Consider the following 114,143-nt stretch of genomic DNA (forward strand, 5'->3'; position numbering starts at 1 on the left):
TTATTCAGAGATTTAGAGTTTTTAAAGGTGAACAGTCTTAATCTTGATCAGGTCAGGAACAACCTGACCTGAACTTTTTGCTTAATCTCTTTCCATTTTAATGTTCACCAACTTAAGCATGCATACTCTACTTTTTTACTTGACTTCTAAACGGCAACATGTTCTACTGTGGGTATCAGATTATTGTTTGTAAATAATTTAAAATAAATTATTTCCCTTCATGTCATGAATTACATCTTGTTGCTCTGTCACTCAGAAATCCAAACAAAGTAACTTGAAGTTTGTGGTTGAAAGCTGACAAAATGAAATTTCCTTATTCCGTTTGTTTTTGGCCACTTTCGGATTGGTCAGTTGATGTTTTTAACATTTTTAGCTCAGCCCACTTTCTTGGGCGTCCAAGCTGGGCGCCCCCCTCCTCTGCTTCTCTCACCCCTGTGTGTGGACGGCCGGAACTGGAGGCTCGGGTTTATCTGGGAGCAAAGAGAAAGCCATTCAGGAGTTGGTCGCTGTCAGGTGAAGGAAGGCTCTGCTGCTGGGGGGGGAAGGAGAGTCCAGAGGATTTGACCTCTTTTCCATTAAACTCTGGCTTGTGAGGACGAGTGCGGACGATGACGGTGTTCTCAGCTCTTTGGGTGCTCTTCCTGTGCCAGCTGCTGTGGTCCTCCTCAGCCCAGGTAAGGCTCCTCAAGCAGCTGCTGCACACACCTGCTGCATATCTTAGTGTGATGATGGTTTCCTCATGTTGTGAGGATGATTACTCAAAGGCCTTATATTTACATTTCTGCTTTCTTGTAACGATTATGTATTTTCATGCACTTTCTGCATTCAATTAAATTCAAATCTCAATGAAAGTACAGTTACTATTCTGTTCGGTGTTCCGTGTATGAGCATTTTTGCAGTTTTAAACCATGTACCTGTTCATTTAATGAGTAAATGTGAACTGGTTGCTCGGTAGCTGCTGCAGTCAGAGGTAAATGTTTCCCCTGAACCTGTGGAATGTGCAGACTGGAGATCAGTGCACACAATGCAGCCTCTGTTCTTTCAGCAGCTCAGTTCTGCAAAGTCTTCAAAGAGGTCCATTTATTCAATAATCTGAGCAAAAGAAACACTGATATTTTATTGTAAAATACTATTAACGCAGGAGGTTTAAAGCATGATCTATTTGTATTCTCTGAATAATTTTCTCTGTGTTTTGTTGCTTTGCATTGGGATTTATTTGATTCTATATTCCTGGATTTGAATAAAACCTGTCTTGTTGAGAGCTTTGAAATGATAACATTTGCCTATAATATCTAGACTTTGTTATATTTTTTGTGGTTCTTAGAGTATTTCAGGCACAAGCGTCCAGCTATATTTTGTTTTATCTTGCAGAGGACTGGCCCCAGAGGAACCCAAGGACCGCCAGGACAACCAGGAAGGGACGGCACTGATGTGAGTTGACCAGATACTAGATGTGCTCTTAGAGTTTGTCTGGAACCTGGACTGTAAACCAGTACTGATAAGACTAACTGGCTCTCATTAAACTCTTATTAAATTATTGGAAAAACAGGAACAAACTTCTGCCTCAGAAAGACTCTGCAGTTCTTACATTATTTGTGATTCGGTGACACAAGCGAAGGTATATTTGCTGTTCTCTCTTTGCCTCAAACTAGCTAACCACTCTCACACTTGTAATTGTTTTGATAAACCTCAATGACCAATGTTTAGTTATTCATTTTGTATGCTGTATAATGACTGCAGGAGTTTGGATTTAGTGTGAAGCCCCCTCTTTGTTATCAGTGGCCTCCATCTACCTACAAATTAAAACATTTTCTCAGGGTGCATTTTTAATTTTAGATTCAAGTTGCTTATGAAAGAAAAAGGAGTAAATGGAGTAAAATGTCTAAAAAATGAAACATTTCATCAGTCTGACTACTCCGCCTGCGTTTATTAAACGATTACCTGTTGGATTTAGGTAGGCAGGGCTTAAAGGTGTGTCTGCATTTATATGTGATTTTGCTTCCATTGTGTTTTTAACTATGAATTTTCAGTTTTGTTTAACACAGAAAAACCGTTTGCTTTTTAAATGTCACCTATATCAGAACATTTCATCCCATTTTAGCTCTGAATATTTTTATGTCTCCGGTAAACTTTGGGCACACAGAGGACCCATTCATACATTCCCCAGCCCTGTGAGAGCATCTAGGGTTTCAGCTCGCACCTCCTCCCTGCACCGTCTTCAAACCGCACTGAGGGTCTGAACATGTGACCAGCCCGCATCGATCCTGCTTGGAGCTGTTTGTGCTCCGCTGGTAGAGAAGTTAAACACTAAACAGTGCAGCAGTTGATGCTCGTAGCTTGGGTTATGGATGATTAAGAGGCAGCCAACCGCTGGAAAGCTGTACACCTGAGAGGAAGTCAACACTGAAAATGCTGTAAAAGAAATCTAACTTTTTTACCTTTTTTTTTCTTGTTGTCAGGGGAAACCAGGACCTCCTGGGTTGCCAGGGAAAGCTGTAAGTAATCCAGTCATTACGACAAACTGGAAGGACACAAAAGGTTTTATTTAGAGATGTAACATTTTCATGTTCCTTTGCAATAAGTTAAAATCATTTTTAAAAACTATTTAAAGGCTTTTATTCAGATTTTCCTGAAATCTGAGCATTTTTACAGTTTTACACCATGAATCCTATTAATGCAGTCCTAATGTAAATATAAAAACGTTATTGATTTAAAGGGTGTGTAGAGATAAGTCTTAATACAAAGAAAAGTTGCCATTTCTCCAAGAGATTATGTTAAGAAGGGCCAATTATATTATTATTTATTATTACTGGGAACAAATTTATCATGTGATTTATTGCACTAACAATAAACTCGAAGGTGAGGAGACAGAGTAAGTCAAAAAACTACTTAATATATTTTGCTAAAGTAAAAAGTTATCAAAACATGCAAGAGTAAAAAATATATTTGGTAAAAAGGTTGCAGAAGTACTGAGTGTTTGCTAATAGCATCTGATGCTACAATGATCAGGTATAATACAAACTAAAATAAAGAATAAATTATTACAAATGAACAAATTCAGGTCAGAGAAACGCACATTTCCTAATCTCACTTATCCACAACATAAAGCATCTGAAACCAATAATTACGATATCGGTACGTCAGAATAATGCAAAGTACTACCAGTGACAATATACACCATTTACCTGACCTCCAAGTAGCAGAGGCTTATTAATAGGAAATCAAATTAGAACAGTAAAGTTTGTGTAGAAACAAGAAACCCCACTTTGACATGAAATGGTGCATTTTTGGTTAAAGCATCTTTGTCATTGAGTGAAGTTACTAGAGGTAAAGGACCAGTTTGAAACAGTACCTGAGTCGCAGTACTTAAAAATATTATTAGACAAGGAGAAATTAAAAGTACAGTGTAGTACAATTACTCTGACAGACTGAAAGCATTTGTAAAACTCAAAAAAACTGACTGACGTTGTTGCTGTTTGAAACTGTTTCTACCACAAATGGTTCAAGCATTTGCAAATATCATCCATTGTCTAGATCTGCTTGTTGTTGTAAGGTCAGAAGGGGCTGGTGCCAGTTTCCAGCAGTCATTAGGACAGGCGGGTTCAGCCTGGACAGTTCAAAGTTCATCGCAGGGCAGAACATGCAAACTCCATGCAGAAAGATCAAGAACCTTCCTGCTACAGAGCAACAGTGCTGAGTAACTGCAATCCATCAATAACATATGAAAACATGATTGGACGCAACAGCTGCCAACTGCTTAATGACGCAGTTGTACTCGGGTTGCCTCTCTAAAAGAGATTCTTTTAATTGTTATTGTATTAAATACTTCAAAATATAATAAATTTGATCTTTATATTGTTCATCTCTAAATTCTGCCTATGTTGCAGCAGTAAACTAAAACACAGTGACAAAAAGCACTTTTTTAAAGTTCTCAGGATTATTCAGCTGCACACAAAAACACTTTATTTGTTTGCATTTTGAAAATGTACGCATTAATCTGCCTGGAAAAGGCTTTATTAAATTTCTCTTGGATCGTTTGCAGGGCCCAAAAGGGAAAGCAGGAATACCAGGAGGACCAGGAAAATCAGGTCTGCCAGGACTTCCAGGAATTGATGTAAGGGTCCAAAATCCTCAGGTCTTACAGAAATATCAACCTTACACAAGAAAGCTGTAGGTTGTTGAGGTTATCTAAAAGAAGGAACAAGTAATGATGCTGCTATACATCTCTAGGGCTTGACCGGTCCTGATGGTCCTGCTGGCAGAGACGGACCCCCGGGGGAAGCAGTGAGTGCATCTTCTGAACCTCTCACATGTTTTAAGGTTCCATTAGAAGATTTTACCCTTTCCAGCATAAACCAGCTGAAGTCAGCAACCACCAGGATCCATCAGGACCCTGCAGGTTGTTCTGGTTCTGTTAAACCCAGAGGCTTTAACAGGCACAAGGCCTCTGCTCTCTGTCACCATAAATTTGTCTAATTGGCTCAACTTCTTGGTTAGGAATATTTTTAATGAGGGATCAGGATGAGGTAAAATTTTCTGCTTCTCCCTAATCCGGCCTGGAATCTGACCCATTTCTCGCAAAAAAAAAAAAAGTAGAAGATATGAACTGCTTTTCTAAAGGAAACAACAAATAAACTCTGAATGGTCATTAAGACAACATCCTGTAATTTAACAAGACTTGTAGTTTTCACAATTCATCAGATTTATGAAATATCAGAGAATCAGTGACTACTGCCCCCTCCCAGCTAATTAGCAGACTTAATGAGGAAGCCAGCTTTAACTCATGTCGCTAATTACACAGATAGCCACATTGTGATGGCTGGCTCTGAGTGATTACGGGTAACGCAAAGTTTAGATGCCATACAGATTTATGAGGATTAGATACAAAATAAATGTTGTTGAACATTTGTTTTAAGTTTTCATCCAAAATGAAGAACAGAAAGGCCTTCAAAATATGGCAAGTTATTGGAAGTTAAGTTAGGTTATATGTTAATAAGTCTAACCAAGCAGTTTTTAAATTTCTAAACCTAATTGTAGAGGAAATGTTCAAATCAACAGCAACTAGGAAGTGTGATGAGCAGCTGCTCCAGCAACTGATGAGTTCATTGACTATTTCTACTTTCAACCAGAAATCCCCCTTATTTATAACACACTACAATGACAATCAGTTTTTTATAAACCTTTTCACAAATTTAAGTGGGCTGTGTTGACCTCAAGCTAAGCTAGGATACAGCTAACAAACTTGTATTTCAATAATTCCATCATTTTTTACCTAAAATTATTATTTTGTGACAACACTTATGTAGTCTATGTACATTTATGTAAAGTGCTGTGAAAAAGTATTTGCCTCCTTACATATTTCTTCTTCTTGTTTGCTTTTTTTGGTCACACTTTATCGTCTCATATTATCAAATACATGATATATGTGGTGAAAATAAAGTATCTGAACCGACATGTCAAAATGATTCCTTTCCCGTGGTTAAACTAAAAACCGATTGTTTTAATCACATTTCCAGGAGTTCAGTTTCACGAGCCACACAAAGTCAAAATTTTTGCCACCTAAACAGAAACAGTATGAAGTAGGCTAGACATCTCAAAGAGCAACATATCATGTCTCAGTCTACACAAATTCAAGACCAGAAACAAAATCATTGACATGTATGAGTCTGGAAAGGATTACAAAGTCATTTCTGAGGCTTTAGGTTTTAAAGTGAACCACTATGAGAACCATTATCCAAAATGGAGAACAATGGGACAGATGTGACACGTCCTCGGAGTGAACAGTTGACCAAAATGTCTCCAAGAGAGCTTCAACAGCTCATCCAGAGGGTCACAAAGACCCCAGATCAACGTCTAAAGCGCTGCAGGCCTCATTTGCTACAGTTAAAGTCAATGTTCATGATTCAACTATTAGAAAACACAAAGCATTTCAGGAAAAGAACATCAGACCTACAGTCAAACGTGACAGTTGTAGCGCGTTGGACTGGTTTGCAGCTTCAGGATCTGGAGGACATTGAGATCTGCTTCCTACCAGACATCAGGAAACCCTGCAGGAGAAAATCCAGCCATCAGTTTGGGACCTTAAGTTCAAATTCTCTCAGATTATTCAGCAGGACGATTTCCCAGATCACACCAGCATGTCTACTGCTGAATGGCTAACAATGCATCATGTATTAAGAGGATGTATTGTACAGAAGGAGTAAAAAAATATTATATTTATAAAGCTACTCTAAAAGAGAAAAAAAAATCCAAGGATCTACATTCAAAGATATAAACACACAAAAGCAGGGAATTCAACAATTAAAACCCTAAAATTCATTGGAGAAACATGCAAAAAAAGAAGCACAAATCCTGATAACAGGATGTTTTTGGAAGAGAAAAAGTGGACTCAACCAAACATAACTGGATCCAGGTCCTGAAAAAGCTTCATTCCTTTAGTTATCAGTGTTATGCAGAAAATCACTAACAATTTTAGATTTTCAGAACCAACAGAGGAAAAGATTAGCTGCACCATACAATTCACTGCTTCATATGAGAACTAATGGTGCCAATTTTTGCAGTTTTCACTGTAAACCAAATGGATTTGTCAGTGATTTTCTCTTGTTGGCTACAGGGTGAAGCTGGACCTCCGGGGCCACCTGGACCTCCTGTAAGCAATCACACACACTTCACACCTACAGCAGATGTTTCTCTTTGAGTACTCTTACATGAAGCTGCTTCAGGGAAACACTGGATATGTTCATGCTGTGAAAATCATCTCTAAACACACCACCAGATGAAGAGGACACACATGATGCTGTTTCCCCTTCAGTATCTGAAGCTGACATCTAATTTATAACAAAAAAAACCCCCACTGAAATTCAAAACACTCTAGCTGCAGGGTAAAAGCTATATAACGGATGTTGTTTTTGTCAGTAAAATCCAGGTTCTTGGTGTGACTTAATTTGTCTTCTTGTGTCTTCCGTAGGGCAGGGGGAGACCAGGAGCCCCAGTGAGTGAACATTTTCTTTCAAACAATGTCATTACGTTTTCTGATTGCACCCTGGGAGCTTGTGTTTGTTGCACTCTGATGGCTTCAACACAAACACTTTTGTTTGTAGGGATTACCTGGGACCAATGGGTTGCCGGGCGGAGTCGGACCTCAGGGAGCAGCAGTGAGTCCGTCTCATATATATAGTTAAGGATATTTCAGAAGGTCATAATTACGCTTAATTCTCTGTGGAAGGATTTCTATTAAAGAAGAGGCTATTTTCAGTGTAAAGGTGCAGAAAAGTGATGATTATGGTGCTTTACAAATGTATAAATCTGACCTGTTTCACACCATCAGTACGTTATAATTGGATTTTATGTAATAGACCAACATAAATCAATGCACAAATGTGAAAAGGATGGAAGAGGGTAAATCGCTTACAGATTTTTTTGTAAATAGAAATCTGAGGTGTGATATGCATTCAACCCCCATTAATCTGATGCCTCTAAGCAGGAATCAGATAAGCAGAGTCCATGTCTGTATAAAGATATCTGTTCTGTGAAAGTCTTAGAGGTTTGTTAGGGAACATTAATCAATAGTCAGCTTCATTAAGGCAAAGAAACACATCAAGTTGTGGAGAAGTTTAAAATAGGGTTAGGTCATCCCAAGCTTTAAACATATCAATCAATCATCTTAAAAAAATCAAACTATGGCACAACTACAAGCCAACTAAAACATGTCTGTTCAAGAGCAAGAAGAGCATCAATCAGAACTTCTTGGTAACTCTGGAGGAGCTGCAGAGATTCACAGCTTAGGTTGAAGAATCACTGACAGGACAACTTTTAGGCTTTAACTTCACAACAACAGACAGAACGAAAACAAACAGGCTGCCTCTGACAGAAAATCTTGCTAAAGGCTAAAGACCTGAATGTTGGTAGAGATGCATAATATAACAGTGGTAACGGTTGATATTAGTCATCACTTAACATATTGATATCTGTTTGATAAATAAAACTGTGACGATATTAATAACCCATATTTATTTTTATCTCGTTGCCATTTGCTTCTTAATGGGGGGGAGGAGACTGGTCATGTGACATTGATAGTGATGGAGCTCAGGATTTTGGAGAAAAAGTACTGAAAGGCTAATCAAATTCATTAGCTGTATATAATGTTGGTAAATATCGGACATCGGCCCAAATTTTAATTTCGGTTAATGGTTAAAAATTGGTCGTAGGATTACCTCCAAGAAGGAGAGTGATCCTGAATATTCATCTGCAGCTGCAATGGAATGGTTTGAATACTTTTGCAAGGCACTGTAATCATCTTTATTGTGTCAAACTACCGAATGTTACTGTAAGATTTATTTTAGAGGTGGACCTTAAGCTTTGCACCAAAGTGAGATTAAATCAGGTTGAATTAAAGATAAAGAGTCAGGACTTTTATGTTTTAATCAGAGCTGCTGAAAACGTGCCTTTATAATCTGTTAGGGTCCAGAGGGTCTTCCAGGACTTCCAGGACCTTCTGGCCCTGATGGACCCCCGGTAAGTGCAGTTATCATCACATTCTATCTGCTGCTGCTTCCAGCTGGTGGCTAAATGGGAACCAAACAATACAGTGATGCAGGAAATGAAATAGATGTGATCTGTGCATTTTTCCCTCCATCAGGGGCTTCCTGGCTCTCTTCAAGATCTTAATGGTGACCTTCTGGTAAGATGTCTGCAATGCACACCTCAAATTCTGTAATCTGAAAATGTGTTTTTCAAACTGAGAATGCATCATGTCTCTGTCATCTTCAGTGTCCTGCTATCTGTCCTCCTGGTCCCCCCGGCCCACCCGGGATGCCAGGATTTAAGGTAAAAATGTCATTTAATCATTTATTTCAAATAGACAATAAAAAGTAAAACCAAGAACAAGACAAATAGTAATGCCAATTAACATGCAATTTGACACATGTTTTCAAAAAGGAGCAGGTAGAAGATAAAAGATGCTATTATTTTCTGCCCTACTCATCCATAAACGTACCACACCAGTTAAACTCTTAAAGGATTTCCACATTAAATGACGCATAAACCTCACATTCCCATCATTGACTGTACAATTAATGCCCATTATTAACATCAACAACAGCAATTTTGGCCTTTGAGACACCCATCCTATACAACATATGCTCCAATCAGTTCATTTTTGCAGTTTTCTAAGCTTGTTTATATTTGTATTTTTATGTTTGAGCCCATAATTTAGTCCATTCCATAGAGTTACCTCACATACTGATATATGAAAATTCGTTTTGAACATTTTAAAACTTCCATTTGTGTTTCTACTGCTTCTAAAAGCAGCCAAGGTGCTTAAAAAAACCTACCAACCCCGTTTTTGCCTATATGTTTATGTTTTTTTGGTGTCTGGAAAATGACCCATTTCAAAAACAGCCAGAATGTAACGTCACAAATCAGCAGGTACTCACCTAGCAACCCCATCTGAGGCCAATGCGTTACCTAGCAGCCTTAGTGAAGCCCAGTGCATTACCTAACAACCCAAGCAGAGCTTCAAAATATTTGGTCAGCTGGTTTTACTGCTGTATAATGGCTACTGGAAAAGCAAGTGTTTTGTTGCTGACTTAGCATGCAGAAACCACTTGCTGCTTTCTTGTTTTTTGTGGAGGAGGCTCTACTGCTTTTCAAAGATGCACAGTTGTATCTGCATCTGTTTGCAGCCATTTTCATGTGCGAGTGTAAATGCTGATTTGGGGGCGTGGCCAGCAGCAGATTCTTTGGATTTAAAGTGACAAGAGGCCGTAAAACAGCTCATTTTGAAAGGAGCTACAACTAGGCGGATGTGAGCAAAATAGAATCTTATTGTGCACGAATAAATTTGTGCAAAAATGTAAAGAACATGCTTTGTTTCGATCTATCCAACCTGTATAAGGAAGCATAATAAGGACCTTTAAATTATAACCGCCCTCTTTGTGTCAACACATTTTTTTTTATATTGTGTGGAAGTTGAAGGTTTTTTTCTTTGAACATACATTGTATAGTTTTGAATTTTACAAGGTCACATAATTTCAGTATATTTAAAAAATAATGAAATTGCATGTTCCCAATTTCCCACTTTATGTATTACTCTGATTGCTTTTGTTTTGTGTTGTTTACAGCAGCTGTAAGTTTGCTTTGTATGAATTGCTCCAACAATTTATTTCTAGCTGTTTGGTTTTAAACACTGCCGCTCCAAGTCAACTAACCTGCTTCTTCCTATTCATGCTTCACCACACAGGGACACACTGGACACAAAGGAGACAAAGGAGAGCCCGGAAAAAATGGAGAGAAGGTGAACTGAACATGTGAGACAAGTAAATCAGCTGTTATTTATGAGACTTACCTGACGGTGGTTTTAAGTGTTCGCTGTCGTCTCCAGGGGGATTCTGGTCCACCGGGACAGCCGGGTGTTCCAGGAACTGTTGGTCTGCAGGTGAAAATTTGTCTCATTACTGGATATTATACCAAATTTGATCAACTATTTAATCCTCAATGCCTGTTTTCATGGTTCATTCATGGTGTGTTTCAGGGCCCTCGTGGTCTGAGGGGTCTACAGGGCTCAATGGGATCTGCAGGGGACAGAGTAAGCATCTTTACAGCAGGATCCCTCCTTCCTGCCTCATTTTCACTTTCAGCCCCTCTATAAGAATCAGACAGGTCTGGAGGCTTTGTTTGACTTCAGCTTCCTCTGTTTGTCTCCAGGGCTTCCCGGGTTTCAGAGGCAAACCTGGCATAGCTGGAATCATCGGCAAGACAGTGAGTCACTCCTGGTTTGTTTCATTTTTTATCACAGTGACTGTGTTTCTTGGTAGTTCACAGTGAGAATGGATGGCTGGTCAAAGCATAGCTGGGTGTGTTTCATCTGATGTCTGCAGGGCGACGTTGGGGAGAAAGGACCGCAGGGGTTCAAGGGACCTAAAGGAGAGATTGTAAGTCAAGATACAAGAACTTTAATTTTCCATCTATATGACGCACAATCATTGTGTTGATGCTGTAAAGCACTTAAACTATTAGTTAGATCATGTTCTTTTTTGTCCTCGGAGTACTTCTGCAATCTTTGTGCTGTTTCAACCATTCACATATGAAAACATTCAGCTCTTTTTTACCATGTAATTTCTACCATAACAGGTTTTAATTCCTAATATTAAATATGACAAAGTTTGAAACACTTTTAAACACATTTATTGAGCTTTAAACCTACAAAATGTTATTAAAGCACCATTTTAAAAGTAGAAATGTTCTTATAATACATCTGAATATGTACTGATCAGACTGTGTCTAATGTGCTATTATTCTTCGATGTATGCATTTTCTGCTAATATATTTTTAATTATTTGCTCTCTTCAACAACATTTTCTGCTTCAGCTCAGTTTTTTCAGCAGATCAACATTTAAATAAGAGACATATTCCTTCTAGTTAATAAAGTCCATGTTATGTATTTTTTTATCAGGGCAAAATTGGTCCCAAAGGAGCAGTGGGTGGAGCAGGACCCAAAGGGGAGCCTGTAAGTTCACATTAGGAGAAACTGAATGTGTGATGCACATTTAGATATCTGAGGGTCATATCTGATGATTTTTACAGGGTATACCTGGACGAGATGGGAAAGATGGAACGCCGGGGTTAGATGGAGAGAAGGTGAGCTGGACCTCCTCATCCGGGAATATTCTTCTGCATAAGCCGAGACCTGAGAGGTCAGAAGGTTTTTCTTTCTGCTCACAGGGTGATCCTGGACGCCATGGAGTAGTTGGAGAGAAAGGACCAAATGGACTTCCTGTAAATACATAATCAATTCATTATTCTCTGATTTATCACTTTATTCTCCATTCAGCGCCAGAGTTTGGTCGATTAAAATGTGCTGATATACTTTACAGCAGGACTCAATTTTTTGCTCACTTGAAATAATATTTACTAAAATGTGGCAAGGAGAAGTTGTAAGTTGCATTCAATGATGTCTTTAAGAATCATCCTAAAGGCATTGTTATATGCAACTTGTAATTTCTAGTTAAACTACTAGAATGTATAATTTTTGTGGCATTTCTGAGAACCAGAGTTCTTGATGGATTAGAAACTGCTTTAAGTTTTAATATCCTCTCTTTTCTTCTCAAGGGTTTGCCTGGAAAAGTTGGAGCTAAGGGGTCAAAAGGACAAATCGTGAGTATTTTGACAAGAAAACTGTCAGAACCTCAAGTTCAGAGGTTTGAAGAAGAGATGTTTATCCTCACTACTTTTTATCCCAGGGTGATCCAGGGAAGAATGGGGAGCAAGGACCCTCTGGCGAGCCAGGTATTCCTGTATGTATCTGATGGGATTGTTTGGGAGGGTCATCAACGCTCCACAGAGTCACATGACCTCTAGATGCGCACTGTCAGGCATCTTCTAACTTGTCCACAACCTGTTCTCTTCAGGGTGAAATTGGCGTTCCAGGAAACAGGGGGATAGAAGGTCCCAGAGGAGTGGCTGTAAGTTAAATACTCACTATAAACTGCTGACCAGCCAGATAGTAACACGATGAATTAATTCATCAAGACAACCATGAGACTAAACTGTTAAATATTTTCCAACATGTTAAAATAAACTGATCTCTACTCCAGTTTGCATGTCTGAGTGCTTGATAAGTGCAGATAATGGAAATAATATGAAGCACCAATGTTCAAATATCAGATCAACAATAAACAGTTGGCTTCTGCAGGTATTTACATGCTGCAAAAGCAATTTAAAAAAATTACAAATGTACCCGAGTAGAGTTAGTTAGAAATGGAGGAATACATGCAGGGACCAGAAAAGAAAATCACAACTTAGTAAGGCTTACACAGAAAAGCTTTTGTCTCAAGTTAGTCTTCAGGAAACAAAAAAAAAAAAAAACATACAACATGCTGTGCCTGCATAACAAATCTTTCACAGCGATGGCATCAGTTTGCTTAATTCCTGTTCTCTGAATTGAAATAGCCTCATAAATAGTCTAGCAGGATCACATGATTATGTCTCTTCCTAACAGGGAGGTATCGGACCAGTAGGCAATTCTGGGCCTCTGGGAGTAAAAGGCTTCCAGGTCAGCAACGTGGAATCACAAATTATCATGTTTTTTTAAAGTTATTAATATGTTATGGTGAAGTTACTGATTCTCTGTGTGTGTGTGAAATCTGCTGCAGGGAGTCAAAGGAGCCTTGGGCGACCCAGGCCTTCCAGGGCCAACAGGACTCCGTGGGGAGTTTGGTGACAGAGTGAGTTCCTGGAGTAAAATGGGTCCAACTAAGCCTTGAATATGGATAGTTTAAGAATCATCCTAAAGGAGGTTCTTTTAACAGATTGTTTGAAATTATTTAAATGAACACAAACACTACATAGAAGTCTGTGATCATATGAGGTAGTAACCAGGTCGTTCATCCTGATCAGTTAAAAGTCAGGCTGCAGTCAGGAGAACGTAGAGACACAAGGAGGCCTCCTGTTCAGAACCTGAAGACAGAACAAAGCCGCCCTTTATGTCCGTCCAGGTTCCCCTCAACCAGCCCACCTCGCTCCCCTCCCACTCTCGCAGCAACAAATTCTCTACATGTCTCTTATATATTGACTCCGTCTCTATTTCCCACCTCTTTAGGGTCCAGTTGGAGCTTCTGGAGCAAAGGGAGACATAGTAGGTCACCCAAAACCGTCTCTGATTGTCATGTTACAATGTTTCTCTTGAGTGTTTTCTCTCCAGCTCTCAACAAACAATAGAACATGATATTGTTCTTCCATGTTAATGAACATATGATGCTTTAAACAGCATTTAACCAACAAATTCTCCTTCTTTAGGGTGTGGCAGGAAGTGATGGTTTACCGGGAGAGAATGGAGAACCTGTGAGTATTTTGTCTTAATCTAACTAGTAAAATTAACTTTTTTTTAGTACCAGTCAGCTGCATGTTACAGCAAAACTCTGCTAAAACTAAAATAAAACTCTTAACTTATCAATACATTTTTATCTGAAGCATAAATCATAGCTTTCCATTGAACGTTGAGCAAATACACAATTAAAGATAACATTAAAATAATTATTTTTCAAGTTTTTACATTTACTTTTTAGAAAAATACATATTAAATAAAATTAGTAAACTAATAAAACAAACTGCACACTACTCAAACTTAGAAAAAAATGGGAGGCATTTTCTACAAGATTTAAACTGATTAAAACCTTGAAGCTTCTCTAGTATCCATTTGATTTTCAGATACTAGAGAATAAAAAATAAAATTTCTAATTTTATGACCTAGCAATAACGTTGAAGGAAAAAAAGGAAGAGTTTGGGAGAAGAAGAAGCTAATAAGTGAAATTCACAGACTTCCAGTGAGGTTTTCTGCATTCACTTCAGCCTCAGGACAAAGGAGAGTCAGTTGGTTTCAACTTCTGTGCTTTAGTATTACTTACTTTCAGGATAAACTGAACCTGGACTGATATGTGGCTCTCTCCTCGACCGTCCTTTGGTTGGCCCACGGTAATCACTTTCAAAAAGACAAAAACACTGATGTTCAATGGGACAAAGTCCTCTCTGCATGCCATTTAGAAATCAACCTCACAGAGTCTGAAGAAAGAGAAGAGAGGAAAATGATTCAAGTTGTGTCAAGTCCAGTGTGAAGCTTTCACATTCTGTGACGATTTGGGGAACCATGTCTTCTGCTGGTCTTGGTCCATTCTGTTTTATCAAGTCCAAGGTCAGCAGTCTGCTTGGACATTTCAGAGCACTTACTGCTTCCCTCTACTGACAAGATAAAGTTAAAAGTCTCTATCTTTTATTTATGGAGATGCTGATTTCATTTTCCAGCAGGCCTAGCACCAGCCCACACTGCCAAAAGTACCAATGATCATGGTATTTTTGTGATTGCTTTGGAGTATTGTCAACCTGGACTTCCTTAAATCATCTGCAGTGAGACAGGCTGATCACATACTCAATGCAGTAATTCAAGCAAAAGGAGCCCCTTTTGTTCTTATTATCAAAAAAAGTCTGGAAAAGCCTTTCAGTGGGATGGCATTTCTGAATTGAAACCCTTATTTTAATTGTCTTTTTATGTAATATTTTAGATATCTGAGAAACTGAATACTAGGTTTTCATTACCTGTAACCCAATGATCACCAAAACTAACAGAAATCTCTGAAAATATATAAATAAGTGAAATAAATGAACTTTTTGACAATATACTGAAATGCATCTGCCTTGTTCATCTGACACTGATCTGAAACTAAATGCTTGAACAACTAAGGTGTTTATCTATTTTCAGGGTCCGTTTGGGCCAGTTGGACAGAAAGGAGAGGTAAGATAATCAGTTTCCCCTGTCCTACATTTACAGAATCTCACCCTTCAAAGCGTCTCTCCAAATACAGTGTGTCTGCCAAACATACATCAGATGCTGTGTGGGTGTAATTAGCAGTGCAAGTTTGCTCCAAACTCCCTCTGCGTCTGTTCCTTCTCCAAACATTAAAAATGGCGCCTCACTCTGAGCCGTTTTTGCCCGCACGTCAAAGTCATGGCACATGACGGCACATTCCCAGTTTAATGGGATTATTTAGAGATAGGCACTGCAGGTTTAGCTTTATTGGCCTGTTTGCTGCTATCGCCATGAGGGAAAGACGAGTCACACAAAGCTGCAGCACAATTTGTGTAATTAGCGACACAGCGCTGATGAGCTTCACTCCCTTAGTCTCACTTACTGTTTGCTGTGCTCTTTGGAGTAATTATCAGGCAAGAAGAGTCCATATGAACCCACCCCCGCATTGTCTCAACAGGCCCACTTTGTTTTCCTGGTGGTGTTTAGTCAGCTATTAAATCTCAAGGAGGTTTTTAGGAGTTTGGATAAAAGATTACTTGTTTCAGCAAAACATACTGAGCAATTAAATTGATAAATCCTGCTAACCGCACGCAGTCAGGAAAGAGAGGTGAACTGGGGCCTAAAGGTGTGACAGGTCCACAAGGTGAGATCGGGGCCAGAGGGCCTCCAGGAAAACCAGGACTGATGGGCTTCCAAGGGGAACAGGGTCTGCCAGGAATCGCAGGAAAGACCGGTGTACCTGTGAGTAGGATTGTTTTAACAAACGGCTCTAATTTTATCGTCTGACTTTAAGTTACGTTTCATAAATGGCTTCTTGTGTTTCAGGGTAAATTAGCGAGTGAGCAGCACATCAGAGAGCTGTGTGGTTCCATGATCGATGGTGAGAAATCTTAAACATGTTCTCCAGTCATGATCCACACATTTACCAGAACTTACCTTATGGTGTCCTCCGTCATCCAGACCAGATTGCACAGCTAGCGGCCAACCTGCGGAGGCCCTTGGCCCCAGGAACAGTGGGCCGGCCCGGCCCCGCGGGTCCTCCAGGAAAGCAAGGGGTTGCTGGTTCGGTCGGGCATCCAGGGACCCGTGGACCGCCAGGATACAGAGGTCTGCCAGGAGAACTTGGCGATCCAGGTCCCAGAGGTACGAGAAATTATACAGTTTCTAACAAAGTGCACAAAATGAGTCCTCATATTGACTCCTCTCAACATGCCTCATCAATGTCGCCAAATAAATCAATCATTGTCTTGTCTGACCGTAAATCTTTTCTCCAGAAGCATTTTGGGTCATCCATTATTGGCATCCAATAATGTTAAACTGTCTTTACCTTTTATGATGGGCTGGAATGTTTACGATTCCTGGACTGTTCTTGAACGTCATAACAAAGTGACAGCATGTCGGCAGCATCATGCTGCAGATCGTTTCGCTGCCAGTGGTGCTGCTACATTGGACAAATTGAGTGAAATATTTAAGACAGAAAACTACCTCCAAATATTTCAATTCCCCTTGTAACTGTCCAGCGAAAACATTATTATGCCTCAAAAGTGCTTTGAAATGGATGAAACAGGCTGATTTTAAGATTTTAAAAAGGCCCTGACATCAACACTATAAAAAGCAGTCATATTATTTGGAAATTCAAAGTTGAAGTTGTTTGTTGTATCACTAATTCAAAAAGAACATTTCAAAAGCTGTTTTTACTTAACAATTTTTACCAGATTTTTACTTAACCTGGTAAAAACCACTTGTTTTATGCTTTCCTTCGTCTGGACTGAACAATTGTCGCTGGAGGCATGGACTCTGACGTTTTAAATTTTACCCAATTCATAACGTTTGCCTGTGACTTGTATAATGTACGAGTTCAACACTATGAAGCTTAGCGGAAGGTAGCTATGCTGTAAATAATCACCCTCGAGAGAAGTGCCGAGTCAAGCAAGATGGCTGTTAATGTTTAGAAAGCATGGTCAATGTGGACTGAACTACTTCGTTTACTTTCACTGTTGCCATTGCTAAAACTACAGGCAGAATACAAATCTAAAGCAGAGCAAAAAATCAATATAATTGTTCACAATTTCTCCCTCTGTTCGCTGGGTTAAAATTCTACCAGAGAAATCCAAGTGAATGGGAGAAAGCCCAGACGGAACATTGAAGAGAGATTAGAATTGGGAGGAATTACTTAGGAAGGCAATATACTTATAGGTACAAAACTGGTATTACATGCAGCATAAGCGAATACAACTAGTTTTTGGGTTTTTTTCAGAGGTCACAAAGCTGGAAATAAATGTTTTGTTTTTTATAACAGGTGATGTTGGTGAAGCAGGTGATAAGGGACCTGTTGGTAAAGCCATTGATGGGCCTCCTGGAGACCAAGGACACCAAGGTATAAGGCGGATATTTTAAATCACTATATGGATAACTGCCTCTAACACTTACCTGACCTCGGAAACCTTTTCTCACCCTCATTAGGTCTTCCTGGAGTACGTGGGATTGTCAAAGATGGCCGTGATGGGTCTCCTGGAGATCCGGGTGAGCCTGGAGAGTCTGGCAGGGCAGGTAGGACTGGGCATCAGGGTCCTCCAGGGATCTGTGATACAACAGCCTGCCAGGGAACGTCACCAGCTGGGAAATCCTCAAACCCCAAAAACAATTAAACATGACTTCCTGCAGCCTTACCGCTCCGCTTTTAGGAGGGAAGGTTAACACGAGGAGGAGAGGAATGACAAGAGAGCGTTCACAACAAGTCCTCTTTATTTAAATACATGCATCACAAGGGAGGAATAACATCTACAAGTGTGAATGGAGGAACATCCCAAGAGTGACAGGAACACCAAAGCAACCGAGAGACCCAAAAGATTACAGGTAACATCTTGAAATAAAGCAGATCAGGCAAGGAAAAGAAAACAAGAGAACAACTGTAGTGACTCAAAAGTGTCACATAACAACTGGCATAAGTTTGTAAATGTTTCGATGCTCCATTTGTTTCGATTATCATCAACGTGACAACTGTGACCGTCTCTGATGTGAACGCCCATTTGACACGGCTTATTATGTGAATCACAGGTGTTACTTCAATATACAAACTGACAGTGTAAAATATGGACAAAGGTGCTGGAGCTGTATATGTACTATAAAAGTAATAAAATAACAATTTCCCAGGTGCCCCGAAATTATGTAGAATAATGCAAAAAAACAAAAACTGTTTGGTTTTTTTTTTACAGCTTTTTTTTTGTTTACAGCTTGTTTTTTTATATAACTTGTAAAAGTTATATATTCACCTTTAGTGAAGGTGATTCACTAAAGGTAAGAGAATAAGATAAAACTTGTGGATGCATGAATCAGACCTGTATAATTCATAAAGAAATTAGAAAAAGTGTATTTTTATTTTTTGGTTTTTCAATCAGCAATAACCACATCCACTGTGTACCGCCGGTGCTGTAACTATTAAATATACATTACTTTAAATACTATTTATTATTGTGGGTGACTGTTGTATATACAGTAAGATGCTACAGCGACATGTTGTAAGAACAAATAAAGCCACTTTTCAGTAAAACAATACTCTTCTCTACATATCAAATGAGCCCAACACTTCATTATAACTCCATTAATTCACTATTGTCCCAAGGTTATATATAAAAATGCATAAATATTAATACAAAAGACAATATACAGAGTATTGTAAGTTTAAGAACATCAGCTGTAAAAGTAACACAACAGAACATTTAAATAAAATACAAAAATGACACATGAATAAAACAAAATGGGTCGAGAGCAGTCTTATTCCCATATTCAATTTTTCAAAAGAAAACAGTGCCATCTAGTGTGAAATACAGTTTTTAAAGTTTAGCAGCTGAATGGAACTGGTTTTGGCAATTCTGATACTAAAGTGACACTTAGTGGTCTTACAATGCAACTGCAGAAAACCTGCTATCTTTGAGTGTCTCTCAATCAGACAAAGGGAACTTTCCACTCTCTAAGGTAGAGTTAAATCATAAACTTTTCAAACACATAAAATAAACCTTTCAGTTAAGCCCTACAGACTCCCTCGGTTTACTGACTCAATTTAAAGTGCCGTCTTACATGTGGATTAAACGTGAAGCAGATCATTGCTCAGCTGCAAGAGAAGTGCTCAGTGTCTTGTCTTTCTTTGGGTTGGATGGTTTACCTGGAGAGGGGCTGGACTTTAAAAACCTCTCTCTCTCATTATTGAAGACCTTCTGAAACTCCTGCCAAAGAAGAAATTTTAATTTCAGATATTTTCAGCCTACCTACAGTCATCAGAGAAAGGTCTCAGAAGTGGAAGATAACTTTTGGAGTTTTTTGTTTTTATACTAAACTGAACAATTAACAACATCTTATAAGTTGGGAATGCACACAATTTACAGATATAATTATTAATTGACAGCCGATCTTAATTATTCTGTGACTTGGTCACAATTTGTCAGCTTCTGCTTTCCTTTACTTCAATATGTAATCTTTTTGTAATTCAATGTAATTTTAGTCCTGAAACATGGTTCTCCATAATGCTCAAAAATATAATGATCATCACCAAAAAGTACAGCCTGATGGAAGATTCTGTTTTCAGCTGTTTTCTTGACCATTTACTGGAAGTGGAAGCACCTTCACAGAGGGAGCTTATTAGGAAGCCTCATTGTGAGCACAGCCTGGGACTCAATAAAGCATTCACCTATACTTCTTTGTTTTCCTACCTGTATAAACATGAAGAAAGAGACTTAACTGGTTCTGAAAAGTTAAAATTAATTTTAAAAAGACATAAACACGAATCAACTAGACATCTATTCTATTCCAGAGCTGTTATATTTCAGAAATGCAACCTGAATGGAGACCCGATAAATACAAAGTGTTCAGGTTCAACAGACAAGAGCAAGAAAGATTGAAACCCGACCACCACTGCGTAGGACACACAAGGTGAAACTGGGCCAAGAAATATTAGAAGAAAATCGGATCAGATGGACGGACCTGTGGCTGGATCAGTAACAGGTAACAGAGCTGCACTTCAACTCAGAAGCCAGAAAGGTGGAGGTGAGAAGACTCATCTTCTCCTGCTGGAAGATGATGAGTCTATCTTCATCTTCTAGTTGAAGATGGACTCAAAATCAACTCCTAAAACTACTGACAGTTTTTAGAAGTCACTTTTCTTCAAGCAAAAAAAATAAAACTTCATAATTGTGCACACAGGGTACATAACTGCAAAGAAAAAGCTATTTACAGTAAAAAAAATAAAAATAAAAAAAAAAAACAGGTCTACATACAGGCATATCTTGAAAACAGAAATAAATTCAAGACAAAAGAAAGTGCCTGAAAATGGCTTTATAAGTTGATATTCTACACAGGCTTACCTCCTTGAAGCTGTCTCCATACATTTTTTTGATGTATCTTAGATAAGCTGTGGTCCACTGCAGCGTCGTGACTTTGTCTGTGTTCGAGTCACAGAATGGCACCATGGTGTTCAGCTCATCACAGCAGGAGCGGATCCTCTTCCTGTCCGTCACCAGACACATACAGTAAATCAAGTAGCATTGTATTGTTGTCTATCGAGTCATTTCCTAAGATTCACATACTACTTATGTTTATCTTTTAATAATTTATTCAAGTCCTATGATTTCTTTGTTTCAGCGATTTTGTTTCAACAGCTTTCAAGAGTTTCAGGAACCCCTGATCATTCATGTAACTTCATTGAAAAAAATTATTCTTTAGAAAAGTGAACTGAGGATGCTAACATTAGTGTTGGGGACGTCTGTGCTGCTGCAACACGTTTTGCTAACTCCGTTTTGCACAACTTGCACACAGTAACTGTCTTTTCCAGTGTCTCATCAGAGTTTTTTGAATGGTAAATGGACTGAACTTATATAGCGCTTTTCCAACCATTTTGACCACTCAAAGCGCTTTAATCTAGAGTCACATTCACCCATTTGCACTCACAAACGCTCACACATTTATACACTGATATGCAGATCGGTAGGCAATTTGGAGCTAAGGAATCGAACCTACAACCTTCCTATCACAAGACAACTACTGTACCCACAGAGCCACAGTTGAAGCAAAAATTATCCCCTGGTGTACCAAGAGAAACTATTCCAGCACGAACCTTTGTATGTCCAAAAAAATGTAATTGTGTTAAAAATTTTAACATGTCAAAATCAATCCAATTAATTAATTTAAATTAATACATAATCCACATGAGTTGTGGATTTTGTGAGCAATATCGGAGAAAGCAATGTTGAGTGTGCAGCCAACATTAAATCTAAAGAAAATACTTTATAAGATGAAATACGAGGTGGAAATTCAACTAACACAGTTTAATATGGCTCACCTGCGCTCCCTCTCTTTGCTGTTGTGTTTTTCCTTGCGTTGGGTCAGTGACAATGAAGATCGGGCTCTTTTGCAGCCGCCCCTCCTGGACTTCTTGGATGGTTTTGGAGCAGTTTTAGCAGCTTTGGGAGGTTCAGGGCACAAGCTGCTGCAATGCCCTCTGTAAACAGCATGTGGCACCACATCCTCTGTGTAAAACAGCAATGGGACACAGACTTAAAAAATGCTGTGTAGTTTAATAGACAAAGAAATTAACAGAGTTTCTACTTAGAGTAATGACTCGTACTTTCAGTGAACATCAACTCCTGCTCTTCTCTGGGGTTGCTGCTGTCAGCGTAGACGGTTTTTATCACAGAGGTCTCAGGGTGAAAGCTAAATGAAAAACTGGGGGGCATTATTAAACCCTGATGTATGTTGGGCTCAGCCATGTGTGCAATAACCTGCAATTGCAGCAGAAAACATTAAGGATTAAACTGTCTGATTAAACGTGCTGCCTAAATCTATGAAATTGATTGGTGATGTTAATTTCTATCCCACCTGCCCAAAGACATTGGTTATCGGTTCGAAAACACCTCCGACATGAGAGCTAGAGAGCTTAAAAGAATTTGCTCGGTCAGCTTTCACCCACTTTTGTGTTTGAGGATGTGTGGATGCCTCTTGAGCCTCTGCTGAGTGTTCAAATACTGTCAAAAGACTGAAGAGAACAGAAAAGCAAAGGTTGCTGCACACAGTGCAAAAATAATAACACAACAGCGTTACACGTCCTAAAAAATTATTACATTATATAACTGAAACTAACTTGCTGAGAACAGCAGAGTGGCTATCCGGCTGCGTTGTGGTGTCGGCACACATGCTGTTGAATCTTTTCTCCAGACACACTCTTGCAGCTGATATGGATCGGTTCTTGGAAAACTCCTCTTTGACGGTCACCTTGATTGGGCTTTCTTCACCTCTGATTCTGGCCAGCACAAAACTTGGAACCTCACCATAAAACACAGGAGTCTTTTCCCCTGGCATTACCAGATTGTGGTCATCATTTGAGGTTGAAGTTGACAAGTCAATGGCTTGACTAGACGTGTTGGGGGAAATCCCTGTAGAACAAGTGGCATTTTGAACTGCTACTATAGCTGAAGATGGACTGGTATCAGAGTCATCTGAAAGCTCAGGCTCCACTTGCGACTGGTTGAGGTGCTGAAGGTGAGAGTAATCAAAATCTGACATCTCTGTTAGATCAAACTCTGAGCTAGTTGTCAGCCCCTGACTCTGGGTCCCGCATGCACCTTGGCTCCAAATCAAACCGATGACATCAGAGGTGTGTTCACTTGATGATGTATGAAGAGTTTTATAAACTGGGTGAAGGGATGACATGTTTCACTCTGAAGATAGAAATGAAATAAATAAAAATATGACTTATTTTAGAGGCCAAAACCCACTTCAGGTTAATCACTGTTAAACATTTTGAATTAAATAAAGATTACGCCAGTGTATTTTCTTAAGCACTTAAGTATAAAGTGGAAGTAAAATTATGCCATTTTCAAAACCTGCAAGTCTGGCATGCATCTGTAAAAGCTCAACTTTACTCTGGCCCCCCTAAATAAAATGTCACTAAATTAGTAAATAGACTGCATCAGTTTATAATATAATTTTAGTATAAGTACGGATGTTCTGTGAATGCTTCAGAGGCCCAGGTGAGAGGAATCTTAAGCGGCCAAGAGGTCCATAGTAACTCTGGAGGGGCTGCAGAGAGTCACGGCTCAGGTGGGGAAATCATGCACAGACATATTAGTCATGCCACACTAGCCCCATGATGACACAAGGTGATGTCTGGCTCATGCAATTGGGATAATTGGATAGATGAGATTAAACATTTTTGGTCCTAATCTTGAGTTATTATGCATCGAACAGGCAAAAGAATAAATAAAATTGAACTCAAGACATGCTAAGCTAGTGAGGACCTAAATTCTGTTAGAAATTGACTCAAAAACATACAAATAGACACCAGTCTTTTCAGATGTTATATTTAAAAGAACTTTAGAAACTATTTTGTCTTCACTTAAGTATCGTGTGCTATTTTGTTAAAATAGCTGGTAAAACATTTATGATTGTGGTGGTTGCATAAGAAAATGTGAACAAAAGTATAAATTCTTCAACATCTTCAACTTTTATAATGGTTAAGCTAAAAGTTTCGTACTAAGGAGCCCTACATTACGCTGCTGGTTGATCCAATTAAACAAAACTTCCTCTCATTAAGAAAGACAAAAAATGCGAAATTTATTAATTTATTGGTTATACTGAGACAAAATATGCGTACATTAACACATACGTACTATGGCACGGCATATATTAAGTTACATTTTTATTTACAAAAGCATAAAAATACGTATAAAGATTGCTTATGATGAGACAATGAAAAACGGCTACCTTAAGAGTAAAAAACTATTTGATAAATTCTTAAACAAATGTACCTAAACATACCGATATCAACGAATAATTCTTACTCACGAGGCGGTTGATGGAGGTATTTCTTTCCAAATGGATGAATTTTGTTTCTTCAGCATTTAAGCGTTGTTTACCATAATTAGCAGATAGCTGGTGAACGCTACATTAGCATTTTAGCTAAGCGACTACAACACTAACGTTCGGCTACATACCCCGTCGCCATCTTTGAATGCACTACACAATACCCATACCAATACCCATACCTAAAATAATTAATTATAAAAGTTTGCTTTATATATATGCATATATAAAAAAGTAAAATAGTTCCTTGCAGCTAGATCCCTTTTGCTTACTTCAGAGATAACTTCTGAATTGATGGTCGGAAAAGTGATGTACGACGTCAATTATGTTCCGAAATGTATCAGAATTTTAAAGAAAACCTAATTATCTAAAATATAACATATACTCAGTTTTAGAAAGAGTATTAGATGTTAAGTTTTTGTTTATTTTGGCATTCACTTTTATAAATCAACATAAACGCAAATGTACAAAAACCAGCTTTATCAAGTAAAGTTTACTGAAAGCATGACAGCACTAATTAACCCTAGAAGAGTGACAGAAAATATTCAGAATCACTGTGTGCGAGGAAAAGACAAGCACCAGTTCCCCTCATAACTCATCAAGGATACGTGTGTTTATATATGAAATATTCATTCTTAATGTAATGACATGTCAGGTGAAATATTGGAAAATGTGGGTTATGAGAGCAGTTATTTCAATAATATCAAACTGCTGCAAATAAAAAACATAACTATGCAAAAATGTGCAGCTGTAGAATGTTGGATGGAGTAACCTGTTATTACTAAAATGTCAGATTCCCTCAAAACCCCCCAAAAGAAATTGTGAAGGTCAAATCTGACCTTCTTGTCTTCAATCTGACATTGTTGATAATTTTTTTATGCTTACCATTGAATGAAGCCTTTCAACAAAAACACATCTCTCCTAATTGTAAAATTAAAACACCCTCCTAAAAAAAGACAAAGAAAACCCTCCTTCCACCTTATCATAAATATAAAACACACTTTTGGGGTAGATGACATAACATGAGAAGTTTTTACTCTTTTTGGAAATAAAAAAAGTTAATTTTCCAAACTAATAGCTTATTTTGTCAAATGATTTCAACATAAATGGATATCTGTACTGATGGACCTAATCAAAACAAAAATCCAGTGAAGAAGCACTGACAAGTTAAATTTTTTACAAGTTTTAAAATGTCACTTTATTGACTTGTAGCATTCTAAAAGAACACTGAAACAAGTTACATTTTTATGAGCATAAAAATGTAACAAACAAGAAAACGTAATACAGTGATGTTATGACTCTTAAAAACAAACAAAAAAACTACTTTTGTACAAAGCTTTTTAAACTATTTCCTTCCAGAAATGCCCCTAGATGGTATAATATACAACAATTTACAAGGTGTAGGTCATAATCAAATAACTACTATGACTGGAAACAAAGTCGAACATAATTAACACAAAAACTCAGCATTTCTGTATCAGTTAACCATTACAGATTTTACCAATGGGCTTGCCTGTGGATCAAGTTGTAATATAAATGAAAACTGCCTTTACAAAACCATACATTTCAGGAAGCAATATTAAAGTGTCTTATAGCCTTGGAATCCTAAAGAAAACATATATAATTTGAGAGTTTGAGGGATTTGCAAGTCTCAATATTAGATCACTACATTTTTAAGATCCAAGACTGTCCATACTTTGTTTATTTTTTATTAAAACTTTGCCGTGTTAAACCTCTGTTTTAGTAATTTAACGACATTCCATCTTCATACCCTACATTTTGTTAACGAGCAGGAGCTCCTCGTCCTGGCCCTCTTGCACGCCCTCTGAACCAATTATCCATTGCTCTGCCTCTACTTGTTCCCCTGTTCCTATTGAATGGGGAGCCAAACTGTGGTGTTTTCATAGAGGAGGCATCATGACTATTCATCACAGGATCTGAAACTGGTAATGGACCATCAGAAGGAGTGGGAAGTAAGGCACCTCTGTGTCTTTGAGGTTGCACAGCTTGTTGATTTTGTGGGCTGTCAAAGTCATGGAATGAATGTTCTTCTCTCTTTGGACCGGGACCTAAAGTCCTGTTAAATGGTGCTGGAGGTCCTTCATGAGGGCCATGGTTGCCTTGATGAGGACCTCTTCTACCCCTGCTAGTTGTTTGACCTGGATGTCTTTGTTCCCTTTCCCTCCTATCTACATCTCTTTTATCACATTCTGGAAACTCTGAGTTTGAATCCCATCTACCAGGTCTAAAATCTGAATTATTGGGTGACACTCCCCTACATTCTGCGCTGCTAGGCCTTTGTCTCATTATTGGACCCCTTCTTACTCTCCTAAAGTTATGCTCAAATCCTTCAGGGTCTGCTCCTGCATCCATGTCTGTACTATGCCTTTCCGAGCAGGATTCCCCAAAATCTGAAACTCTCCTATCTGACTTGGGACCTTCATCATTGAAATTTCTGTAGGATGTTTCTGGGTATCTTAAATCTGGACCTCCTGGAGCCTCCATCTCAAATGGTCTCCTGTTTGGATGTTTGGCTCCCCTTTGAGGCCAGGGTGTCCCACGATCATGGCCTCTCATATCCCCCTCAAAGTCATGATGTCTCCTATCATCATCCATGTTTGCATGTCTTTGCTGAACCGAACCTCGTCCTCTACTTCGGACTCCACCCCAGCTTTGTCTTCTATTGCATGGACCCCCTCTCCTTCTGAAAAATGTCCCAGAATCTTCTCTATCAGGCTCAGTCCATTCATGTTCTTCTCTTTCTCTATTAGGGCCAGGACAATCCATGTCTGGGTTGTCATGAACAGGCTCTGGATGCCTAAAACCAGGCCCATCCCAGTCATCTCCAGAAACAGAAAACTGCACATTTTCTCCATCCTGTGTCCATTCACTATGATTATCATGGAAATTAAGGCCTTCACCTTGTTCATCAGGATGATCTCGGAAAGTCTCTAAATTTCTGTCGCTACTGTTATCCCAAATATCTCCAGAAGATTCACCTCCCTCCAGCTCTTCAAATCTTGGCCCTCTTCTGTCTAACCACTTCCCCTCAAAGGCACCACCCCTCCGACTCGGTGCAAAGCCACGGGCGTTTGGTCCCGGTCTTCTGATGCTTCTTCTCATTACCCTTGAGGGTCTAAAATTTCGACCTCTCCTATCAAATTCTAAGACCTCAAAATCAGGAAATTCTTGAACAAGTTCAGCATCCCCCCAGTCATTTTGTCTGTCATATCCAAGATCCTCTGTATTTGCCCTTTCCTCCCTGGCACCTCGACCTCTACAATCATTTGATTCTCTCCAGTCAGGTCTTCGGCCATCCATGCTTGGACGTGATCTTACAGGCATGGGTTCTCTAAAGCTTGGGCCCCCTGGGTTTTGTTTGTCAGGGACTGGGCCCTCATAATCTGGTCTCCTACAAAATCTTGGTCCTATCCTTGGAGTCCCAGGACCTCCCACATTTCTGTTATGTTCCACTTCTTCAGGGTGCACCACGCTTCTATTAGGCTGCAGAACCTCCATATTTGAAATTGTTCTTCCTTGCTCTGGACACCTGAATTGTGAGTCTCTTGGAGGGCTTCTGTTTGCTTGTTTCACATTTGGAGCCACTCTTTCTGGCCACGGGTCTCTAATGTTTGGGCCTTCGGGACATTCAACTGGAGGACCTATCTTCCCAGTTCTTGGAACCCCTGGTCCTGTTCTATTTAATTCTGAACCCACCATATCTGAATTAGGACCTCTGAGATTTGGACTTCTCCCCCTGTGTTCTGAGCCTTCCAAATTTAGACATGCAACGTCTGTTACATTTCCCCTGAAGTGTGGTCCTCCCTGTACAGGCTTAGGACCTTCTAAACCCGGGAGAATTCTTCCTTGTCCTTGTTCTGTGCTATCAGGCCCAGCACGCCCCAAATATGTTCCTTTTCTTTCAGATCCTGGTCCCCAGTTTTCAGGGTCTTGTGATCCTCTCCTGTCAGAATTTTGGTTATCCATAGCAGGACTCCTCATTTCATTTACAGGCCTACTGAAATCTGGACCTCTAGTCATTCTCCTGTCGATTTTTGGGCCACCCAGGATGGCATTTGTATTATCAAACCCTTGCTCAATAAAATTTGGATGTTCAGATATTTTGTCTGGCCCAGGTCTTTGTGCAGTTAAGTATCTGCCTTTGGGACCTGGCCCTCGGAAAACTGGACCTCTACCTCCTCTACCTGGGGGACCAGTATTTTCAATAGGAATACTTCCTTTATTGTAACTTCTAAATTCTCGATTTTCGGACCTGTGTTGCTCCATTGACAAGCCTCTTGTTTCAGGCCCTCCTCTGAAATTTGGACCTCCTCTTCCTCTCCATTCATTCCCAGGACCCTCCATATTTGGACCCCTTTGATCAATCCCTGGACCAGGGGCATCTGGTCCTCTTCTTTCAGGCCAGTTTCTTTGTTCAAGTCTTTGTCCCACGAGATCTGGACGCCCTGGTCCTCTACTGTCATGCAAAGGGTTCTCATTCGTAGGACCTATCCATTCGGGTTCCTGTATCTTAAAATCTGGACCCACTGGTTCTCTCCTGCCATGTATTGAGGCTTCAATGTCAGGGCCTTTATTTTCTGACCATTTCCCCATCATATCTGAACACACAGGTTGACTAGTGTCATTCCTTGTGAAGTGCAACTCAGGATTTCTTATTTCAGTTCTAGGTCCTACAAAATCTGTCCCTCTTGGTCCCCTAAAATCATGCATGAAAGTTTGTCGGTCTGGACTTTGTTCTTTATTTCTTTGTCCATACTGAAAGTTTTGAGTGCCTATTTTGCAAGGTCCCTGACTCTCCAAATTTTTCACACTTTCACCAAACTGATGGGTACTCCAATCATTTTGTGTAAATGTACCCGTTCTGACCAGATGTGTTAACTCCCTATTTAATCCCTTTTGAGCTTCTCCACTGTCTGACTGTGGGGGATTTGAACATAAAGGTCTTTCAGGTGGACAAAGGCCCTTATTTTGATTTATCTGAAATGACCCTGGACCTCTCCAGTCTGGATTTGAAACATCTGGCTTGTCTCCACATTCTAGACCATCACTGCAGTCTGGATCTCCTTTAATGGGTTGAGATTCCCTTTTCCCGAGTCCTCTTTCACCAAAGGAAAGACTTTCAGCATGTTTTGAATGTGTCTGATCTCCTCTGAATCCAAAAAAAGTTGGGTTGTGACCTGTTTTATTAACCATTCTAATATGAGAAGCCAAAGTCCCAGGATGTGAAATCCTTCCTTCAAACTGTGGACTCCCAAATGATGTGTCTATTTTCATAATGTCTGACTTGCTGTCTGACGTCTTTGGCTGCGATCTTAACTCATCTGTTTTCAAAAAAGGCAAAGGTTCTCTGTAATAGCCGACATTTTGGTCATTAATATTTGGGTTACGTTGTTGAACAGCTGAGATACAATCTTTTGACCCAGGCAGAGGTCTATCTGGCAACTGGCTTCTAACAAATTGATTTTGGGTCTCAATTTGTGTTCTTAATACTGGAATTTCAGAATTTGATGCACTTTGCACAACATTTTGCATCACACCAGAGCATGGACGAGTTACGCCTTGGTTAATGACTTGGAAAGAAGAGCTTTCTGTCCCTTGCATTTTATCTGTTATTTCTGCAACTCTTGGGATAATCTGTGAATCAGTTACATTGGGGTTATGATTTTTTATCAAATTTAACATTGAGCCCTGAAGGCATGTTGCTTGTTGCATTACACGTCTCTCTGAACCATCTGCAGGAGTGTTCTGAGTGCTTGGAGCAGGTCCCAAAGCATTTCTCATTATATGCTGCATGTCAAGCCCTTTTCTATCAGGCCCTGTAAACCCAATTTTCTTGTCCACTAGATCTGTTTGGGTCCTACTCTGTTCAGAATCTTTTATATTTGCTGTTGGATTTCCAGTACTTTGAAAACTTGGACCAGGTAGAACACTGTGTAAAACAGCATCCCTTTCTGGTCCTGAGTCCTGGATGTGTGGTCGTTTTTGAAGACTGGAGGTTGTTTGACGACTAATTGCCACAGAGTCATTTTCATCCTTAAGAAATGGTGCTGAAGCACTGTTTTGTTCCTCAGAATCTGCAGTTCTAGCACAGTCACCTTCCGTGCTGAAAGGTTTTGAAAACTGTGGTTCTGGATCTGGACTTTCAGGAGAATCTCGAAGAGGTGGATCAATTTCTCTCAGAGGAATTTTGCTTTCAATTTTGTCTTGAAACCATGTTTCCTGCAGAGACGGTTTGTTTTCTTGACTAGGAGAACTGTTAATTTGATTATCGCATTGACTGATTGACGGTTCTAAAATCTCAGTCTTCACATTTTGAATAAGTGCAACCGAGTGTTTAACAGGGTTCTCAACAAGATTACACTCAAGCTTAAGTTCACATGGCTCATTTTTAATTCCAACAACTGATGGTGTTGATTCTATTGATGTCTTTACGGTCTCAGAAAGATTGCATGGACCACTTCTGTGCTTTGTTTTATCAATGACTTGTAAAGGAGCTCCCCTGTGGCGTTTTGGTGAAAGAGAGGCATACTGTTTTCTTCTTGGTGAAGATGAGGACCTTCTCAGCCCATGAGAATGTCTGCCAGCAGCATGGTCTTTTCGATGGTGTCCTGGATAATCAGATGGATCTCTGGTTCTGTGCCTTGACCTCTCTCTTTCACTTCGGTGTCTATCCTTGTCTCTATGTCTCCTAGAATGTGACCGAGAACGCCTCCGTGACTTTCTTGAAGGGCTTCTGCGGTCCCTTTCTCGACGACTCCGTCTTTTAGGTGACAACCTTCGCCTTCTGCTGTGGTGTGAATTTGGAGAATCGCCTTTATTCCCAACACTATCCCCAGTCCTTGGTGAACCATCATTAGTCTTTGTACTCCCTCCCTTAAATACATCATCTTGGATTTCATCAAAAAGTGACTCATCTTCAGGGTCATAAGCTACATCAGAGTCTTCAATCTCTCCAGCAGATGAATATTTCTCACATTCCTTTGCATTTTCTTTCATTCCCATTTGTTCTGTCAGTGTATTTGTAGTATCTTTTAAATTATCACTGACATTTGTATGTTCTAGCTTAACAGTTTCTGACTTTACAGCAGAATTATCCTCCATCACTGTATTGTTGTTGACATTGTCAGATTTATCTGCAGGCTTTGAGCCTGTTGGTACTACAGCACTCTGCACAGCTGACAGCTGACCAAGTGGCAAAGATTTTGTGGGAGGAGACATCAATGTATCAGAAACAGAAAAGTGAGCCATAAACATACCCACAGCTTCTCTCTGTTTACGCAGCACCTCTTCCTGCTCTTTTAGCTGTCGCTTTTGCTCTTCAATTTGCTTATTAAGTTCCTCAAGCATCCGCTGCTGTTCACTCAGTGTTGCAGCTGAGACAACTACAGCGCCTGTATGAAAAGACGACACTACAGAAGTTGGGTTAGATTTAAGTGTAGTTGGAGTGGAATCAGAAACTGGTGTTGGTAATGTTGGTGTCTCTGCATTTTGGGTTGGAATGGGGAGCTTTGTTACGAGAGCATCACTCTGAAATACTTCAAAGATAGTTTCATCTTCTGGATCATAGGCCACATCGTCTTCCACCAAGCCTGATAATGTAGAGTCATCAGTCTTGTTACTGTCTGTGATTTGTGGAGTAAAAATTTTGTATCCCTTTGCAGGATCATATTCCTCTTCAGGGTCATAGGGTCTGTCAAAGTCATCTTCCTTTTCTTCTTCTTGTTCTACCCGTTTGACTTTTGATTTCTGTCCATACTGCTGGACTATTGGATCAACCATAGGTCCAGACACTTTAGGGAACACTGGTTTCTTCTTGGAACTTTCTGTTGCTTTGGGGGAACTCCCGTCAGAGGAGGTTGTTGGGTCTGACTCCTTTCCCCCAAACAATGTCTTCAAAATAGTCTGTAATGGGTTATTATTGCTGGATGATGGTGTAACATTCTTGACTGAGTTGCTAACAGATGTGGACTCAGTGGCAGCAACGGATGAGACTGAAGGAGTTGCTTTAATGGAACTTAAAAGGGAAGGTATGGTAATTGAGCCAGAAGAGGAAGAATCCGATGGCGAACCAGGAGGGGAGGAAGTAGCAGGAGTCTCTGGATCATATGGTTTGAACATGTCCAACTTGTCAGAACCATAGAGAACTGGTGGTTTTGGAATCCACATAGGGTCTTTGGACATGTTAACTTTGGGTTTTTTCTCTTCAATTTCCTGAGGCATGCTTCCTGGACGCTTTAACTTCTGGACAATTGCTAGACCCAAAAGAAGATTGGGTCTGTTCTTTTCAAGGCCTGAAAAAACAAACAAAATCAATTAAACAAAGTATTCCGAATTATTTTACTTAAATACAACTTAAAAGCTCTGAAATATTCCTGACTGACAATTAGAAACAAAAACATTGACCTTTCTAACAAGTTTCTGTATGTATATCAACACTTTAGCTGAATTTAGGCAACATAAAAAACAGGTACTTTTCTATGCAAATGTAAACTCAGAAGATGTACCAAGAATTGTAAAATTTTCCCTTTATTAGTCCTAATGAGTGATTAGCAGGTCAGAAAAATCAGATTTTTTTGTACTTCTTTAAAACTAAAAACTCTCACTATTTTTTGTGTTTAAAAGAATCAAATTCATCAGTAAAAATTAAAGAAGGTTAGGGAAAGTCATATTTCTTTCATCTTCTGTTGGATTCTAAACGCCTATCTCTATCAACAAAACTGTTGCACTTTTTTCTTATTTCTACATCATGTAGAAAGAAAAATCAAATGTTATCAAAATAGAATCAGCAGCAAAAATCTGAAATGGTCAGAGACAGACTGATCAGAGCATTTTTGGTCAAAATAAAATTCAAATAAAAGGACTTTTAAAGATAGGGTGAAGTTAAACGTCACTTAACATGATGTTAGCATGATAAAACATAAAAGTTAAATATTTTCTTACCTGGACCTTCAAAAGGTTGTAGTATGGATGGGATCGACTCATTTGCGCCAAGAGGGACAAGATATACATCTTTGATGGAACGGCTTATGTTGGCAACGACACCAAAACGGCCTCTGCTGCTGAAGTAGGAAAACAGAGACACGTAGGCTACCTCTTCCTCCTCTGTTGCAGGGTGAAACCGGATCACACACAACTCCTAAACAAAACAGAAGAATGAGTAAAAATAACGGATACACCCTCAAAACTATCTTGCAAGGTAAAGGCATAAATATAAAAAACATCTTGCTTGCCTTTGTAAGCGAGGTCTTCAGTTTTACAACATAATCCCACACAGTCTCAGGTAAGATTCTCCCCCCGATTTGTATGGTATCAGGCAAATCCTGCACAACACAAAAAAGTAGTTTTATAATGATTTCCTCTATGAGAGAGGCAGATGTGCTCAGCTAGCATTAAGCATCATTGTGCATTACTATACCGCTTTAATATTTTCAGCCGGTCCTGAAACCAGATATCCCTTCGTCACAAACTTTGCCACCGTGAGCATGTTTACAAAGCCTTTCCACAGTATGCCCTGCTTAGCTAGGAACGGTGTAGTATCACCATCTGCTGGGGTCTTAGCGACTGTGGCTCTGAAACACAAGCAATGGCAGAATACAATTTACATCCCCATATTTCTTCCCAAAAAGACTAAAACAAGATTTAGAATTTAAACTCTTTAAGTACCTGGAGGATGCACCACTAAGTCTTGGGTCAGAAGAGGAGGATGGCTTCATTAAGATTGATTTGGGTAATGTTTTTGGTGGTGGTACCGAGGGTGGTGGTGCTGAGCTTGGTGCCAGGGTACCTTTTATAGCAGCGTATGGAGCTGCTTGTTTGGAAACAATGTTACTAAGGCCAGAGTTGCCACCTGAGGAAGCAGCAAACCTGTTTGCTGCAGTTCGGGGGTCACGTCTTGTAATGGTTACAGTGGAGACAGTGGGAATCACAACTGGTGTATATGATCTCTTTAGTGCAGGCACTGTGGATCCCTCTGGAGTTGGAGAAGCAGGAGACTCCATGATGGGGGAAGCAGGAGACTCTAATGCTGGGGAGGCAGGAGAATCTATCGTCGAGGAAGCAGGAAATTCAACAATTGTCAATTTTGGAGAATCAATGTCAATTTGGGATGATGGCTCCATCAGTGAAGATGTAGGAGACTCCATTTCAGGTGTGTCAGGTGGTGCCAACAGAGGAGACTCATCTCCCCTAGGCTTCTTCCAAGATATCTTATCAGTCTTGTCTCTTGATGTAGAGACCTTTGACTTTTTCTTAGCAGGTTCTTCACCTTCAATAGCTTGCATCTGGCCTTTGAGAATGAATACAAAATCATTTTAACCAATACATTTTAAGATAACTTTACATGCTCATCAATGATACATTATAAGTATTATTTAGATTACATAGATAATATTTTCAAGTATTCAAAAAGTTATTTTAAATGCACATAAACAAGTTTCAATAGTTTGTATACCAATCTCATTATCAAATATCATTTCTGACTTTCTTCTCCCTCTCTGTGTAAAATACTAAGCAGTGCAAAAATACAAAGCAGTTTCTATTGCTACAACACAGCACTAAAGTCAAAGAGCAAAGCAAACCTGAAGCTCATCAAATTTACTGTATAATAGTAGTTGAATCCGTTAATAAAGTTGTTTTTTGTATTTACCTGTGCATATTTTGCATTTCAAGTCAAAGAGGTGAGCCTTGTGTTCTGATGTTGTATCCTTAAGCATGCAGGAAAGTATATCTGGCATCTTTTTGTTCTTGCTTGGTTGCATAACTCTAGATTTGGAAACTTGAGGAGGAAGAACTTTCTTCTGTTCCTAAGAATCAAATGTAAAATAAAAATACAAAATAAGTATAATAAACATTAAAAAGTTCCACCAGTAGTGACAATAGTACAGACCGTGCTCTCAGGCTTTCTTTCAGGTCTAGGAGGATTCAAGCTGGGCAGATCGATCTTCACTGCTTCAGGCTTCGGGATATTTGTCCCCTTAGCAACTTCAACTTTAACCTTTACAATCAAAAACAGTCAAATCACTCAATCTTTTTTATTTGTTTTATATAATTCATTAAAATCTCTTTTTGTTTTCAGATATTCTTTACCTGAGTTGTCTCCTTAGTAGTTGGCTCAGGGGCTTTAGTAGCCTGCATGTCCTTTTGGGTCATTCTGACCAGTCTGAAAGGGCTTATTTCTCCATTTACAACCCGATACAACAAGCCCTAGAAAACAGTTAAAAAAAAGACAACATTTGATTTCACAATGGGAAAAAAGATCCCATTTGCAATATGAAAAATCAGATTTGAACATCGAGAGGTTAGAAAAATAGTAATACAAAAAAAAAGTTCACTAAGATGTCAACCAACCTTATTTTTTGGATCTTTTAGGTTGAACATTATAGTTCTATACTTGTTCATGTATTTGCTGTCTGTATTGTGGAATATGTCAAACATTTCCTTCTCAATGCCAGCAACAAGTTTTACAACTTCGCTCTCAGGCATCTCCAGATCTTCACAGTCACTTACCCTAAAGAAAGAAAAAATATATGTCCAGTCATTTTACACGCCAACATGGAAATGTTATTCTTGAGATCCAGACAAAAAGGATGAATTTTCTTGGTCCCCAATACAAGTCGTGTCAAAAACACATTATGCATCATTTCTTGATGTATAACGAAATATTAGAGCCAAGCTAAGAGATTTTTTTTTTTCAAGAATAAAGTCAGAATAGTTGCAGAAAAAGATGCAATATCTACAGAAGAAAGTCATAAAATTATGAGGGGAAAATATTTTTTTAATGAGGAAAAAAGCTTGGATAGTCATGAAGATCTGACGTGATCAGAAACCAAAACCGTGGGGTTCTTTCTTCAAAACAATCGTTTGCACACTTGTTATAAAGTTCTGCTACTGATAATAATTTGATGCTGATGTGTAAAATTAAGTATTTTCTTATTTGTAAAACCGATACCAAAGTATAACTTCACACGATGCTCAACATTAATTATTATATTATAACTTTATTCTGTGATTTTTTTTCTTCTTATCTTGGCCATGGTACTGAAGAGGTTCAAAAGGACATAATGAAAATGGCTAAATTGGGTAAACATGATATAATTAAAAGTTTCTTAAACATGTTGGTAAAAAAAAAAAAAAACGCTAAAAGACAGAAGCACTGTGTAAAAAACTGACAAATAATATTTTAGAGGTTGTGCATCCACCAATAGTGTGAATAACTACAGGTGTATCAAGAAATCAAACCATTATTTATAAATGGTTTTGAAAAAGTTAATCCCTTTAAGTTGATGACACAGAGTAACACATTTAAAATGTTTTCGTACTAGTCTCAATTATTGCTAATGAAAACCCCAGTCCAATACCTACAACCAATAAATAAATAAAAAACTTTATCCCGTTATATTATTGGAAAATTGGGTGGAAGGAAAAAGTGTAGTAATAAAAAGACTGCACAGCTTTGAGAGAATGTGGAAGCAACGCCAATTAAGAAGCAATGGGGCACATTCACAAGGCTTGGATCGGTGAGTTTCATCACTGAAATAAATGTACTTTTGCATGATTTTCTAATTTCGACTTTTAAAGCATTACTGAGGAATTTTGGCTCCATCTTCTTTACAACAGCGAACCTTGTTTTATTAAAGTTGTATTCACCCAATTTCATCATAAAAACAATTAAAATGAAATTAGTTAATTATATGCTTTAAAGGCTTTAATGTGAGTCTCTAAAGTGGTTCTCACCTCTTAAACAAGATGGCGGTAAGGGAGCGCTGGATGCTCTGTCGGACCTGGTTATTGGGCTGAGAGGGTCTGGAGGACGGAGCGCTGGGTGCTGGAGGCACCAGCAGATTTCGAGTTTCGCTCAGCAGAGCGGGGACTGCAGACGCTTTCTGGGCCGGCTGGCTGCATGAAGACTGAGGTACAGGCTGTTTCTTTGGTATAACATACGTCGTCTTTTTGACGATCAGGGCGCCCATCTCTAGATGTTGAACAGCTGAAATGGGCGGAGCTTGTGTGGCAGCAGGTTGATCAGATTTCTCAGATGTTGGTGGTGGTGAGACACCTTCTGCAGCTTTTTGCTGATCAGACACATCAGTACTTTCAGGTTCCTTTTCCTGAAACGGATTCTGTAATAGGGGTTCCTCAGCTACAGGCTGGGGGAGTAGAGGAGCGTCTGCTGTGGGCCCCTCTTGACATTGTTTCAATGATATGGCCTCAGTGTTGGGTTCGGGCTTGTCACTGGTCTCATCAGCTGCTAAAAATGAGGACAAAAGAAAAAAAATGTGGCGTTTTATAAATATGAGGAAAAACGTGCACAAATTGGTCACTGATTACTACTTATTTATCTTTCCAGTTTTCTCTAGTATATTTATTCTGTATACATGAATATTTGATTAAGATGCACATGAAGTGAACATAATTTTGTTTTCTAATTCCAGCGTTTCAAACTTATGAATGAACCAGAATATGAATTATGGTCAGGAGAAGGGATCTGGTCTCCAAGATGTTGGTAAAAAAAACTGTTCTTATCTAAAAGACAATCTTTTTCACTTGCATTTGTGCATACAACTTTCTTTTTTTTTATTTCTGGACTGGTGTGTACAAGAAAATCATTTCTAGTTTCAGTGCAGTAACTCTTAGAGGTAATTTCTGCAGTTATGTAACCAAGAAAAAAAATATCATACTGAACTTATATAACTAAATATGTTATATCATTGAATGAACTTATCAGTCTGTATGATTTATGTTAAGATCTTCAGCTAGCTAGCATTTCACTTTCTATGAAAGTAAAAGCTGTGAAATAAAATATGAGCAAAGAATTTAAAATTCTTTAAAATAAAAATACAATAATGTGAAGACACAAAGACTAGATCCAGAATAGTTTCTAATCATGTGAACTTTACAGATAAAACATTTTGTTAGAGTGGGAGGAAAGAATAAATTCATATTCGCTGCTGAATAAATAATAAGAAAAACCTTATGAATTAGCAGCAAAAAACAATGGATATATTGCTTGAGATTTTTACCTTATTGTGAAATTTTTTCCCTTGAATAAATTCTACACATTTTTCAGTTCATCTTTTTGTCATTTTGCTTATATTTCAAGGCTGTCTTTGAAAAAGTGTGCTTTTCCATTCATGCTAAACAGTGTAACAATGTTTTAACTTCAGTTTTTTTATTTTCAATGTTTTCTAATTACTTTTCACTTTCAACACTTGCAATAAAATTTACAACTAAATTAGCTCTTTGAACAGAAAACAGCTGTATGAAACAATAAATTTGTAACATTGATTTTAAAAACTGTACTACTTGGCATAGGGTTTTTGTCTTTTGCACATATCCACAATTTTAAGGGGGTACTTAGTATTTGCAAACTTCTACATTTTTCATTCATTTCTGTTAATGAATGAAGACATCATGAAATCAGTGGTATCTGTTTTGTGTGGTAAATTCACACCTTAATGGCACCTAAATGTAATTTGTGTACTGCAGAGACACACTGAGATAATGTTTAATGTATTTGAGAGATGAAGCATCTTTCTGAGAATATTTACATCAACAGTGTCTGTGTAGCTAACTGATTTCTTCTGTCCAACTAAAATGTAACAAAGGAAAGCACTTCTTAATTATTTGGTGTCATTGGTCAGTAAATTCAACAGGATTATTTGTAGATATAACACACGAGAAAGTGGCACAAAGACTGTGCACAAAAAAATTAGCTTGCTGATTGATGTTTTTTTATGTATGTTCTTGAGCTATAAAAACAAATATCATGATGTATGTTTGTTTACACACTGAAAAAATTGACTTCTCAATTTTTGTGCATTTAATGAACAAAGATAATCCCATTATCATTGGCTATTTGATTTTTGCATCGTTAAGACAAACTACTGTAGATCCTGCCTCTCAAAACAAAGGGTATATAATAATATTAATATTATTAGCTCTCTCTAAAAAGCAGATGTTTCATTGGAATAAACGAATGTCCAAAAAATGTTGCCACTTCTCAATTCAGAGATCAATACCCTGTTGCTTAGAAAAGGCATTCTGAATCTCTGTTGTGGCCAGTTTGATATTTAAACAGTTCTCCTCTGCTGAATTGAACAAATCATCTAAGTATTACACAAACCGATTCTCCCTCTTCACAGCAGATGGGTTATAGTTTAGAGACATCAACATGCAAAGGTCTCCATACCCTTTGAAATTTTCCACATTGCCTATAGGTAATGTGGTTTTAATACCTTTTATTGGGATTTTCTTGAATCGACCAAAACAAAGCAGTGCGTAATTGCAAAATACAAGGAACTGGATTAATGGTTTTCTAAAAAAAACTCTGGACTTTAACTAGACCATTCTAAACTATGAATATGTTTTGATCTAAACTGTCCCACTGTTACTCTGGCTGTATGTTTTAGGTTCATTGTCTTGCTGTAAGCAAATCTTGAGTCTCAACAGGTTTTCTTCCAGCACTGCCCTGCATTTAGCATTTCTTGGTACTTTCTCAAAAAGGCCAGGATTTGTTGGAAGTTCGCCTCCCAACAAATGGCCATGTCTTGCTAGATTTACAGTTATGATAAACTTTCCATCTTCTGATAATGTCTGTAATATAGCATGTGGAGATGTTCAAAACCTGGGAAATTGTTGTATAACTTAAACTTGCATTAAAGCCCATCACAAATATACTGTATTTTCCGCACTATAAGGCGCACCTAAAAACCTTCAATTTTCTCAAAAGCCGAGAGTGCGCCTTATAGTCCGGTGCGCCTTATATATGGACCAATATTGAGCCACAACAGGTCTCGCAACTACGGTAAGCAGCCGCCGACTTCATTTTCCCCGGTAGAAGAAGAAGCACGCAGTGCACGCTGGGTTTTGTGTAAAGACCCCAAAATGGCTCCTATTAAGAGACATGCTTACGACGCAGAGTTTAAGCTCAAGGCGATCAGTCACGCAGTAGAACACGGAATAGAGCAGCAGCGAGAGAATTTAACATGAACGAATCAATGGTGCGGAAGTAGATATATATTGTGATTGCACTAACGTTTGATATACAGTAACAGTATCAGATTGTTTTTTTTCTTCTTTTTTTTTTCTCTGAAGAGTTTTTGCGGCGCTAGTGGCTCGTATTTTTTCGACAGTAGGCAGAGGATGAGAAGAGAGGGGAAGACATGCGGCAAAGGTCGTCGAGACCGGGAATCGAACCCGCGACGTCCGCATCGAGGACTAAGGCCTCCAAACGCGGGGCATGCTAACCCCCTGCGCCACAGGAGCACGCCCCCAGACTGTTTTTTATGTGTTTATTGAATCAAGGAAAAGTTCCCCTCCACTATATGTTACACCTTGCTGTTGTTAAAAGATAAACTGTGTCACGAAAATACCACGTCACTTACTTTACCTCGGGGAAAATAATAAAACAGATGTTTATTCATTTTGGGAATGAACGGAGTTTTCAGAACGCTGGTTTGTAATCTATTAATAAAGTTTGACTGACCTATCTCACTATTTTGTTGACATTCCCTTTAGCGCAGTTCCATCTAATGGATGCATAACGTAACCCCAGCCTCTACTGTAGCGTCTGTTCTATGTGCCTTATAATGTGGTGCGCTTTATATATGAAAAAAGTTTTAAAATAGGCCGTTCATTGAAGGTGCGCCTTATAACATGGTGCACTTTATAGTGCGGAAAATACGGCACTCCTGCTCTTTCTGTATTCCTTGTTTTTCCATTCTGTTTTCTGAGAAAAGGGCCATTTTCACCAAACCAGTTCCAGTTCTGTGTTTCCACTGAAAAAGTTAAACCTCTGGCCCCAAACAATTTAAATGTTGACAAAATCCAGTTTGATGCTGGACCAGAGGAAACTATCACTTTCATCAGGACATGAAAGGTGAACAAAAGGCAAACGGACAATCAAAAATGCCATGGTGGTTCAAAGCCACCATGTTTGAGGTGGAAAAACAAACCGGTCCATTGACCTGTTTTAAATTTGACTAATCATCTTTGATTGGTCAAATTTAAAACATGAATCCTTAACAGCACAGCACTTTACAATAATGAAATGTCAGTTTAGCAGAATATCACAAGCTAACTGTCTCTTATCTTGCAGAGTTTAGGGAAATGGGTCTTATAAGCTGCCCTTATTATCAACATTGGTAGCGTTGAGAAAACTTCCTATTAAGTTGTGTTTAACCATCTTTTCAGCATTTTTGGTGTGTATGAAACGTCAGCTGCTTAAGATTGTGCGTTATTCACAACCATCACTTTTTGTATAAAACTATGTTGTAAACTTAAGGCAACAGTTTGTGAAACTGGGGTAAATAATATGATATGTATTTTTGAAATGTTTCCATCGACAGTGATCCACCGCACACACAAAAAAAAAGACAACTAGGATCAAATATCAACTGGATGAGATGTTTATGACGTTGCTCTTGGGTGGTAGAGAATCAAACCGGTTCTTTGATAGAATCAGACCTGGTTCCAGTGAAGGACTAGAACCTCTAACAAATTTGATCATTTTTTGTAAACTTAAGAACAAGGTACATGTACAGCATTTCTATAAAAAAAAAACATTTTAGCACTTTGGGCACTGATTACACCCCTAAGTCTTCCTGGTAATATCTTTGCAAGCTTGGAAAAGCAGCTTTCTAGCATTTCCCACTTGTTATCGGCATATCCTTCTTGACCTCTGTCAGGTAGTTTGGAAATGCAGGTGAAGAGATTTTTGGGTCTTTCCAAAGACTCAAATTGCTCCTGAAATTGCTTGTTATCTATGCTATGTGCTTTGGGTCATTATCATGTTAGATAAGAAATTGTTGCAAAATTTTGTATAATATGCATTAACTGCATATATGCATGACATTCTTTCTCTTCTGTTGTCTTAATTGAACATCCCTTCCAAAAATAAATCAACAATGACTTTGGAAATGTGGTTATTTTCTTAAGAAAGTCGTCTTTATGCGTTTCTTTAGGATCACACAAATCAAATGTTCCACCATCAGTTCCTCGGGCTTATGCTTATTCAGGATTTATTACCAAATATCACTGTCCAGGAAAGCCACACATAAGCCAACCCTACCCTTGTTTTCTCCTGTTTAGTTATTTATGTTGTGTATTTGCATACTTTTTGCTTTGTAATGTTTTCTGTCCTGATGTCTTTATGTATTCTTGAACTAACTGTAATATTTGCGTTTACAACCTTCTAATTGTTTTGAATTGATCAAAATTGTCTTTTGCTATACACATATGTTTTACCTTAATGAAGGTAAAATGAAGGAGTGAAGGAATTTTTCTTTCAAATGTTTCAACTCTTATCTTGTTAGATTCATACTTCCTGTCAATCACCCAGGTAAATGGCTCATGAAAGTCTTCAGGCTCTCTTGTTCAGACTAAAAGCCAATACATACAACAGAGAAACGCTGTCTTTCTGTTCTTGCTTGTTCTTGATGCATATTCTGGGCAGGACATTTTTTTCTTGTGTGGTGTTTGGAGTTCTCCACTTTACTTCTTCAAAATTATGACTTGTCTTTGCTGACAAGAACTTTATTTATGTAGCTGTTCTTTTGGAGAATGTTCAGGCCTTAATTTGCATAGTCAGGTTTGTGCAGGTAGTTTCAGGAATATAAATTACAAGATTATTCAGTATTTTATTTTGCTACTTGACTTGATCCAAACAAAGATGCATCATTAATGGTAACAATGTCATTTAGTTTTTAAGTGTATGGCGCAAAGTCCGAAAATTCAGCTGTTAAACGCTTATTTCCAATCGATATAATTATGGGTTTACGGTACAGTGGACTCATGGTTTATTATACACACGATTATAGCTAAAGAATATATACTCTTAAGAAAATCTTGACAGCAACTTAACATGCAACACTTAGTATGCATTCAATAAATCTTAGGAGATATTTGAGCAGAAGGTCTGGTGAAAATTAATCCCTAAAAGGATTTAAAATTTTGCCCAAAAAGCTGTGGACAAAATTCTTATCTTATCTTAGGTGACTTTGGAATCACCTGTACACTTAGACATCTTTGGTGAGTCTCTGACTTTATCCAGGTTGTTGTTAGTTTTAAAGCTGTCCTAAATGTCAACAAGAATCCCTGTTATCTGTTGCAATCAAACAAATTAATCTAAACCAACTAAAGTGGTTTCCTGTTTGCCTCTGTGGTCAGAGTCTAATAAAATATTGTAGGTAGCATATGTTAACCCTGCTGTGTTTTGTTTATTTGCTTCTGAGCAGATCAGAAGGTATGTTTACAAAACTTTTGCAGCATGTTAACTGTGTGAAAACACTGTTTAAATCTTTGCAAAATATGTCCCGACAACTCCAGTCTTTGATTTAAAAAGTCCTTATATCTTAAGGTATCTTGTCTAACAAGTTAGAGCAGAAGAGTGGCTACCTTGCGTCTGCAGTGGGATAAAAAGAGGCAATTTATACCAAAACATTTTCAGAATGTGTTTTGAGCAACAGAGTAGTTTAGGGCGAGTTATTCGTGTTTCAAACAATGTCAGAAATGATCGAGGTTACCAGGTTGTAGTCAGACCAATTCTTTACTTATCCAAAACAAAAACCAAGTTCATTATAAGCCAGGGTTCAAGCAGGCCAATGAAACAGTCTTCAGTGTCATGTTTTTAAAAAAATTCCCAAGCCTGCATAGCCTGACCTGTTTAACCTATGACTGAACCTATGCATGAACGTCTGTCTCAATTTTCTGGTATCTGGTGTTTTAATTCTGCATCTACAAAACAGTAGTTACCTTTTTCAATAATAGGTGATATAAACATCTTGGAGATCCTCTATGTAGTCATCTATAGTCACTAGTTTGCATTTTAAAAAAGGACAAAAGCTGCTACTATTTACCTAAACCATAATATTCCACAAAATATCAGACTATTTTTGATGATGCTTAAGCAAATGACTGTAAAAATACTTGGTAACAATAAAGTAATAAAAATTAAATATGGTTCTAAAGTAGCTCTATCGGGTGAAAATCATTCAGTTTGCAGGTTTGAAAGCCACCAAGAAAAAAATATGAAACGCACGAGTTTGTTGTAGTTTTCCTTAAAAAGAAAAAGAAAGATGAATGTCAATGAATTTCTAATTTCAACAACTTCTAATATAATTCAAAGGTATATGAATGGTGCTTATGTGAATTTGATGAGGTGAATTTTCATTTATACAATTAACATTTTGGCAAAAATTGTATTCAATATTTAGCTATGTGCTATGTGTTTGAATGTATAGACAGGTTGAACCTATGCTGCAAAGTTGCACGTCATGCAAAACAGTAGTTATACGTGTGGCAGCTCATGGAACAGCCTGAGTAAAAAAGAAAGTTCATTTGTGAATAGATGTGACATTGCTGCTGAAAATGTGTGCATAAGTTTGTTACAAAGTATCTTATATAAGATTTATAAGATACTAAATCTTATAATTATTAAAACAGTACACCCAATAATCAAGATCCAAGCCTTTAAGTGCTTAGTTATTCTGTTTAAGTATAATTTTTACTCCCAGACCTAGAACTATTACCTACCAGTTGGCTAATTACAATCTTACGAAATGTTAAAATCATTTCATTTGAATATTAGCTTGTTCTAATTCATATTTTCTCACCTTCCAAACATGGAAAACACTCACACATAAATCCAGCTATTTTAAAGATAATTATTTTAAGTATGTAAAGTACTTTTTTAAACTCCTCATTACTATGAAATTATATTTTTATAATACATTTCTCCACAGAGGTCCCCGGAATTTTTAAAATCTTCTCTCACGCAGACATTATAAATTTTGAAATACTACAAATATTAAATTTGGTCTACTCTATGGATGTTTTTCTTTTGGCCAGTAGAGGGTGCTTGTGTGTTACCATCAGCTGATCTAGTCATCTGCTGTGGAGTGATTAAATTATCAAGCAATTACTTGGAATATTGATTTCAAGATATGTACGCCATGAACGCATGTAAAAGTAGAACACTTTACAATCCAACCAATCTAAACAATCTAAATCTAACACATTCTAGAAATGTGCTCTGTAAAATAAACAAAATGCTGTCAACACTGACCCTCATCAACAAAAGTCATGCTTTTCCCATTACAACTGCTTGGGACTAATTTTCTCAAATTACACACAGGAAAAGCAAAACAAAGTGTCAGCTTATACTTCAGGAAGTACAATGAAAGAAAAACTCATTCAAGTGCCCTTTCTGTACAGAAAATCTACAAGCTACTCTACTTAATTTCACAGCACATAATGGAGACTGGATATGTAGACATGTGTACAACTGAACTACATCACCCTCAAACCTTTTTACAGCTTGTGATAAGATAAATCAAGATGCTGTGAACTAAAAAGAAAACTAATTGCACTTATTGTTTAGACTGAAGTACATGGACCTAAACTTGACAAGAGAGGTTAGGTAATGATTTACCCAAACAATCATTAAAATCACAAACCGATCATATGTTCTTGCTCTTTTATAACTGACCTATAATTATGGTCTATAGCAATTTTTAATATTTAACATTTTCTGGCACAGACAATGCGTCCTGTCCCTGTCAGTGATATAATACAAGTTACAAGTATACAAAAACTTTTCTTTCAGGGTTTACGTTGCGTTTTGCTTGGCAGAACGTGGTTTAGCACAGTCAGGAGAGGGAGCAAAGCCAACTAAGACTTAAAGTTAATGGAAAAATTAACAAAACAGAAACATGTCTGTTTATAAAGCCACAGTGACTATATAGATGAAAATGAATCGTCTTTTAAAACTTTTACATGCTAAACTTTGTCGCAGTGGTATAACCAGAGAGTAGGCTACAAATATAACTTCTGACAAAGTATTAAACACATGCTATCGCAAATAGCATGTGTGTAACAGTATAGTTCTTCCATATTACTTAATTTATCAGATTTATCATGTCTATGTAAAAAAATGTGTAAATACAATAAAATAAATTGATACATCTTTCCTGTGATTAACATTTTGATATATGTCTAATTCTAAAACCTGTTGGTGTTTTAATAATATAAGCAGAAAAGCAACAATTATTCTGTTTTAACACAATAATCATAACAGAATGCTTATGTAATATACATTATTTTTATATACTCAGACTTGAGCAAAAACAAAACGAATAAGTTTTTAGGTTCTTAACAAAGGCAGTTTTACATTTTTGTTTTACTTTTAGTAGAAGAACAGTGACAAGCTGCTATTAGTCAGCCAACCCTTTTAATCCTACCAACAATTGTTGCCTTACATCTTTTTTTTAAAACCTCTGAAAAAAGTGTTGCTCTAGCTTTGTGCAGCTAATTGAGGTGTTATTTATATATAGTTATGTAATTTATTCTAATCAATATCAACTTTATGTAGCGAGTGTGAATGGTCACATGGTCAGACCCTTTTATTTCCTTTTACTGCTGAAGGTGAACGTCTGCCTCAAACGTGTACAAGAGGAAATGAGTAAAATACTTTAACTGATTTACCTGAAATGTTTTGTACATATATTCTCTAAAATATCTAATATTAATATACAAATGAGAAGTTTATGTCTGCATGCATCTTTTGAGCATAACAAAAGAAGTCTAAAAATAGCGATATTTGTTGTCGCTAGCATACCACATCGCTATGCTAGGTGCCAAGAGTTCGGCTGTTTATTTTATTTATCTTGGATTTTTCCACACAGCTTGAAACTACCAGATGTTTTAGATCTTCAACTCCTTAAAGAACTCCAAATTGATGTGTGCTACATTACAATCATTTCTGAAGTTAAAAAAGATGCAACTGAAAGTGACAGTTATAGCAACTGCTCGGATAGAGAGTTCCAAGCCGAAGTAGGCCATTTGACTGCTAAACTGTTGTATGGTGAAGCAGAAATGACTTAACCGAATAATAATGATGATATTAATATTATAAATCTGGACCTTCCCACAAACGTCCTCCACTCCCATCCCATCCACCCAGTTCCCCCCGTCCCTCATCTCTCACTCCTGCAACATTTTGTGTTGGAAGAAAACCATTGCCACTACTTGGTGAGTCTCCCACAGCATCAATGCAAATAAAAGAAGGTTCCCTGTGATAAATGAGACCACACGACCAAGAAAAAGATGCCGAGATCAATGATACCCCAAAAAGGTCATAAAAAAAACTGAAGATGACCCGTGATGATGAGTCTCCCACAGCGCCAAGCCGAAAAAGAAGGTGCCTAAAAGATACCGATGCCCTACAAGAAAATGCGCAGATAAAAATGAAACTTTGCAACCCAATAAAAAAAATGTTAAAAAAAAAAAAAAAACCTTCAAAACTGAGTTTTTAAAAAGTCACAATTACCAGCCACATCCAATATACCAGAATTTGTGACCTATGGCCCAACGCAGATTTCATTAAAGAAACTAAACACAACCCCGTTGATTTGTTCGTGTTGACATATCCTCCTATTCGGAGGGAGCTCTCAGTTGAAATGTTAAATGCCTATTCAATACAAACCAAAGGGAAGGTACTTGATCTGGACATGGATGTGATTCTGCCCACTTCTGGCTTCAATGGAGGAACATGTATTGGTCATATGTCTGTCATGTCTAAAGTGAAACCATCTCAAATGCAACAAGCAACCGCTTTCATGAAATAATGGCCCCAACTCATCTGGTGGATAAGTTAAAGGCAGCAGACAACCCTTTCTACAAAATGTTGCCCATCTTCAGTCCACTGAAAGATTCCTGCAGAAATGACGACATACACAAGACTGCATCCATTGTTGATACTCTTATTATAGCAAACAAGGCTGCAAACAGTTTATTTGGAAATTTGGGTAGAAGTCATGGAGCCTTGTTTTACCCCCAGTGTCCATGTTTCACATGGAGCCCTATTGTGAAGTCCACACACATCTTCTTAATTTGAGTGTAGTGCTTGGTCTGGCAGAACAGGCAGAAGTTCCTCCAGGATGCTCATTTGTGCATGGTAACCTTTTTACTTCACTTGTCCTTACTGAGGAAATAACCAAGCAAGGTTTTGGTTCCCTTGAGACACTGATGTCTGCATGATGTGCCATAAAATGTTTAAGTATCTAAAGTAGTTCTGAACATACTTGTAACCATGTCTTGTTATTATAGATTATGCATGTTATTATTACTCTCATTTTAAATGTGTGTAAGAGGGGCAAATTAAAGTTACAAAACGATGTAGTTACCCACTGGTAACCACTGCTGCTGAGTGTAAAACCTACACTTTCACTAACAATACTAACATAAATTTTAAAAAAAAAATTTTTAATATGTGTTAGAGATTTTTAAGGATTTAATGAATGCACTTATTTTGCCAAGGAAAACGTAGAATTAAACGTGTAAATTAGTCAGGATATCTACTTAGGTTGCCAGGCAGTAGCTTGCAAACTATAGTTTTAATACTGTGATAGATGGCAATCCTTTATTTTTCAAGTCATGAAGGGCATTATTTTTTGTGACTCAATAGTTGGAAGCAGTTGATTATTTTTTCCCTTGTGGGAATGGAAAACGTGTAGTAGCCATCTCGTGTGGCTATACTTACCCATACAAGTGTGGGTAAGTACAGCACTACTGCTGTGCCTCATCTAGCTCATAATATAGTCAGTCCATCTCTATTAAGTATATTAACTTACTAACTTCATATAAACATATACAGTTATGGCTTTTGTATTTTACCGATTTCTGACAAGATTCTTCCTTGTATAATAATTTTTGACTGTATTTTGGGAAAAAAAACATGACGATATTGTGCATCGTGTGACTACTAATATTGTTGCCTTTAATTGTGTTTGAGACAATTAACAAGCAAAATCTAGGACCTCCCCAAAAATGTTTGACCTCAACTTATAACAGATGAAAAACTTCAAATGATCTCAGTTCTTCTTGGGTCCTGAGGACTCTCCAATAAACGACATGCAAAGCTCTACAGATCTTTTCGCAAAACAAATGCACTGACATTGAAGAAAAACAGTGAAGTTTCTCTTCTGATTTTATTCATTTTTAATTTTTTAATTTAAGCCCTACTGAGGTGTGGGATTTAAAATTAAGAGCGGAAATTCACCTTTTTAGATTTAGATGACTTCTCACTTTTGATGATATTGTAACAAGCTCAAAATCTGAGATGCTTAACTGATAGTAATATTTAAAATGGCTGGGTATTTAGGCTGAAAATATTTTGGGGATACTGAGCATTTGATGATCTTTATAATCTAGTCTGTATGCTTTTATAAATTCCATATAAATGTCTGATTAACCTGTTGACATGATGTTAGTGCCCTACGTTGTGGGTTTTGGAAACCAAAAACTCCTTAATGCATTATTAAATAAGCGAATCTACTCTTACAAAAGAATAGCAAATTACCACGTCTGGATGAACAGGCTGTATTCTGTAAAATGAGTAGGGTTGTATTGCTTTTTGCTGTATATACTGATGGAAAAGAAACATATAGTTGGAATAAGGACCATAAAGCAATATTTGTGATCAACTAAAAAGATCACATGGAGTGCTTTGATTCATCAGGACAAAACTTCTGCTCTCAGCCCCTGTGATCACATTTGCTCAGGGAAGATCATGGAGTGAAGACGCTGTCTCAGGTTGTCTCATCCCTTGATGTCCACCCCAGCGAGAAATTGTGCGCTGTGTTGCTGTACCACAGCTGGAGACTTGACCGATTCCTGCCAGGGACCAGATGTTCAGTCGGGATCCTCTTCAGGAATGTGCCAGCACTTCACAGCTGCACACCCAGAGGCTCAGTGGTTCCACGAGGTGCTGAGCAGAGAACAGGTTGTCCCTTGGTTATGATACACTGCAGGACAACTGGTGTTGTGGGGAACGTTTTCTTTTTGCCATCAGTATATATCAAGACTCGGCCAAGAATATTAGGATCCAAGGCAGGACCCTGATATTATTGTAATTAATCCATTTATTTTACAAAGGGATTGAAACACAAAGGCATCAACAGCCGTCCACTCCCATCAAATATTAAATAGATGTGCAATTCTGGCAATTTTATCAGCTGACTGTACAAGCATCAACAGTAGGTACCTCAGTACCCACTTGAGTTTGAGGAGTGATCATTTAAAAAAAAAAAATCAAAAAGAAAAAAATATCAAAAGCTGACCCTGGTAAAATAAAAATCTCAAAAAACGTCAGAAAAAGTAGTTTGCAGCAGTCCGTGTGTATATGTAAGAATGTGTATGCTGTCATGTATTTGAGTAGAAAATACTCAAAGTACTTTGACACAGCTAACATTGCTATATTCACATCATCACTTGAGAGCATAGTTGGCTTATTGTCATCCAACTTTAGTTTTGGAGATATATTCTTTTATCTCTCCACGAGACAAAAATGGTGCTCTGCTCCAGTGGAGGCTTGAATGTATAAACGAACTGTTACTCATCCCTGAGCCTAAGCAGGAGGACAGTCTTTCACTGATGCAGACAAATCTTCCCTCCACTTACACCAAACTCTAATTCAAACAGTGTATACCAGATTTATGTACCATGTGTAGAAACTCTTCCTGCTCGAAAGCAGCTGCCCTCTCAATAGTCAGCCGAAGACTTTTTCCATCCATTTTGAAGAAAGCAAGATGTCTACTAAGGTTACTGGAAGCATAACCAGCATAATGTGAGATTTTCTGTATCAAGAAAGCTACTTTAAGACGGCATGAACATGGGGAGTTTTAAAATGCAGAAGCTACGTGTATGCAGGGAAGCATCTAATGCAACAAAAGGCTTCAGTTGCACTCAGATTGTGCTTAAATGTAACCTCAAAATATCTCAGGAAAATGTTGCCTGTTGGTGGCATCAGGTTGCTAACCAGTAAATACCTTCATCAAAAGAAGCAACTCTGAAGAAGAACAGAGAATGGCCATCAGTGAATTTTATAGCATAAAGAGGGAGTTTAAATTGCAGTCTAAAATTAAATGTCATTAAATGTCATTAACTAAAATTTAGTTTTTAACTAAATTTAACCTTTTGGAAACTGGACAGGAAATGTGTCGCCCTAATATGAAGCCTTAAAATGTAAAATATCTTCCAAAAGCATTTATAGTCTTCAATACTTTTCACATAACTTGGTTTTTAAAGTTTTTCACACATAAAATCTAAAAAAATGTGGCATGAATTAGTCTTTTTAGACGTCGTGTCAATAATTTGTAGAATATTCTTATTGTGGTATGTCACAATCATTTTTGAACGCCTAGAAATAACATTTATTTTAATAATTTGAAAAATAGCTCAAACTCAGTCTGACTGGATGGACGAGATCTGGATTTAAGTCTGGACTTTGACAAATTCATTCAAACACCTGGATGCGTTTTGACCTACAACGTTCAGCCGTACATCAGGCTGTGGTTATCCTAATTTAATACCCTAACCCTGCTGAAAATGTTTTCCCCGCAGCATGATGCCTTCACCACGTTTCACCTCCAAAGTTATGCAAGATGTTCAAAGCTTAGGAAATTGTTTTATAACCTAACCCTGCTTTATATTTCTCCAAAAACTCCATCCCTGGCTTGTTCTTCTGTATCCTCAAATCAAGGGCCTCCACTGAACACCAGTATTTCTATTTGGAGCAAATTAAACACAACTGGACTGTATATATTAAATAATTAAGTGACTTTTGAATGTAAATGATTGCACTGAAATTGTTAGGTATATCAGAGTAAAATATATTTGCCTGTCATATTTTTTTGGATCATTCTTCTTCCATTTTACAATTCTGATCTATTTTTGGTCAGTTTATGGTTGTATTGCAACAAATATTGAAATGTTTAAAGAATAAAATTCTCCTGCAAGGTAGTATAGACAAGAATAACAATACTTTAAATCAAGTATTCTTATTTTTGACTGCTAAAATAGAAAATCATTTGACTTGTTGATTTGCTCTGATGCAACATTCATTTAGTAGTATTATGTATTGTAAAACTGGTGATAAATTGTGCAAAACAAAAAATCATACTGTAAATATTTGTGTTTAATTTACTTTGAGAGTTTTCCTAAGCTTTTTGTATGAGGTGTGAGCTTCATAAATACACAAAAACCGTACAATCACAAAAAAAAACCATTGTCACAATCAAGAACTAGGAAAATTGCAGCAACTTCTGGCTGAAAGTGATTAGTGAGGTATGTTTAACATGCAGATTTTGTGGATAGATTCATCCCTAGGGCTTCCAACAAGCCAGCAGAAATGTGTCAGGGATCTGACCCGCCCTTTATGTTGTGAGAGCATGTTTACGTTTTAAACTGAAAACGAAGCAAGAGAGTAGCAATGTTTCTCATGAAGCAGCCATAGAAATGGATTATTGAGATATTGTAAGAGTAAAAGTGAAACACTGTCACTGAGGAACGTTTCTGATTGAAACGCAGACAGCAGGCCTGAGCAGCCTGTCTGCACTTTTCTCTTGAATGAAAGTTAAACATGGGTGCATAATATAAAGATTAAATATAAAATCCTATTGCAAAACTTTAGGAAAAGATCTTGATAGTTTTACTGGTTATACGATGAGTAATGCTTCCCCGACCCCCCAAAAAAGTTGTTTCCAACATGTGAGGTTTAGTTCATCGTTCAAATGATCCTTCAAAGTTGAGATTTATAGCGAGCTTGGGAGTTTAAAAGTGAAATGAAGTTGTATTAACACAGAAATTCAGAAGTACCCAGGCGTTTTGTTTTAGGGTTTACCTAATATGATGCATTAAGACTCTCTCAACACAACATTTTTGGTATTTAAATCCAAGAGCAACAATAAAATTGAACATACTTACCCAGAGCTGACCCCTGCTACTTGTCAGTCATCCATGAGAGTAAATGTATATGTACAGGGAGTGTGTGTTTGTTTTATGTAGCCATTTAAAGGGAAGGACAGCTCTTTAGTATCTAAGGAGGTGCTTTGTGCATGGTGAATAGACTACCTGAATGTGTACGAGTACTGAGTGGTACATACACGTGTTTATGTTAGATGACGGTATGGAAGTGGACTGAACATCTGTGAGATTGGGGTCACAGGTTTTAGGAGAAGCGGACGGCTCCTCCTGCTCTGCCTGATCTTCCTCCGCCTCCACTTCAGCATCTTCCACAGCTTTTCTTGCCAACCTCTTAGATGTTCGACACGAGTTTTCAGCCTGCATGGAATATTTTAAAACATATCAGCATCAAAGATCTCACCCATGATCTACAAAACAACTCTTTCTTAACTCTAAAACGCTTCACCTAGTCTAGGTGTTTACTCACCTTTGCAGCAGATTTTCTCTGAGGTCGTCCTTTGGATTTAGGCACCTTAGGGCTGGAAAGAGTCTTCATGGTGATTGCAGCATGCTGAAGGATGCAGTTGGTGCCACAGTAAACGGAGTCCGGCAGCGCTGGTTTTGCGCAGCCAGGCCCAGTGCAGAGAGGGAACGAATCATCTGCCTCCATCTCACACTGAGGGTCAGCTTCTGCTTCAGCTTTTGTTTCCACCTCAGCTTCCGCTTCAGCTTTTGTTTCCACCTCAGCTTCAACTTCTGTTTCCACCTCAGCTTTTGTTTCCCCCTCAGGTTCAGCTTCAACTTGAGGCTTTATCACAAGAGCCTCCCTCTCTTCTTCTTCTTCCTCCTTTTCCTCTACTAAATCAGCCTCCTAAACACAGATCACCAACTTAAATGCAGACTCATTCAAATTTGTCATACTTATGCTAAATCTTAAAATAAACCAGAGTAAAATTCAAAAACATCTATCATTTTCATTTAACTTCACTCTGAACCTTTTGTTGAATGGATAACAATCCAAACTTAATTCAAACCTTGACAACTTGCTGCTGCTCCTCTTGTGGCTCCGTTTCCACAGCAGGAGGACTCAGCGTCAGACATTCAGGAAAGCTAAGGTCTGGCTCAAGATGCGACTCTAGATGGATGATGCTCTGCCTCGTTGTAGTGCAGGTTAAACACATGTAGTCTTGGTCTCTCTCCTCTATCTTCCCATCCAGCGTTTCACTGATACCGACACATGCGCTATGAAACCACTCCTGGCAGCTGCTACAGCAGATCATGAACCTGAAAAACGGACGTTTTCAGGAAGTGAAACAGGCATAAAAAAACAGGAATGCAAATCTCTCAGCTAAGAGACTTTGTTACCTCTTAATGTGCGTTTGGCTGCAGACGAAGCACGTGGCGTTGGAGTCCTGTCCCTCACTCCCTGTTTTGCTGGGAATCTCTGCTATAATCTCCCCCTGGCTCTTGTCTTCCTCTCCTTCCACCTCATCTGGTGCATCATCAAACTGGCCATGAGTTACGGCGCCACTTTGGTTAAAATCGCTGTCTAGGATTACGCAGCCTGTGCTGACAGACTGCAGCGCCGCATTCAGAGTTATACCAAAGTGTGCAGATGTTGATTCCATCTCAGGAGGGATCTGTGGGTTATTCTGGATGTGATCTTTGGGTAAATCCTGCTGCTCATCTGCGTTAACAAGCACCACTTCATCGTCTGTGTCTTCGTTGACTGCAACAATGGACTGAAGCACCGCTGCCCTGCCTCGGCCTCTTCCCTTACCTTTCCCCCTTCCTCTGCCTCTTCCCCTGCCTCTCCCTCTGCCCCTGGCTCTTCCTCTTCCACCGTTCCCACCTCTAGCTTTTGAGTCTCCCTGTCTGCTGCTTCTGGCCAGCTGCTCTTTAATTTGCATCAGAGTCTTTTCATCACTGTCCTCTTCCTGACTGGAGATCACAACAACATAATTGCTCTCTCTTTCTCCGACATTGGCAAGAGCAACAGGCTGTGTGACCTCCATGTCATCCGGGTTATCAGGGGTCTCGTTTTCTTCTACAGGCTGTGGATCAGTGGGCTCAATTTCATTAGCAGGCTCAAAGAAACTAGGAACTGCCAGGGCATCTGTCAACGACAGGCCTTCGTTGCCACCAAGCAGGGAGAACGCTGTGTGGAAAGCAGATCCAAAGTCCTGCCATAAGTTGGGATCAAAGCTCCCTCCAGCAGAGGTCTCTGGTGGCCCCTTGCTGTCCTCTGACGCAGGGGAGGAAGGGGCAGACCACTGCAGGTCCTCTATCACACTCCTAGCTGATCGAGTAGTTTTCTGCTTGGTGTCTTCTTCTGTGTTCATCTCTGGCGCCTGGTTGGTTCTTCGGCTTCTGCCTCTTCGAAGCGGTGGGGGATTGTTGGTCAGGTCTCCGACCTCCTCCATAAACTCCCGTTTAGCAATGGTTGTCCTTCTGAAGCCCCAGGACTTTTTAACCTGCGACAAGGATGGCCTGGCACCGGAGTCCACCCCGCCTGATTGGCTCTGTTCATCTGCAGGGAAAATGAATGATCAAAAATAGAACCAACACTGTGATATTTTAGCCATTTTCTTAAGAAACTCGTCCACGTACCTGTTGTACCTGAGTTACCATCGTCATTAACTGCATTGTTCTTTTCTATTGAGTCCATGCTGACATCAGTAGCCAGCAGTCCTGTTCACAAACAATTTAAGTTAAAACAAATTGTGAGATCCATCTCAGTAGCAGCATCAATTTGTATTCACTTCAACAACAACCCTAAGGCACCTTAGGGCTGGAAAGAGTCCTAAGTCCTGTTTTTTGTATCTACTATAAGGAAACGGGGTTCTAGCAGTCCATAAATATCTACAAAGAGGATGTAAATTTAAAGTTATTTGGGTTTGACCTGGGATCTTACTCTCATATTTCCTGAGTTAATTATGCCTAAGAGGATAAAAATATAAAGACGTTGAAAAAGGCCAAATGAAAACAAAATAAATCAAGCTACATTACAGGCCTGATTTGAGCATTTCTATCAAAAATATTGCTATAAATTATGAAAAACACTCCACTACAACATTAATGATGTGATAATGAAGTGAATTGGAATGAAGCAATTTGTGGAAGTAGGAAGAATAAAATGGCAAGACATGCATACAAAATGAGAAGAATTGACCTGGGCCAGGTTTCCTTTTGGTGTAGTTACTGTGACAAATTTTTTTTTTTTTATTTAAGTAAAATATTGAGAAAACAAGAATCTGAAAGTAATACTTATGAAAATGGATTATTATAAACAAAAAAGAATTCTAAATAAAATCTACTTACACAAGTTTTTAAGATAGCTTTCCTTTTTCAGGGAAAATGTTTTTTAAAAACCGTTTACATCAGATGAATCATCTTAGCTCTATTTTACAGGGAAGTGGTGTTCTTAAAGATGTTAAATTTTATCTGGTAAACTTTCATCTGTAAGTCGGCAAAGAATCTGCATGTTGCAATAATCTGTGCGAGGCTGGCCTTTCAGGTTTAACACCAAATGTGGATTCGGCATAAAAGCTACACATAATGATTCATTTTGTAGTCTGTATTTTGAATATATGTCATAACTTCGATGTTATTGTTAATTAAACGTTTGACCCTTGTGTCTGGACTAGATTTTATCATGTTATTTACCAGAGCAGAAACAGTGTGGTGCTAGTATTTGTTCATACTCCTTAACAACATTGAAATGCATTTTGACCGTCGAGAACACTAGTTAGATAAGTAGTAATGAAGCTAGTCTTCTAAATTTAAATAATAGATCTCAACCAGCGTGAAACCACGAAATCAAAACGATTTATCTGCTCTCTCGACAACACAATCGAGTTATTCCGTTAGGCCACAGGGGATAATGGCTACTAGTTAAAAGCGTCCGACATTGTTGTCTGTAGCTAACTTAGCTAGCCGTGACGGTGAACTGGTAACAAAGGACTACATTTTAAAGCTAACTGTATTTAACAATGCTGTCTGCGAACACCAGTAGCAGACAAGAATACCATACCTTGAAGTATATGATACTGTTTTCCAGTAGTTGTTAGATTCGTTCAGCTACCATGCTAGCATGGGATTCCATTTTCTTTGCCCTACTATTTGGAATCTCGCGAGATTTCGCCAGAGGCGGAAGCAGTGTTGACGCTGCATCCATCTCATTATTGCGAGTGGAAAGTTTGAAATTGATTGTTTCCTAACTTAGTTTTTCGAATTAAATAATCTCTAATATGCATGTTCTACTTAGGTTTATAGATGTTAAAAAAATTTATGCAATGCAATGTCCATTTTATTCGTAACAAAAATAGCAATGTGACATTATTACTAAAAGAGAAAATCACATTTTAAAAAATTATTTGAAAGCGTGGAATTTAGAAATTAAATACTACATTATACAACCAACCCTGATTAAGCATAAGTTACTTGTAATAAGTTCTAACTTGCTTTGTAAAAACCCTAATGTGAAACAGTTTATGTATTTTTGATGTAAAATATTTCCTTTTTCAACAGATCTGCACACCAGCACTTAAATCTAGCTTCTTAAAGATCTACGTGAGCTCAAAGGGAAAGAACTTTAATGGCCTTCTTAAAGCCATAACATCAATTCAGTGAACATCTTTGAAATGAATTAAAACTGCAGGCCATGCCTTTTAATCACAAGTGTCTGACCCCACAATAGCGCTTCAGGAAAAATGGTCAAAATTCTATAAAATGACCATTTCAACTTGTGAGATAACCAGCAAGAAATATTTCTTTTTTTAGACCATTTTTTTTACACGTACATAGGTCTAAAGAGTGAGCCAGCATCATATTAGATCATATGGCTTAAGAGTGGCATGCCAGTCAAATTCATATATTTAAAGATAGGTGGACAAATATTTTTGGTAATATCCAGCATCTTCACTACCAAAACTTCTATTTTTCTTACAGCAGCAGCAGGACACTCAAGGTAAATCAGCATGTCATACTGCAAATAAAAAATGTTGTTGTGCCTTAGTACATAATTGTCAACACCCCTCCTGTGTGACTGACTTAAATAACTTCTGCAAAGAAGAGTGGCTCATAATTGATGCACGATATATATTTTAAAAAAAATGATCACCAGTTTTAACAAACAGTTGTGTTTGTTGCAGCCAAATATGGCTCAATCTTTAACTTTTGAGGTAATGGTTTGTCCATATATGGTTCTCTTCTTTTGCAAACTGCTTTTAGAATTTACTCATTTGGTAAGCTGAAAAATTGAAGCATGACGGGGGAAAAGAAGAAAATACATTTGTACTTTTTTACATTTTCATTCTTCATACTGTAAAATAGAGGAGTCCTGTGTTGTTATGCCATCAGATAGCCACAGCAGATCCAACAGTCACCAAATTACCTGAAAATTTGCCATGTAAATTCCTCGCAGTTTGCTTTTGTTCTCACAAAAATAAAATGCTTTTGTAAAATGCAGCAACGGCGATGCCAGGGTGCTCAGGCAGCTTCTTTGCTTCTTGGTCTTATCACCAATTTACAATTGGATGATCAATAACATATATTTGCAACACTGCAATAGAAAGAAAATGTGTTTTTATGTCTGTTCAGATCAAATAAGTTGAGAAACTTCTTCACAAGTCCATTTATTCTTTTTACAATATGTAAACAGTAACAAGACAAAGCTCTACACAAACATGCTCACAGGAAATATATGGCTGAAAAAGCAATATATATTTATGTCTACTCAGATGGGCACATTTTTGATTGGATTTACATCTGCTTTGGGTAACTGGCTACACAAAGACTTCACTAGGAGCTGACATTCATGTGAAGAAGTTTCATTTCAAATAACTTTTCTCAACACATAGAAATGTGATTGCAATAAACATACTATAAAAACATGTAACACTATAAATATCGTTCAGGTATCTTCTTACAAAAGCTGTACAGTTTAAATTGTTTAGGCTTTTTAATAAATCAGATTTTTTTTTTCCATTTTAAATGTGTGGCTATATAACACAGAACTACAATACAAAACTGGTATGAAACCAAAACGCCACCACTGACATGAAGCAAACATGTTGGACTGAAATGTGTTGTTTAAACCTGCACTTCTCAACATTAAGCAAGTGTGGTTTAAACCAAAAGAAAAGAAAAAATAAATCATTTTAAGTACTTGTGATGGCACCATAATCATTGTGTATAATTGTTGAAGGCTGTTTCAAATGTTTTGTCTCACAATATGGAGAGCAATCAAACAGCAGCATAGTCCTATGGAGCAGCAATGAAAGAGAAATGAAGAGATTATCCTGTGGGTTGATATAATCTGAGCAACAATGCAAAACTGTAGAATGAAAAACATTTCACATCTCGAGACAGACTATTTTCACATGATTAACTGACTTAAACGCAGATGTGGAAACTGAAAATGAGAAGTGAACCGAAAACAGTCCAGTGACCACATATACAAATGGGAATGAAAGAGAGAGAGAACAAAAAAAGTGATTTGTCGTCAAGGTGCAGGGCTTGAAGCACCAACTTCGAGGCCACCTGCCTCACATTCACTCCACCGATGTGTCTGTAGTGTATCAGTTAGGTCACAGTGACACCAGAACTGTCCTTGTTTTTGTCAGTGTAGGTGGGAGAGTTGCTTTTGTCCGATATCGAGCCTGCGGCTGAGGGAATGGACTGCACAGCGGGAGAGTGGCCCGATGGTTTGACCAACGGCTCCGAGCCGGGCTCTGCCTCTGCTTCCTGCTGGGATGCTGTGGCTGGGAAAGAGCAAAAACCAACATGAGAGAGAAGACACTTTTTATGTTTGACAGTGACTTTTTAACTTTTTGTGCAACACAAAATCAAATCAGGCTAGAAAATTGATATTAAACAATTCAATTTCCTTCAGTTGTCAAAGGGACCTTGCCAATGCACACAAAAATGCTTTACAGGAAGCAATCATAGCTTTTGAAATTTGTCATCATGTCAGGTTACGACTAGGCCTGTCGTGATAAACAATAAATCAATTAATCGCATGATAAATGAAAGTTATAGACCTCATTTTAATTTATCGGCTTTATTGTTTCTTCCTGTATTTTTCTCTCTTTCTATTTATGGGTAATGGGTCTCCCATTTTCAAAACCTGAGAGACATAGTAGTAGACAAAAAAACATAGGTATAACGGGTTCGATCGTGCAGTTTGTCCAGCCACACTGCAAGAGCAACACACCACACACGAACCGATTTCTCTCGCCGACATTCAGATTTCAGACAGAAAATCCAGTAAAAGCCACTATATCACACGTGAATTTAGTGTAAACAAACATGGCCGATGACATAGAGGCAATAGCAATAGTTTGTGAGCTTATTTTAAGCGATAAAAGATGTAACAAAAAGAAAAGGCGTTGGATAAAAGTTGTTTGGATTTACTTACTATGATGTGGAGGTGAGTTATTCTGTTTTTTCGTCTTTACCATTTGTGTGTTTAAGCTTCATCGGTTAATTTGTATTTACCGTTTTAATGTTTAAAATTACATTGAGAACAATGGGCACAAAATAACGGCTACAAGTCTAGATAACTAATTTTAAAACCAGGCATTAATCAATGTTTTTCTAGAATCTACCTGCAATGCATGTGGCTAGTGTCAGTCCTGACTGAATGAATAGCATTATAACCTAGTTATGTCACATTAACGATGAGCAGCTGAAAAGTTACCGGGTTTATCAACTGCGGTAGCAATTTCCCTCCAACTCCTCTCCTTGTCATTTCTGTGGATATTCTTTGCACGAAATGTTGAATAAACATTAATGTTGTTTCCACATATCATCCCCGATGTCCCTGAACTTTGGGTTGCCCCGTGTTAGCTGTTTGGGATTCCCCTCCGTGCCTTCCCCTCAGAAAGCACGAATTGGAATCCGTGCTTTCTGATTGGCTACCTGTCACATTCAACAGGCTGCGTTCTCGCTCCCAGCCTGGGAAAACTCCACACACTGCAATAAACTGGCCAAGACAATCCAACATGTTGAATATGCCTGTTTTAGATCGGAGCGGCCACGACGTTCCACCGACTGGACCCGATCAGTCCTAACACACAATACAGGATGATCGGTTACAATTAACACAAGCGACAATCTAAGAATGTTGGTCATTCAAAGATTGTCATAAGGGGAAAATCGGGGCAACAAATCGTGTAGTGTGAACTGGGCTTAAGGGAGGACTGAACTATGGCATCAGGTAGTCGGATATGCCCATCTTCTCTATCTAAATCTAATGATTACTGAAGGGCAATATAGTATACAGACTTTATAATCTGCACTCTTTTGGTTGAATGCAGTTTTTATTTCCACTTTGATTTTATGTTGTTTGGATTTTATTCAAGTGCATTTTTGTTAATGGAGACTGAGAGTCAATTTTAGTTTTGTTTTTGGTTGTTTTCTTTATTTTGTTTACGAATTTCAGTGTTAAATGTTCTTTTGAAAATAACGTGTACCTATTTTTGGCAGGATATCGCTTGGATTATTATGTCATTACCATTACATCAGTTTAAAAAGGTCCTCAAACAATATTATCGATTATCGCAATAATTTTTGAGACAGAGACAATTAATTGCTCAGCAAAATTTGTTATCGTGACTGATCTAGTTACGACCAAACTTGTATATGTGATTAACCCCTTTACCTCAACTGATGCCTCTAAAATATAATCCACTACAACCAGCTGCCTTTAAGTCACCTAATTTGTTCTGTAACGACCTCAGGGGTTCATTAGAGAAACACAACTGAGTAAGTGAGTCAGGAGTAAAGGTAAGATTCAGTTATAAAATAATAACCCATGTGCTAGATGACCGAGAGAGCTCAACAAGTCCATCATCCTAAAATGGATAAGGAATCATAACTGCAAACCTGCAGAGAAATGGTTTTTCATCAACCTGAAGAGCATTAATCACAGACACAGCTAAGAGATCCATGGCAACTTAGAAAGAGCCGCAGAGAACCACAGATTATGCATGCATGTTTGAAGTTTAACACAAGAAACATTGGAGCACAACTGAACTCGCTGGTCGACGTACATAACAACAGCAAAATTCTGGTGGCAACCTTATGTTGTGGGAATAATTTGCTTCATCGCATGGGAATTTGTGATCGCAATGTGACAAAGGGTATGAATACTTTTGCAGACATTAGACATTAACTTTTTAAACAAACTAAGGTTGCTTGAAAGCTGCAGTAGCAACAGATGCTACGTTTTAAAGCAGATTGAAAAAACAGTACAATAACTTAAAACTGAGAGAATTCTTGTTTTACCCGACTGTGTGCAGGACTTCATGTGCTCAGGCCAGTGTGCTTGCTGACAGGGGTAGTCACAGTAGCTGGTATTCCAGCAGCAGTAGAAGATGGCCTCCTTCCTGCAGTTGGCGCACCACTGTTTCTTTTTGGTCTCATCCACCGCCTGCTGCTTCTCCAGCTCCATCTGTTTTTTCACCTCAGCAACCAAACGTTCCCGTTCCTGCTCAAGACTCTGCCTCATCTCCGCCATCGTCAGCTCTGCGTTCAAGTGGTAAGTTCAACATGAAGCCATGCTAACCGTCTTTGAAAATAAAAGGTAATCGCATGATATCCATGCAGCCCTGGAAGCAAAAACCTACCCAGATTATGCTTCATCTCTGATAACTCCTGCTGATGAAGCCACTGGAGTTTTTCAATCTCTATCCTCAGACGTCGAATCTGTAGCAAAAAATAAAAACGATCAAGAAATCAGTTGTGGTTAAAATAAAAGTATAACCTGTTTAAATAGGCATAAGCAAACAATATTTAGTTTTTTAAAGATCTTCAAAGTGCACAGGTAAAACATTTATTTTATAAAAACACAGAAGCAGCCATTAAACAAAACTGTTAAACCCTATAATTAACTGAGGTGCAGGAATACACTGAAACCATTTTCTTCTAAATTATATAATCCAGCTGGGACATTTGGTCTTCTTTCCTTCACTACATTGCTTCACTTATTTGATGAGATTTACTGGCATTCCTTCCTGCTATGGTCCCACCACAGACTTTCAGATTTGGACTTTGACTGGGACACTTCAACAACTCAGAATTAACTTAATCAGTCATTTTAATCTGCCTTGTTTTTACATATCCTGGCAAGTTTTTGCTGTATATATAAAAAAAAAATCTTAATGTTTTCACTCTAGAAATACTTTTATATACAGAGGAGTTCATCATAGTAGAGGCAGGGACAGACAGATGTACTTCTTGTCTTTCAGTTCATAAAACCCCAGTTTCAAAACTCGACAAACTTTTCAAAGCATTTTATTGTTTTTGTGGCATTAGTGGTTTTCGGGGGCAGAGAAGGAAGAATAAACTACATATTTTCTTCCCACCACTAAACACCCTAGACCTCCAAGCTACTTTGTTATTACTACAAGTTTCTTAAACAACTTTTGAAGAGGCATCAATATGAGAGGGAGGGATTACCTCAGCAATCGTGTTTCCTGATGTACTTTTAGAGAGGTCGTTGTAGATTTCAGTCATTGTCCCTTTTATTGTGTCCATAATCTGTGAGAAAAATAATAAAGTTATACATTTTAAATACTTGCAAAGCAAATCCAGAGCAGTAACTTTATCTAGGTTTTAATATTTGTCTTTAAATATTAGAAAATCTATGTGAAGGTTTCTAAACCTATTAGTAATATTATTAATGGGAATTGTGACTTACTTTGTTGGTGTATTTGGCGATATCTGCTGCTACATCTGCTGAAACTGTGGGGATCTGCAAGTCTGCAGACACCAGAGACGACGCAGCAGATGTGATCTGTCCCGCTGTTGATGAGGAGCTTTGAGCTGGGTCTTTTTGTTGCACTGCAGTTGACAAAGATGGAGAAATGTTAAGAGAAATTAAACAACCTGAAATAGTTATATAAGTTTTTTGGTGCATAATCCCAGCGGTGTTTTTATATTACCTTTAGCTGCTTGTCTGGTCTGATAGCGAGTGCTGGAGGAGTTCTGCTGTGACTGCAGCTGCTGGCTGCGCGTCTGACTCTGACCCTGGACACCCGACTGCTCTTCGTTCTGCTGCCTCTGGAGCTTCTGCACTTGCCATTTTTGCGACGACGTCTGTAACTTGGTGGGATTCCAGACCACCGCCTGCTGCACATGCTGAGCCGTCTCTTTAGGAAGAAGCGGCCGCTGTTTTTTTACAGTTGTGGGTGCTGTGGACGTCGTGGAGCCAGAAGGTGGCGCAGTGGTAGATCCACTGGTGGTTGTGGAGGTGCTGGGCTGACCAGATGCTGCACTGGAAACAAGGTTGAGCGCTGCTGTGATGGACGGCTGCAGAGAGTCCTTCAGGTTGGAGGCAGCTTCTCGTGTCGGTGTAGCTGACGCAGCAGATGAAGACAGCTTACCTAAACAAAAAGCAAGAAAGAATAACTAGGACTGCTTAATAATCTACCGCACAATCTGGATTTATAACATCAGCATTTGAAACCCAAACGATGTGAAAAAGCATTACAATTAAACCCCATTTGTAGAATGTAAGATGTATATTTTCTTTTTTAATTGAGGGAGAAAAAGATCATTTTAAAAAAGGAACCAAAGAGTGAGCTTGAAGTCAGACTGTTGCATTAATCTGGTTTGGTTTGCATTGTGTAAATCACTTGACCAGCATGTCTACACATTTCAAGGATTCTTCCGAAGTTTAATACGCAACAATAAATATTTTATGCAAATTTACGATGTAGACAGGCAACATTTGTAGAAGAAAATTACACTTTCCTGTTTTTCCTCCCGAGTATAATCACAGGGTTTGAGTCTTCTTCCAGCTTTCTCCAAGTTCTGCCAAATCTAAGACCATTCTGATTTAAAAGTTAAGACCCAAGTGGAGTATGAAAAATGATGATTTCTGGCATTATAGCAAGCTTCACAAACTTCAATGTATTCCTTCTGTTTGTCGTTTTATTTAAGCCAGTTACTGTCGACAGAATTCAACCCACAATTAAAATTCCAGTTTTAAGCCAAGCCACAATAAAAAATAATCATGCCCATAAGCTGATTGTAGATAATGAAACGTTAAACTGCTTAAACATGGACTGAGACAGCTGCAGGAGCAATATTCCTTTGCAGGATTACTGCAGAGGCTGAATGACTGAGGAGAAACATTCCACTGACCTTGTTGCATCTGTGCATCATGGGGTTTGTTGCTTTGGCACAGTGTAATAACATAATAAATAATAATTACTAAACTAAGGCTAAAATAAATCTAGTCTTTAACAACAAATGAAATTAAAATTTGAAAACTATGGGACCGGTAAGAGTAAAAATAGGAAAAGTTGTTCATACGTTAGGGTTGTGGCTTAAACGTTTGTCTTAAAAACAGAAAATGGTTTGAATGTTTTAAATTAAATAAAATCTGCCATGTTAAGGAAAACTATGGAAATTGTCGCTTCTTGCGATCATACAAGTGCAAAAAGCGGTAATGGTAGTCTCTTGAAAATGTTTTCAGAGAATTACCTGAAAATCATATCTACAAATCCAAATGTACTTATTCTACCAAAAATAGTTTTATACCAACATATCCAATCAAGACATTCCAGCATCACTGTGACAATAAAAAAAACAAGAACCATGAGCAGCAGAGCAGACATGGCATGATCCTACCAGTACTTGAGTTTAGGCTTATTTTTAACTAATATTTTGTCTTAAAATGTGATGGAAACAGAGCACAACCATAAAGTGGACAAAGCCTCACCTTCCACCTTGGCAGCGTTGGACTCTTTAGTATTTTTGGCAGCGGCGGAGCTCGGGTCTCTTCTCTGCCTCTTTGCGTCCCGTCCTCCATGTTCGTCGCCCAGATCAATGACGAGCTCTCTCTCAGAATCAGAGTCCTGTTCAGCGGATGCAGAAGCTGTCTTGCCCTCTTCTGGTGGTTTAGGCTTTTCAGTGACGGGTTGAGACTGAGGTGTCCTGGGCTTTTCCTGCAGATCCCTGTCTGGACCGTTGCAGCCCGGCTTCTCTTTGAGCAAAGGCTCAGGGACAGCGGTTTTATCCCCCGTCGCTGTAACTCCCTCCTTACCCTCTCCCTCCGCACTCGCCTTTGACCTTTTTCTTTCTGCTTTCTCCTTGTCCTCGTGTGCAGAGTTCTTGGACCGGTGTTCTTCATCGCTGGGATATTCGCTGTCGCTGGAGTCAGATTTCTCAGAGTCCTCAGAGTCGCTGTGGTCCACATCTTTATACACATCTTCAGATATCTCATTAATACCTGTGTAGACAAATGTAAAGTTCACAATTATTGTAGTAAATCACACAAATACACAATCTCTGGACTGAATTGGACTACATGTAATTGTCTGATTTAAACTGTACCCATTTCTATTGTGAAGTAGCTTGACATGATTGTTTTACATCGGCACAAGATACAAAGATAGTGTCAGACTACTCAAAACTGTTTGCCAAAAATGATCAAATTAATTATTTTTATATAATTAACAAATCCAAATCCACGTTTCAAACAGTTATAAAGTATATCTATATTTACCCAGCTGTGCTTTGCAGCTTTCAATGGTCTTGTCCAGACTCCTGATGGGTCTCTTCGTAGTGGTGACGGTAGTGGGGGCTGCTTGTTGTTGCTGCTGCTGTTGCTGCACTGTCTCACTTAGTTCCTTCAGGTCCATTTCAGCCTTCACTCGATCTGAGTTAAACATAAATTACAGGACAACAGTCACGATTATCATATGTCAACTATGTACACCCTTCCAATTCAGTCAACAAGATGTTTACTGCATTCCGATGGGATTTTGTGCAATAAATCCACACAAGACAAGTGCATAATTGTGATGTAGGAAGAAAAGTTCTCATGGGTTTCAAGATTTTATTTAATACATTTTTTTTTTACAAACAAAAATCTTACAAGTGATGCCTACATGCAATCAGCCTCCCAGAGTTCCAGCAGTAAGTCTTATGGGGAATGCGTCTATTAGCTTTCCATAAGTAGACACTGGCATATTTGCTCATTCTTCTTTGTAAAATTACTTAGTCAGTCAGATTGGATGGAGAATGTGTGTAGACAAGTCAAGTCCTGTCACAGTTTCCCAATTGGTTAAGATGAGTACTGCGGCTGTGCCATTCTAAACTTATTCAGCTAAAATAAAGCCTCATGACCACAACAAAAAAGACAGAAAACAAGTAATGACCATATTTTAATAAAATATTGTGATGGCATGACCAACTTTTCCATTTTTCAACAGACTGAATGTTATTAGCACACATGTTAATGACATGTGTGCTAATATATAATATATGATACATGGAATGTATCATATATCTTTGTACTTAGAATTACACACAGCTTTACCACTTCTACTATTTCAGTAATAAATTAGATGACTTCTGAATGCCGGTGGTTGCACTGGATTTCATTTGGCCGTATCAAAGTAAAAGGGATGGAAAGTAAGTTTTTTTTCATTTTTAAAAACATGCACTACTTTGCATTGTTATTAAAATCCAAATTGAATACACTAATGTTTCTGGTTGAGATATGATAAAAACTTAAAGGGACCTATATATTGTTACTGGGTTATCCATCATAAATACTATTTTATGTGTTACTGACCAAGGTTAAGGTTGAGGATGCCTCCAGTTCCTGCTGTCCTGTCCTGCTTAGGAACCAGTGCAGAGTTTATGGGTTTTGGACTGCTGCTCACACTAGCAGTTGGACCAGGCTTCCCCGATACAGGAGATGCTGTAATTACAAGATTTTGCTAAGAATTTCAAAAGCACTAAAATCGTCATCATGGCCACCAAAGAAAAGGAAACTTGAAATATGATCTACCAGTGCAGTCCATCGATTCCTCTCCAGTGCTGTAGTGTAAGGCAGGGTTCCTGCTTGGCTTCTCGGTTTCTTGCTCCCCATCAGACCCTGTGTGAACCGAGGAGTTGGTGCTCATTGGAGACCGAGGCATTTCCATCATTGAGGCCCGCCGGCTCATCCCGCTGGGCGTAGAACTTTTGCTGAGGATCATCTTGGGAGAGGAAGTCATGTCAAAGTTGAAGCGGAGCTTGTCTGGCTTCTCTGTTTTCACCGTCCCGGCATTGGGGTTGTTGGGGTCCGCCAGCATCTGCAGCTGGTTGTTGGGTGTGTAGGGAGTGCGGAAGGGTGCGTAGTTAAAAATGCCAAATTTCTTGCGGATGTTTTCCACGTAGACCTCCATCTCTTGCATGGCGCTGTTGAAAATGCTCTTTGTTTTCTTCACAGAGAAAGGGATTTCTTTGGACATCAGGTAGCAGTTGTTGATAGGAACCCAGGCGCTGAATGGACGACGGCAAAAAGAATATGAAAATCAGCAACTTAGAAAAATGTATTAAACGATTCGCAACAAGAGCTGTTTCTCTTACCGATCATGTTGCCCAAAGAAGCGTGCGTCTACTTGACCATCCTTTTCTCTGAGTGCTTTTGCCGGCCAAAAAGGAAAACCCTTCAGCTTAGCCCAAACCAGAGGGTGAGGCTGACTCTATTGAAAACAAGGAAAAGTAATTCAATATGCTTCAAATATGTAAACACTCTGTAAATATGGTACTCAAGATAAAGCAAAGACCTACACATGGCTCACAAAACCAGTTATCCCTTTTTTGGCAAGAAGACAAATAGCACTCCGGACACACCTCAATCTCATTCATCTAAAAATGAATTTAAAAACAACATTAATGACGCACTACTTATTGTTATTCTGTCCTTAACAATTTAGAAGAGAACTTTTACCTCATGTTCACAGATCTTGACAATGACCTTTGCAGTTGCTGTTAATTTATGATTACCTGAAAAAGAAATTGTTGTAATTTTATTTTTCTTTGGGGGCTTGCACAATAAAAGGAGTAGGTATAAATATTTATAAATGACAAATTGCCAAACCTCCATTATAGATAATGCAGTTGTGTAAGATCCACTTCATATCAGCAAGAAAAGCCTCAGTGCAGCCGTACATTTTCTTTTTCACATTCTATAAAGAGGGAAAAAATATATATTTACATATTCAAGGACAATAAAACATTTTAGTGGAAAAAAGTAGCATTTGGTAAAGCTGTCCCTTGCTTTGAGTGCTTAAAAATGTTAGTACCTTTTCTATAGTACTTAGGTCCATAGGGTGGAAGATGTACTCTGCATAATCCGGATGCTGTTCTAGTGACACGGGTTTCTGAAACGGCTCTGTCTGCTCATTAAAGACAAGCATGGGACAACTGTTAAAGGCTGAACTTTGAAAGACTAACCTCCTGAAGCCACAGCACCCTTTGCATCCATGTCCAAGACGCAGTTAAAATAAATTCTGATTTTATTGCAGTAGCATAATCCCACACTGAAAATTTTGTTGCAAGATTTTGAAGATTTTTTTTTAAAACCTCCCTGTTCCAGACTCTTACTGGTGGGCAGCACATAAGAGAAATGTATCAGTTTGTCACATTAAGTAATGGATTATTTATTGAAAGATTCTTCATATGTTGACCAAATTAAACTTAAATTCAAAGTGTACAATTTAAACTTTTTGTGGTCCGGACACAGTTTTATAGGAATTTTGTTTTAAAGGGAACTAAAACTTTAGCTTTACTGTGAGATTTTCTGCTCTATAGAGCGAGTACACTCCAACAAAAGATTGGACTTGGATTGGTTTCTAAATCTTTCAGTATGAGATCATGCAACTGCAATGAAAAAACAAAAAAACTGTATATAAAAATTGTAGGAATTTTTTAAAGCATAGTTTTCAAAGGTTGCTGTTTGTTGCAGGATTTTAGAATATTATTTCAATAATCTGTGTACAATACAATACAACAAATAAAATGGCTTCCTTACCCCAGGCTGTTTGATTTTTTGGAGTGCAAATTTCAGTAAGTAGGAGAGTTGGTCTATTGTTAGCATTGTCATTGCTTTGCTCTGGGTTTCAATGCACTCAGCAACTGTTATTTTCTGAAAGAACATAAAATGAAGACAAGAATTATTGTATAATCATAATAATAATAAACAAGTAAAGTTAAACTTTGTAAAGTTTATCCCACAGGTCATTTTAGCTATACATCTTAAAAAATAAACCAGGTTTTTTTCTGTAAAGCCCCAGTTCATGGTATTCTTATAGCATCAGGTTGAAAGACCCGATGCTATAAGAAAATCAGAACTTGCACAAACTGAGTCGCAAATGCAGAGTGTAGCCAGGGGCATCACTGACTCCCATTCCCAAAGGTTAAAAAATAGAAACAGCTTTAGAGAAATGCAAAACAAATTATTTAACAGATTACTTTCAAATAAATAATTCTAATTAAACAGGAATCATCAAATACGGAAGTGGTAAAAAAGATTAGAGAGGAGACATAAGATTATAATTTTTATATTCATATTTCATTACTTAACATTACAGTTTTATCGTTTTGTAAATATGCAAGCTGTAGTCATAATATCAATCAGATATGAAGTATTTGTCCGTTAATTTGTCATTTTGAATTTTATTAAACAGGTGACCAACTTTTAGGGAAACTAAGAAATTGATCTAAATGAAAAAAATTTAAAAACTACTTTCATTCAAATCAAGCATCTGCTTTAGCAATACTTTGCATGCAGAGCAATTGCATCTACATTTATACTGGGCCCTGCTCATGGTTCTTTACTTGAGTTGCACCTCTACATCATTTAGATTATAGTTAAATATATATTAGTAACTCCATTCAAAAACCAAAACCCATTACACGTTACATTAGACGTTACACACAGTGATACATTTCCAGTGTTTATTTCAGGTAATTCTGTTGATTATGGCTTAGAGGGAATAAAAAACTCTCACAATCCTCTCGAGGCTGTGGGATTCCCACCACACCTCTTTCTTCCACTCAGTTTTTCATTCAAATTTTTCGATAAAGAAGTGTTTCCCCAACCTTGGTCCTCCAGGCAGACTGCTCTGCATGTTTTAGACGTTTCTCTGCTTTAAACACACCTGATTCAGATGACTGCAGTTCAGCAAAATCGAGATAATAAGCCTAAACTGAAATTAAGGGAGCTGAAGCAGGGAAACATGCAGGGCAGTTCGCCTTTGAAAAACCTGGGCCGCAGTACAGCTACTGTCTGTAGGACTACAGGATAACTTTTAAGTGAGTCATCTTCCTTGTGTTTATGAAGGCCACCCTCATTAGCTATAATCATTCAAATAACATCTGAAAATATCAGTGTGTGTATAATGAATTCATGTAATTACAAGTTTTTACTTTATGATGATTATTTATTGAGCTGCACCTGAGCCCACGTTAGTCACATTTTGTTATTTTGTGCAGATCTTCATCTCCTGTAGTGACAGGATGATGTACCATGGTGGGTCATTTGTCTCCATGTTTCGGCCTGTACCACAGGCTGAAGCAGGTCATTACACTGACTTATGTCTTCACTGGGACACCTCATTTTTGTCAGCTGAGCCATGCTGAATTTAACGAGCATCTGCCTACGCCCACACCCACACACAAACACACGTCGTCCGTGCGATACCTCACACTCTGGACAGAACCAGTCGCCCTCGGGCTCGGCTGGTAGTTTGAGGCACTTGGCGTGGTACACCCTGGGGCAGAGCTCACAGCAGAGCACCTGACCCTCGCGGTGGCACAGCCAGCAGTAGAAGTCATTCCTGCCGTCCTGCGGTACAACATCAACAGGGTCTGTGGTGAGTGCTGGCTGCTTCATATAGTAAAAGGGACCATGTCTTAGCTCTGACTGAAATGCAGGCAAGAGAAACAGGGGGCAGGTTTCAAAAACACGCAGGAACACAAAAAAAGGTGCAGTGCAACAGAAACAAGGTAGTATTAAGGTGAGGCAAGCAGGGTAAGCGGCACAAGGGACAATAAAGGCAACAAAACCTACACGATGTTGCTTTTTGCAAATAGGACAACAATAAATCAAATCCACTAAAATTGGGCTTCCCTTTTTAAAAGATACATAAATGGTTTGATTGTGCTCATGGTGAATACAAGTGATAAAATTTAACAGAGTCAAACCATAAACTATTTTGCCAAAAGTATTCATTCATGAATCCAAATTATTGCTATCATGGCCACAGGTGTTTAAAATCCCGCATCTTTTCAGGCAGACTGCTTATACAAATTTTTGTGAAAGAATGGGCCCTCTCAGGAGCTCTGCGAATTGCAGCAAAGTTCAATAACAGGATGCCACCTGCGCAATTGTAAAAATTTCCAAACAACACAGTTAACTTGTAGTGGTATTATAACAAAATGGAAGAGATCAGGAATGACAGCAACTAAGCCAATAAGTGGTAGAACATGTAAAAATCACATAACAGTGAGATGGTGAAGCATTCAGGGGATAAAGGTCAAATTTTCGGAACAGACACTTGAGTACAGAGCACCAAATTTCATGTGGCCTTCTAATTAGCTGAAAACCTGTGTGTAAAGAGCTTCATGGAACTGGATTCCCCATGATGAGAAGCTGTGTCCTAACCTTACATAACCAACTGACAGACTGAGAGTCAGTTCCTTTCACTGGACAATGCTTGTATTGCATAAACCTCCAAACTTTGTGGGGAAAAATCTGGGGATAGCCCCTTCCTGTTCCAACATTACTGTACAAAGCAATGTCCAAAAATGAGTGAGTTCATGGAGGACAATCAAGGAGATCCTGACCTCAACCTGATAAAGCTTCTTAAGCTAGTGCAAGCCGTAGAAGTTGGGCCGGCATCGTGTTAAACTCTATGGATTAGAATTGGGATACCACTCAATGCCATGCGTTTCAAGGCATCTGAACAAATACTTTTGGCAGTGTAGTGAATTTAATGACAATCATATTAAGACAAAATATGCTCATGTCAGAGTAAAAACCAAAATATAAATAAATAGGTGCACTTATCAAAACAAACTCAGTGTCTGAAATACATGGTTATGTTTAAAATGCACTTAAGTCAAAGCTCAATATGCACAATAAGTGACTTTTTATGCATTGCTATTGATCAGCAGAGTATTTTTATTTCTCTCAGTTCTGCTGGTTGAATCTGTTTACATGATGCTTATATTGATGTTTTTTCATGCCAAACAGCTCTGCTGACTCTTTTAGGAAAATGAGGGACTGGACTACATTTCTTCAGTGACTCATTTCTCTTTGCATACCTTCCGCTATTTGTAGCACTAAAGCAAGTATAGAGAAGTCTGATTCATTACTGTCAGGAAACCTATTCACCTCTGTGGGCCTTTCAACCAATCTTAAGTGTGAAGAAAGCACCGTGTAGCTCAAACAGTTCAACTGGATAAATATTAGCATGAAAGTTGCAAGTTCATTAGCCAGCAATTATTACACTCCAAACAGTCCTTTGCAGTACGAGTATTGCACACACTGATATTGTTATTATGATATATGTTGCAGGCTTAATCAGCACATTGGACAACTACAAGTGAATTGAAAATAATTTGGATTTAATCAAGATTATGTATTTGGTTTTTGCTCTGAGAGAAAAAGGACTAGTGGCAGGGACTGGTCTAACAATATTTATGTTTTAAAATGTTACACAACACAAAGACACTTCCAAATTAATGAAGAGAAGTCTGTGTGTTAAAGGGACCCCTGACGATCTCTTACAATCCGATAAAAGCAGCAGGCCAGGCCTGAGTTTGCGATGAGCCTCCAGGAGCCTTACCTGGTCTTTGTTGTTACAATTCACAGCTCCTGGCTTTTTCTTTTTCTTAAGGGGACTGGGAGAAGTGTCTGAAGGAGAGTGTCCATTGGAGGAATGGGTCGGACTTGACACCTTTCGCTTCTGTGGTGCTGCTGATCGTTCCGCTGAACCTGGTGCATCAGGTGCTGAGATGAAAAGGCTTGTGTCATTCGAATTGCACCACTTGTTGTATAAAAGTAGACAAGTTAGACCAAAAATAAATTAATAAATGCTCCAATAGATAATTTCCATTACCAAGAAAACATGTTAAGCAGAGCAGTAAGCTAAATTGTTTCATTAAGCAACACACCATGTCCTGCTCTAAAGAAACACAAGAACACATTAGAAACAAAGTCATTGATATCAGTTAAGAAGTTAAGGGGGTTAAAACGGCATATTAAGAATCAGAAACTCCAGAAAACATAAACCAAAACCCTAACAGGACTACTCCAAGAGCACAGCAACTATTCATCCAAGTCACAAAAAGAGCCCAGAACAATATCAAAAATACTACAAGCAACAGCTTCCTCAGTTAAAACATTGGTGCTTATGATTCAACAATGTAAATGAGACTGGGCAAAAATGACATCCATGTGAAAGGCCAAAACCCCTGCTGATTCTGTTGAAAAAATAAAAATCCATCCAAATCTAACTAAGATGTTGATGCAAGACCCATTCGTGCTTGAAAATCCTCCAATCTGCTACTCCTACTAAATTAAGAAAATTCTGCAAAGAAAAGTGGAATAAAGGTCTTCCACATTGTTTGCAGGTAATCTCTAAGCTTAGAGAGCAGTGGTTATTTCACATAGGGACAGTTTAGTTTGGATAGTTAAGGTGAAATCATTTTGAAACTGCATTTTGTATTTACTTGGGCAAATCTCTCTGATATAACTCATTTGACGATTTATTACATCCAAGTACAACTAACAAGGCAATTAAGGGGAAATAAAATCATAGAGATTTATATCCTAACAAGAGCCTAGCAATATTTTAGTTTGCTTCCTTCATTGACCTAAAGATTTATTTCAACACCATTTACATCACTGCAAAAGCAACCAAACATTTTAAATATAGCTAAATAAAGGAATGCCTGAAATCTTTGAGTACATAAATTAAAACATTAAAACAAATCCCTAAAAGGCTTCATCTAAGGTGAAGGGTGTGTGCTGATTCCTGATGGAAAAAGCCATACAGTCATAACATATCACTGTTGCAGATCTAATGCCCATTAGCATGCATTAACCTCTCAAAATCCAATAGGAAAATCCTGTTGTGTTCTCCGACACCATCATGTTTGACTTCTGATAGGACATGCACGGCCTTAAGAGACTTACCTTTCGATCGCAGAGAAGCGTCCATCCCCTCTACCACATCCGGCTCTTTCTTTATCTCCTCCTCAGCCAGACTGCACAGCAACGAACACGAGCACACAGGAACACAGGAAGAGGGGCAAACACAGAGTCAGAGAGAGTGTTCAGAAACCACATCAGCGTTATCTATAAACAAGTAGAACACCACCTAAGGCACTGGGTCCCAGAGGACCTGTCAACAGGGATTCTACCAGTTTCCATTGTTTTTCTACATCTCATCAGACTTGAACGCATCTTTGACTTTTAATGTGACATTCAAACGCTTTCCACATTTTCAGCTACTATCAAGTCGGAAAATGTTCTTTATACTCCAACAGAGAGACCAGTAACAATCACCATGGCAACATTAATTTGACAAATGAATGATCACAACAACACATAGGACCGTTTAGCCAACATTACCGAGTATCCGCGCTCGTCAGAAGATGTCGCAGACGAAGTAAAATTGTGGCTCAACTGGGCCACGGCCTGTTTTGTTTATGACAATTGGCGAAAAGATCTACACTAACAAGAAATCCAAAGAGAGCTGCCCCATGCGAAGAGGACAGCCTCTCATTGTAATTAACAGTACACACTTCTACCACCTTCCAAGCCCCTTCAGTAACAACAGCAGACTCTCTGGAGGATTTAGGCCTTTTCTTGGAGACCATTCAGGTCATCTCAATATTCTGGAACAAAATCTTTACCAAATAATCTGTTTGGAATCCACCAACTATAGAGATTCGCTTTCACAAAGCCTGCTCAACATAGAAGTCAAACCATTAACCTCTGACAAAAAAAAAATAATAAAAAAAAATAATCCTCACTCCCCCCCGTCTTTGCTCCTGCAAAGCATCTCGTTCCCTCTGTGGTTACAAAAAGCAGAATAAAAAGAGGGTTTGGCAATAAATGAGGGTCGTTGGCTCTTCTTTTGTCCAAGCAACACAGGGCCTCGTTCCAAGGATGTGCCCTTTATTCAAAAGACCAGGGAAAGAAGCCCTCCAGAGAACCCCTGACAGGTCACACACTCGATCAGTTAATAGCTCTGGCTGCTGCAGCTCTGGTTTCCAGCTGAATGATAGGGTTTCAGTCTGCAACTCGAATGCCCACAGTTGTGGGATGGTTTTATTTTCACTTGGAAAACTAAAACAATCCTCTTTACGCCTCCAGACTCCATTTTTACAGAGAAACTCCAGACAAAGTTGGTTAAATTGCAGCCAAGCTGTGGATATACGATGGATAAAATGTAAGCCCAAAAGTCTGAATGTGAACAGATGATCCAAAAGATAAGATTTGATACAAACAATGAAACCCAGATATAATGCAATCAGCCAGTAGTTACTTAAATTCCTCTTTGTGGTTCTTCTACAACCCAAAGACCTAAACAAAATGACCATTACTCAAACCAGGAGAGACTTTAAAAATGAAGCAATAAGAGAAAGTTTATCAAACTGAAATAAAAACATTAAACAAAGTTTAAGCTATGACACATGGAGATCTTGTTTCAGCTAGACCAGCTTTCTCACAAGCGCACACACACCCCTTCAGGGCCTTCCTGTTCCGGACTGAGTGAACAAACGAGGCCCACATGAAAATAAGAGACGTTAGCCGAGTCTCCACCACAGCCCTGAAAAGGAGAGAACGTTCGCCATTCTTCAGCAGAGCTGCACAACAACCTCGTTTTCAAAACCTTCTTAGAAACATTGTCAAGAAATTTCTGCAGCCACCAAAAAGACAAGATGAGCTGGAGAAAAAAGGTATCCAAAAGGGCTTTTTTTCATATCCATCAAGCAGCAAGCAGACTTAAAGGCAAATAAATCCCCAGCAGAGAGTCAGATATATTCCAGAAAGAGCAAATAAAAAAAATTACACACACACATTTCTCTTCTGCAAGTACTGTAGTACCTGATGGACAAAAAGGAAACAACACTGAGTCACTGCCTTCAGATTCCACTCCTGTGAGAGACGAGCAGGGTTCTCTCGTCACAGAAAATGGAGGCCACAGCTTGCTACCCTCCCCCCCCACTCTCCCCCATCCCCCACTCCAAGGCTGAGACTCGGGCACGGGCACATCCACGCAGGAGGACCGGCGAGAGATCTGTGGAGATTACAGTCCAACATTTCTGAAAAAATAAAGACGGTTGTGTCAGGACGAACCTTCATGAACCAATCACAGAAACAAGAGGGAAAACAACAGCGAGGAGACACGGGAAAATCCAGCAGGACGAGAAGCACCGGTCTGGATTCTCCCACCCCCCACCTCTCCACCTCTTTCAGTATGTCTTCGATCCTCTTCCTTCTCTCCTCTATGAACACCACTGTCGCAGAATAATTAGATGTCATTTTTAAGGAAGGAGAGACCCAGAATGTGAAACCAAAGTCAGATCCTGACGAGCCCATTTCTATGCGAGTCATAAGAGGCTTGTTAAATTCCTAAATATCTGATACAAAGCAATTTCAGAGTACAGAGACGATCTATCATGTGCAAGACAATATGTTGGACTGAAACTCCAAATGAAAGCAACTTAGATTGGTTCCACTGGCTAAAAAAGGAGCAACAAATAAGCATACGGAGCAGAATTCAACATAAAAGTAACAAGAAAACCATTTTTCAGCTATACAACACAACTCAGAAGATCCAAAACCACCAAAGAGACTCAGTTTTCCAACCCAGTAGTCACTAAATAACTAATTAGTTCCTACATTTGATAAAATAATGCATTTATCTGCAATAGAAAAACTTATCACAACAATATTCATTGCTATCATACACAATAAATCCTGTAGAAGAGAAAAATATTAGACCTGGATTTTTATATAAGGCTGTACAGGATGAACCAAAGATGGCTGTGGAATTTTCCAGAAGGCCCTTGCTCTCCCTGCCGTGCTCCCTCCGATTGTCAATCTTTAACCTCAGCTCTGGCTGCAATTGGCTGGAAGGCCAACAGGCTGGAACGCCATTGGTCGGCCGCACTGTGCCATACAGATCAGTGTGCGGGCTCCCCTCTTCCTCTTTAAAAAGCCTTTTTTGCTGCAATGCAGAGATTTTCCTCCTGCATTAGTCGGTTTTATTTTTCTCCTCTCACTTTAGCTTATTCCCCATCTTAATAATGGCAGCATAAAATTCTAAAAAAGGGGGATTTTAATCAAGGATTTATGGGCGATTACATTTGTGCATATACAACTGTGATTTATGGCTCTACTATTCAACATCTGTCACCCTGTTGCCTCAGAAGGAGGCCCAGATTGGTTCCCCGACTTATCTCACTACCAGTGAGAAAATGACACGGCATGCTTTTGATACCTAATAATCAAGCCAGTAAAAATTTGACTTTTGGTTTTGATTTTACAACGTGAATTAGTCGCAGGCCAAAAAACCCTCTCTGATTGTAATGTTCCTATTTTCAGGGTTTATGTAGATCAAAACTGCCTCTTGTCAGCCCACAAGAGAAAGAGATCCCTCTTTGTTTCCCCCACGCAGCTGAGATTGCTATAAGGGTGCTACATGACGTAACATGGTGTTCTGCCTATGTTCTGATAAATATAGCATGACACAATGAAGCATTTGCTCACATTTTGAGTAATCTGTTTCATATTTTTTTTTACATAAAATCTTTTTTTTAAAGAAGTCATTTTTGAGATGTTTGAATATAAAATAACCTGTCTTACCTTTGTCCGACTTCCTACATTGAATTTCTAGTTGAAGACAAACCTAGCTGGCTTTTTTGTTTATGTGTTCAAAGCTACGAAAAAAATAGAAAGCAGCAAGAGTAGGTCGAGAAAAACAACCTAACAAAGATTAGATCCAATCACTGAAATTCTTCCTAAATCCTGTTCAGATGTTTAAATATTACATAATACAAAGATCCTCTTAAATCTTGTGTTGTTTCTTTGTCCTGGTGTCTGATCTGCAAAAGGGAGGGTAAAGTTCTTTCAACATGAGCTCTCTGAACACAAAATGGCCACTGTGTGTATGCGTGTGTGTGAGCGTGTGTGTGTGTCTGAGAGTGGAGGAAGCAGCTTCACAGTACAGTTGAAGAAGTCAGGGGCGGAAACCTCAGGCCCATGACTCTAATAAGTCCCGTCTAGTGTTTTTCAGCTTTAAAGATTAGACTGGCGTGAAAGAGGGGTTCAAAAACAGGTTTGAAGCTGCAGTCATTCTTTGAGGAGTGTGAAGAATAGAAACTCCTGTGTCAACAAACAGAAAGTCATGCAGATTTCAGTTTCAAGATGTTTTAAACTGCTCTAAGTTTTGCCCTGAACTACCTTCACTTCTTCCAAACCCGCATGTTGCCACTTGCTCTTCCTCCCTGGGCCTGGCATGAGATAAGAAGCCAGAGCAGAGCAAGTATACTTGCACAGGGTACATAGTACCCCCAACATGCCCATCCCCCTTGTTTCTCTGCCAGGCTACAACACGAGAGCAGCAGTAGAAGCAAGGAGATGAGAGCACAACTTTTAGATCAAGCTCTCTTTTGCCTTGTACACAGGAAAAAGAAAAAGGATTTGAAATGGTGGGATCTGCCTGCTGTATGGCAGCCAGGCTGTCTGGGGCACACATGTGACCCTGAGACACAGAGAGAGAGCAAGGGTGATTGTCGTTACCCAACCCACCAACCCCCCAACCCTAAAAAACCCCGGTGGAAGGCGCAGAGGCCTGACGAGGCCTCCAATCCAGCCCAGCTCCTCCTCCTCTTCCTCCTGCTGCACACTAAGCTGACTTTAAAGGTGTGCATATTCATCATGAGAGACCCCACAAGTCAGCACGACAACAAGAAAGGAAGCCATGTTGCTATCAGAAGGCTGAGATAAAAAAGACAGAGCTTACCTCTGTGGATGCATGGCTGCCTGACACAATGTTATGTCAACACTTATAAAACATGGAGGACACTCTCAGCCCTCAGCCGGGGAAGGCTCCGCTCTTCAGGCAAGGCGATCAGGCCCTGGCGATGTTAGCCAGATCCTGACTGGTCGCCTCCCTCGCAGGCGAGATACAAAGCTGCGCCTGATTGGCCGAAATGTTTCCTGAGTAATTATCTTTGTTCAGTGCAGGCAGGGGCAGCTCTGTGAGAGTCAGAGGCAGGGGAAGAAAAATGAGCACAGAGCTAGGTCTAAATCCACACAAATATATGATTAAGAGGAGCATTTTTGACATACAAACCCTTTGTGAGAGTGTTCTGAAGCGTCCAGGAGGAGAATCTGTCGGCAGCTCTCTCAGTGGAGGATTAAAAGAGTAAAACTGTCAGCCTGTGGAGTGTTAGTAGCAGGACACCATGGCTTCCCTGAACAAGCCTCCATTTTTTATGTGGAGAGGGCCTTTGTTTAAACTCCTCCCTCCCACTCTGCTTCCTCTAGACTTGGAGGGGGGGGAGAAGAAGCCACTGCTCTGCACCTATTAAGAATGCAAAAAGGGCGAATTAAGCTGCAAGTGATAAATGATCTACACTGACTTACACTACAGCTTGTTGTGAAGGAATCAAATAAACTAACATGACATTTAAACATAATTCAATATAGTTACTGAAGTCATAATCTTGGCAACTAAAAAGGTCACCCAGAGGTAGACAACCAAATAAAAATGTATTTATCCAACATCTGAATTATGATTAGCATTTCAGTTGCTAATGGTTGATTAATTAGGTTTTCCCATACCTTATTTTTGTTGCCTCTTTGGGACTTCAGGACATTTTCACACAGTTGTAATGTTTTTTTTAATGATGACATAGCCAAAAAGCATTTTAATGGGGGTGGGATCAAACACATTGTAGATATACTGTAAGTCCCAATAAAAACCTCACTCTAAGCTGACAGCATATTTTGTGACAATATTATGCTCTGGAAGGGATTGGAGCAAATATAGGTAAATCTCAATAAATAGAAAATCATTGAAAACTCCTTGTATTTCAGCAATTTAATTCAAAAATCAGCAAACTAATTACACAGAGTGATATATTTCAAACAGTCATTTAATTTAATTTTGATTACTATAGTCTACAACTAATAAAACCGTCAAATGAAGTCTCTTACAACAATACATGAGAACATCCATCCATTGTCTACACCCACTTATCATTTCAGGGTTGTGGGGGGGATGGTGCCTCTCTCTAGCTGTCATTGGGCAAGAGGTGAGGTGCTCTCTCTGAATATGTCACTAATCCATCACAAGTACACACAGAATTAACCACCAATAACTCTCTGCTCATTTAGAGAGATTTATTTACATGCATGCATGTTTTTAGACTGTGGAAGGAACAACCTGAAGAAGCCAGAGGGAACACTCAAACTTCATGCAAAAGGAGGCCGGGATTTGAACCAAACACATTATTGCAACATTTTAGTGTTAACTGTTCTACCAAGCAGCCCCATATACGACCCATAAAAAAGGGTGTTACTGAGAAGCATGTCCATATATTGTAAAGTATATGTAAAGTATATTCATTCAGATATTTTATTATTTTTTTATATACTTTAAGTGAAAACTAACATTTATTTTATTTATGTATTTGCTAATATATTTATTATTCAAAACTTTTCAATGTCCAATGTTTATATATATGGGTACTATATATTGGCTGCAATGTATTTGCCATTATTTTAGGTTTTAATCACCGTTTGGATGTTAAACATTAAGTAGTTATTGTTTGTCTTAGGTTTTTCAAACATTTCCTATTTATTTTCTATTTGCTTATAGCACAATTGTGTTTCCTCATCCCCCATAACTGTTTGACTTGATTGTCTTATCAGTTATTCTTTTATTAAATATTTGTAGTGCTTTTTTTAGCTCATAGGTTTTCAACCTGAGAAAATAAAGACTTGTGTTATTGGAAAAGAAGGAATAATTGTTTGACAGATACCCCCAGAATTGTCTTTAACATGAAACATTAAAGAAATGAAAAATTGCTTCATAAATAACAGGTTTAATCATACCCGGTCAATCATATTTTTGTACTAAGTTTTCTTCGTATCTACACTAAGACAACTGATGCCTGCATTTAAAATTCTAGGAAATGAAAAATTTGATCGCCCAACGTGGGGCTCGAACCCACGACCCTGAGATTAAGAGTCTCATGCTCTACCGACTGAGCTAGCCGGGCTGCGAAACTCAGAAAAACAGGCGCCATTTTTCCGTCACATACCAGCAAGTGTAGCATGCACTTTGTCTAATACTGCCCTCTACTGTTTACAAGCGATTCCTTCAAGTGAAATACCTTTATATCAGAAATAAAATATAGTATATGTGCTTTATGTTCGGCTGTGTCTTTAATTTCAAGACCAAGTACGAAAGACAAATTAATAATCTTGTATTTTATTGGTAAATAGTGACTCTTTTTTTTTTTTTTTTTACAATAAATTAAGTAACGGTTGGTTAAAAATAGTTTTAGGTGCTTTGTAGCTAAATGTGCTACGTACGTCTATTCCGTAACATTACATTGACAACTTTGGACAGTAATGGACTTAAAAATAATACATCTAAACTGATTAAAACATGTAAGTTCATAAGTACTGAAATATTTGCATATAAACGGTTTGGAGTTGTAAATGGACATACCTCTCAGGCGACACCAACGTAACGCCAACCCAAGTGCAACTTCCGGTCACTGTAACAAAGGACAAAAAAGGCGGAGTGACTAAAAGATAAGCTATGAAAAGTAGCGAAAAACTGTTCTAAGATAAGATAAGTAATACATGAATATATTTTTACTCAAATAGAAATAAAACATTATCCAAAACAGTATTCAATAATTGTGAAATGGAATGGGAAAAAATACATTTTCCGCATTTACAACCAAAATCTGAAAAATCTTCCTGCAATGCCAAGTCACAACATAGGCCATCTCAGGCTACTACAGATGGCAAACAGGTCTAGTCCTTGTCCAAATCCATCCAATTTGGTCCTAAGTGTATTCAGTCCAATTCATACAAGTTCTATTTAAACTACAAAAGGCAGATTTAAACTGATATTGTGTGCAAACTGTTAAATATCACCAAACTGCATATTAATGCAATACAATTACATTTAGTAAATAAAAAATTTAAATGCCAATGATGTATCCATCTAAGCAAAGAAACAAGTTTTATCAATTAGGCTCTTTGATACAATCTCCCCTCCTGAGGATTGTAGGTGACATTTGAGTTGAAAAATACCATTTGAAGATGTGAAAAACCTCACAGGACCACCAGATCAGTCTACTTTAACAAGTTGAGGTCATAAACAAATATGCACCAGGCTAGGCATACTTTTTTTATGTGAAATAATTCTAAAGGAAGAATATGAAACTTCCTTTCATATCCGGCAGTAATTCAAAATAATACAGTGACAGTCAGTTTGTGCTTCAGCAACAAAAAAACTCTGTTTTAAAGGAAAACTGCATCAAGATGATGAAAAACTACTTCAATCTTAAAATGATACAATAGATCGTTTTCAGTCAGAGGCTTTTTCAGATTTGCTGTGATACCTACTGCTACATTATATAATTCTTGCACTGCAGCTAAGACAACTTTGAAGAAACTTCATTTATTACATTTAATTTCCCTATGAGGTGAACAAAGTATTTATGAATTAAATTGACAACTATTCTCTTTAGAGGGGTAGTCCCTGTTATTTTTACATAGAGTATGATGTCAAGACTATAGAAGATGATTACTTCGTACTAATCTGACCGTTATCTCTTCACTTTCAAAAACATTAGAACGCAGAACGCGTACGTGAAGTACGTGATGACATCACGGCGTAGGGTTCTCCTTCTACGTCAACTACGCTGGGCGGTTCATGAATGGGGCTCTGAAGTGGGAGGGCCCCTCATCTGACTTTAACAGGCAGGAGGAAGAAAGTGGGTGATGTGCTTTGCTGCGATGCTCCTTCATGACTGTTTTTAAACAGCCCAGCAGCGAGCGATCGTCTGTGTTTGCGGATTGTAGCGGAGGGATCTTCACCCCACAGGGACAGCATCCTTCGGCTGAGACGAACAGGCCAGCGGCCACAGCAGCAGCAGCAGCAGCGGAACCAGAGGGAGGCAGAGTCGTGTCGATGAGCCATGGGGTTCCGCAAGAAAAACAAGAGCCCACCGGTGCTGAGCCACGAGTTTGTGATCCAGAATCACGCCGACATGGTTTCCTGTTTGGCCATGATCATCCTCCTCGGCCTAATGTTTGAGGTACTCGGTGTGTGAGCGGAGCTGTTAGCCGCTGCTAGCTGACGTTAGCTCACATGACAGCAGGGCGCTAGCGTGTCTTCTTCCCTTCTCATGTGTCTCTGATTGCCAAAGAAGATGTGCAGGAGGCCCGCTGGATCTCTCTGCTGATTCACCGCCTTCCACTGTAGCTAACCAATGCTTTGGTCAGCAAGTTGATCAGACTGAATGTCTGTCTGGAGGCTGCAACTAAAGCTGACAAGTACTCCGCCACGGTTGAATAAAACCAAATAGCTTTTCTCTCACTAACCTGTCCCCACCCCAGATGCATCATTCAGACTTCTACGATCAATTTTTAAATTAAACTATTCTCATTATAAGTGTCATTTTTACATACTTAATTTAAAGTGCGACGCACACAACCCACAAGATGTAACTGTGGCAGGAGTGATGTACCTCCTCACTTATTTACCCCTCCAGGCAGCTCCTGGATATCTCTATAGGTCCCAATTATGATCATTTGTGAATTCAGGCTCTTTCAGAGCTGCTTAAATCACACACATGCTGCTAAATGAGCAGGCAGGTATGCTTTGACAGTTTCACTCGGTTGAGGGTAATCTTGACTATATGGTACAGTGGATTTATTGGATCTTACCACCTATTCCCATTCAAACTCCATTTTCTAATTGGTTTCCAACAGAGGTGTGACCAAGTCACTGTGTTGCAAGTCTCAAGTAAGTCTCAAGTCTTTGTCCTCAAGTCCGAGTCAAGTCTCAAGTAAAGACAGGCAAAAGTCGAGTCAAGTCTCAAGTCAGGAACCTTTAATTTCAAGTCATTTCGAGTCGTTTTTATTTTTTATAATTTGCAATTATACATAAAATTCAAATAATAGACCATTTGTTCGTTTTAAAATATGTATTTATCTCAAATGATAGAACATGTGTAGCTGAACACAAAGTATAAAAAACATTTTTAAATTGGACCACTTTATTGCCCAGTTCTGTTAAACTTGATATTCAATAAAAAAAAGAGGAAAATGCTGACATTTCCACAGCACAATACAAAGAACCATAACAGCAGTTTTTTCCTCTTTTCTCTGACCTGTCAAAACAATATATTGTCAATATAATTTCCCAACATAGATGTCTTCAAATACACCAACCATCCTTAGATGATACTAGACCCGGCTCATCATCATGATGGGACAGAGAGACTCTGTTCCCTGTGTTCAGGTCCAGAATCTGCTTTCTGTTCCGGAGCCCCGCTCACTATCCACCGGCTTCCTGAGCTAACACGGTGCACATTATTTGTGGAGGCATTTGAAGGACCGGATTTATGGTAAATAATCACCAATTTAACCCGGAGTACACATGCTAACACGAAGTTAGCTAAAGTCAACTATCTTACAGCAAAAGAAACGTGCCACCTACCGATCTTTGTGAAGCTTCAAATGCCGGACAAAGTTGGACGTCGTGGCATCTCCATCCGATATTCTCTTCTTGCATGTTTTACAAGTTGCAGTTCGTTTTTTAGTCGAAAGTTCATAACCTACGTAGCCAAAAGAAATTACTCACGGAAGCATATTCGAGCGGTTATTTCGTATTTCGTTCCCTGAGCTCTGCAGCTTTGCCGCGTTTTTTTAAACGTCCAAATCCTGTTAATTTGATTGGTTGTGCTGCAGCTACGTACACATACATACATAAGGAGAGAGGAAAACCATAGTGACGGTCTGCGCATATTGATACGGAATGAGTGACATTAATTAATGACGCCACTTTATAAATAATGTGTTTTAAATTTTAAGACTTTGAGTAAAAAATATCAAGTCTTTTCAAGTAAACAGCTTCAAGTCGAGTCAAGTCCCAAGTCAATGGCATGAAAGTCAAAGTCAAGTCCGAGTCTTTGAGCATTTTTTCCAAGTCAAGTCTCAAGTCGTGATTTTAACGACTCGAGTCTGACTCGAGTCCAAGTCATGTGACTCGAGTCCCCACCTCTGGTTTCCAATCTTTCAAATGTTATGTTTTATTATTTCCCACTATATATATATATATATATATATATATATATATATATAATGTGCAGTTAATCTACTAATTGGGATGGGTGGAAATGGGACAGAGAAGAAAATAATTGTGATGGATTTTGAGTAACTTTAAACACACAAAACCCCTAAAATGATCAGAATCAGGCTTCCTTCCAGGCTGGGTTAATAAAAAATATCCATGTTGCACATATAGATGGGGTGAACATAAGCCTTTCTGTGTTTGTTTTTTGATCACCAAAGCTGAAATTTAAGGAGCTAAGATTGTGGAAATATAAGAAAAGTGTTTTTATTTCATTGTCTGCTATTTTAGTTTTGCTATTACTTTTATTATCAAAAATTCCAGTTTGCATATATGGGATTGGAAGGAAAGCTTTTTTTTTTTCTTAAAAGTGACATCAATAACTAAAACTCACATTTAACAAGCTAAAAGCTCAGAAAACTGTTGAATATTTATGTTTAGTGAGAACTGATGTTACTGATGTCTTTCAAAGCAAATAGAGCACTTTGTGTTCAAGGAACATCAGTGGAGGATTGTATTAAAGCAGCTACACAGAATCTTGTCTAATTATAATGATCTAAATCTGTCATGGTGCCAATTTGCATTCATAGGGAAAAAAATATGGATACATTTAATGATACATGGCAGTCTTTAAAAAAACCCCAATTTGGTTTGTATCCAAGGATGCTAAGTAGAGCACAAAGTGATCTTAAAAAACATCAGCGATGAAAACTGAAGCGATAAAATTAATTCCGATTATTTCTTGTCACTCCAGGTCACGGCAAAGTTTGCCATCATGTTCATCACAGTCCAGTACAATGTAACTCAAGTTCTCGGTAAGCTTGTTTGCTGCATTTCTGCTCATTCCTGTTTCTTAATTCCACTTTAATTCTTATATCTTTAGGTTATTTTTTAAATAATCTAATCTCCTTCTCTCTGCAGATGAGAAAAGCGAGCCTGTAAACCTTTACCAGTACGGCCCTAAAGATGTGGCTACAGTGTTTTTCTACCTGCTCATAGCAGTCATCCTTCACGCCTTGATTCAAGAATATATTCTCGATGTGAGTACAGTGAGACACCACTTTTCTCATGAGTTGTTTATCAAAAATGTATGCCTGAGGAAAAATGTCACATATATTTATATTTTCAAGTAACTCATAAGGACTGATGGAAGCTTTATTCGCCTAAAAACATTTTTTTTCTTCTTTTCCCTTTATCCAAAATGATCAAAGCATGACAGGCTGTTTTTATTCAAATATTATAATACAAAAAAAATTGAACATGCTTTAAAGCGTACCTTCTCTCTTCATAAGACTGTTTTCTGTGTATTTATTAAAACGGCCATCAGATGAACCTGTTCACACTTCAGTAATCCAGCTCCTGTTTGAAAGAACCCTTCTCAAAACACTTCACTTCAAAGGGCCGATTCATGAGCTTTGTGATTGGATTTTTCCTATTTTATTTGCTTGCAATCATGCATATGCCTCATTTCCACACAGAAATATGCAATGTACTTTGTTTGCAATGGAATGTTTTAAGATTGTTTTTTAATGTCACACTATTGTTATTAATTTTGGTTGTAATGCTCTTGTTCTGAAAAACATGTTGTTTTTTTTATCAGAAAAAAAATGTCCTCAGGCAGCTTTTGCTTATTTTGTTTATTTATTAATTTGTGCTTCTACTATAACAAATGCAGTTGTTTCAAAAAGAGGTAAAAGAAACTACAGACTATTACATTTTAAAGATCATGCATTATTAAAATTAAGAAAGTAAAAGAACTAACAACACTGTAGATTTTATTGGGGTTTTTTTAAACTGGGTTTTGTAAAGTACTTAGCAGACATTTTATTACCTACAGCAGAGAAGCTTCAGGCTTATCTTATTTTCTTATTAAGGAACCATGCTTTTGGCTTTGTGGACTAATGCAAATTCAAGTGAGTCTACTCAACTTGAAACAAATGAAGCCCAAAACCTTCCTATTATAATCATTTTTGTTTATTTTTTGTTTTGAAGAAAGAGTGTACATGTTGCTCACAAAGTCCGCCAGGAGCAAATTTTTATTTATTAATGTCTGTGTAAAAAAAAAAATGTATTTGGTAAGTTTGAGTTGATTTAGATTATGGAAATTTTCATTTTAACCAGGCCACTACTGGAAGCTGTTAGTTTATTGATTCCAAGTGAATTTCTCTTGAACTTCCCATGCACTGTTCACTCATAGCTGCTGCCCACAGCCGTATAATGATCTGCACTCTGTGTAATTATGTTCGTATTGCGTGTTTATTCTCCATTTCAGAAAATTAATAGGAGGTTGCACCTGTCGAAGACCAAACACAGCAAGTTTAATGAGTCTGGCCAGCTAGCAGCGTTCTACCTGTTCTCCTTTATCTGGGGCTGCAGCATCCTAACAGCGGTACAAGGCTCAGGAGTCACAAAAACATTATTGCATGTCGTACGAGGCTTCGTCTTTATGGGGGTTTTACTTTGTCCTTTGACAGGAGGAGTTTGCAACAAATCCCACTTTCTTATGGGAGGGGTACCCACACACTAACATGGTGTAAGTAAAGATGCCTTTGAGAGCTGTGTGGTATAAGGTCACACTGTGGAATGATGTTAAAAGTTTATTTAAAAGTAACTCTGATGAAGCACAGTTTGAAATAGCTTTCTTCCAGAGTTTTTCCTTTTTTAAACAAAGTGTTCTGTGTCTTTTTTTTTGGTATTCAAAATTTGCTTATTCATCACTGAGCTTGTCTCTGCATTTCTCTGAATTTTAGTTAGTAGTAACAAAATTCTTCTCCATGTATAAAATAAAACTAACGTGTCTTAGTCTCTTGTTTTTTTGCTCAACCTATTTTCTCTTTAGTTTTCAGGTTAAATTCTTCTACATTTGCCAAATTGCCTATTGGCTTCATGCACTTCCTGAGCTGTACTTTCAAAAAGTACGAAAGGTGAGGTTGGCCTGTGCTTATTTTTTATTTTATTTATTTTTAATAACAGCATTTCATCATTATATAATAATAAAAAGATTATTTTTAAGTTTACTTTTATCAAGTTTGTTTAGATTGATCTTTTTGCTTTTTTAAAAATCTCTTTTAAACATATAATATATCAAAGTAAGTTGGGACCAAATAAATGTCTTGGTTTTATTTTTAAATATTTTAATCACCCAGTCATACTGTTTAGATGTGGATATCCCATAAAGCCTTAAAAATAAATGTAATTTTGCCACTTGGTTAATTACAGTAAAACAATCTTTTGACAAAAAAACCCACAAACTCAAATGTGCTTTTGTTTCCAGCTTAGCTGTGTTTACCTACATTTATGCTTATGTGAAATTCTGCTTATACTGACAGTAACTCTCCTTGTCTGTTTAATTTCCATAGGAGGACATCCCCCGCCAGCTTTATTACATTTGCCTTTATGTTGTCCACATCTCTGGTGCCTACATCTTAAAGTGAGTCAGAGGGGTAATTATTTGCTTTGAGACTTTTACAAGAAGAATAATATCTTCATTAAATCAATTCTATGATCTCTAAGCAGCTTCTAAAGAGATAGTTTGAACGATTTTAGTCATTAAAGCTTAACATCCGGAAAACTGCTGACTGACACTAATCTGCTCTCTGTAATTAATTACTTATGAAGTTGTAATAGTTGCTGCGTTACTGCAGTATCCTCTTCTCTGTACATGCACTCATATTATGTTCTTCATTTTTAAAGTCAGGTCAGCCACCTTTTCCTGGCCTGTAGATTTCAACACCAGAAGCTTTCTAAAATCTTTTTGACCTCAGACCTCTCTGTTTCAGTCTTTGGAGTCTCTTCTATGTGTTCATTTTCTTTCCTTCAGCATTATTGATCTCAGATGCAGGGATGCTGCCGAGCCCACAGGCGTGTTCTGTAGTTACTGCTTATGGAAGGTGGTACATTTTAATGCTTCACTTTAGTTGACAGGGTATCCATTCGTCCGTCAGTTCAATCAACCTTCCTTTGAACAATCTATTGATTTGTTCATCCAGCAGTTTGACCATTCAACCATTCACCCTTTTACCAATTTGCCCTCCTGTTCATTCATTCATTCACGTGTCCATCCATTTATCCATCTTCCTAAGCAAGGCAAGTTTATTTATTTAGCAGTACTTAAGTACTTAAAAAGCAACAAACCTTACATTTTTCCATTGTTATCATTAGAAGCATCACAAAATGTTGGAATAAGGACTAAAATTGAATTTGTTTAATAACCAACTTTTCCTTTCTGTTTATCCATCAAAACATCCATCTACCCCTTTGACACTCCATGTGCCAATCATCTTTCCATTCATTATCAAATTATCCATATCTTGATCTCTTCATCTCTCTTTTTCCATCCATGTATCGATGAACCAGAGACTCTTCCAACTCCAGCCTTTGAGGCCTGGAGTTGAATACATCTGCTTTAGTCCATCCACGCATCCCTTCCAACGCATCTGTCCATCTAGTCTATATTTAATTTGACCATTATCCATCTGTTTACCCCTTCATTCTCAGGTTTTTACAGATTCTGTATTCAAAGCAGGACTTCAATAAAAGGGTCTTATTTAACTTTTGTATCGGTACCTTAAAAATGTATCAGAAAAATTCAAGTACAGAAAAGTGTGAAACTTGAGTCTAAAAAATGTGTCGGAACCTGGAAGTTGAGTTTTCCGTCTTCAGCTGATTCTTCCTGTTTGTTTGTCAGCCTCCACCGACTGGGCCTGGTGCTGCTGGTCCCTCACTACCTGGTCGAACTTTTGTTCCACGCTTCACGCCTTTTCTACTTCAGTGATGAGAACAAGCAAAAAGGGTATTTGTTTTAATCTCATTCATTTTTAAAAAAAATATGGGGTAATGGTATTTGACAGTACCGTTTACTTTTGGTCTAGCTTCACCTTGTGGGCGCTGCTTTTTGTCATTGCCCGCCTCCTCACCCTCACGCTGTCAGTGCTGACATTTGGTTTTGGTCTGCCCCGTACGGAAAACCACGGTTTTTCCTTGGCAGAAGGCAACTTTAATGTGCTCACCGTCAGGTATGCCCAAGAAAAAGCTCTCAGTGCTTCAGTGTATACTCAGCAAACATCCAGATGGGAGTAAAATAAAGTAAACTGTATCCTCTCAGGATGACCTGCCTAGCAGCCATCTGTCTGACGCAGGCCTGGATGATGTGGAAGTTCATTAATTTCCAGTTAAAAAAGTGGAGAGAGCACAGCCAAATCCAAGCATCAAAGAAGAAGACAGTGAGCCCAAAGAGCAAGCCTCATAAAAGAGAAACTACCAAGGGTAAGTCTGCACAGATGCAGTGTTTCCTGCTTGCTGCAGCTCAGCTCACCTGCTATAATTACTAATTCTTCACTCAACTCATCTTGCTAGGAGGAGCTGCCAATGGAGTTGTCAAGTCTGAGGATAAAATGTCACCACGAGCAAGAAAAGCCAAAGCTTCATAAAATTGGACAAGCTTGGAGAGATGAGAAAATAATTTCTGATAATGTGACATTACAGGTTGTTTCAGGCTGCAAGGAACCTTTTTAAAAGTTCTCATAACAGTTTAAGGCGGATTCCTCTCTTTGTTTATATTTGCGCTGCAGGAACCATGGCCTCTTTGCAGAGCTGCTTTTAACGAGTGTTTTTAAGATCCTGCTTTACAATATTAGCCCTCCGTCTGCAATCGGGGACATAGGTGGCCCAGTTGCATATAGGTTGGTAGAGTCAGTTCACTTGGTCATTGTCTAGGTTTTAGAAACGCACCCAAACTGTACACAACAGATTTGAAAACATTCACCAAAATGAAGCGAAACAGAAGTTAAGTCCAGTCTTACCTGACTGAGAGGACTTCTAAATAAAATATGCAGGAATTGCAGAAAAAAAATCCTAGATTACACTCATGATGGTGTATCAGGTAGAGAAGCAAGTGGTAAAAATAGACTCAACATTTTAAGTATTTAATTTAGATAGAAGTTTAGAAACCTTAAACTTCCAGGGTTTTTTAAAGACGCTCCAGGCCACTTCATTGCTTCATCAATTCTCACTCCCATTTCTTCTCCATCCACCTCAGTTATCAGGTAGATTGTAATATACGTCCAGGAAACACGACATTCCCTTTAGGAAGTGGTACAACATCAATTCTGTCCTGACATGGTTTTTAATGCTCTTATATTGTGTAAACAGACATCAGCCCTGAATCGCACATTCTTTTTATGGGTTGTAAAGGAGGAGATAAAATTTTAAATTTAATCTTGTATTGCTAATTTAATAAACATAAAATATTTAACATGTCTAAATGCTCATTCATAGCAGAGTTTAACGATACCAATATTTTGAGGACAAATTAACACCATATAAAATTGTGTTACTTTGTAATTAATCATTCAGGCTAATATTTATCAACCACTCAATGTTTTTATCAGTGTGATGTGACTTGGTTCTACCTTGAATTTAAAAGAGCGATGTTTTTATTTAGTTTAGGAAACTACTTATTTAACAGATTTATTTTTTCAGGTTCTTATAGTTTGATTTTTCACTAACTCAAAACGAGAAGATTTCCAGCTCTTTCTGGAAATCTCTCTCTCTTTGACATGGGCCAGTAACATTAGTTCTTACCTTTGTTAGCGGTCCAAAAAGGGTGGAGTGGGATTCAGGCGAAAATGTCTGGTGGAGCTCACAAATGGTGGATCTTCAAAAATAATCTGAATAGTGAACACCAGGTCAACTTGGCTCAGCTTGGTCAGGTTGACCTGGTATGATGGGTCAATTCAAAGTCTCAGTCATGTTGAAGATGTAAAACAATCACTAAGTGACATCGTACAATTTAAGTTTCAGGCAACTTTACAAAACCGGAGCCATGTTTGTCATGGAAGATCCAGGAAAAATTCTCTACTCACTAAAACAATTGAATCTTCTCATAAATCCTCTAACAGGAACTTCTCAATCACACCCAAAAAAGTCTGGTTTGGCCAAAATGGAGAAGGGATGAAATGACCAGCAATTTCAGAAAACTGATGTTTTTTTTTCTTTCTCCCAACTCTGCCTAAGTTATTTAACGCAACATACACACAGAGACTCGGCTCTGATTGTGAGGGTCATTTTATTGTGGCTTTAATTTGGTGAATGTTGCAAGCATAACTAACATTGCCACAATGATCGTCTGGCAACTGCTATGCAATCACTTTTTTTTCTGGCAGTGCAAATGCAAGCAAAAAAAAAAAGTTGTATTTCTTATTACTTTGCTGTATGGGGGATTCCTATAACTATAGGTTCTCCAAGAGTTCTTAGAAAAGTTTGGTCAGAAGAAACATTGCTTCTTACAAAATCTAAAAATGCATCTGCTGTTCTTTTGGGGAAAATGAAACATTTTTGCGCACTAAGAAACCTTTATACGAATCCCCCTCTGGGGTTGAAAAACCCCCTTTCTGAAAATGTCAGTGTTACTGTGAGCTTCAAGTGTTCGTTGTTCATTCGGGTTTGCTGAATGGGGATGTTGCCTGGGCACTGCTGGTTTTGGCGCTTTAACATGATGGATTTAGCTATTTGAAGTGTCCTTTTTGTGTAAAACAGCGATCACTCCTTGGAAAATTTTTTAAAACGGAGTACTTCTTCAGTAATTTCACATGGAATCCCTTCATAATTCCTTACAAAGCCAATACTTTACTTCAGGGGAACATAAAGTGTTCAGTGCACAGATTATCAGCACAGGGTGTCATTTTAACTGTTGGCCTTGTTGTTAAACATTCTGCTGTTTTCCAGGAAAAGATGCAAAATGAAATAAGAGAGGCAAATATTTGTGAACAACAAAGCCTGTGCTGAACTCTCAGAACATTTACTGCCATTATCTGACAGCCTCTGCCATTGAAGTCCGACAAGTTTCAGGATTGAGGCACTTAAATATTTCAGTCACTACTCTGGTATTCAAACCTGGATTGGGGGTTCATCCGGGATGGGAGACCCATCAAGAGTAATCCGTAATCTAACTTGTGATGCTGTATTGTTTGTATACAGTTAAATCTTTATATTGGCATGATGGAAATTATGTTTGCTGGGGATGCATTTTGGTCTTTTCTATGGCAATGCATGATGGTTTCAGGCTAAAGGTTTTTACGGCTAGTTCCTTGTGCTGTTGAGTTTGCATCTTTTACATACTACTACAAACACACAAACATTAAGTGACCTTTTTTAACAACTGCTGCAAGATGTTTCAGTTATTTATTTTTGTCATAAACAACAGAGTTATTATTTTATATGCTTTTAAAAGTTATAACCAGCAAACACAGTGGTACATAGCAACTGCATTTAATCAATCCAAACGAAACAATCTTTCTTCAAGTGTCCTTACAAATGCTGAGGGTTTATATCACTCCTTCTGTTTGCGTTTTTTGCAACCCTTTGGTATCAGGGGACAAGCTATTTACCGCTCACACCATAACTTGCGTCCCATGGTTCAATGGGAGGTGTGTTTGTGAGGGACTGTGTTTTGTATGCGTGTGGGGGTGTTCTCGTGCGTGTACAGTGTTGTTTAGCTCGTAAATTATAACTGGGAATGATGGTTTATTGCTTGTCTTGTTTAAAGGAAAAAAAACATGCCTGTGTGCGGAGCATGGAAAAGTGACAATCTGTTCAATGACTCCTGCCTTTTGTTGGATATTTTTTATTATTTTTTCTTTTCACCACCGGTATTATACTTTTGTTCTGTTCTGGTATGACCTGCCTAAGGCTCCCAAAATGCTTCTGTGTGTAAAATCACTGAATTGTGGATTCTTGTTTTGTTTTTTTGGTTGGTGCGATACTAAATGCTTCTGTGTTTAATGTGTCTGCCCTGCCACTTGGGGCATGCTCTTGTCTCCCTGCTTTGCCTTTTCAATGATCCTGGCAATGCCCATGCAGTCTTTATGATCATGGATGAAGTTTCTGTGCACAAGATGTCCCTTCCCAGGAAAGTCTGAACTAAATGGCTGCTAACAGTTTAGAGACTGAGATCGATTGCTTATAATAGCCATAAATGTTCCATGGTTTCAAAATGTTAACACACATATTAAACATGCTCTATATGCTTTTATTTTAAAAACAAAAGCAACAATTACTCCTACTAATTGTAAAATAATAATCATATATATTACATCTATAATTGGGGATGTCCCAGTCCCGATGAAAGGTACGTTTGTATGGGTGTTTCTATGATTGGGTTTTATTATTTTTTTTAATAATCAACTTTTTGAGTCCTTCATACAACATCTTCATATCTAGTGTCGAGCTACTGTCTGCAATTGCACTGTTTGATTTCCATGCCATTTAAAAAAAAATTAAGCCTCTTTAGTTGAACAAAACTTGAGAAACTTTGCTAGTTTGCATGAAGTTATTTGTTGATAATTTCTGTTTAGCTTCGAAGCCTTTTTCGCCCAAATGGTGTTCTGCTCACAATGGGGAACAATGGCATTACGTTTTACAACTCCAAAAACAATATTTCTGAATAAATATTGAAAAAACTTAGAACTTTTTTCTAAGTTTTTCTTTTAACAATTCCCAGGAAACCCAACAAAATGTTGGGGCAAGTCATTTCGAAACGAAGCCTAAAGATGCTAGTAGCTTAGCATTTAGCTAACTACGCCAGAGGAAAAAAAAAACACGTCAGTAACAACCATTATGTTGAGTCAAAAACGATAAAATTGCTTATTCAACGTGATGCTTTGTTAGTCGCATAGCTTTCTTGGTCAGTTGTGTTATCACTGACCTACAGTCACTGGTTGTGACAAAAATAATTGTTGCTAATCAGAAATGGGAGAATTGGAAGAACAGCAGAAACTAAAGCATCCATACTGGGTTTGCAAACATGTGTATTTACGGAGCCCTCTAGGGGACATGGGGAATTTTTTTTCTTTTGCGTTCCCTCGCAATACTTTTGCGTTACCTCGCAAAACTTTTGCGTTCCCTCGCAAAACATTTGCGTTACCTCGCAATACTTTTGCGTTACCTCGCAAAACTTTTGCGTTCCCTCGCAATACTTTTGCGTTACCTCGCAAAACTTTTGCGTTACCTCGCAATACTTTTGCGTTCCCTCGCAATACTGTACTGGTCAGTTATGCAGCATAATTGAACACTGCCAGCCTTTCTTACGGTGGGCGCCGTACTTTCTGCTTTAATATAAGGTTATGTGAGGTTTTTCCATGAATGTTAGTATCTTTTTGTGAAATATCTGAAGTTTTATATCTTTCTTTAGGATAGAAAGGCACCACAAACCTACGATATAAACAGAAACCTTCCGTAAGTAGGAAAGAAATAAAAATACATTATAATTTGGACTATTTCTGAGTTATTATCGCGGGTAATAAATCATCTGACAGTTTTGATTGTGTCTCTGTTGTGTTCGTAACCTGAATGGTTTAAAGAGCTGCTTTCAGTGCCGCTCCATCTCAGCCTTAACAGACATAAACATGCAGGAAAAAATAAATCGATTTTCAATCAGTGTTTTGCACCAAACAGTTTTTACTGTTAACAAGTTTTTATTATTAAAAACACGACAAACTAATGATGGTAAAGGGCCGCACTGGGTTAACTCTGGGAATCTCATCTGTCCGTTTATCAATCAACTCCAAACCTTTTCTTTGTTCTGTCACAATTATCGATTTATTCCATTTTGATGATCAGGTTCCAAACTTTGCAAGGACTGACCGCCCCGCTCACTGCTTCCTAATACACACAAAGCCAGTATCCTTCCCATTCATACCTGGTGACGTCACGCCCACATCGACACACCCACCACACAAGTGTCAAAGTCGCTGCTCCTGTCATATCAATAATTACTTATTTCATTCATATGGCTCTTACAGAGCCTCAGTGAAAACTTGTTTATTATTATTAACTGTTTGGTGCAAAACACTGATTGAAAATCGATTTATTTTTTCCTGCATGTTTATGTCTGTTAAGGCTGAGATGGAGCGGCACTGAAAGCAGCTCTTTAAACCATTCAGGTTACGAACACAACAGAGACACAATCAAAACTGTCAGATGATTTATTACCCGCGATAATAACTCAGAAATAGTCCAAATTATAATGTATTTTTATTTCTTTCCTACTTACGGAAGGTTTCTGTTTATATCGTAGGTTTGTGGTGCCTTTCTATCCTAAAGAAAGATATAAAACTTCAGATATTTCACAAAAAGATACTAACATTCATGGAAAAACCTCACATAACCTTATATTAAAGCAGAAAGTACGGCGCCCACCGTAAGAAAGGCTGGCAGTGTTCAATTATGCTGCATAACTGACCAGTACAGTATTGCGAGGGAACGCAAAAGTATTGCGAGGTAACGCAAAAGTTTTGCGAGGTAACGCAAAAGTATTGCGAGGGAACGCAAAAGTTTTGCGAGGTAACGCAAAAGTATTGCGAGGTAACGCAAAAGTATTGCGAGGTAACGCAAAAGAAAAAAAATTCCCCATGTCCCCTAGAGGGCTCCGTATGTATTAATTTGATAAAGCCTGAAGCAGGGACTAAATTTCTTTAGTTTCTAAGTTTCTTATTGAGATTACCATAATTTTTTCAGCAGGTTTGAATTAGTTTGTCAATCTTCTGACTAGTAAACTTGATTTTGATCACAACTTGGTAAATTTGTCAGTTATATTTTACATTTCAGTTAACACATTTTACTAAATACATGTATCTTTAAGAAAATTTAAATTATTTACAGTTTAAATATTTCTCCTTGAGGAGTATACAACTACAGCTATTTCTTTTTAAACAAATGAACTTTTATTTTTTTTATTTTCAACTGCTTTAAGCAGCATGTCCTCTAAATGTCGCATCCTCCCATATGCATGCCTTTATTTTTTTTAACAAAAATATCAAATTACATTATAGTTATTCTGGAAGCAAAGGGTTGAAACAATTTTTGTCAAAATTATCAGCAATCAGGACATCCCTAATTATTAGGTATGTTTATGTTATCTATCATATTTATTTTAATTTTACACTAACCTATGTGAAAATATGGGATAAACACTCGTAGCATATGGAGTATAACAAGATGGTAAATTTGTCAAGGTCTTTGCTCCAGTAGCAAACCATCTGTAGTTTCCCCAACAAGGCTGAAAAACTACAAATGGCTACCTAAGGGAAAGTAAAACTGGAGCACAACAATATGTTGTGCTATAAACAGCCACTGAAAACTCCAGTAACTCCAGACATTCATCTGGCATCTTAATGAAAGGTCTTAAAATCTTAGGAAGAGTATGATGGAAACTTGTGTGGTTTTGAAACTGTGACTTTTTAAAACCTTGGTTTACTTTGATTCCCGAAAACGGCGTACAAGGAAGAACACGAGGATCCAAGCTTTAGCAACTTGGGGATTTTTTTGTTGTTGTTGCCTTTTAGAGCAATTTGTGTAACATTTGTGTGGCATTGTCAAGGGAGAAAAGGAAGAGCAGTGGAGTAATATACCAGCCTCTTATTAAACTATTTTAGAAGCAAAATATTTAAAATACAGAGAACTGTACACTGTATTTAATTATGTGTCAGATTTTTAAGCTATTTTTATAAGGGGAGGAAAACTGTTCAAATTGACTGTTTAGTATACACGTGTGAATATTTGTTTTGCATCCATGTTATGAGTTGTTTGGAATATTATTTTTAAATAGAATGACGCTTGCTGAATTGTTAAGTGTATAAACATTGTGGTATGAGTGTAAACTTTATATAACCTATTGGTTTATGTAAAATCATGGCCTTATTAGAGCAAGTTGTACTCTGTTGTATAACACTAAGCTGCAGATGTACATTGCAGCTTTCACAACTACACATTTTTTATAGTTACAATGAGGTGTTTTGTTTTTTTGGAGCAGGAGTTTTAGTATGTGGATTTTTTCCCTGTGAAAATGTATAATGTCCCCCCCTCACTCTGACACAAAACATTAAGTTTAATCTAAGGAGAATAATTCTTGTTGATTGTTTTTGCTTCTTTTTGCATTGTGTGCATTACGCACCACAACACTGCTATTGGTGAAATACAAACTGGACTGCATTTTCATGATTGCTGAAAACTGAAACAGAAAGCAGCAAGGAAATAAATGTATGTGGAGCCTCTCAGTCCTCAACACTCCTAATATATATATATATATATATATTTAAAAAACACTAAACATTAAAGAGGCACATTTATTGTATTGTACTTTCTGAACTGTACCTAATTGTACCAGTTTTTTTTTTATTTGCAGCTTCTTTATAATGTTTTTGTATATTTTCCTTTTGAAATATGTCACTTCTGACCTTCTCTGAAAATATATATAGATAGATATAAATATATATTTATGCAAATTGTTGCTTATTAGTTTTTTTTTCTGTCACTTTTTTTCTGTCATGTTTGAATAAAGCTTTTGTTCACTATCCAAAACTTGAACATATGTTTTTAGCATAATTTTGTCTGATCTCTTCATCGGTCTCCATGGAAACTTGATGGAAGAACACACAAAGTGCACAGAAAATTATGATGGCTGTGAACAATCCAGTTTTTAAAAAGGACCATTGAGGAAAATATATTTTATGCAGGAGACACTCTTGGTGCATTTGCTGTGAAACCCTCTGTTATTTACAGGTTCACTTTGATAAACTAGAAAACATTTGAAAAGTACATATATTTTTGCTTTTTGAGTTACACAGTTTGATATGTTTAAAGTGTTCATTCCTGCTAATTTTTATGTACATTTTAAAATGTGAATCTAAGCATAAGAACAAAACAAAAAATGTTCACGCAAAAGTTTCGCCCTACCAAAAAGCATGTATGCGTGCTGTAGCATATGGACTTCAGCTCATCTTCATTGTTGAGTCTGGTGTCTCTCCTTTTAAGAAATAAATACTCCATAGATTATCTGTGGTATTTAGGTCTGGTGAGTTTGCTTGGAAATCAATCAAAAGGCGTTGGTACCTTTGGAAACACTGGTAGGCGCCAAGTCCTGCTGGAAAATGAAATCAGCAGTTTTATAAAGTTGTGAACAGATGGAAGTATGAGGTGCATTGGACCAAGTCCAACATAATGACACACCACCCTAAATTATTACTGACTACAGAACGTCCCACTGAATCCTGAATAACTTGTGAATATGTCATTTCATTACTGATTCTTTCCCAAAGTATCAAAACGACTTTGTTTCACAGTCCTCGCCAGACTGCGGTTATCCCTTGTCGCTTGTGTACTTTTTTCTTCCACTCAATTGTCCCTTTAATACATTTTGATTCATCCCTCTGGGAACATCTGCTGCTTTGGCAATGACCTTCTGTGACCTCTTTGTTGGACAACTGTCAAGTTAGCAATCATCCTCATAACTTTGTGGGGCTTAATTTACATAATGAAATTTCTCATTTATTCATTTTAGGCAATGTTTATTTTTTCAGAGTAGCTAAATATTTGGTTTTTATTAACTAAGCCATAAATAACAGCTATTTATCTTCAACACTGCAAAAACATAACATTTTACCAAGTTTTTTTGTTCTAGTTTCTAGTGCAAATATCTTGGAACACTTGAAATAAGGCAAAACTAACTTATACACAACTTTTCAGTAAGCCATAGAAGATTGTTTTAAGTAACTAATTCCCTAATATTTTAAGAAGTACTAGTTTGATTACTTCACTTACAAGACATGTTTCCTATGTTATAGGTGAAATAACTAGTCATTTTTAATCAATATTAAGAAATTATTCATGTAAACCAAGCTTAAATATGTTTTGAAAAGGTATTTGTAAGTTAGTTTCTTTTATTTCATGTGTACTAGACGCTAGACACTACACTACACCTTAAACACTTTAAAAAACAGGTGTTATTATGTTACCAATATACACATATGGTTGTATTTACAAGTTTCACATTTTCAGTAGATTTGCTGAAATATTTTTTTTGATGCAGCTGTATTCCAGGATGTGTCGACCTTTGCCTAGTATGTGGGATGGGTTTAAAAGGTCAGTAATTGAGAAGGAAAAGTGGACAGCCGTCTGTTTGTTTTACCTAAATACCACCAGGGGGCAACGCGGAGCTGCTTGCCTGAGGGACACAGGCAGTCTTAGGGCATAGCTGCAAACAAACCTGCATTAATAAATCAGTACTCAGTGGCAGAAAGACAGAAACGTTGTTCTATGAAAAAATATTTTGCACATCACCCTCACACAGACAGAAGGGCCAAAGAAGCAACAACAATGGTCTGAAAAATATCTTAATCTGGATATAATCCTGTTTTTCAGGCAGAAAATCTACACCTTCCTGCTTTTTGACAACTGGAGCATTGGAAATCTGACATCCATGAAGGCTGAAGAAGAATCACAGCACAGACAAGAGACACCTGCAGCTCCCAGCCCATGCATTGTGTTGTTTCAGACTAATGGCTTTTCTCCAGCCGATCAGACAGCTTGATGGATCAGAGGGAACCAGAGAGGCAGGCCGAAGCTCTGCAGGGTTAGCGCAAGGACAGGAGTTCACTAACATGCTCTCCATCACTGCACAGGCGCTCGCTGATGGCTGCATCCTAAACCCAAACATACAGTGCTGGAATATTCTCGAGGTGGTCCCAAAATGCAGGGGAAAAAAAGTTTAAAAGCAGGGACCGAGTGAGACATTCTTTGTTTACCCCCCTCCGTCCAATGAGGATAAATGTCCCGCTGAATCGTCAGTATTATGTGTAATTTCCATATAAATTAGCTTCATTAAACTGGGAGTACTTTCTTGTTTAACGAAGCTCATTTGGAATTCTGTATTTAATAAGACATGTAATCCCAGACTTGCAGACTAATAGCCAACAATTAGCAGGACAGGAGCTTGTGTGTGTGAGAGTAGGGAGAGAAAGGGAGAGAGCGTTTAATCTCTCAGAAGTATTGTAGCCCTTCAGTGTTATTATCATTGATTGTCCCAAATAGGAAAATTGGACAGCAGCTGCTTTCCCAGTCTGGTTTATTTATGGTGATCCACCTAGCTTGAAGACATAAAAATGCTCAGAACCCTCCTGGTCATTTAAGGGGGAGCAGAAAAGGGAAGTGTGTGAGTGAGGTGTGCTGTAGAGCAGGTGCAGACTGATGAAAGGGGAGGGCATAGATGGGATGAAAACATCTGGAAGGATCTAATGAGCATTAATGAAGAGTGGCCAAAATGATTTTTAAAGACGAAATATCAAGCCAATGCTTTGATAAGAATGCTGCTGAATAACAGACTGGGTGATGAGAGTTTTTAAACCCCTTGTTTGTTGGATCCAGGAAATAAAGCTCGTGCATAACAGGTAAGAAGCTGAAATGTGACAAAAGAGGTAATGTTTAGAGTCACGGATAAAAACAAGGCCATAGTAAGAAAGTAAAAGACAGTCTTCAAATAAAAGATATAAATACCTGTGTCCCACTAGTAGTTTACATCTCTGCACCATTTGGAGTTTGCATGTCTACAGTGCATTGTAAAGAATTCTTACCCTGGAAATTGTTCAGATTATGTCACTTTGCAAAAAATTTTTATCGGGTAGATCAACGCAAACATGTGCATTAATTGTGCAGTGTAGGGAAAAGGAAACATGGTTTTCATTTTTTTAATTACAATTATTTTTATGAACGAAAATTTCAAATGATAAGCATGAATATCTATTTGTTTTAACTCACCTACAGCAGTAAACCTTTTCTGTACGTCAGCTTTGTACATCTGGAAAGTGATTTTTTTTTTCTCACTATTTATTTGTTCAAAAAAGAAAAAAGCAAATAGTGATTAGGTTTGAACTTTGACTGGGGCATTCAAGCTTTACTATGATTTGATCAAAACCATATTCTTGTATCTCTGGTTGTGTATTTAAGATTGTTTGGACAGCAAAACTCCAGCTACTGGAAATATCCTGAATTCATTGTGGAGAACTAGTTTTCCACTACAAATAGCTTTTAGGCTTTCAGCCTGTAAGTCTAAAAGTTACTATTTTGTCTCATTTAATCAAAACACCTTCTTTGTTGGTTCCTTCATTTTTTTAAAGCAAATTACAGACAGGATTCTTTATGATTTTCTTTCATTGCTGACTTTCTTCTGACCACTTTGAGCTGTTTAGTTTATCCAATCTAAAACACTCAGGCACACATTATAGTTGGTACAGACAAAACTCCAAGTACAAATCAAAGAAATTCAAAACAAAGTCAATTAAAAAATAATTAATAGGTGTTGTATAAATCTAAAAGGTGGAGGCTGAAACTACTCAGATTATATGTGTTTATGTGTTAGTTAAATATACAATTTTGACTCTTCATAGCTTTAGTTTATAAGAAAAATTAACAGAATACATCAACAATTAAATCCAGACTAGAGAAGAACCTTCATGCCCACAAAAAACAGAAATATTTCAATTATATTTCCAATATTCAAGTCCCTTTACAGTTTTCAGTCATTTTATATTTAAATTCCCAATACAGACAAATTTGTAGAGTGCATAACTTCAAAAATATTTGTTGACATAATTGTTAAAAGTTTACCAATTGTGACTTTTGAGGGTTGTTGTTCAGTTTGGAAAGTATATTAAAGTTAAGAGGGGACTAATTTCAAATTTACACCATACTTTTCAACATGGTTCGTAAAAAACATGTTGAAAACCATCAATTTCCTGTTATTTTACAGTCCCACTCTACTTAATGTTCTATCAAATAAAATGTTAATAAAAGGTAATAAACCTGTCATTTCAATTTGACTAAAAATGTGAAAAAGTAAAAAATGTTAAGGGATATGAAGGAGAACAATAGAGAGGAGAATAATAGAGAAAAATAAGTTTAAACAGCACTACTTTTGTACAAAAGTTCATTTATTGCAGTAATTATATAGAAAATGTTTTATTATATTAATTTTCATATGACTTTTTTTTTCACGTACCTGTCAACATATTTTTCTCTGTCCTTACATTTATTCAAAATACTGTATAATCCATGGGTGTCCAAAGTCGGTCCTCAAGGGCCGGCATCCTGCATGTTTTAGTTCTCCCTGGTTTAACGCACGTGGATCAAATGATGGCTCATTAGAGGCCTAAGAGGAACATTGACTTGCTGAAAGGTTGTTACTACCACCAGGGAGAGAATAAAACATGCAGGATGTTGGGCCTCCAGGACCGACTTTGGGGACCACTGGTATTCAGTTCCAACAATGTGTATGATATTGCATCAAAATGTATATTAGCAAACTTTAACATTATTTGAAGGTTATTCTAGAAAACATAGTACATATAGAATTTTAAATCAAAAGTTTAACAGACTGAGGAAAGCAAAATAATAATAATTACACACCCATTATAAAGATGCATGGGGTGCTTGGCAGGTCAAGATCAGGACTTTCTGGATGCAGCAGCTAAGGAGAGAAAAGAAAATATACACAAAATAGAGAAATGTAAATACCAAAGCATGTAAATCTTCTAATAATGGACGGAACTAAACAGCTAATGTTTACAAAAAATAATTGTCAATATTTTTGGACAAAAAGAAATGCTTACAGTGTAAATTTACCTCATTTTGACAAAATAGTTGGGCTGGTTTCTCCTTGAAGAATTTTGCGATTCCACTAATCACCTGGACAGCATCACTTCCTGGAATATCCACCCCTCTGGACCCAAGGAAGTCCTTTATTGTCTTTTCTTTCTTTGACAATTCCTCTGCCAGTCTGGTTTGTACTGGGAAGCCAAGAAGGGTGGTTGTGTGATCAAACAGGTGGATTGCTTCAAAGAGAAAAGGCCAGTCTTCTAATAACTTGCTGATGGAGTTTCCTCTGTTGATTGCTGCTCGCTGGATGCTATAGGTTTCAGCCATCATTCTTCGAACATCAGACTCTGGAAAATGAAAATGAATTATGTATATCAGTTTTTGGGCCTCCTAATGCTCATTCCCTTTTTTTCTTTCAGAAATATGTAAATTAATTGTCCATATCCTGACTGACTTCAAAACAAATTTATCACTGGCTGAAAAAGATAATGTTCAAACAAAAAACGAACCGGAAGAGAACAAAGCTGGAGTCTGGACGTAAAAACTATCCTGTCAAAGTAAGAAAAAAAAAAAACCCACCTGCGTCTCACACCCAGGTTATCAAATTGTGCTTAACAATTAAAATAACTACAGCCTGACATTTAAGAATAAGCACAAGCAGTATGACGCCATGAACTGCTAACTTTCACGCGCCATTTATCAACAGTTTGGATATTGAAAAGAAAAAAACGCATAACACCAAAGGCTAAATCAAGAAAACTCACAGCAGACGACGACTGTCATATATATCAATAATTTGGGGGGCTATGTGAGACACATTCTTATTAAGATGGTCGAAAAAATCAAGCTAGCAAGTTCCTCAAGAGATAAATGCAAAAATGGGCGCCGTACTTGGAGTGTGGGAAAAAAAAGAGAAAAGCGGTCACCGTTATAAATAACCTCGTCTTACTTTTACATTTCAGAACCAAAAACGGTATTTTAAAAATATGAGTAAAAACATTTTTAGTAAAACGAATGCAAAATTATACCGTATTTACAAGAAGATAGCGGTTCGCCAGTCTGAAATATTATCTATACTAATACTATGTTTTGTTTTTTTAATTTAAAAAATGTTTATTGATTTACTTTACATTACCCCAGAGGTGCCAAAAACCGATTACTCCAACTTCTAAGTCCAACCTGGGTCCAGGATACACATTCAGTGTCGGAGAGAGAGCTTTGAATGGCTACAGAACAAGATTTTGCGCTTCGTGCAGGTTCTTGTTCCCATGATGCAATGCGCCAAATTGAAAATACGGGAAAAATACCTGTAAAATGTAAAAACGGAAAATTCCTTCAAATTTCTACTGTACATTTTACCGTTTTTTTACAGTTTTTTTTTACAGTGTGGAAATGACTCATTAAAATGTTAATTTAAATGTTTTCAGAGCTGGGTTTATGTGATGGGAAAGAAACATTAGCACAGTTTTGTAAATATTCTTTATATAATGTGCTGAATAATTGTGAAGTAGAAGGAAAAAAAAATGCAGTTAAATTTATTTGTGAACCTCTGGAGGCTGAAAATTTCCCCATTTTTCTTTTCAAAATAGCTCAAACGGAGCTCAATTTCCACTTGTTCAAACCATTTTCATACAGCAATTTGTTCTTAACTCAATACTTGGCCATCTCATTTGAATTTTTATTGAATAACACCTTTAAAAACAATCGTGCCCCAAAACAGGCACAGAATGAATATATATTGAATGCCAGCAGATAAAAACAGATCAGATTATGCAAATGCACGATGCTGTTTTGTTAATCAGATCACCAAGAGGTTTTCATTGGCCTTTTCAATCTGATTTAACAATAAATCTTATAAAGCCAGATCAGCTCAGTCTGTTCTCATGCAGCTGGTTACAACCTGTTTTAAATTGTTGTTGAATAGCACACAAAGCTAATATTGGCCTGGAAGGAACGAAGATACTCCTGTCTTTCTGGGGTTGTTTTTTAATAATAGCTACTCCTGTTTAAAGGACATTTCCTCTCTGGAATTGGACCAAATTACTTCTTTTACTATTTCAGTGTTTTGAAACTGATCCATTGTCTCTAGCATTTGATAAACAGTTATTTTAAATACATCTCTGTTAATTCATAAAACAAAACATAAAACTTACAAAACATCAGCAGCATGTACATCCCAACTCTGGTGGGTTTCTATTTTCTGCTACATGCATAACTAATATGTTTGTCATGTAGAAATATAATATCCACTAAAGCAGTTATTAATCTGGTAGGTGATGCTGAACTGCTATTATTTTGGACATAACATAGAAATATGAAATACAACTCCATGATTATCTGAAGCTAACTATGATGAGCTAACGATGCTCTTTCTATACCAGCAGGAAGCGGTGCAACAACAGGCTGTGGATCTGGAAGGTGAGCACTTAACAAGCACACACACATGTACGACAGCACGGTTCAGTCAGTAAATGGGACAGCTGACAGCACCAGGTCACATGAATTACAGTCTCATCAATCTTTTTGTTGCCTAAACCCTCTTGGCACCCAGTTTGTGCATTGAGATGGTAAACACACAGTCCCAGACGACATCTTCCTTTGTCAGTCGTTGCATTTCCATTCTGTTTTTTTTTTTTTTTTTCACAAATAGCAACTTTATGGTCCCCTGAGGCTATCAGGCGAACAATTTAACAACTGCGCCCATTTCTGCTTTAACTGCTCAATCATGTTGTATTGATTTTGCATTGCAGGATGCTGAGAGAAAAACAGAAATGAAGTTTGTCTGTAATTTGAACCCCTCCAGACTTCACGTCCACTGGGAGGGACATGCCTTTAAATCTCTGAGTGCCTTTAAATCTCGAGTAAGAACACACCTCTTTAGAGTTGTTTATGAAACATAATCAGTGAAACATTAATCAATATTTTGATGTCTAATGATGACACTTGACAATTATTGACTGTGTGTTCTACAACTTTGTATTTTTTGTGTGTGTGTTTTTATGATGTTTTAAAATTGTGCTATGCAAATAAATTTGATTCATTTATTGTTGATTTAAGCTGCATTTTGCATTTGAACAATGCTCGCTGTTGATCGGTTTCTTATTGACCAATTAATCGCACAAGGCAAGAATAGAAGTAAGCATTCATTTACAACCAAAAATATCAATTTAAATTCATGGTATATTTTAAATTTAAATTCATAGTAAAACATATTTTTGAATGTCCATCCAAATGGATACCAGGAGTTGGACTATATTAGACGTAGTGTTACCATCTATAAGCATTTTAATGCTTTTTCCTGATTTCACAGTAAGTTTTACTTTTTAAGTTTTTTAGAGCATAAAACCTCAGACTTTATTGAACTGCTTGTAAAAAAATATTATTATTTTCACTTTAATTTCATGCTGAAGAGGAGTAAAACTCAGTTGGCTAAACAGCTGAAAAGAAATTAAGTCTGAATGGGTTAAAATGGGAGTTGAGCAATAACCTTAGTCATTAGTTGAGACATTGCAATTATTATTTTCCCATTTCTCCTACATTCATTCTGTGTATATTTTTATCCATGTTACCATTAAAAATGGGGCTTCAAATTATCATTTTAATAACAAACAGCTTAATTAAAAAAAAAACAACCCAACAACAACTGTGGACTGATTTGTCAGGATATTTGAAAAAAATAAGTAATAAAACAGAAAACAACATGAAGTTCTGTTCAAAAATGTCATCTTAGGTTCGGTTTTGTTATGTTTTCACCTGAGGGCCACTTGAGAAACGCCTTGGGCTGGAGACAGTTTTCTACAGGCCAAGCTGATGTTTTGAAATGTTGTGTTTTATCTTATTAGCAGCACAAAGCCAACCTGCTCTATGTCCTGTCTCATTATGAGAATAATTAGCCCTATATTTAGTCACACAGCTGACCATTCAAATTAACTCCACATACAAATCTGCCAGTGCGCTCTGCATATGTTTCTGCACACATCCAAGCGTGAATGTGCATGCGTGTGTGTGTGTGTGTGTGTGTGTATCCGTGCATGTTGGGAGGTGTTCCACCTCCTTCCTGAAGGCTCGTCACTACCTGTTTCGAATTTTAAACAGCTTCCTCGTTCCTCTCACCTTCCCGCAGCTCTCTCTGCAGTCCTCTAGATTCTCACGGAAAAAATGTCTCCATAATAAAATATTTTCCACCTAACAAAACACTGCCACACTGAATCCAACCTTAGCATCTAAAGAAATGAAAACAAACTGGATCAAATCAACTTTATTTTCACATTCAAGATGAAATATCTGACCATAGCGCTATTAACCATCCAAAATAAGCAAATGGAAACATTAGAATAAAGAAAACTGCAGAATGGCTCAAATATGAATGATTAAAAATATACAAAGAGAAACATTTATTTTGAGTTGTTTTTAAAAGCATCTGTAAATGAAGCACTTTTTACGGACATTTGGAGGCTGAAAATGTATGAGGATGAATCTAAATATAACTGCTCAGGTGACCTAACAACTCTAGTGCACACAAAAAACTTCAGATTTGCCCTTTCAACTGCAAAACTGCTTTTCCTTCAAATGTCCTTTATGAATTATCTTTTTGTCTTTATTTAAATCATCATTTGAAAACGGCATTTTGTATTTACTCAAGTTAAAACAACAATTTGTTCAAGGATCTGAAACACAAGGTTGACAGAAAAGAAAAAAAAGATAGAAAAATGAAGCGCTGATAAGAAATTTAGGTCTCTGTTCTATTAATGATTAGCTTTAGATGCCTCTGGGTTTTTGACTGAAATGTTCATTTTTTTCCCCCCTGTGAAATAATCCTGACAAACAAATGTTGCTTCGTTTTATGTGGAAGTTCAAAGGAAAGCGTCCTGACCTGTCAGAAATAATCCTTCAGACTGATTTCTGATAGGTCATGATTGATTGGTACTTAATTTAACGCAGCTTGAAAATGCTCCACAAGGAGTCAAAATAAGGAAAAGACCATCAGAAATATTTCTGTGGGGAGGCCTATAATAAGCTTACAGAGTTGATTTTTCTTAAAATCAAAAGTTATAAGTGAAATACTCTGTGAAAAATGAATCAGTTTTTTTATATTACTATCAATGAATAATTTACTTAAATAAAACTCTTATATCTTGAAATGTTCCTTGTAGGTTAGTTTTGTCTAATTTTAAGTGTGCTAAAATATTTCTAATAGAAACTCGAGCAAAAATACTTTTTAAGTTATTGTGTTTTTTTTCAGTGTACTCTGGTGTGTTCTAATTTATTCCTCTCCAGAAATTAGATTTTGTTTCAATGTTCATTTCTAATATATTTTCTTCCTTTTTTGTTATTTATTTCTCAGTCTAGTTAAAATGTAGATATTAAATACTAATTCATCCAAACATCTTAGAAAAACACAGATTGTCCAAAATGTTTCAAGTGGCTGTAAATCTGTCATCTACATTGTAACAAAACTAAATGTTGTTCTTTATGGAAAACTCAACTATAATAAGCATGTAATGAAATGTAATGTAATAAAAATGTAATTAGTCAGTTTGCATGTGGGCTTTGGGGTTTATTATATATATATTTCAACTTTGTCAAAATCTGTTGAGGTGACAGAAAAATTTTAGAGAAAATCACCCAACAAGTAATATTAGCAAATACTATTGCTGAAAGCACTCAACCGTTCAGTAAATACTTATCAGTGAAATTAGTTAAAACAACAGGTTTGAGAAATGTCCCAGAAGAGCCTTATTTTAACGTTGCAATCAGGACTTCAGAGCTAGATCAAAGCGAGCTAAATGTCCATTAGAAAGAATCAAACTATCTAGGTGTTTTGTATTTATAAACATCTTTGCCAAAAATGTTCCTCTTAAAATTGTTTCGCCATAAAATAAAACCCAAAAGAAACAAAAAAAGTAAAAAAAACTAAATAAAGCAGTAAGATGCATAGTTATTAGAAATAAAAAAAAATCAGATTTTGTATAAGCCACTGCAGCACTGCTCTAGATGAAGAAACTTCATTTTCTTTTTTGTTGCATGACAGAAATTGTTCAACAGGATGGCAAATAACTCACTTCAGCATGATAAATAGAAAGATTGGCTAATTAATTATGCAATGGTGTAATTGAATTTAGCACCAGATTCACTTCTTTCCACAGGTGATGGATTGACAGATCAGCAGTAATGCAAGCCAGTGGGGGTGAAAAAAGAGCTCAACCTAACAGTGAACATCTCAGATTAGCAGTTCACCTATTTTTCTAAGCTCGCCTACAGTTCAGACATATTTATTGAGACAGAAACAAAAACGAATACAAGCAGCTGAACAGTACTTCTTCCTCTAGTGTGGCGATGCTTAGACTCAGAGATAAGAGCTGCTGCTTCTCTGCATTCACAGGGTCAGTCAAGCTGGTTCAGAGTTTGATTACAATGCCACTGACCCTTGGCGGGGTTTTTTTTTTCCCCACTGGGAGGCGACCCCAAACCAGACCCAGAGCTCAACTTGAATAACCTTTCTGACTGTAACTCCTCCAGTCAGATGTTGTTCTAAATGTTTCTAAAACTTCTTCCTCAGGGCAGGAGCCAGAATCCTCAATTAATTATAGGAATAATTCAAAATAAAACAATGTTTCTCCATCTCTTTGACAACTTGGCTGAGTCTACGGTGGCTGTGGCTGAACAGAGGAAAACTGCAACCCAATGGAAAAAAAAATTTGCAAATGGATTTAAGGTTTGCAACCTGCATGTATTTAGTGCAACTCGCTTTGGGAATTTTGAAGAAATTCAGTAAGTAGCAAATGCAAAACAGCATTTTTACATGAGATTTGTATAGAGGAGGAATAGCGCCACTGAAAAAAAAAGAAATTCAGACTTTTTCTCATAAATATATTAGGTTTATTGTAGATAGAAGAAAAAGAGGAGTGAATTTGTGCCAAAACACTCAGACATTTTCTAGAAAAAACATAAAAATTTCAGCAATTTACAAAATTTCCAAAGGTTAAATACCTTTTTAGTTTTTTGCTATCTATTATGACCCAAATTAATGCACCATCATAAAAGTTTTACTTGTTTCCTCAAAATTTAAATTTTTGATCTCAAAAAATTAAAATTAAAATTCTAAGAAAAAAGTCTCTTTTTTTTCCAGTAATCAACTAAATCTCTGCTTCTATTCTTCACCTCTTCTCAGGTCTTACTTATGTTTCTTCATATAGCCTAATAGCTTATGTCGTTATTCTATTTTAATACTGTCCAGAATATTTCAACATTACTTTTTCTCATCAGTGTTATTTGCTGCCCAATGCACCACGAGACTCATACTTTACTTTTTCAAATGTAAAGTACAATCGTCTTCCTTGCCACACTTCAAGCTTTGTTCATTTCTTTACCTATTCATTCGTCTTTGGCACTTTTATATTTTCCTCTTTTAGGCAACAGACATGATTTCTTTTAATCTGTGTTCATGTTCCTGCATCTTTTAAGACTTCTTCTAACTGTACTCCACAATCCCATCATCTTGTCTCACCTCTCTCTCTGCATCCTCCTCTTGCTCAGTCTCAGTGTTATTGACACAGCAGGATCCCTTTCTGTATCTGTCACTTTCTTTTTTTTTTTTTTTTTTTTTTATCTGTCTGTGTATCTGTGCTGTTGTCTGTCTGGCATCACCATGGTGACGGATTTCAGAGCTCTCCATCCCAGTTCATAGGCCACCATTGCTCGTCGTCGACCCTGCCAGCTTTCATATGGAGCCCACATATGGGTCTCATCCGTGAGAGATGCATGGCCTGAAGAAGTCGCAGCCCCTCCGGGGAAACAGGACCAGTTCAGTAAAGGATACAGGATGTGAAGTGACATTTAGTATTTGTCTGCAACAACGAGCAACTGGAGGGATGAAACAAATACAAGCATGTGGTTCATATAACCGGATATTTAGAGTGCAGAGAGGTATACGTCAATGTGGGTTTTAGGCAAGAATGTTTGATTCTTCAGAAAGAGTAAAAGGAGTTATGATTCACCATTTGATGTCAACTATATCCTTGTCTAATTTGTTTTTTGAAATTTAAATGAGTGCTTAAGTATGATGTTGTGGACCCAAAACAGAAACCACAACCTAATAAACGTAAAATAGTTTTTATTGACAAGAAGTGTGAAAATATCCAAGCAGGAACAGGGAAGTATCTCTACCAGAGATCTTTGGCTTTCTGACTTGAATTTTTGAACATTGACATGCTGGGTTATTTGAAGTAAAGACGACAAGATAGAGGAGAGTGTCCATTTACTGGGGATTGTTTCACCCGCAGGACTTGACAGAAACTGAAACTCCATGTGCTGGCAACGGGGAGTGGTGAAGCCTTGGTGTGCAGGAATGATCTGGTTTCATCATGGTGAAGTTAAAGATCACATTGAGTTTATTGGTCTGGTAAATAGTCCAGGCCAGCAACAGAAAAGGGAAATGAAACCTGTTTTATTTTATTGTATCCCATAAAAATGCAGAGACGTGATCAGGAAAGGCAGGGAGCAGGCAAAGGTGACAGTAAGAAGACAAAAAAATAGGTCAAGCATAAAATCAGAATGCTTGACCAGTGATTGACAACAGAAAATCTCACTCTAAGGGAGTACAAAGTAAAAGTTTATGTAGACAGCAGCACAGGTGACAGCCATCAGCCATCAGCTGCCAACAAGTGCAGAAGGAGCAGAGCTACAGGTGAGAGCAAAGAGGAAATCAGCAGGTAAGGGAAATATTTGGAGGAGCAGCATGAATCATGGCAGGAAACAGGGAAATCATGACAAAACAAACATAAAGCATCTAAATTAAGACAGGCTTCACTTGCCTTAAGGTCAGTGTCCAAATTGAAAAAGTCTGGGCAACAAACTAAATGTTATCAAGTGGTTTTGGCCCTAGACCTTTGCCACCCATGGTAATGTTCCATAGAAAAATGTATTAGTTTTCCCAGATATTTGGCTAGACCAAAGTCCAGGCTTGACATGTTAATTTGTTTGATGATCCTCAAAAAAAAGTCCAAAATTCATCAGATATTGTACACACATAGCTGGTTCTTTATAAAAATTAATATCTCTGCTACATTAAAAATAAAATAACAATGTATTCCCAGAAATGGTTTCAGAAAGGTTTTCATCCCACACATGTGGCTGTTTTAAACATGCCAAACGCATAGGGGGCAGTGTAGCTCAAAACTAAAACCTACTTCAGAAAATCAGATTGCTTCAAAACAAACAGGGCTTGTTCTTAGGTATTAAACATGGCCCCAGGAAGTTCATTTGAGTGGACAGATATCGCCTACTATAGATAAACTACTTGTAAGTAACATATTAGAGTATAAAGTTAATAAGACACAAGACAAGATCGACTGGGAATCATGTCAAAGCAACTTTATGGATATATTGGTGAATTATTTGTTGCAGACTGTAATGTGCCAGACCAAAATCTCTGCTTTCAAATGTACAGACGCAAATACAAAGACGTAGTTTCCTCAAATCTCCACTTTGGTCAGCGTTTTTATAAATAATTGATTTTGGTGATGTTAAACAGTTTTGGTGAAATGTAGAAACGCGTGAAAAATGTTCTTGCTTTCCCAGATATCCGGCTGATGTTTGATGAGTAATGGAAA

At 37.9% G+C, this 114,143-nt stretch overlaps 5 protein-coding genes, 1 long non-coding RNA gene and 1 other non-coding gene across 17 annotated transcripts; 2 read left to right on the plus strand and 5 right to left on the minus strand.

Moving 5' to 3' along the window:
• The first annotated feature begins 326 nt into the window (after positions 1 to 326).
• Positions 327 to 18,762, plus strand: col9a3 (collagen, type IX, alpha 3). 2 transcript variants are annotated; one of them, XM_028019325.1, is made up of 32 exons: positions 327 to 674; positions 1,372 to 1,431; positions 2,460 to 2,495; positions 4,043 to 4,114; positions 4,231 to 4,284; positions 6,614 to 6,649; positions 6,968 to 6,991; positions 7,101 to 7,154; positions 8,461 to 8,514; positions 8,639 to 8,680; positions 8,770 to 8,826; positions 10,241 to 10,294; positions 10,382 to 10,435; positions 10,532 to 10,585; positions 10,705 to 10,758; positions 10,878 to 10,931; positions 11,453 to 11,506; positions 11,584 to 11,637; positions 11,722 to 11,775; positions 12,109 to 12,153; positions 12,240 to 12,293; positions 12,408 to 12,461; positions 12,998 to 13,051; positions 13,152 to 13,223; positions 13,598 to 13,633; positions 13,795 to 13,839; positions 15,251 to 15,283; positions 15,893 to 16,039; positions 16,124 to 16,178; positions 16,259 to 16,441; positions 17,598 to 17,675; positions 17,762 to 18,762. In XM_028019325.1, exons 1-32 carry the CDS (start codon positions 609 to 611, stop codon positions 17,944 to 17,946), a joined length of 2,028 nt encoding a protein of 675 aa, XP_027875126.1. In that variant the 5' UTR covers positions 327 to 608; the 3' UTR covers positions 17,947 to 18,762. The 2 variants fall into 2 exon arrangements, with proteins under 2 accessions (XP_027875126.1, XP_027875127.1); XM_028019326.1 differs by lacking the exon at positions 327 to 674 and having other exon boundaries at positions 1,414 to 1,431; positions 6,973 to 6,991.
• On the minus strand, positions 18,026 to 25,172 carry LOC114145760 (transcription factor-like 5 protein). 3 transcript variants are annotated; one of them, XM_028019330.1, is made up of 7 exons: positions 24,131 to 25,172; positions 22,428 to 23,004; positions 22,166 to 22,322; positions 21,915 to 22,068; positions 21,630 to 21,816; positions 20,656 to 20,797; positions 18,026 to 19,521 (listed from the first exon to the last, which is right to left on the minus strand). In XM_028019330.1, the coding sequence occupies exons 2-7, from the start codon at positions 22,994 to 22,996 to the stop codon at positions 19,399 to 19,401; spliced, it is 1,332 nt and encodes a 443-aa protein (XP_027875131.1). In that variant the 5' UTR covers positions 22,997 to 23,004; positions 24,131 to 25,172; the 3' UTR covers positions 18,026 to 19,398. The 3 variants fall into 3 exon arrangements, with proteins under 3 accessions (XP_027875131.1, XP_027875138.1, XP_027875129.1); XM_028019337.1 differs by having other exon boundaries at positions 24,127 to 25,172; XM_028019328.1 differs by having other exon boundaries at positions 22,428 to 25,172.
• A 148-nt stretch (positions 25,173 to 25,320) lies between these two features.
• Positions 25,321 to 57,040, minus strand: LOC114145692 (uncharacterized). Of its 2 annotated transcripts, none has more exons than XM_028019324.1 (16): positions 56,940 to 57,040; positions 55,517 to 55,597; positions 54,272 to 55,436; positions 53,941 to 54,190; positions 53,394 to 53,777; positions 53,107 to 53,284; positions 36,902 to 37,412; positions 35,516 to 35,675; positions 35,255 to 35,371; positions 35,055 to 35,162; positions 34,815 to 34,971; positions 33,833 to 34,454; positions 33,585 to 33,738; positions 33,400 to 33,489; positions 33,110 to 33,305; positions 25,321 to 32,460 (listed from the first exon to the last, which is right to left on the minus strand). In XM_028019324.1, the coding sequence occupies exons 2-16, from the start codon at positions 55,572 to 55,574 to the stop codon at positions 25,931 to 25,933; spliced, it is 10,680 nt and encodes a 3,559-aa protein (XP_027875125.1). In that variant the 5' UTR covers positions 55,575 to 55,597; positions 56,940 to 57,040; the 3' UTR covers positions 25,321 to 25,930. The 2 variants fall into 2 exon arrangements, with proteins under 2 accessions (XP_027875125.1, XP_027875123.1); XM_028019322.1 differs by having other exon boundaries at positions 36,902 to 37,415.
• Positions 57,041 to 58,526: 1,486 nt separating this feature from the next.
• LOC114142951 (protein kinase C-binding protein 1) lies at positions 58,527 to 80,224 on the minus strand. 7 transcript variants are annotated; one of them, XM_028014639.1, is made up of 21 exons: positions 80,077 to 80,224; positions 79,744 to 79,979; positions 74,901 to 74,971; positions 73,549 to 73,712; positions 71,400 to 71,543; positions 69,729 to 69,842; positions 69,001 to 69,093; positions 68,796 to 68,883; positions 68,646 to 68,701; positions 68,486 to 68,563; positions 68,282 to 68,397; positions 67,719 to 68,194; positions 67,500 to 67,628; positions 66,426 to 66,578; positions 65,640 to 66,149; positions 63,856 to 64,296; positions 63,612 to 63,754; positions 63,371 to 63,451; positions 62,539 to 62,617; positions 62,198 to 62,437; positions 58,527 to 59,670 (listed from the first exon to the last, which is right to left on the minus strand). In XM_028014639.1, the coding sequence occupies exons 2-21, from the start codon at positions 79,755 to 79,757 to the stop codon at positions 59,492 to 59,494; spliced, it is 3,369 nt and encodes a 1,122-aa protein (XP_027870440.1). In that variant the 5' UTR covers positions 79,758 to 79,979; positions 80,077 to 80,224; the 3' UTR covers positions 58,527 to 59,491. The 7 variants fall into 7 exon arrangements, with proteins under 7 accessions (XP_027870440.1, XP_027870391.1, XP_027870400.1 ...); XM_028014590.1 differs by having other exon boundaries at positions 71,400 to 71,621; XM_028014599.1 differs by having other exon boundaries at positions 71,400 to 71,621; positions 80,073 to 80,219.
• Positions 80,225 to 81,936: 1,712 nt separating this feature from the next.
• trnak-cuu (transfer RNA lysine (anticodon CUU)) lies at positions 81,937 to 82,009 on the minus strand. Its single transcript has one exon. It is a non-coding gene; the product is annotated as a tRNA-Lys (tRNA).
• A 1,652-nt stretch (positions 82,010 to 83,661) lies between these two features.
• On the plus strand, positions 83,662 to 95,691 carry LOC114143659 (translocating chain-associated membrane protein 1-like 1). Its single transcript, XM_028015908.1, has 11 exons — positions 83,662 to 84,070; positions 86,864 to 86,924; positions 87,031 to 87,149; positions 88,382 to 88,498; positions 88,584 to 88,642; positions 88,949 to 89,033; positions 89,469 to 89,539; positions 90,797 to 90,901; positions 90,981 to 91,124; positions 91,214 to 91,374; positions 91,465 to 95,691. The coding sequence occupies exons 1-11, from the start codon at positions 83,951 to 83,953 to the stop codon at positions 91,536 to 91,538; spliced, it is 1,116 nt and encodes a 371-aa protein (XP_027871709.1). The 5' UTR covers positions 83,662 to 83,950; the 3' UTR covers positions 91,539 to 95,691.
• An 8,650-nt stretch (positions 95,692 to 104,341) lies between these two features.
• LOC114154961 (uncharacterized) lies at positions 104,342 to 105,916 on the minus strand. The gene is made up of 3 exons (XR_003597657.1): positions 105,668 to 105,916; positions 104,560 to 104,879; positions 104,342 to 104,404 (listed from the first exon to the last, which is right to left on the minus strand). It is a non-coding gene; the product is annotated as an uncharacterized LOC114154961 (long non-coding RNA).
• Between the last annotated feature and the right edge of the window lie 8,227 nt (positions 105,917 to 114,143).

Source organism: Xiphophorus couchianus, chromosome 1, assembly GCF_001444195.1.
Source record: "Xiphophorus couchianus chromosome 1, X_couchianus-1.0, whole genome shotgun sequence".
NCBI classification, from domain to species: domain Eukaryota; kingdom Metazoa; phylum Chordata; class Actinopteri; order Cyprinodontiformes; family Poeciliidae; genus Xiphophorus; species Xiphophorus couchianus.

Coding starts and splice junctions, on each gene's coding strand:
- LOC114145692 (XM_028019322.1), bottom strand. CDS start 55,574: ATGGACTCAATAGAAAAGAACAATGCAGTTAATGACGATGGTAACTCA. Junction 34,972..35,054: donor AAAGAAAGCCTGAGAGCACG/GTCTGTACTATT, acceptor TTTGATTCTTAG/GAACAGAAGAAAGTTCTTCC. Junction 33,739..33,832: donor CTTAGTGGTGCATCCTCCAG/GTACTTAAAGAG, acceptor CTTGTGTTTCAG/AGCCACAGTCGCTAAGACCC.
- LOC114143659 (XM_028015908.1), top strand. CDS start 83,951: ATGGGGTTCCGCAAGAAAAACAAGAGCCCACCGGTGCTGAGCCACGAG. Junction 89,034..89,468: donor ACTTTCAAAAAGTACGAAAG/GTGAGGTTGGCC, acceptor TAATTTCCATAG/GAGGACATCCCCCGCCAGCT. Junction 89,540..90,796: donor TCTGGTGCCTACATCTTAAA/GTGAGTCAGAGG, acceptor TTTGTTTGTCAG/CCTCCACCGACTGGGCCTGG.
- col9a3 (XM_028019325.1), top strand. CDS start 609: ATGACGGTGTTCTCAGCTCTTTGGGTGCTCTTCCTGTGCCAGCTGCTG. Junction 4,285..6,613: donor ACGGACCCCCGGGGGAAGCA/GTGAGTGCATCT, acceptor TGTTGGCTACAG/GGTGAAGCTGGACCTCCGGG. Junction 11,776..12,108: donor AAGGACCAAATGGACTTCCT/GTAAATACATAA, acceptor TTTCTTCTCAAG/GGTTTGCCTGGAAAAGTTGG.
- LOC114145760 (XM_028019330.1), bottom strand. CDS start 22,996: ATGTCATCCCTTCACCCAGTTTATAAAACTCTTCATACATCATCAAGT. Junction 20,798..21,629: donor AGCAAAGAGAGGGAGCGCAG/GTGAGCCATATT, acceptor GGTGACGGACAG/GAAGAGGATCCGCTCCTGCT. Junction 19,522..20,655: donor ATGGAGACAGCTTCAAGGAG/GTAAGCCTGTGT, acceptor CTTCTTTGGCAG/GAGTTTCAGAAGGTCTTCAA.
- LOC114142951 (XM_028014590.1), bottom strand. Junction 68,398..68,485: donor ACTGGTTTTGTGAGCCATGT/GTAGGTCTTTGC, acceptor TGTTTTCAATAG/AGTCAGCCTCACCCTCTGGT. Junction 68,195..68,281: donor TTCTTTGGGCAACATGATCG/GTAAGAGAAACA, acceptor TCGTCCATTCAG/CGCCTGGGTTCCTATCAACA.